Consider the following 144,179-nt stretch of genomic DNA (forward strand, 5'->3'; position numbering starts at 1 on the left):
ATGGCTAAGGATCATCGCCCATGCCTGCGCTCAGCAAATATCCAGTGAAAAATGCTAGTTGGCAGGTTTTAACAGAATCTGCTTAATTCTCTCAATTGCTACATCTGGGATAAAAGGATGTTTGACATTCATTGTGGATTTAGGCTACACCAGAAGGGCATGGGATGTTTATACTTTATACTAATACTATATTTCCATCCGGGCCTTTTAGATAATTTTTTTGTGTATTTGTTACTAGAATGTGAACTTGAGATGTGTTGGGACTCGTATGTCACTTTCAGGAATTCAAATGATACCAATAGGCTGTTCTTTATCAACCCTCTTGATAATGATAACATCATAATGTCTTTACACATTTTACCATTTGTCTACTAGGTAAAAAAACAATGACACATTTTGTTACAAGAAAGTAGGCTATAGATACTAATCTGAGAGGCAGTTCTATATAGGTCTACTCTGCTTTCAAAACCGGATGTGGGGACTCCACTCAGGTGTTTCTTTTAAATCTGCTACTTTGGTTAATGTTTCTCTGATCATGCTCCTCAAACCAACTTCTGCAATAGGAACATTAAGTGTGACCTCTGCTGGACATCTTGGTCTGTTGCAATCTGATGAGTGGATGTCTTCTGACGTTTTTGACTTTAGCCTACTGCAGGGTTCTCCAATTCTGGTCCTGGAGGGCCGAAACACTTCTGTTTTTTATTTCTACCTGGTAGTTAATTGCACTCACCTGGTGTCCCAGGTCTGAATTAGCCCCTGATTAGAAGGAGAGGATGAAAAACAGAGGTGTTTCGGCCCTCCAGGACCGGAATTGAAGAACCCTGGCCTACTGTAACTGCTCAGTGCTCTATCACCTATAATCAAACTCTGTGTATTCTGTGTTTATTTAAGTAGAGGTTCATGCTCTACAACATTCGCAGAGTACGACCCTACTTTACACAGAAAGCGGCACAGGTCCTAATCCAGGCACTTGTCATCTCCCGTCTGGATTACTGCAACTCGCTGTTGGCTGGGCTCCCTGCCTGTGCCATTAAACCCCTACAATTTATCCAGAACGCTGCAGCCCGTCTGGTGTTCAACCTTCCCAAGTTCTCTTATGTCACCCCGCTCCTCCGCACACTCCACTGGCTTCCAGTTGAGGCTCGCATCTACTACAAGACCATGATGCTTGCCTACGGAGTTGTGAGGGGAACGGCACCTCCTTACCTTCAGGCTCTGATCAGACCCTACACCCAAACGAGGGCACTACGTTCATTCACCTCTGGCCTGCTAGCCCCCCTACCTCTACGGAAGCACAGTTCCCGCTCAGCCCAGTCAAAGCTATTCGCTGCTCTGGCACCCCAATTTCCCCCACGACGACAGGACAGCGGAGTCACTGACCACCTTCCGGAGACACTTGAAACCCTACCTCTTTAAGGAATACCTGGAATAGTATAAAAGTAATCCTTCTACCTCTAAAAGTGATTGTCCCACTGGCTATCATAAATTGAATGCACCAATTTGTAAATCGCTCTGGATAAGAGCGTCTGCTAAATGACGTAAATGTAAATGTTAATTATAAATTCGAAAGTCAAGGCAAGGGAGAGTAGGCTACATTGGAGTGACATGTTGTTCCATGGCTCTCTAAAACTAAAATGAATTATTGACACTGTCAGAGTTATAGGCGCTCTAACTAGTGTAAAGGCACTCTGCCTTAGAAGCCAGTCGTATCTTATTGGCCATTTAGATTATTGTTTGTTATTATGTCCGAGTTCATTGACATTCTCTAGTCTAGCCTATAAGCATACATTTTGGATCCAGTTTTATTCACCTTCTGAAATGTTGCACCTGAATCCTGCTTGTACCCTGATGCTTTGCAACCCCCTGACAAGACTGTAGGTGCACTATTTTACAATTAGATACCATCGTTTAACAATACGATTTCAGATAGATTTTTTTGCTCTCTAAAATATCCTTTATGGAATGCTGAATGACTGGTTCTAAATTGATTTTCAACACAAGGTGGCAGCACGTTCCACTAAGTGGCAAGGTTCATGCTGTAGCTCAGAGAGGTAAGTATGGAAGCCAGCAACCAGCAAATTAAAAGTCCATCGTTTTCTGACAGTGCATTAATAATATTACATAAATTCCCAGTATACAGTTCCAATACACAGTCACTGAAAATAGTTGGTACTTTGTTGCCTTTGCAGTATTACTGTAAACGTTTAGTGAGTGTATTTATTTGATTGAATGAACCATAAAACATACCAATAAGTGATCAAAGAGATGTTACAATGCTAATATTAATTCTGTATTCTGCTCTAAAATATATATCTATGCCCCGGCTGAGCCAGCACTGCTGTCCCTCCATGTTTAGCATTTTTGTGGTTAGATTCATTTGCATAGAATTTGTGTTTACGCCACTTTTTTATAGGATGTTGGTACTCTTCTCAAATTGATCCAATCAATCGAATATGTACTCTGTACTTCATTTTACAGTGCACTCTGCATGTAGTACAGATAGGCCAAACCAGGATGTCTCTGCTAATAGGGGACAGGGGAGACAGGTGGGAGTCACTGGACCAGAGGATATCTTTATAGCCTATTTAATACAATGAAAGCGTGGAGTGACCCTTATAATAATATGTTATTCTACCATGACCAACTGGAGAGCTAAAAATAGATTGATTTAATAATAAACATGAACATCAATCATGTTTCAGTCAATTTTGTGTCTGTCTGATGATGCAAATGTCAAAACTAATGTTCACCAGGAAAGCAATTGTCATTGATGACGCTCAACACGGATTAACGTGGTGGATTTAAAAAAAAAAAAAAAACACTCCATCACCCTGTTCATGCTGTCTGCTAATGAACTAATGGCAATCCAATATAGTTCCAATTTCCTCTCGCGGGACTCACATTTCTAAATATCGCGAATTTTCCTGCTGTTTTTATGTGTGGCAGTAGTTTCAGGCAAGTCCAAGAAAGGTGGAGACTTTCGGGATAAGTTCCTGCACAATAATCTTGAAATCATTACAAAGATAGGTTTGGTAGGCTGCTATTCAGCCAAAGGCGAATGGCTTAACTTGCTGATCGGTAGTGAATTTGCAAAAACCACCTTGGTTTAGTAAATACACATAGCTAGCTAGCATTCAAGCTGCTAGCTAACGCAAGCAACCGGATAGCAGATTCCAAACATCTGATAGCGAGACGGTCCTTGCTACATTGAAGGACAGTATGGGTGAGTATTTTCTTTTATGTGGCTCTTGTTTATCGTGATGCCTATCTGATGTTCCCCGCTTCAAATTGCCTGTAGCCATAAACAGGGATACATCATCACCAACCGTGCCCGGATTTGGAGTGTGCTCCTTGTGGGATGGATCAATCCACTGTCAAGCTACTATAGCTAGCTATTTAACATCATCAAGCGATAATGTCAGCTAGTTAGCTTCCATGCTAACATAAGCTCCATCTTGCCGGCAAGTTTGCTCAATTATCTAGCTTTACTAGTTAACAAGGAAATTCCATGGCCAGGTTTTTGCGTCAGAAGTAATGGCTGCTGTATGCATGTAGTTAACTAGCTAGCAGTAGCACCAGTTCATAATGTAATAAATAATATAAAAATAATGTCAATGTTTAAATAGGTCCAGTGGAAAAGCAAACAACATGCCATCTTGCCACCATCTCTTTGCTACTTGTTTGCTAGCTAAGGGTTGTGGGGTGAAACCTAAATAAGATAAGAAGCAACATTTTCCTCCTACTGCTTGTTGTTTTTGTACAGCATTCCAAGCCAGGTTTGCCCTCGGATGGATTTCTTGCAAAAGTTATGGTGTCAAACCTGCTTGACACAACTCATTGACAGTCCCAGTTTCACACCCAAAGTCTAAGCAACACAGAAACCATTCTGATAAGTGTGAGCTTGACATATTGCAAAGTGTGAATTTCAAACTTGCATGTCATTAAGCCAGTTAGAAGAGCTGTATTTGGATGTTTAACATTAAGTGTGAAGTTGTTCAACACTGCTATGTTGTTAAAGGTAAAGACTTATATTTAAACATACTGTACACATGGCATGCTGGTGTCTACGGTTTGTCATTGGGTTGCATCTTTTCTTACCGAGGTTCATTTACATTTGACATTTTAGTCATTTAGCAGACGCTCTTATCCAACTTAACTAACTTGCTTTGCAGCAGCTGATATGTTTCAACATGTCAGACAGAGTTGTGAGCCCCTCACATTTTCCGTCTGTCATGCTCTCCGTCTTTCCATCTCAGAGTTTGTATCAGGCTTCCCGCTTTAACTTTTGCCATTTAACACACACACACACACACATCAAAAGTGTTTCCGATCAGTGGAAAAGTATGGAGATATGAGTTTGCTCTATGCTCATATGGTGGCTAGCAATCAGTCAGTCTCTGTGTGCGTGTGTGTGTGTGTGTGTGTACTAGACTCTAGAGGGGCCTGGGTACAGCTGTGTAGAATGCGGCTGGCAGGCAGGTCGCTTGCGTGGCCTTGACTGTTTCTCCCTCTCAGGTAATGCATCACACTGTCATTGGGTTATGTAAGTTACACATTGAAACAGCGGCCAACCAGGAAGTACTTGAGTGAGGGAAACAATAATCTGAGGGTCTTTTATATCCAGCTTTATCTGGCCCAGCCTTGAGAAAATGTCCTCTTTGAGGAACTTTACTCATACACCAGGGCAAGCCCTGTGACAGTATACACTGGGAATGTTAAGTTGCAAAGGGAAAAGTGATAGGATGGAGACAGCGTACCAGATCAGACATGGCAGATTTATGCAGAGTTTGTGGACACACACACACCCCTTTCTGGCTTAAACAGCAAAGGCTTACTCAGTCTGAATTAAGCTGCCACTGTATATACAGTGAGGGAAAAAAGTATTTGATCTCCTGCTGATTTTGTACGTTTGCCCACTGACAAAGACATGATCAGTCTATAATTTTAATGGTAGGTTTATTTGAACAGTGAGAGACAGAATAACAACTGTCAGAAATGTTATAAATTGATTTACATTTTAATGAGGGAAATAAGTATTTGACCCCTCTGCAAAACATGACTTAGTACTTGGTGGCAAAACCCTTGTTGGCAATCACAGAGGTCAGACGTTTCTTGTAGTTGGCCACCAGGTTTGCACACATCTCAGGAGGGATTTTCTCCAAGTCATTAAGGTTTCGAGGCTGACGTTTGGCAACTTGAACCTTCAGCTCCCTCCACAGATTTTCTATGGGATTAAGGTCTGGAGACTGGCTAGGCCACTCCAGGACCTTAATGTGCTTCTTCTTGAGCCACTCCTTTGTTGCCTTGGCCGTGTGTTTTGAGTCATTGTCATGCTGGAATACCCATCCACAACCCATTTTCAATGCCCTGGCTGAGGGAAGGAGGTTCTCACCCAAGATTTGATGGTACATGGCCCCGTCCATCGTCCCTTTGATGCTGTGAAGTTGTCCTGTCCCCTTAGCAGAAAAACACCCCCAAAGCATAATGTTTCCACCTTAATATTTGACGGTGGGGATGGTGTTCTTGGGGTCATAGGCAGCATTCCTCCTCCTCCAAACACGGTGAGTTGAGTTGATGCCAAAGAGCTCGATTTTGGTCTCATCTGACAACAACACTTCCACCCAGTTCTCCTCTGAATCATTCAGATGTTCATTGGCAAACTTCAGACAGGCCTGTATATGTGCTTTCTTGAGCATGGGGACCTTGCGGACGCTGCAGGATTTCAGTCCTTCACGGCGTAGTGTGTTTCCAATTGTTTTCTTGGTGACTATGGTCCCAGCTGCCTTGAGATCATTGACAAGATCCTCCCGTGTAGTTCTGGGCTGATTCCTCACCGTTCTCATGATCATTGCAACTCCACGAGGTGAGATCTTGCATGGATCCCCAGGCCGAGGGAGATTGACAGTTATTTTGTGTTTCTTCCATTTGCGAGTAATCGCACCAACTGTTGTCACCTTATCACCAAGCTGCTTGGCGATGGTCTTGTAGCCCATTCCAGCCTTGTGTAGGTCTACAATCTTGTCCTTGACATCCTTTGAGAGCTCTTTGGTCTTGGCCATGGTGGAGAGTTTGGAATCTGATTGATTGCTTCTGTGGACAGGTGTCTTTTATACAGGTAACAAGCTGAGATTAGGAGCACTCCCTTTAAGAGTGTGCTCCTAATCTCAGCTTGTTACCTGTATAAAAGACACCTGGGAGCCAGAAATCTTTCTGATTGAGAGGGGGTCAAATACTTATTTCCCTCATTAAAATGCAAATCAATTTATAACATTTTTTACATGCGTTTTTCTGGATTTTGTTGTTGTTATTCTGTCTCTCACTGTTCAAATAAACCTACCATTAAAATTATAGACTGATCATTTCTTTGTCAGTGGGCAAACGTACAAAATCAGTAGGGGATCAAATACTTCTTTCCCTCACTGTATAGCCTAAAAAAATTTTAACCAATGAAACAAAAAGTTAGGTTCGGTGCCAAAGTTTAGGTATGGCTAGATAGTATAGAGATCATGGCAGGCTCAATATATTTAGACATAAGCAACAATCCTATACACAAAAGCTTTATGATATGCTAGGCTACATGTTTAATGCACCACTTATGACAGGCAGTTGACATTGACCTTACGACCCCCATGCTGTTGACTAGTTTTATCCCTTATGTGTTTTCATAGTGTTAATTATCAAATCAAAGTTTATTGGTCACATACACAGTTTAGCAGATGTTATAGCGAGTGCAGCAAAATGCTTATGTAACTGCACCCACTTGTCTTTGATTGAGCGCCAGTCTCAGCTGGGACAGCGACAGCTTTTACTGACATTTTCCATTACAATGATTTCATCCCCCTTGGTAAATATTAGGGTACTACTTTGTGCTTCAAAAACGCCCCTCTGTTGAAATTGAAAGCAGAGTCAAACGCAGTCTTTTAGAACTAGGGCCTATTTTGCTGTGTCGACCCCTGGCAGACACATCATAAGACAGGCTTCTAAATCAGGGTTACTGGACAGCAGCTCAACATTGGGTTTGGCCTGGGGGCAAAAACTCTTGTCACTAGCAGTCAATTGAATCTGAAATTGCGTGTAGCTCAGTTGGTAGAGCATGGCGTTTGCAACGCCAGGGTTGTGGGTTCGATTCCCACGGGGGGCCAGTATGAAAATGTATGCACTCACTAACTGTAAGTCACTCTGGATAAGAGCATCTGCTAAATGACTAAAATGAAATGGCACAAGCCTCACCTAAAGCCTCCATTAATGACCCAGCCTGCCTGGCTGTGTCCTGGATGATATTATTCCCAATGTCCCCATTGTCTGATAAGCATCTCTTTCTCAAATAGCACTTTTACAAGCATTTTCGCTGGCTATTTCCCAAGGCATGCACAGACATACAAACAGCGAGAACTGGAGGATATTGAGCAAGGGGGGAAATACACTACATAACCAAAAGTATGTGGACACTTCCTCATCAAATCACATTTTATTTGTCACATGCGCCGAATACAACAGGTGTAGACCTTACAGTGAAACGCTTACTTACAAGCCCTTAACCAACAATGCAGTTTTAAGAAAGAATCCCCCCCAAAATCACACAAAAAAATATACAAAATAAAAGTAACAAATAATTAAAGAGTAGCAGTAAAAATAACAATAGCGAGGCTATATACAGGGGGTACCGGTACCGAGTCAATGTGCGGGGGCACCGGTTAGTCGAGGTAATTGTGGTAATATGTACATGTAGGTAGAGTTAATAAAGTGACTATGCATAGATAATAAACAGAGAGTAGCAGCAGCGTAAAGGGGGGGGGGCAATGCAAATAGTCTGGGTAGGCATTTGATTAGATGTTAAGGAGTATAATGGCTTGGGGGTAGAAACTGTTTAGAAGCCTCTTGGACCTAGACTTGGCGCTCCGGTACCGCTTGCCGTGCGGTAGCAGAGAGAACAGTCTATGATAAGGGTGGCTGGAGTCTTTGACAATTTTTAAGGCCTTCCTCTGACACCGCCTGGTATAGAGGTCCTGGATGGCAGGAAGCTTGGCCCCAGTGATGTACTGGGCCGTACACACTGCCCTCTGTAGTGCCTTGCGGTCGGAGGCCGAGCAGTTGCCATACCAGGCAGTGATGCAACCAGTCAGGATGCTCTCGATGGTGCAGCTGTATAACTTTTTGAGGATCTGAAGACCCATGCCAAATCTTTTCAGTCTCCTTAGGGGGAATAGGTTTTGTCATGCCCTCTTCACGACTGTTTTGGTGTGCTTGGACCATGTTAGTTTGTTGATGATGTGGACTCTCAACCTGCTCCACTACAGCCCCATCGATGAGAACTTGCTCGGCCCTCTTCTTTTTCCTGTAGTCCACAATCATCTCCTTTGTCTTGATCACGTTGAGGGAGAGGTTGTTGTCCTGGCACCACACAGCCAGGTCTCTGACCTCCTCCTTATAGGCTGTCTCGTCGTTGTCGGTGATCAGGCCTACCACTGTTGTGTCATCGGCAAACTTAATGATGGCGTCGAACATCTCATTCCAAAATCATGGGCATTAATATGGAATTCGTCTCACCTTCGCTGCTATAACAGCCTCCACTCTTCTGGGATGGCTTTCCACTAGATGTTGGAACATTGCTGTGGGGACTTGCTTCCATTCAGCCAAAAGAGTATTAGTGAGGTCGTGCACTGATGTTGGGCGATTAGTCCTGGCTCGCAGTCGGCGTTCCAATTCATCCCAAAGGTGTTTGTTGGTTGAGGTCAGGGCTCTGTGCAGGCCAGTCAAGTTCTTCCACACCGATCTCAACAAACCATTTCTGTATTGACTTCGCTTTGTGCACGGGGGCATTGTCATGCTGAAACAGGAAAGGGCCTTCACCAAACTGTTGCCACAATGTTGGATGCACAGAATTGTCTAGAATGTCATTGTATGCTGTAGCGTTAAGATTTCCTTTCACTGAAACTAAGGGGCCTAGCCCGAACCATGAAAACAGCCTCCTCCTCCACCAAACTTTATAGTTGGCACTATGCATTGGGGCAGGTAGCATTCTCCTGGCATCCACCAAACCCAGATTCGTCCGTCGTACTGCCAAATGGGGAAGCGTGATTCATCATTCCAGAGAACACGTTTCCACTGCTCCCAGAGTCCAATGGCGGCGAGCTTTACACCACTCCAGCCGATGCTTGGCATTGCGCATGGTGATCTTAGGCTTGTGTGCGGCTGCTCGGCCATTAAAACCCATTTCATGAAGCTCCCGACGAACAGTTCTTGTGCTGATGTTGCTTCCAGAGGCAGTTTGGAACTCGGTAGTGAGTGTTGCAACCGAGGAAAGACGACTTTTACACGCTATATGCTATGTTGCTCCTAGACGTTTCCACTTCACAATAACAGCACTTACAGTTGACCTGGGCAGCTCTAGCAGGGAATGGAAAGGTGGCATCCCATGACGGTGCCACGTTGAAAGTCACTGAGCTCTTCAGTAAGGACATTCTACTGCCAATGTTTGTCTATGGAGATTGCATGGCGGCGTGCTCGATTTTATACACCTGTCAGCAACGGGTGTGGCTGAAATAGCAAAATCCACTAATTTGAAGGCGTATCCACATACTTTTGCCCATGTAGTGTATGTGAGGAATTCTCTGCAGCCTCTCCCTTAGGTGTTGTTGTGACACACTGTGACGGTCTGTTTCTGTTGCCACAGGGCCTAAGTGAGTTACTGAGCCCAGTCTTTCCCCCTAATCTCCACTTCATTTAGCATATAGCCTAGCCCTAACCTCCCCATTATGTTACTTAGAGCTAGGCCTATACTTGCCAATTATGGCGACTCACAAGAATGCGTACAATTACTTGGAGTTATTAATAGTATGTGGAGTTGTCTTGGAATGTACTCTCTTGATGCTGAGTTTAAGGCTTTTTCCCCCTTTTACTTCCTGCTTCCAATGAGAGAAACCGACCTGTGTTTATTTGGTGACCTTGTATGGAACAGAACGCTTCAGGCTTGACTTTCAGAATGGGTTGTGCTGGTTTTATAGGGGGGCTCTTGGAATCAACACCCGCTTGTTGCAAATGGTTAAGGCTATGTTGTGTAGACTACATTCAGCCTAACAATGCTTTACATGGCATCCTTTATTATTGTGCTGATAATGTGTTAATGCAACTGAAGTTTTTAATCAAAATGTTGGTCATGCATGCCTTTCCGACTCAAACTTTTCAATAATCTTTGTATCCAGAGGTACAATCTGGTCTCAGAGCATTCCATATTATTCTGTACGGAAATCCGAGACGCTCCATTTAGTATGATATGTTAAAATGGTATGTATTAATTTGTGGATGTCAATCACCCATTTCGTGTGATATGTTACGAATTACAATTCGTATTATATGTTACGAATTTGCAAAATGTATAATATGTTACGAATTCTAGCTAGCTGGCTAATGTTAGGTAGGCTAGGGGTTAGGGTTAAGGTTAGGGGAAGGGTTAGCCAAAAGGGTTAAGGTTAGGGGAAGGGTTAGCTAACATGCTAAATAGTTGCAAAGTAGCTAAAAAGTAGTAAGTAGTTGAAAAGTTGCTGATTAGCTAAAATGCTAAATTTGTCCCTGATGAGATTCACATTATACGCTCACCCATACACCCTGACCAACCACCCTACTTTCCTTTATGCCTTAAGTAACCATCTGTCTTATGTAACCGTACCAAACATAACATATACTAATTTGAGTGTCCCGGATTTACATTTACTATGTTACATCTAGTCTATAAGACCAGGCTAAAAGGTAGGCTACATTATGCTAGTAGTATTCACAGATTTTTCCTCTTTCACTTCAAGTAGGGCTATCACTTCACTTTCAACTGGTGTGCCCATCGGTCAGTTTGTTCAGTACGAGGCCAGCACCTGCGGGTCGCTGAAGCCTCCTGTGCGTGTGTGTGTACCACTTAGTGTGTGCGACGTGTGTGTGTGTGTGTGTGTGTGTGTGTGTTGCCTGCCTGTCTCCCCCCTGAGAGGGAGAATAAGGCTGATTACAGAGTGGCAGCCATGGTCCAGTTGTAATGGCACAGTAGTCTAGCTGTAGAGAGATGGCTCTCATTAACTCAACCCAACTTGAAAGCTTTCTCTGCTTTAACGGTCTGTCAGGCCCTCTTTGTTAGAAGACATTGTAACTAGTAGAGCCCTGACGATACCAGTATCGTGGCTAGGAAACAAAACATGAAGCGATTTTACTTAGGAACGACCCTAATGTTGGAAACAAACATCATCATGTTGTCATCCAGAGTCACATTTATTTATTTCCCAACTATAGAACGCAATATTTTACATACAGTAGGTTTGTTCTGCTTCGTGTTTTCATTTTTGCCATGGAAACAATATTGCGATACTGGTATCGTCCCACCCCTATTAATTAGCCTGCTGCACAGGGGTTGGAACCAAAATGATTTTCCAATTGTTTCATTCTGAACAGAACCATTAATTTTTTTGTTCTGTTCCACTGGTCCGACCAGAGATGTAAAGTTCTGAACCGGTTCGAACCAGAAAAAGTTAGTTTATATCATTCCTTTCTGTTCCTTTTTAAACCTCTAATTAGATGTATTTTATTTTATTTTATTTAGCTCTACATTAAATTACTTAACCAATGGATAGAGCAGCTATACATTGGTCTGTCCAATGCAAGCTATGTACATGCATTGGACAGACTAGTGTAGTGTAGGGTGCGGTGCGAGATGCGACTGGCATTCTGTTTCCTGAACCGGTTCCAACCCCTGCTGCTGCATGACTGACTTTCCATCAGAGACACAATTACCATACACTGTAGGGTAGAGAAGAAATAGCAAGACCTAACTAACACTTCAGTGACAGAAATACACTTAAAGGGGAAGTTCACCCAAAAATACTTCTGGGCCTTTTATTACATTTTACATTTACATTTTAGTCATTTAGCAGACACTCTTATCCAGAGTGACTTACAGTTAGTGAGTGCATAAATTTTTTCATACTGGTCCCCCATGGGAAACAAACCCACAATCCTGGCGTTGCAAGCGCCATGCTCTACCAACTGAGCTACACGGGACTATTGCCTGGCTGTTTGTCAGTACCCCAGACAGTTTTTTGGTCCATTGTTTGAACATTTTGATTTCTGTATATATATTTTATATACAAATGCTGAATTTCCGAAATTACCTAAAATGCATTAAAAACAGTGTATTTATTGTTACATAAACAACGATTGGTGTCTCGGCATTGAATTGCCAAATACATGTTTTGTTTAATGTAAAAAGTAGACTTACATTGTGCTAGTGCAAAGGTCTTCCATATAGTCTGTAATCCGGTAGATACTCTTCTTTGTGGTTCTAAAATGAATAATTACAGGAGGCGCGACAAAGGAGCATTTTACTATTGGTCTTCAAAAAAGGAAATCAGAATGAATGGAAGTAAACAAAGAGATGGTAGCTAGCTAGGCTAAAGGTTAGTAATGTCTGAAGTAAAGTAAGGCTAGGCGAATAACGTTAGTAGTCGAGTAACTGTTAGCTGAGTGACGTTGGCCAAAATTAAGTGCATTATACCCAGGTGCAATAATGTTCCGGTCAGATACAGATATACTACACATTTCCACTCTTTTCCTGACCGTGATGGAGCTTTGTGTCAGACATGGCTGCAGGCAATCCGACATCCTGCTTATGGTGTCGATATGACATCTGAAGTCATTCACCAGCTGTGGTTGACCGAGTCCAGTGATCACTTTGTGCACTGACTACAATGGGGACCGGTTGAAACCGGGTTCTGTTCCCACCCACCTTTCCACCATGGATGGGAAAGCTCCAACTATTCAAGGTATGTTGCTAGCTAGCTAAGTTGCTAACACCTGTAGCTAGTCACCACAAAGTCATTTATAACGTTATTTGTTTGCCATTCCCTGAACTAGTTTGTGGTGTTTTAAGCTTAGCTACTACTGTAACGGTAATGTTAACCTGTCCTACTGTCTGTTTTGTTTATTTTGCTTTGTGATGCAATTCCCTTTTTCATTACAACGTTACTGATAAGAAATAGTATATTTTCTACTAGGCATCACAGTTTTCTGTAGTGCTATTGATTGCATTAAATTACTTGCCCTAGTTAAGGTCCATGAATGGGACACAGCCCTAGCCAGAGCCAATATATAAAGATATGGCTCTGGCTCTAGCTGGTGCATGAGTTGTAATGACAACAAACTAGCCCAACCTTTACATTATTTCAATTAAAACATTTAGAATATGAGCTCATGCCCTGAATTGACATGTATACCAGCCAACATCACCAATCACTCTTTCTGTTTAAATACCTGCCTGCCTGGGAGGGAATGGAAGAAGGAGAGGGGTGGTGGAACAGACATGAGGATTGGACAATGAACCACAGTCTCTGATTTTATCTTTGTTCAATTTCTCACATCTTCTGTCTTTGTATCCATATTTTATCTTTGTATCACACCCTTTTCAAAGAGGGTACCCAATGTTCCTCCACTCATGCTTGCTCCAATAATCTTTCAGGAGGATGCAAGGAAAGACTAATTAGGACTCATTTCTATTTTTTGTTTTGTTATTCTGTTACACTTCTTTCAGGATATCTAAGAAGCTGTATGGACTATTCCAAACAGGCAAAGGACTGGGTAGAGAAGAGTGTCTGAACAGAAGACATTCAACTTTAGAACCCGATTGGTCCAGCAGGCTGTCAAGTGGCGAGAAGATGAACAGATCATATATAAAGACCCAGACTTCCAAGTTGACACACCAGACCTACCTCCCAACATCGCCCTGGTTGAAAAACCAACCAAGGAGGAGCTGGTGGCAACTTTTTAACCAAACTTTGCAACTAACTTTAGCTAGCCTAATTATGGCAATTTGACTGGTCAACCCATGGGTACACTTGCAATGGCTGCCTGGTGTTGTTATCAAAATTTATTTGTCACATGCTTCGTAAACAACCGGTGGCGACTACCAGTGAAATGCTTACTTACAGGCCCTTCCCAACAATGCAGGGAGAAAGAAAATAGAGAAATAAAAGAAAAGTAATAATAAATACACAATGAGTAACGATAACTTGGGTAAGGGGTATCAGTACAGAGTTCATGTGTAGGGGTACGAGGTAATTGAGGTAGATATGTACATATAACTATAAATAAAGTGACAGATAAACAGTAACAGCAGCGTATGTGATGAGTCAAAAAAGTTGGTGCAAAAAGGGTCAATGCAGATAGTCCAGGTAGCTATTTAGCAGTCTTATGGCTTGTGGGTAGAAGCTGTTCAGGGTCCTGTTAGTTCCAGACTTTGTGCATTTGTACCGCTTGCCGTGCGTGATGCAATCATTTCCATGTTAATGTAGAATGTTCATTCAAATGATGCTAGCTGATGTGGCTCATGCAATGGAATGTAATGTCAGTTGAGTTGATTCAACAAATCACAGCACAGATTGATGGGTACACTTCCTGCTTTTACTTTTACTTACTGCTTTGCTCCTATGGGTACACTCGCAATGGCCGGCAGTCCACCCATCATGCCATTGTCTAGAATGGGAACACCCGTTCTATTCAATGAGGGGATTCGATTAATCTGGTCCGGGCGCCCGGATAGGCTTGTTTTGCAACGGGTGAAGTTTTGGAACGGGCGCAAAGAGCAATTGGGCTCTTCCCTGTGTTTTACATAACCCTGCGGTTCTCAAACCTTGTACCTAGAGAGCTACTGTCCTATAGGTTTTCAGTCCAACCCAACCCTAATCAAGCTTACCTGTTGGAGTGAAAACCTACAAGACGGTTGCTCTCCAGGAACATGTTTGTAAATCCCTGGTGTAACTAATGCTGAGTGACAGCGTGAATGGGATAGTAACTGGGTAATTGTTGTATACTCCGGCTCAAACCTACAGTGGGGAAAAAAGTATTTAGTCAGCCACCAATTGTGCAAGTTCTCCCACTTAAAAAGATGAGAGGCCTGTAATTTTCATCATAGGTACACGTCAACTATGACAGACAAAATGAGATTTTTTTTCTCCAGAAAATCACATTGTAGGATTTTTTATGAATTTATTTGCAAATTATGGTGGAAAATAAGTATTTGGTCAATAACAAAAGTTTCTCAATACTTTGTTATATTCCCTTTGTTGGCAATGACACAGGTCAAAAGTTTTCTGTAAGTCTTCACAAGGTTTTCACACACTGTTGCTGGTATTTTGGCCCATTCCTCTATGCAGATCTCCTCTAGAGCAGTGATGTTTTGGGGCTGTCGCTGGGCAACACGGACTTTCAACTCCCTCCAAAGATTTTCTATGGGGTTGAGATCTGGAGACTGGCTAGGCCACTCCAGGACCTTGAAATGCTTCTTACGAAGCCACTCCTTCGTTGCCCGGGCGGTGTGTTTGGGATCATTGTCATGCTGAAAGATCCAGCCACGTTTCATCTTCAATGCCCTTGCTGATGGAAGGAGGTTTTCACAAAAAATCTCACGATACATGGCCCCATTCATTCTTTCCTTTACACGGATCAGTCGTCCTGGTCCCTTTGCAGAAAAACAGCCCCAAAGCATGATGTTTCCACCCCCCATGCTTCACAGTAGGTATGGTGTTCTTTGGATGCAACTCAGCATTCTTTGTCCTCCAAACACGACGAGTTGAGTTTTTACCAAAAAGTTATATTTTGGTTTCATCTGACCATATGACATTCTCCCAATCCTCTTCTGGATCATCCAAATGCACTCTAGCAAACTTCAGACGGGCCTGGACATGTACTGGCTTAAGCAGGGGGACACGTCTGGCACTGCAGGATTTGAGTCCCTGGCGGCGTAGTGTGTTACTGATGGTAGGCTTTGTTACTTTGGTCCCAGCTCTCTGCAGGTCATTCACTAGGTCCCCCCGTGTGGTTCTGGGATTTTTTAAGGCCGGTCTCCAATTTCCTCTTCGTTCTCGATCTGACATTTTTCACTCTAATAAAATTTGACAAGGGTAGCAAATACTGTGGGGGAGTGAGAACAGAAAATGATCGTTTACATCCTTCAACCATGTCCACCTCGTAAGTCCCGACCTACGTCCCGACTCGCGGCACGCATGAATCTACTTCCTGGATTTCAATATGAAAATAACAAAATCAATTGGTAAAAATGTGCCTACTGACATAAGTTAGCTGATAAATTGTGCCGCGAAAGTCATTACAAGGACTATTGCTGTCATGGGAGGTCAGTGGTGTGTTTGGGAGGTATTTATGATGGACTTTGATGTTGCATGGGGTTTCTATGGGAAGGCGGAGGTAGAATAAGCTTATTAGGCCTACCTACACTACCGGTCAAAAGATTTAGAACTCCTACTCATTCAACGTTTTTTCTTTCTTTTTACTATTTTCTACATTGTAGAATAATAGTGAAGACATCAAAACTATGAAATATCACACACACAATCATGTAGTAACCAAAAAAGCATTAAACAAATCAAAATATATTTAATATTTGAGATTCTTCAAATAGCCACCCTCTGCCTTGACAGCTTTACACACTCTTGCCATTCTCTCAACTAGCTTCACCTGGAATGCTTTTCCAACAGTCTTGAAGGAGTTCCCACATATGCTGAGCACTTGTTGGCTGCTTTTCCTTCACTCAGTTTTTTTCACTTTTAAAATGTATGCCAAACAAAAACCATTGATTTCAAAGTTTAAGAAACCATACAACTCTATTCACAAGGACTACTTTTAACAATTTCCACTGAAAAATGTACGAAAACGAATTTAGTGGAAGAACTGTGCAGATGCAAACTTTGGTAATGGAATTAAGGTAAAATCTCCCTCCCCTTACACAAAAAGATTGTAGTTTTAAAACTGCAGTAACTGCAGTGACTGTGGTATTTTGGACGCAGTAATTGCAGAATAACTGCACTCTGACTGCAATCTTTTTTCGTAAGGGTCAGGTTTTTATGCAACCAAATGTTCCCAAAACTCTGTTAAATATCTGCTCCGAATTAAGATTAAAATATTTCTGCAGAAAGAATGGGTTGTGAGTTATTTTGGCTTCAGTAAGTGAAGTGGATTTACACCCGGTAACATAATTACGATAATGGAATTACATCATGAGTCCCTGATCTGTACCACACAGAAATGCATAATTATGGATATGGATGTCATAATCCTCATGTTTTACAAATGTGCACACTTAAACTATCTTACTTCCTCATCTCCCTCCCTCCGTTGCTCTCTATTTTCTGTTTTCGGCACACTGGTCATAAATGGTGCGTGCCCTATCAACGTCAAGATTTCGTGACTCCTGTGCCCCCATTGAAGTTGTCATTTGTGTCTCTAGTCTAGGTGATCACTGCCTATGCGGGAGCGTTTCATGGTCAGAATTCAGGTTCTGGCAGCTGAACACTAGACCCAGGGTGGACTACAGAAAGTGCTGCAAGCTTTGCGTGTGCTGGAAACACGTCTTAAATGCCTCTGTCAGACTCCCACCACATACTCCCTCCCCTCAGACAGGCAGAGAGAGAACGAGTGGTTTGGAGGGTGTATGAGATGTTTCAGATAATCATATCGAGTCTATGTATAAAAAGTTTGAACTCAAAATTGAATGTCATGGTCAATACACCTGCGTTTTCAGTATGCAACACTTTTTGAGCTAATATATATTTTTTTTTGTCTGAAAAATGTGGAATTCTGAGTTAATGCAACCCCTGAGTACAGGATAGTTCCGTAGAGTACAGTACAATAAACTGTACTCTGCTGTACTATACTCTATTTTGCTTTACTGTACTCTACCCTATTGTACTGTACTGCTGTATTGTACTGTACTTTATTGTGCTCTACTCACTGTATTGTACTGTACTGTGCTCTACTCACTGTACTATCCTATCCAAACTTGTGAAACATATGTCTATGATAGGTAAGAACTGGGAAAGGTGACGTTAACTGGAGAGAGAAAGGGGCAGAGAGAGAGGGAGGCGTTGTCCAGACTCAGACTGTTTTAACACTCTTTAACCACCAGACAACAGAAAGACAAAGAAAACAGTTATGAGCTAAACATAACAGTATGCCAGTGGAAAGGAGGACAGTAGCAGGTGACCCAACTGTGGTTTGTGACTATTATGATTTTCCATTGTAGCCAGTTCAGTTGCAGTAATTCTGTTACTGATTTTATTCAGTGTTTCTTTGGAATTACAGTACATTCGGAAAGTATTCAGCCCTCTTGACTTTTTCCACGTTTTGTTACGTTACAGCCTTATTCTAACCCGGATTAAATTGTTTTTCCCCCCTCATCAATCTACACACAATACCCTGTAATGACAAAGCAAAAACAGGTTTCTATAAATATTTGCAAATGTATTGAAAAATACAAAACTGAAATATCACAATTACATAAGTATTCAGACCCTTTACTCAGTACTTTGTTGAAGCAGCCTTGGCAGCGATTAGGCCTACGGCCTCGAGTCTTCTTGGGTATGACGCTACAAGCTTGGCACACCTGTATTTGGGGAGTTTCTCCCATTCTTCTCTGCAGATCCTCTCAAGCTCTGTCAGGTTGGATGGGGAACGTCGCTGCACAGCTATTTTCTGTTCTCTCCAGATATGTTCGATCGGGTTCAAGTCCGGGCTCTGGCTGGGCCACTCAAGGACATTCAAAGACTTGTCCTGAAGCCACTTTCGCCATTGTCTTGGCTGTGTGCTTAGGGTCGTTGTCCTGTTGGAAGGTGAACCTTCGCCCCAGTCTAAGGTCATGCGCTCTGGAGCAGGTTTTCATCAAGGATCTCACTGTGCTTTGCTCCGTTCGTCTTTCCCTCGATCCTGACTATTCTCCCAGTCCCTGCCGCTAAAAACATCCCCACAGCATGATGCTGCCACCACCATGCTTCACCGTAGGGATTGTTCCAGGTTTCCTCCAAAGAGTTCAATCTTGGTTTCATCAGGCCAGAGAATCTTGTTTCTCATGGTCAAGAGTCCTTTAGGTGACTTTTGGCAAACTCCAAGCGGGCTGTCATGTGGCTTTTACTGAGGTGTGGCTTCCGTCTGGCCACTCTACCATAAGGGCCTGATTTGGTGGAGTGCCCTTCTGGAAGGATCTCCCATCTCCACAGAGAAACTCTGGCGCTCTGTCAGAGTGACCATCGGGTTCTTGGTCACCTCCCTGACCAAGGCCCTTCTCCCCCGATTGCTCAGTTTGGCCGGGCGGCCAGCTCTAGGAAGAGTCTTGGTGTTTCCAAACTTCTTCCATTTCAGAATGATGGAGGCACTGTGTTCTTGGTAACCTTCAATGCTGCAGATATGTTTTGGTACCCTTCCCCAGATCTGTGCCTCGACACAATCCTGTCTCGGAGCCCTACGGACAATTCCTTTGACCTCATGGCTTGGTTTTTGCTCTGACATGCACTGTTAACTGTGTGACCTTGTATAGACAGGTGTGCGCCTTTACAAATCATGTACAATCAATTGAATTTACCACAGGTGGACTCCAATGATGTTGTAGAAACATCTCAAGGATGATCAATCAATATCGAGTCTCATAGCAAAGGGTCTGAATACTTATGTAAATAAGGTATTTCAAAAAAAAATAGAATGATAAATTGGCTAACATTTCTAAACCTGTTTTGGCTTTGTAATTATGGGGTATTGTGTGTAGATTGATGAGGAAATGTTTTTATTTAATCCATTTTAGAATAAGGCTGTAACTTAACAAAATGTTGAAAAAGGGAAGGGGTCTGATTACTTTCTGAATGCACTGTACACGATTTAATTAACTTTATAATACAAACAAAAATGATATTGGTAAAATCACTAACTAATTGCTAGGTCTACTATTAGTTGTTACTTCTGTGAACTTTCATTATCCTCCCTCCATAAGGGAGAGAAATTTGAAAATGTCTTAAATGTACAGTATGTGGGGTTTTGGTAACACAATTACAAGGCAATATTCCTTTAACCTTCAGAATGTACAAAATTGATCCAAAACTAAATATAAGTGCTGATATTAGTTGGCAGTTGGGGTCTTTACGTCAACATTAATATTGTGTTTTGATGTATTTCTGATACCTTTTTAAGACTTTTTCTGTAATACAATTTCTAAGACCCCTTTTCCATTTGTGCATCCAGAACTCAAGGCCTTTACTTATGCCACATTTTAAAGATAAATGGTTGAAATATATACATTGCTCAAAAAAATTAAGGGAACACTAAAATAACACATCCTAGATCTGAATGAATGAAATAATCTTATTAAATACTTTTTTCTTTACATAGTTGAATGTGCTGACAACAAAATCACACAAAAATGATCAATGGAAATCAAATTAATCAACCCATGGAGGTCTGGATTTGGAGTCACCCTCAAAATTAAAGTGGAAAACCACACTACAGGCTGATCCAACTTTGATGTAATGTCCTTAAAACAAGTCATAATGAGGCTCAGTAGTGTGTGTGGCCTCCACGTGCCTGTATGACCTCCCTACAACGCCTGGGCATGCTCCTGATGAGGTGGTGGATGGTCTCCTGAGGGATCTCCTCCCAGACCTGGACTAAAGCATCCGCCAACTCCTGGACAGTCTGTGGTGCAACGTGGCGTTGGTGGATGGAGCGAGACATGATGTCCCAGATGTGCTCAATTGGATTCAGGTCTGGGGAACAGGCGGGCCAGTCCATAGCATCAATGCCTTCCTCTTGCAGGAACTGCTGACACACTCCAGCCACATAAGGTCTAGCATTGTCTTGCATTAGGAGGAACCCAGGGCCAACCGCACCAGCATATGGTCTCACAAGGGGTCTGAGGATCTCATCTCGGTACCTAATGGCAGTCAGGCTACCTCTGGCGAGCACATGGAGGGCCCAAAGAAATGCCACCCCACACCATGACGTCCCACCGCCAAACCGGTCATGCTGGAGGATGTTGCAGGCAGCAGAATGTTCTCCACGGCGTCTCCAGACTCTGTCACGTCTGTCACGTGCTCAGTGTGAACCTGCTTTCATCTGTGAAGAGCACAGGGCGCCAGTGGCGAATTTGCCAATCTTGGTGTTCTCTGGCAAATGCCAAACGTCCTGCACGGTGTTGGGCTGTAAGCACAACCCCCACCTGTGGACGCCGGGCCCTCATACCACCCTCATGGAGTCTGTTTCTGACCGTTTGAGCAGACACATGCACATTTGTGGCCTGCTGGAGGTCATTTTGCAGGGCTCTGGCAGTGCTCCTCCTGCTCCTCCTTGCACAAAGGCGGAGGTAGCAGTCCTGCTGCTGGGTTGTTGCCCTCCTACGGCCTCCTCCACGTCTCCTGATGTACTGGCCTGTCTCCTGGTAGAGCCTCCATGCTCTGGACACTACGCTGACAGACACAGCAAACCTTCTTGCCACAGCTCGCATTGATGTGCCATCCTGGATGAGCTGCACTACCTGAGCCACTTGTGTGGGTTGTAGACTCCGTCTCATGCTACCGCTAGAGTGAAAGCACCGCCAGCATTCAAAAGTGACCAAAACATCAGCCAGGAAGCATAGGAACGGAGAAGTGGTCTGTAGTCACCACCTGCAAAACCAGTCCTTTATTGGGGGTGTCTTGCTAATTGCCTATAATTTCCACCTGTTGTCTATTCCATTTGCACAACAGCATGTGAAATGTATTGTCAATCAGTGTTGCTTCCTAAGTGGACAGTTTGATTTCACAGAAGTGTGATTGACCTGGAGTTACATTGTGTTGTTTAAGTGTTCCCTTTATTTTTTTGAGCAGTGTATATCTATGCTTTCATTTCCCCCAAATATAGACTCTTAGCTTTCATTTGACACCCAATTTGATATGCTCCTATGAACTTCACATGTTTGTGCTCATGGGTCATTTTTGATGGAAATGCCCTAGCTAATAACCACAGCCTCATCTGACTCATTGCGGCTCACAATCCAGTTGACAAAACATTTTTTATGGACAGCCATGCTTTCGGCCATTCCTCTCAGTATTTATGTCGATAATGATGGCCACTTCAGCAGAAATCCCCATAAACTTATTGGTAATTGCAGCACAGTTGGAGTCAGAGCCTTTCCCCTGCTGATCCTCACGGAGTGTGTCTGTGCTGTGGCTCTGGCAGCACAATGCCATCCTTTGGAACTGTGTGTGTCCTCCTGACTGCCATGTACAGTAATGTCAGCCTGGCAGCTCCACTGACCTAAATTCTCAATGCTATGCCATTTAATGCACAGGCACGTCAGGCAGGCAGACAGGCCAGACACAGAAATACATAGCACGACACTGTATGGAAATATGCATCAAAAATGTATCTAAGGGTTGATGCATGTAGCATGTGTGTCTGTGAGGGATGCTGGCATGCTCACACCACTTGCGAGTGTTCCTGGAAAATATCACTTTCCAATGTTGCTGTTTGTTTGATGCTTGGCCTGGCTGTGTTAGGCCTAGCGCTCCATTTGGTTCCTGTGCTTTGATAGGTCCAGGCTTGGATCAGTCGACAGGACATTGGCTGCATGGCCTTAGGCTACTCTGGGACTGTACTGTACTGAAGCACCCCCATCCTGTCTGTCTCAACAACATGGGCTGCTCTCACTACTATTGTGTCTTGGCATCCTAGTATGGTATTGATTGGTGTGTGACCTCTCCCTGTATGTATTAGTCCACAGTGTTTCCTCTTGTCTTGGATGTGATAGTAGTGTTATTAAATTAACCCACTGACCCATTTAATCAGCGGACCCACTGTGTTCCAGGAGCACGCAGGGAACAGCTAATCTGAACCTCTCTCCCACTGTGAGCGTATGTTTTGAATCCAGCCGTGTGTGCTAACCTGTACACCAATAATAGGCCAATACTTTTGAGCTAGTTGAAATAGGCTATTTAATTTAGTTTGAAACGTAGGCCTATCATAAGTCATGACGCTCCACTCCTGGCCCCTGTTTGTCAGCCCAGGCAGGTGACTCCTTCAGATCTCATAAAACAGAACTGGAAGGAAGTTTCACCCACTGGTCAACGTTGCGCATGAATGGGAGTATTCAGAAAGCCCCAGTCTACTACACTAAAATAGAAGTAGGGCCCTATAAAATCTGCATTGCGGAGAATGTGGACAGAATCACGGAATCTAGACATTGAAACATAATTCAACAATATTCAAAAAAATATTGAACATAGAAGGAAATCCACTAATTGTATTGAACTTATTAGAAAATGCATTTATTTGCCCAAGTTAAAGCTGCAATATGTAATTTTAAAAAAAGCCTAGCTGCTGCACTAACCACCTGTGTGCTTTCATGTGTTTAGGAAAACATTTCCTCCTAAGGAAAAACTAAGAGGGATTTCTTTGTCTCCTTCCCAGCAGCGCCGGAATTTCAAGGGCGAACATTACTCTGACAGAATAATAAGTCAACCCGGGACAATCGAAGACAAAACGGAGATGATTTAGCCTAGACCCCTTTTTATAGGCCGACAAATCCGCCTTTGCCAAAGGACACTTGGTGGTATGAAAGCAGCTTTTGTCCCCGTTTTGATGACTCTCCATCGACCACTTATCTCTGTAAACGCTTCGCTTCACCGAAACGTAATTTATGGAGGCCCCCAATGGGAGGGACGAACCCCTAATTTCTGTCTGTAACAACAGGATGAGATACCGTCTGACTTTGGCCAGTGGTAAACAAGGCTCTGCAGACAGATTGCTGGTCTGGTCAGGACCCTGCCTCATGCCCTGCTGCGCCTTCTCAATGTAGGCTACACCATCAACGCTAACAGTGATTAGTGTAAGGAGAAGTAAGTGGCCTTATCTGTGGTGTCTGGGAAAATAATGGGCGCTGGGGGAATTGATGGCTGCTGGCCAGTGGGATGGATCATTAAGGAGCGAGAGCTCTCTCTCTCTCTCTCTCTCTGTCAGCTAAGTGGCAGAGTGTCCTTGCCAGGCCTGAGTGAGGATGAGAATCTATTTATCTGAGTGTCTGGATGGCAGCCTGAGGAAAAGAGGCTGAGGGCTCCTGCTGGCAGTCGTTCCCACATACTGGTCCCAGTCGTAATGGTTGAGGGTTTGGATCCGGATAGGGAAAGCTGATCATGGATCTGTGATTAGTGGTATTTTCTCCCTTGGAGCAGGCCCAGGCTGTTGGGCCAACACTGATGATGTCAGAAGAGCAGAGCCACTGAGCAATTCTTTTCAACAGTAAGTCTGACCTGGCTGCCGGTGTGTGTGCTGCTGCCCAGTGTGTGTGGTTTAGTGCTGAACGGTGCCCCAGCTGCCAACAAGGCCCAGCCAAAGATTTTGCCAACTAAACTGCTGTGGTTTGTGTGTGTGTGTGTGTGTTTGCAATTGCACAGCCGTTTGCTGTGTGTGCACCATTGACTGATTTGATGCGTGTCGTGCTTGTGTGCTGTAATGGTGTTTCTTTGTTCTCCTGTATGTCTGTATTGTATAGTGGTCCCATTTGTGTGGGCTAGGTTATGTTTACGCCGAGCTACGCAGCACCTCACCTCCTGGCTTATTAACACGCTGGCTGCTCATTGGGCTACAAACTGTTCTGTAGTCCTATATTTATAAAAGTGGATTGCCCTCCTCCACATCATCATGGCCTCCATAATGAGAGGGCAGGACACATCAACCAGCAGCACAGACTGCACAGTCTAGCAGTGGCTGGGCTTACACATTAACTAACATGCGAATGCTAACAACAGTGGACCAGATGACAGAATAGAGTCACAGGAGAGGATTTCACTCTGTGTGAGTTAACAGCTCTCATTTTATGATTGAGGAATGGAAAGAATGTTGTCCCATTGATCCAGACATGGCCTCTGAGAGGAAGTGCTCGTAGGCTAGTATGAGTTCAATCAGTCTTATACAATTCCATTTGTAAGATTTTCATCTGTTGCCCTACTTCTTATATTTTCTCGACATTTCCATTTGTAAGATTTAATCTCTGCTAATTGTAGGATTTTAGTAATATTTAAAAATCTCTTTCAATTGGCTCTTATCTAAGATTGTTACAGACTTAGTCTCTAACTATCTCTATGTCTGGTTAGCCTATTGCCTTTGTTTCCACAAGGAGACTGGCTAGTATACTGTACTGCACTATACCACCGTGGCTTGCTTATCTCCCACAATGCTATGTAAATAACCACGGTCAACAGAGATTGCGTGTGTGAGCAAACAACCAATCAGATGGCTTTCAGGTGTGTGAATGACTGAGTCACTAGATATAGCATATTCCCAGGGCGCTGTATACAATATGACACAGCTCCGATATTCAAGTCAGTCATCTAGCAAATGACTGTCTTTTCTTTCCCAAGGCTTGTTTTGGTGTGCTGTGGTCGGCTAACGATTACATTTACATGTACATTATTTTTTTTTCATACTGGATATCAAAGAAAGCAAAGTGGCAGACAGTGATTATTTTCTAAAGGAGACTCATTTTGAGAACCTGGTCAATGTATTGACTGAGCCTCACTGAGCCACAGAGTGGTCTTGTCTAGACTAGATTGATTTGCCAGTAAATAGCAGATACCTAAAAGGGTGGTTCTCACACAACTGGCACTTGACAAAAAAAATATGACAAAAAAAGAAACACCTTTTCCACCATAGTTCTTATTGCATCACTAATATTAGGATCTGTAGTTATCTATTTCATAACTACTGTTATGTTTATTGAACAGATATTATGCATTTTACCACAATTTCCACAACTACCAACACAAAAAATTCTCATTTACCGTAACAGTTTTTGAAGTCCAAAAACGTGATAAAGAAATACATTTATAATATTTGTTTTACATTGCTTAACTAAGGCCTGAGTTAAGCATAACACTGAAAACAAAATATATTTACAATATTTAGTAATTCATCTCATTACCACAACACACAACCTTTCTGAGTGTTGTTTTTTGGATAAAGAACAGAATGCACACTGATTAAGCCAAAATGACTGAAGTATACAATATATTCTTTGTAATATTGCCTAAATATGGGTGCATTACAGGAATGATAAGCAGGTTTCTGAGATGAGAATGCATGTTTCGGTAATGAGTGTTGCATAGTTTGCCATTGAAAAGCTGTACTGAGCTCTTAGATTCAGTAACCCAATACATCATCAAACTGTCATTTGTAAATCCCAAATGACTTGCATCATAATAAAATCACTGATCTTAATGCAACTTACTAAAATACCTGTTATTTTAGCATAAGTATAAGAACTGTAATTACGTGCATGTATTTTCAAAAGTCAGAAGTGGACTTGTATATAATATATATAATATAATAAGGTCTTTACAGGTAATATTAGTTTATTAGGACATGGATATGTGTGGTTCTAAGGTATTTTATATGTATTTTTAAACGTAATGGCATCGTATTGGAAAATGGCATAACATGATATGCCTATAAAGGCTATCCCCGACAAAAATAAATCTTAGTCGACCGAAAGTCGTCTGTTCTTTCGACTAATCGATTGGTGGAAATGTTAAAATCTGTATTTTTCCAAATATAGACACACCCTATGTGTTTTAAGAAAATCAAGTACATGCATTTAGCCTGTCCGATGCTTTAAGTCACTGTTTGATTAAATAAGACACAAATGACTCAATTTATCTTACCTTTACTACCGATCTGCGTGCCAGTTATGGTTTTCATATGCACATTTTCGTGGAACTGTTTAATTTAATTTATAATAACGCCTTCGTATTTTAAAATAATTGGGTTAATCAAAATTCTATCTAAATGAAAATGATACAAACCTAAAAAGTAACTTCTATTGCCATTGCCAACTGCACTACATGACCAAAAGTATGTGGACACCTGCTTGTCGAACATCTCATTCCAAAATCATGGGCATTAATATGGAATTGGTCCCCCCTTTTGCTGCTATAACAGCCTCCACTCTCCTGGAAAAGCTTTTGACTAGATGTTGCAACATTGCTGCAGGGACTTGCTTCCATCCAGCCACAAGTGTATTAGTGAGGTAGGGCACTGATGTTGGGCGATTATGCCTGGCTCACAGTCGGCGTTCCAATTCATCCCAAAGGTGTTCGGTGGTGTTGAGGTCAGGGCTCTGTGCAGGCCAGTCAAGTTCTTCCACACTGATCTTGACAAACCATTTCTGTGTGGACCTCGCTTTGTGCACGGGGCATTGTTATGCTGAAACAGGAAAGGGCCTTCCCCAAACTGTTGCCACAAAGCTGGAAGGACAGAATCGTCTAGAATGTCATTGTATGCTGTAGCATTAAGAACTAAGGGGCCTAGCCCGAACCATGAAAAACAGCCCCAGACCATTATTCCTCCTCTGCCAAACTTTACAGTTGGCACTGCATTCGGGCAGGTAGCGTTCTCCTGGCATCCGCCAAATCCAGATTTGTCCGTTGGACTGCCAGATGGTAAAGCATGATTCATCACTCCAGAGAACGCGTTTTCACTGCTCCAGAGTCCAATGGCGGCGAGCTTTACATCACTCCAGCTGACACTTGGCATTGAACATGGTGATCTTAGGCTTGTGTGCGGCTGCTCAGCCATGGAAATCAATTTCATGACACTCCCGACTAACAGTTATTGTGCTGTAATTGTTATTTACTTAAGTATTCAGATCCTTTGCTATGAGACTTGAAATTGAGCTCAGGTGCATCCTGTTTCCATTGATCATCCTTGAGATGTTTCTACAACTTGATTGGAGACCACCTGTGGTAAATTCAATTGATTGGACATGATTTGAAAAGGCACACACCTGTCTATATAAGGTCCCACAGTTGACAGTGCATGTCAGAGCAAAAACCAAGCCATGAGGTCGAATTAATTGTCCGTAGAGCTCCGAAATAGGATTGTGCCGAGGCACAGATCTGAGGAAGGGTACCAAAATAAATCAGTGTTTCTGCAGCATTGAAGGTCCCCAAGAACACAGTGGCCTCCATCATACTTAAATGGAAGAAGTTTGAAACCACCAAGACTCTTCCTAGATTGCTCAGTTTCCGTGCGGGAGAAGGGCCTTGGCCAGGGAGGTGACCAAGAACCCGATGGTCACTCTGACAGAGCTTCAGAATTATTCTGGGGAGATGGGAGAACCTTCCGGAAGGAAAACCAGACGGAAGCCACTCCTCAGTAAAATGCACATGAATGCCCACTTGGAGTTTGCCAAAAGGCACCTAAAGGACTCTGACCATGAGAAACAAGATTCTCTGGTCTGATGAAACCAAGATTGAACTATTTGGCCTGAATTCCAAGCGTCGCGTCTGGAGGAAACCTAGCACCATCCCTACGGTTAAACATGGTGGTGGCAGCATCATGCTGTGGGGATGTTTTTCAGTGGCAGGGACTGGTAGACTTGTCAGGATCGAGGGAAAGATGAACGGAGCAAAGTACAGAGAGATCCTTGATGAAAACCTGCTCCAGAGCGCTCAGGACCGCAGACTGGGGCGAAGGTTCACCTTCCAACGACCCTAAGCACATAGCAAAGACAATGCAGGGTTGGCTTCGGAACAAGTCTCTGAATGGCCTTGAGTGGCCCAGCCAGAGCCCGGACTTGAACGTGATCGAACATCTCTGGAGAGACCTTTAAAATAGCTGTGCAGCGACGCTCCCCATTCAACCTGACAGAACTTTGAGAGGATCTGCAGTGACGAATGGGAGGAACTCCCCAAATACAGGTGTTCCAAGCTTTTAGCATCATACCCAATAAGATTTGAGGCTGTAATCGCTGCCAAAGGTGCTTCAACAAAGTACTGAATAAAGGGTATGAATACTTATGTAAATGTTATATACATTTCTTAAAACCTGTTTTTGCTTTGTCATTATGGGGTATTATGTGTAGATTGATGAGGGGGAAAAAACACAATTTAATCTATTTTAGAATAAGGCTGTAACGTAACAATGTGGAAAAAGTCAAGTGGTCTGAATACTTTCCGAATGTACTGTATGTAATGGGGAATTGATTGACGCAAACAATTCACACAATGAAGTTATTAAACAATGAATGTGCACAAATTTGCAGGAGAGCATGCCTTATGGTGAGAGACGTGCGTTCTGCATCACAAAAAACTGTCTTGACATATCAAACCACAGTAAAGGTAAGTGCTAATGGTAAACGTCCACCATTATCCCCGTTCCCAAGAAAGCCTCGCTCTCTCAACGACCATAGGCCTATTGCACTGACCTCTCTTGTGATGAAGGCCCTGCCGAAGCTGGTCAAGGCCCATATCACGTCTGTGGCAGGTGCTCTTCTGGATCCCCTCCGGTTTGCAAACCGCATCAAAAGAGGTGTGGACGACGCCAAGCTGTTCTTGATGGACACCATCCACAGATATCTGGAGAGCAGGGGGGCCTCTGTCAGGCTGCTATTTGTGGACTTCTCGTCTGCATTTAACATCATGCAGTCTGCCGTCCTCGCCAGAGAACTTGACTCACAGTTCAATTTCGACCACGGCCACAGAGAGTATATGCCAATGGTGCCATGTCAGACAAGCTACTCGCTTGCACAGGTTCACCTCACGGTGCGTACGTTCACCCTTCCTTTTTATTCTCTACACCAATGACTGTCAGAGTGCCTATGACAACCGCCATCTTGTGAAGTTTGCCAATGACACAGTCCTCTCACTCTTCTCAGGGCCTGAGCAGGACCATGGCCCAGCCCTCCAGGACTTAATTGACAGGTGCGCTGCTGGAGTTGAATGTCTCCAAGACGAAGGAAATGGTTGTCGAAATCAGGAGGAAGTCCCCCAGGATGGACCTGGTGATCATCCATGGTGAGGAGGTGGACATTGTGGACCAGTATAAATATATTGCTACTGTCATTGATAACACCCTGAAGTTTGAGCAAACAGACGCCATCATCAAAAAAGCCCACCAGAGACGATACTTCCTCAGGAAACTGAACTCATTCAGCGTTCACAAATCAATATTGCAGACCTTTTACAGTTCTTTCATCGAGTGTTCTTTGTTTCTCCTTCGTATGCTGGTTCACATCCCTCTCTGTCAAGAACAGGAACCGCCTCCAAGCCATTGTGGTATGCTCTAAAATCACCGGGGTGCCTCTCAGAAGTCTGGCCTCATTCTTTGAGCAGCAGGCCAGGAGGAAGGCCTATGACATCCTGGGGGACAGCACCCATGTCTTCAACCCACAGTTCCAACTGCTCCCCCTTTGACGCTGTCTCAAGTGGCCCACCAATAGCCACAGGGCCTCGTTTTTGTGCCCGAGGCCATCCGCCTCGTTAAGAGGACCATTAACGAAGACCTAGGGACTATTCTAGAGATAGTTTAGCCCTGCCATTAATAAGAACTGTGGCAACCATGGACGTTTCTTAAATTGCGCCATGCACTGTTAACTGTTGCCTTAAATGGTTTACTTATAAAAATTATACTGTCAGTCTGTGTGTGTTTGTCCTGTCTGAAGCACCCTTTCCAGCCCTGAACGAATTTCCCCTTGGGGATTAATAAAGTTGTATTGTAAAACAGGTACACATGTCAAAATGGGGGATTTACTGTACTTCTTTAAGTGGTGGGGTTACTCTTCGCTGAAACACAAACTCCAGATTGTGGCTTTAAGTAAATTTAAATGGAGTTTATACACAAATGTTTTGACTCCTACTTAATCAAATAACTAATGTTTTACAAAAAATCTGTACAATAGGTGTAAGCAGTAATCCTAGTAAATAATTAAAGTTACTAGCACAGCACATCCTTTAACTATACATTATAATTAGCTTATTATCATTACCAGAATTTAAGGTTCTCATTACCGAAACGGACCTAAAAATGATGCGGTAATGAGAAATGTGTGTTTCAGTAATGAGAGGCCCTTACCTCAATCTGCAAGTAATGGGAGACAGCCATTATGAGTCAGCAAACAATTGAACACATCACTGAAGCCCATTTCATGCCTCCTTGTTTGTAAGGTAATGGTTCTCTAAGTTTTTCCCAATTTGAGCTTTTTAGTCATTTCGTTAATGAGAATGTCAAGTTTCGTAAAGGGGGTGTTTGATAATAAGATCTTCATTCTCCCGAGTGGCGCAGTGGTCTAAGGCACTGCATCGCAGTGCTAGCTGTGCCACTAGAGATCCTGGTTCGAATCCAGGCTCTGTCATAGCCGGCCGCGACCGGGAGACCCATGGGGCGGCGCACAATTGGCCCAGCGTCGTCCAGGGTAGGGGAGGGAATGGCCGGCAGGGGATGTAGCTCAGTTGGTAGAGCATGGCGTTTGCAACGCCAGGGTTGTGGGTTCGATAAAATAATGTATGCGCTAACTGTAAGTCGCTCTGGATAAGAGCGTCTGCTAAAAAATGACAAAAATGTAAAAAAAAAAATTCTGAAGGTATATAAGTGAAGAAATTAAATAAAAGTGTGCTCATCTATGGACTACTCCTCTAGATTATGCATCATGGGTGAATAAAACTAAATTATTCAAGATTTTACAGCAACTTGAAAAAGTGTTAAGGTAATGAGAAACATGTCCACAGACAGCTTTTACCCAATAAATATTATAGTTTAATTTTAAACTTCAACTAGTATACCATTTTTATGATTTATGGACAAACTACAGCAACATATTTTGTTTTATTCCAAAAGTTTGAAAAACCTAACGTAACATTTTATAAAATGACTGGAATTTAGTCCGGACGAATTTCGGTAATGAGAATTTGGGGTGGAAATGACACTGCCATAAACTAGGCATCTTAGTCTTCAGAATAATAGATGAATGTTGTAGATGCACCATGGTTTTTAAACTCTTTGTTACTGCCATGGTGAAAACTAATTTCACGAGAATCACCCAATTTAGAGACTTCATATCATAGTAGGGAGGCTATGTTGTTTGATCCATCCCTGTTTTCCCAAAGATTAGCTTTGCTTTCAGTTCACACACTTATAGCCTAAATGCAGAAACATTCTTCAACTGCAACATGTTGAAGCATGCAGGTATGATCAATGACATTGTGTGAAAAGTCGGTATGAACAATTGCAGTGATTTGTATGCAGTGATGCCTCAGTATAGTCTAGCTGTTGCAAGACTTCAATCTAAGGAACCATACTTCTATTGACATCATATCAGGACTGTCATGCCTCTACATGTCAAGACAATGTGTCCAGCAATCTCTGTTTTGTTATAATGGTAACTCTTTCACTCCCTCTCCCCCCCCTTCCTCATCTCTCCCTACCTCCATCTCTCACTCTCCCTCATCTCTCTTTCTCTCCCTCCCTCCTTCTCGCCCATCCTCTCGCTCCCGCCCTCTCTCGCTCCCGCCCTCTCTCGCTCCCGCCCTCTCTCGCTCCCGCCCTCTCTCCCTCCCGCCCTCTCTCGCTCCCACCCTCTCTCCCTCCCTCCCTCCCCCTACCTCCATCTCTCCAGTAGAGGTTGTGGTTGAGTATGAGTACGAGGCCCTCCATGAAGATGAGCTGACCCTGAGGCTGGGAGACGTGATCAGGAACGTCCGCAGGATTGAAGAGGAGGGATGGATGGAGGGAGACCTCAACGGGAAGAGAGGACTCTTCCCTGACAACTTCGTCAAGGTGATTAGAGCCTCTCCCTATTTAGACAATATTGAGACACTGACCCAAAACAACTTCCGGTTGACAGGTACACTAACAGTACTATAATATTATAATATATGCCATTTAGCAGATACTTATTTTATCCAAAGTTACTTAGATGTGCGTGCATACATTTAATGTATGGGTGGTCCCGGGAATTGAACCCACTATCCTGGCGTTGCAAGCGCCATGCTTTACCAACTACAGAGTACTGGTTGCACACTTGGGACTTGTAAACCCTAGTACACCATGAAATGTGGTGTTTCCGTTGAAGACATGGTCAAAGGTTTTGAGAATGACACAAGTATTGGTCTTCACAAAGTTCGCTGCTTCAGTGTTTTTAGATACTTTTGTCAGATGTTACTATGGTATACTGAAGTATAATTACAAGCATTCCATAAGTGTCAAAGGCTTTTATTGACAATTACATTAAGTTTATGCAATGAGTGCCCCAAACAATCGGAAAGGGGATTCATCAGAGAATATTACTTTACCCCAGTCCTCAGCAGTCCAATCCCTGTACCTTTTGCACAATATCAGTCTGTCCCTGATGTTTTTCCTGGAGAGAAGTGGCTTCCTCGCTGCCCTTCTTGACACCAGCCCATCCTCCAAAAGTCTTTGCCTCACTGTGCGTGCAGATGCGCTCACACCTGCCTGCTGCCATTCCTGAGCAAGCTCTGCACTGGTGGTGCCCCGATCCCGCAGCTGAATCAAGTTTAGGAGAAGGTCCTGGTGCTTGCTGGACTTTCTTGGGCGCCCTGAAGCCTTCTTCACAACAATTGAACCTCTCTCCTTGAAGTTCTTGATGATCCGATAAATGGTTGATTTAGGTGCAATCTTACTAGCAGCAATATCCTTGCCTGTGAAGCCCTTTTGTGTAAAGCAATGATGACGGCACGGGTTTCCTTGCAGGTAACCATGGTTAACAGAGGAAGAATAATGATTTCAATCACCACCCTCCTTTTAAAGCTTCCAGTCTGTTTTTCTAACTCAATCAGCATGACAGAGTGATCTCCAGCCTTGTCCTCGTCAACACTCTCACCTGTGTTAATGAGAGAATCACTGACATGATCTCATCTGGTCCTTTTGTGGCAGGGCTGAAATGCAGTGGAAATGTTTTTTGGGGATTAAGTTCATTTTCAATTAATTGCAATTCATCTGATCACTCTTCAGTATGAAAAAAAAAGTATGAAAAATGTATGCACTCACTAACTGTAAGTCGCTCTGGATAAGAGCGTCTGCTAAATGACTAAAAATATAAATGTAAAATTTTTAATTCTGGAGTACAGTGAGGGAAAAAGGTATTTGCTCCCCTGCTGATTTTGTACGTTTGCCCACTGACAAAGAAATGATCAGTCTATAATTTTAATGGTAGGTTTATTTGAACAGTGAGAGACAGAATAACAACAAAAAAATCCAGAAATACGCATGTAAAATATGTTATAAATTGATTCGCATTTTAATGAGGGAAATAAGTATTTGACCCCCTCTCAATCAGAAAGATTTCTGGCTCCCAGGTGTCTTTTATACAGGTAACAAACTGAGATTAGGAGCACACTCTTAAAGGGAGTGCTCCTAATCTCAGTTTGTTACCTGTATAAAAGACACCTGTCCACAGAAGCAATCAATCAGATTCCAAACTCTCCACCATGGCCAAGACCAAAGAGCTCTCCAAGGATGTCAGGGAGAAGATTGTAGACCTACACAAGGCTGGAATGGGCTACAAGACCATCGCCAAGCAGCTTGGTGAGAAGGTGACAACAGTTTGTGTGATTATTCGCAAATGGAAGAAACACAAAATAACTGTCAATCTCCCTCTGCCTGGGGCGACATGCAAGATCTCACCTCGTGCAGTTGCAATGATCATGAGAACGGTGAGGAATCAGCCCAGAACTACACGGGAGGATCTTGTCAATGATCTCAAGGCAGCTGGGACCATAGTCACCAAGAAAACAATTGGTAACACACTACGCCGTGAAGGACTGAAATCCTGCAGCACCCGCAAGGTCCCCCTGCTCAAGAAAGCACATATACAGGCCCGTCTGAAGTTTGCCAATGAACATCTGAATGATTCAGAGGAGAACTGGGTGAAAGTGTTGTGGTCAGATGAGACCAAAATCGAGCTCTTTGGCATCAACTCAACTCGCCGTGTTTGGAGGAGGAGGAATGCTGCCTATGACCCCAAGAACACCATCCCCACCGTCAAACATGGAGGTGGAAACATTATGCTTTGGGAGTGTTTTTCTGCTAAGGGGACAGGACAACTTCACCGCATCAAAGGGACGATGGACGGGGTCATGTACCGTCAAATCTTGGGTGAGAACCTCCTTCCCTCAGCCAGGGCATTGAAAATGGGTCGTGGATGGGTATTCCAGCATGACAATGACCCAAAACACACGGCCAAGGCAACAAAGGAGTGGCTCAAGAAGAAGTACATTAAGGTCCTGGAGTGGCCTAGCCAGTCTCCAGAACTTAATCCCATAGAATATCTGTGGAGGGAGCTGAAGGTTCGAGTTGCCAAACATCAGCCTCAAAACTTTAATGACTTGGAGAAGATCTGCAAAGAGGAGTGGAACAAAATCCCTCCTGAGATGTGTGCAAACCTGGTGGCCAACTACAAGAAACGTCTGACCTCTGTGATTGCCAACAAGGGTTTTGCCACCAAGTACTAAGTCATGTTTTGCAGAGGGGTCAAATACTTATTTCCCTCATTAAAATGCAAATCAATTTATAAAAATGTTTACATGCATTTTTCTGGATTTTGTTGTTGTTATTCTGTCTCTCACTGTTCAAATAAACCTACCATTAAAATTATAGACTGATCATGTCTTTGTCACTGGGCAAACGTACAAAATCAGCAGGGGATCAAATATTTTTTTCCCTCACTGTATATGCAAATTGCCATCATAAAAACTGAGGCAGCAGACTTTGTGAAAATTAATATTTGTGTCATTCTCAATACTAGTAGTATTGTTGTGATGAAGTCACAGAGAGCAGCTGCTCTTCCCTCGTCCCTCCCTCCTGGCTGTAATCCAGAGTAGTGAGATAGGTAATCCTCTAGGAAGTCTGGAAGCTTTGAGGAGGCATATCTCGTTGTACTGAACTGAACTTTGCTCCCGGACACTGATAGACTATTTTTCTTCCACTATAAGTGCTTCTGTGACTGTCTGAGACTAAAAGTTATTCCCAGGAAATCATGTCTGAGTCGGTAAGGGATTTACTCGTCTTTACTAAACGTCAACTTGACAGGGTTCTTTGAGGTGTTTCTGAAGTGTATTATAATCAACAACTTTGCTCTGTGTCAGTGGAGGTCTTTAATGTTTTGAGTGTTGGCGGTGCCGTCACAGTTTGCACTTTTGACACCTCAGAGGCTCAGACTTAAATCTGTTTGTTTGGCTCTCCAAGGAGAAAAGGAAAGAAACTCATTTTCTCAATATGTGATTGTTCTGAGTTTGTTGGAAATAGCAGCCAATTATGCAAGAAAAGTTAGGTATTTTTTGTGTCTGGTACATTTGCTGTTTGTTCAGCTTCACCACAGTGAGTTGTACAAGTCAGCACTAAACTCTATTAGAAAGTGTTATTGTTCTGAGAATGACTGTTTCTCTCTTGGGACAGAGAGTCAGCCAGAGGAGGATGTCTCTCCTTCTCTCTCCCCCCTCTCAGCAGTCTGGCTCCTCCCAAGGACTCTCAACTCCTTGCCGTCGCTCTTGGCTTAATTGTCCTTCTTATTTTATCGATTGAATGAATCTATTGAAATCGTTTTATAATTCAGGAGTCAGGACCCTGGTCTCTCTCCTGTTAAAATAGTAAAAAAAGAAGGAGAAAGAAATATCTTGTGTTTTCACATAGGTGCAGTGAAATGTGTTGTTTTACGGGGTCAGCTATAGTAGTACGCCACCTCTGGATCAAATTGGTGTTAAGTGCCTTGCTCAAGGGCACATCGGTAGATTTTTCACCTTGTCGACTCGGGTATTCGAACCAGGGACCTTTCGGTTACTGGCCCAACGCTTTACATTACGCTTTAACCACTAGGCTACCTGCCGCCCATAAGGTAGAGTAGAGACTTGCTGTCCTGTGTGATAGAAGCAGCCAGTCAGCAGGACACACAGCGTTCCTGTCTGTCTCCTCTTCCTCTGCTGTGGAAATGCCCAGTCAACATGTGTGGACCAGGAAGCGGATGGAGCGTGGGTCAGCAGGGGTGAAAGTAGATTTAATTTCTTACCGGTACAGGACACCCAAGTGCGCGCAGCATTTTTTTTTATACTACAAAAATTACAGTGTAGCCTACTCTGCTGACACTGACAAACAGATCAATAAAAACGATGTTGTTTGAACCATATAATTGGCCTACGTCAATTCTCTTTACAGCATCTCTTTACAGCAATAGCCATTTGCTTTTCAAACAGTTTTCCACGATTGTATTTTCAAATATTGCGATATGCTTGGCTGGGTCTCTGCTTTTCACTGACAGTTGCAACTTAACTATCATCTACACTGAACAAAAATAGAAACGCAACATGTAAAGTGTTGGTTTCATGAGCTGAAATAAAAACACTTATTTCTCTCAAAATGTGTACACACATTTGTTTACATCCCTGTTAGTGAGCATTTCTCCTTTGCCAAGATAATCCATCCACTTGACAGGTGTGGCATATCAAGAAGCTGATTAAACAGCATGATAATTACACAGGTGCACCTTGTGCTGGGGACAATATAAGGCCACTTTAAAATGAGCAGTTTTGTCACACAACACAATACCGCAGATATCTCAAGTTTTGAGGGAGCATGCAATTGGCATGCTGACTGCAGGAATGTCCACCAGAGCTGTTGCCAGAGAATTGAATGTTCATTTCTCTACCATAAGCAGCCTCCATCGTCGTTTTAGAGAATTTGGCAGTACGTCCAACCGGCCTCACAACCACAGCCCAGGACCTCCACATCTGGCTTCTTCACCTGCGGGATCATCTGAGGGGGGGGTGGGAGTATTAAAAGGAGTATTTCAGTCTGTAATAAAGCCCTTTTTGTGGGGGAAATCTCATTCTGATTGGCTGGGCCTGGCTCCCCAGTGGATGGGCCTGGCTGCCAAGTGGGTGGGCCTATGCCCTCCAAGGCCACCCATGTCTGCACCCCTGCTCAGTCATGTGAAATCCATAGATTAGGGCCTCATTTATTTATTTCAATTGACTGATTTCCTTATAGGAGCTGTAACTCAGTAAAATCTTTGACATTTTTGCATGTTGCGTTTATATTTTTGTTCAGTATATTTGGTATTTGTAGCTCGCGGTGCTCAAATTGCAGGCCCTTCCAACTGTAGTCTATGCGATTTAAAACAATCCACAGCTTTTTTTTAAAGAAGCTAATGATCCTCTGTGGCCAAATCATGCTTTCTGGTGTAGTAGCCTATTTTGAATGATTTGTATTTATTTATGTGTAGACAGGAATAAGCTAATTAGGCTATATAATTGTCTTTAATTTTTATTCAATTTACATTAGGGAAAGCTTAGCTTCCTTTAGCCTTATGGACATGCTGCCTATGTCTTTTTAATGTGGCATAAACAAAACCAGTTTTCATCTGATTGTCAATAACTTAACTATTTTAGCGGGACACTGTACCGGACCATACCACCTTATTTTCACCCCTGGGGGTCAGTCTCAGGCTAGCCCCCTCACCCCTCATGGTTTATCCCTCCACTGTCTGGACAGGGCCAGAGCCAGGCAGAGTAGAGGTCTGGACAGGGCCAGAGCCAGGGAGAGTAGAGGACTGGACAGGGACATAGCCAGGCAGAGTAGAGGACTGGACAGGGCCAGAGCCAGGCAGAATAGATGTCTGGACAGGGCCAGAGCCAGGGAGAGTAGAGGACTGGAAAGGGACATAGCCAGAGGCCTAGCCCAGTAATATTTCACATACCCCAGTCCTGTGTGAGTGGGACTTCGCTGCCTTTTGCTGCTTCCCCTCACGACACACTATTAAAATCTTGATATGGTTGGACTTTGTGCCTCCTGAACTCCAATAGTATTTTTTTATAAAAAATAGTGCTTGTCCCACTGGCTATCATAAGTTAAATGCACCAATTTGTAAGTTGCTCTGGATAAGAGTGTCTGCTAAATGACTCAATGTTCTTTACAACCTTGCAAGTGGAACAGTAGTGGTCTATAATATTATCATTTGATGTAGATTCAGCATGTGAAGGCTCTGCAAAGCTAGTTTCAAAAGCAGGTTGCCATATCTCTTATTCGTTCAGCGAGGTGGACTCCACTAGAGACTGAGAGAGATTCCACAGTGCTTTCTTCCAGCATTCCTGAGAGATTCTGGCAGAGTGAGTGGAGAGGGCTGTGGCTGGCTGGCTGGCTGGCTGGCTGGCTGGCTGGCTGCTGTCCTAACCCTGCTCTATGGCCTGAGCTGGAGAGGGAAGGAGGCAGGTCTCAACATGAGCAGACACAGGTCCATGGAGTAGTAAAGCAAACACTCACACATTCACTCAGGGCATGTATTGTATTGTATCAGTTATTATAGTGGTTAATGCTGTGGAAATGTTAAAGCACACAAGGTGAGAGACCTGTGTCAGAACTTTTAATACTGTAGATCAATAGTGTGTGTTTTTGTTTATGAGGAGTCCAGTTCTTGTGAGTTTGTGTATGTTTATGAGGAGTCTGTTAGTGTGTGTTAAAGTGCTCTGAGGAGGAATGTCCCGGTGTAGTTCCTGCTGCTCAGCTCGGTGAATAATAGCTTTTCTGAGGAGGGTGGGAACTTTTGCCTACAAAATGGTTGAATCCACCTGGGCAGTTAAAGAGGAAACCTTGGCCTACATGAACTAAGACGACTAAACTCAACAATTTACGATGGAGTTGAGTGACGACTAGTGTGGGCGGACTGGAGCTCCGATGTCACATAAGTTACTTTTTACCTCTGCATTGTTGGGAATGGGCTTGTAATTAAGCATTTCACGGTAAAGTCTACACCTGATGTATTCATCGCATGTGACCCAACGAATAGCCCGCAATTACACAGAACAATGTTGTTAAACCAGTTAACATAAAGACATTTAGCATCTCCAGGCCTCCATGCATACAAGCCGCTGATGAACGCTTTTGGAACCTATACATTTTTTAAAAAGTTTAATAAATCCATTTAATATAAACCATCACAATAAATCCATTATTTATTTTAGGCATGTCTAAAGAAACATTATGATATGAAGAATATGTAATTCAGAAGAACAGAATAGAACATTCTGAGTCGGTCTACTGTATGTTATCTGGCTATGCACCATGCCAATGGCAGTCTGGGGTGTAGGCTAGTTAATTTAGCAGACAAGATATGCTTGTAAATTCCTTGCCATTATTTTATATTATATGATTTTATAGTAAGAATAATATAATTGAACTTGGCTGAATAAAATAGACAGAAATAGAAATTCCAGAGCGAGTGCGCATTTGAGCTACAGTATGTTGAGTGTAAAAGTGATCTACCTCATACCCCTGCACATTAACTCAGTACTGGTACTCCTTGTATATAGCCTTGTTATTTTATTGTGTTACTATTTCCTATGTTATTTAGCAAATGTTTTTCGTACTTTTTAACTCTGCATTGTTGGGAATAGGCTCATAAGTAAGTAAGCGTTTCACAGTAAAGTCTACACCTGTTGTGTTAGGCACATGTGACCAATAGAATTGTATTTGATCATTTGAAACAAGTTCTATACGCTAGATTTACAGTTATTTGGCAACTTTAGTTGTGAATGATACAAATGTTAATGTCTTAGAAATCAAAACATATACTGTACGGGCTGCATGACGCAACTATATTGATGATTTGGAAAAAGTTGCAAAAAAAGCTTGCACTCTGTTCCTTGCCTCAGGATGCACACGCTGTTCTCTCATCAAGTGATAATATTCTCACCAATCAGACTATTGTCAATTTGATCTTGTCTTTACTAATATGTAAAATTAATTTCAATTTAGAATGCGGCATTATCAAACGGGCAAGAACAGGGGCAGGGGAAAAAGACATGTCACCCGAATGCACTCAAATAGCGAATGGAGGCTGAATGGTGAATGGAGGTTGCGATTTCCCACAGTTCCTTTTGGTTTTACAGCCGAGCAATGTGCTTAATATTATCAGCTGATATGTATGTATATATATATGTGTATATATATGTATGTATGTGTATATATAACTCAGCAAAAAAAGAAACGTCCTTTCACTGTCAACTGCGTTTATTTTCAGCAAACTTAACGTGTAAATATTTGTATGAACATAACAAGATTCAACAACTGAGACAAACTGAACAAGTTCCACAGACATGTGACTAACAGAAATTGAATAATGTGACCCTGAACAAAGGGGGGGTCAAAATCAAAAGTAACAGTCAGTATCTGGTGTGGCCACCAGCTGCATTAAGTACTGCAGTGCATCTCCTCCTCATGGACTGCACCAGATTTGCCAGTTCTTGCTGTGAGATGTTACCCCACTCTTCCACCAAGGCACCTGCAAGTTCCCGGTCATTTCTGGGGGAATGGCCCTAGCCCTCACCCTCCGATCCAACATGTCCCAGACGTGCTCAATGGGATTGAGATCCGGGCTCTTCGCTGGCCATGGCAGAACACTGACATTCCTGTCTTGCAGGAAATCACGCACAGAATGAGCAGTATGGCTTGTGGCATTGTCATGCTGGAGGGTCATGTCAGGATGAGCAGTTGTTGTTGCCATCCTGTACCTGTCCCGCAGGTGTGATGTTCGGATGTACCGATCCTGTGCAGGTGTTGTTACACGTGGTCTGCCACTGCTAGGACGATCAGCTGTCCGTCCTGTCTCCCTGTAGCGCTGTCTTCGGCGTTTCACAGTACGGACATTGCAATGTATAGCCCTGGCCACATCTGCAGTCCTCATGCCTCCTTGCAGCATGCCTAATGCACGTTCATGCAGATGAGCAGGGACCCTGGGCATCTTTCTTTTTGTGTTTTTCAGAGTCAGTAGAAAGGCCTCTTTAGTGTCCTAAGTTTTCATAACTGTGACCTTAATTGCCTACCGTCTGTAAGCTGTTAGTGTCTTAACGACCGTTCCACAGGTGCATGTTCATTAATTTTTTATGGTTCATTGAACAAGCATGGGAAACAGTGTTTAAACCCTTTACGATGAAATTATTTGGATTTTTACTAATTATCTTTGAAAGACAGGGTCCTGAAAAAGGGACTTTTCTTATTTTGCTGAGTTTATATAGTAGTAGTAGAAAGCTGGGATCATCCTCTTTTTAATGGGAACCATCATTCTGTAGCTGAAGGTAATGTCAGCCTATTAATTATGGAAAATATAACAAATGCCCTATTACTAGGCTATTCAAAATCAAATACAAATTCACTATAATTGTAGGCTAACTATACTCTGTAAGCCGCCCTGCTCTATCAATGAACCAACAGCATCACCTAGGCCTATACGTTCTCTCCCAGACTCATGGATAGAAAGTCCATCCAGTATGCATAATAATACAGTCCACACTCAAGGGCAATAATTTTGGAGGAGCCTATAGGCTAGACCAATTATATACCAAAGACATCTTAAATCTTAAAAATAAAAATCTGCTGTGCGTAATATGCAGTAGGCTATGTATTGTATAATGGGACAATCATTATTTAATGGAGTTGTTTTTTTGGCTTGGGCTCATATATAGGCCTATGTGTATGCATAAGCTCTAATATGCGTATGGTGTTCTACATGTGACATCTTAAATGCTTTGAATTAATCATCACCTTAGAAAGCGCTGTCCATTTCGTTGTGTTTGGCTTTGAAACAAGATCCACAAAAAAACATGTTTTACACTCAGTTTCAACCTTTTGTTGCATTTCTTCAAATTGTTCGATCACAGTGGGGTCAAACAATGTAGCATAACGGTGACTTTTAAAGGCATGATACTGTTTTGATAAGTGTTTGATGTGATTTTCGATTGCATGTGCATTGACGTCAGAGTGATTAGAGGGACAATAGAGCACTTAGTACTAGGGCACTAGTGACCTGACTGTCGTTAGCGAGTTGGGTACTACCAATACATCAGCGCCATGTACAGAGCGCATAGGAGGAGATTACCATGACTCAACGGTCATGACCCATGACTGCCGGTGTGGGCGCAGGGTTTCCGTTAGGAAAGTGTTGCGCCGGACAACGTGACCAGAAAGATTTTAATTTACAGGCCATTTGAGAAAAGTACCAGACCCATATGCATTGGGTGCGTAACCCATTAGGGCATCCACCCACAGTGCTCAGAATGACAGAAATCATATTTAGATTATGGTCATTCATCTTAACAGAACATGCAACTCCTGTAATGAAGCAGCCAATCAAAACATCATTTTCGAACATTCGCGGGAAAATACCATTCTAAACAGTGCACCTGATGAGAGTGGTTCCCTATGTGACAGAGATTAAAATCTCTGTTAGAAACTTTGAATGAGGGGGAATCTAAAGAGGCAACAACTAGGATGGCTTGCTATATGACTAGGATTGTGCCTTTTGGCTTCTGGACAACGAAAGAAAGTTGATAAGAAAAGAACAGGAGAGAAATGGCACGAGGAAGTCTTTCATAGGTGGCGCGTCCAATAGGCTAGGGAAATAAATTGAAATAAATTTGCCAAAATTATATAATTACTCCTGTCTATACAGAAACAAATAAAATCATTAGACATACTTCACCAGAAAGCATGACTTAGCCACAGAGGAATCAAGGATCATTAGCTTCTTTTTTTTTAATAGCTGTGGATTGTTTCAAATCACAAGCTTGTAAGCCTATGCCTATTTGGGAAGAGCGCAAGACAATAGGCTTAGATGATTATTTAGTTGTGGCTGTAAGTGAAAAGCATCTCAAATATACAGTGCATTTGGAAAGTATTCCCCTTGACTATTTTCACATTTTGTTACGTTACAGCCTTGTTCTAAAATGGATTAAGTTGTTTTTTCCCCCTCATCAATCTACACACAATACCCCATAATGACAAAGCAAAAACAGGTTTTTAGAAATGTTCTGCAGAGATGTTCGATCAGGTTCAAGTCCGGGCTCTGGCAGAGCCACTCAAGGACATTCAGAGTCTTGTCCCGAAGCCACTCCTGCGTTGTCTTAGCTGAGTGCTTAGGGTCGTTGTCCTGTTGGCAATAGGCTTATCTTCCTTCACAAACTAATTTCATGAACTGAACTCCCTACAGTAGGCCAATCTCTCGTGCCCACTTGACAGCCTCACAATCTCATTGAGCCAGTTACAGTGGCTTGCGAAAGTATTCACCCCCCTTGGCATTTTTCCTATTATCTTGCCTTACAACCTGGAATTAAAATGGATTTTGGGGGGGGGTTGTATCATTTGATTTACACAACATGCCTACCACTTTGAAGATGCAAAATATTTTTTGGGTGAAAGAAATAAGACAAAAAAACTGAACTTGAGCGTGCATAACTATTCACCCCCCCAAAGTCAATACTTTGTAGAGCCACCTTTTGCAACAATTACAGCGGCAAGTCTCTTGGGGTATGTCTCTATAAGCTTGGCACATCTAGCCACTGGGATTTTTGCCCATTCTTCAAGGCAAAACTGCTCCCGCTGGTGTACAGCAATCTTTAAGTCATACCACAGATTCTCAATTGGATAAAGGTCTGTGCTTTGACTAGGCCATTTCAAGACATTTAAATGTTTCCCCTTAAACCACTTGAGTGTTGCTTTAGCAGTATGCTTAGGGTCATTGTCTTACTGGAAGGTGAACCTCTGTCCCAATCTCAAATCTCTGGAAGACTGAAACAGGTTTCCCTCAAGAATTTCCCTGTATTTAGCGCCATCCATCATTCCTTCAATTCTGACCAGATTCCCAGTCCCTGCCGATGGAAAAACATCCCCACAGCATGATGCTACCACCACCATGGATGGTGTTCTCGGGGTGCTGAGAGGTGTTGGGTTTGCGCCAGACATAGTGTTTTCCTTGATGGCCAAAAAGCTACATTTTAGTCTCATCTGACCAGAGTACCTTCTTCAATATGTTTGGGGAGTCTCCCACATGCCTTTTGACGAACACCAAACGTGTTTACTTATTTTTTTCTTTAAGCAATGGCTTTTTTCTGCCCACTCTTCCGTAAAGCCCAGCTCTGTGGAGTGTACGGCTTAAAGTGGTCCTATGGACAGATACTCCAATCTCCGCTGTGGAGCATTGCAGCTCCTTCAGGGTTATCTTTGGTCTCTTTGTTGCCTCTCTGATTAATGCCCTCCTTGCCTGGTCTGTGAGTTTTGGTGGGTGGCCCTCTTTTGGCAGGTTTGTTGTGGTGCCATGTTCTTTCCATTTTTTAATAATGGATTTAATGGTGCTCCGTGGGATGTTCAAAGTTTCAGATATTTTTTTATAACCCAACCCTGATCTGTACTTCTCCACAACTTTGTCCCTGACCTGTTTGGAGAGCTCCTTGGTATTCATGGTGCCGTTTCTTGGTGGTGCCCCTTGCTTAGTGGTGTTGCAGACTCTGGGGCCTTTCAGAACAGGTGTATAGATATACTGAGATCATGTGACACTTAGATTGCACACAGGTGGACTTTATTTAACTAATTATGTGATTTCTGAAGGTAATTGGTTGCACCAGATCTTATTTAGGGGCTTCATAGCAAAGGGGGTGAATACATATGCACGCACCACTTTTCCGTTATTTTTTTTTTTCATTTCACTTCACCAATTTGGACTATTTTGTGTATGTCCATTACATGAAATCCAAATAAAAATCAATTTAAATTACAGGTTGTAATGCAACAAAATAGGAAAAACGCCAAGGGGGATGAATACTTTGGCAAGGCACTGTATGTGATGATTCCGCGGAGTCCTGCAGCCTTAAGAGCATCATTATCTAAAAGCTACCCCAGGAGGAGTAGGCTAGCTGGCTAGATGGCTGCCACAGCAGACAGGGCAGGGCTCACCCTGTAAATCAACAGCCCCCCCCTCATAATTGGGGAACTTCATAATGTGACTATGCACTATATTTACATTTTAGTCAAATAAAAGAGCTACTTACAGTACCGGTAATTCCATTCAACTACATCAATTAGCTTAAGACAACCACATCAGTCATTTCAAGCAAAGTATTTTTCCATCAGCAAGATCAGTGTAGCCTACAGGTAGGTGATCCTCTTGTAATGTAGCTGAAATGAATGATTGTCCTCGCTGTCTGTGTGGTGGCAGGAGGTAAAGAAGGAGCCCAAGGAGGTGAACGTGACAAAGGAGGAGGCTGAGGAGGAGCTGCCCCAGCAGAGAGAGAAGAGTGCAGGGAACGTGGCCAACCTGGTCCAGAGGATGAGCACCTACGGATTCCCAGCTGGGGGCTTCCAGCCACACTCACAGCCCCGTGGACTCAAGAAGAGTAAGTTGTGTGTGTGCTGGCTGTGCTTTCATCTTTAGAATCACATGTTGTCTCCACTGAAGCACTACCTGAAACTAGGAAGAATGCCCAGGGTCTTACCCATTCATTTCTGTGGACTTAATCTACCATAGGCTAAAGCCTGCTGCACACAGAGGGAACCCACACATATAACTCTCAGAATAAACTGCTTTCATTTCTTGTTTTCCATCTCACTGTGGGAGGAAGGAAATCAGTTGTCTGTTCTCTGAAGTGTGTCAAATGTATTAAAAAGATTGTAGGCGCATACTGGATATAGCCTATATATTTCCTGCTCCTGTATTTGAATGTTTGTCTGCTAATCATGGAGGCTTTTCTTCCACATTGAGCCTTTGTATAGCATACACACATTCTCGTGTGACATTTGTGAATAGAACTTGATTTAATTAATGTGTCAACAAGAGCAGGGTTACTTGAAGGTCAAGCCCCTATTGAAATGCAGCATTAAAGTGGAGATGACGAACTTCTGATAATCGTCTGTTCGTCTCTGCAGGAAACTCCCACTAGCCCATGCCTCCACCAATCCAATGCTTTTAGATTTGTGGGAAGAAGTGAATGAGTGTACACTTCAGAAGAAAGGAGAAATTATTAGAACTCAGCCCCTGTGTGCAGCTGTGCTTGTTCAGAGGGGCGTGTCCTGCCACATTATCACCTTGCTGAAAAGTCCCATAGTGCTCCTAGCAGGAGGGGAGTGTTCTCCTCCTCCACTTCCTGGATCCAGACACCCTTCCCACACTGCCCTCAGGCACACCAGGGTATACACACACACCATAAACAAACACCCGTGCACGCGCGTCCAGGACTTTTGCGCTTTAGCCGACCCATTGAGCAGCGAGCGGACTGTTGTAACTGGTGTTCCTAGCCTTCTCAGGCTCCTGTCTTTTGTTGTTGTTGTTGCAGAGTCTAAGAAGCGGCAGTGCAAGGCGCTGTTTGATTACATGCCCCAGAACGAGGATGAGCTGGAGCTGAAGATAGGGGATACCATCGACATCAATGAGGAGGTGAGGCTAGTGCTTCATTACACTGCCCTATATTGAGCCATTTACACAACAACTGAAATATAAGTAATGTGAATAAATGATGGTTAATACGTGATAAGCAGTAATGGGCAGTCACTACCACCATGGGACTTTTATTAATTGTTTTATTCTGTGTTACAGCATTCAACCCACATAATGCATAATTAATTTCCTGTTTAAAAACATAATCAAAACAGAAATAAAGGTTATTTTTTTAAATAATCAAACCGACTTCAAAAAGCACTAATCGCCCAGCACTAACCTTAGGCTATAGGCTAATGTTGTAACTTGGTGATTTATGATATGTTATATTATTCTAATGTGGTTAGATTTTTACATCAGGTATTCAGAGGGTTCTGTTTGGTTGTTCCAGGTAGAGGAAGGCTGGTGGAGTGGAACCATGAACGGCAAATCAGGACTGTTCCCCTCCAACTTCGTCAAAGAGATTGAGACGAACGAAGATGGAGAGACGGATGACGTAACAGATGAAACCGGTAATAATGGAGCTAACAAAGCGTGACTCGTGTTCAATCAGCGCATGTCATAACAAGTTAGAGCTGCTAATGGATTTAGGTTATTTGCTGGATCTCCAGGCTTTTGTTTCTATTATTGTATCTAGATAAGAGAGCCCTATAGCCTACCTGTTGTGACAGGTGCATATGTACAGGCTATAGTGCCTGTGTTTGTGTGTGTGTGTGTGTGTGTTTGTGTTTGTGTGTGTGTGTGTTTGTGTTTGTGTGTGTGTGTGTGGGCGAGCGTGTGTGTGTTCTTCTCATGCACATATACAAATGTACTTGTTTCTGTTTTGTTCCATTATACATTTTGTCCTTCCCACAGACGGTAGCGGTAAAGAAGCTCTGCTCCCCCCAACCCCCACGTCCCCCATCGACCCCTCTCCAGGCAACGGAGTGATCGCCCAGCCCAAGAAGATCCGGGGGGTGGGTTTCGGGGACATCTTCAAGGAAGGCTCAGTCAAGCTGAAGGTCCGCCTGCCCAGCGCAGAGGGAGAAGAGAAGAGAGACAAAGTAAGTGAGCTGAGCCGGGACTGAGAGATGTCTGTCTGAGAACTCACTCACAGGGAGTCATGGACCTCAACAGGTCCCAATAAGGCTTAAATACTTCCCCTTAAAATAGGCCAAAGTCCTCTGAGAACTAATTCACAATTAAGAGGAAGATGGGCATGATTTTTAAGTGTCCAAAAAGTTTCCAACTGTCATGTGTTACATAACACTATAAAAATAGTAAGGAATGTTAGCATGTTGATACTGAGGATCATATCACAAAAGTCAGACATGTATTCCAACTGGATTGCATTGACACCAATGCTGGTGTATGAAATAATTTTACATTGGATAATGTTGGTTTATGAACTTGTTTTACGTTAGCTAACATTCTGAGTTCAGCCACTTTTACACAGTCAGTATTGTTTAGTGTTGCATGAAGGAGTAATCGTAGGTGTAGCTGGCCTTTTGGAATCCCCTGAGTGTTTGTTTAAGTCCTGGGAGAGGTGGCGCAGCGTAGCGTGGGTTGGGTTTCTTTGTCAACCCTTCCACATCCTCAGCTTTGTTTTGTTCACTAATTGTTTGGATGGCAGGCAGGCAGTTTCCCTGCTCCCTCTAACTGACCTAGTTTCCTGGCATCATATCTAAGGGAGATATTTCAGAGTGTGTTTCTAAGGTAGCTATTTCAGTGTGTTTCTGATGGAGATATTTCAGTGTTTCTAGGAGATAGACTATACAGTTGAAGTCGGAAGTTTACATACACTTAGGTTGGAGTCATTAAAACTCGTTTTTCAACCACTCCACAAATCTTTTGTTAACAAACTATAGTTTTGGCAAGTCGGTTAGGACATCTACTTTGTGCATGACACAAGTAATTTTTCCAACAATTGTTTACAGACAGATTATTTCACATATAATTCACTGTATCACAATTGGGTCAGAAGTTTACATACACTAAGTTGACGGTGTCTTTAAACAGCTTGGAAAATTCCAGAAAATGATGTCATGGGTTTAGAAGCTTCTGATAGGCTAATTGACATAATTTGAGTCAATTGGAGGTGTACCTGTGGATGTATTTCAAGGCCTACCTTCAAACGCAGTGCCTCTTTGCTTGACATCATGGGAAAATCAAAAGAAATCAGCCAAGATCTCAGAAAAAAAATTGTAGACCTCCACAAGTCTGGTTCATCCTTGGGAGCATTTTCCAAACGCCTGAAGGTACTGCGTTCATCTGTACAAACAATAGTACATCATACTGCTCAGGAAGGAGACGCGTTCTGTCTCCTGGAGATGAACGTACTTTGGTGCGAAAAGTGCAAATAAATCCCAGAACAACAGCAAAGGACCTTGTGAAGATGCTGGAGGAAATGGGTACAAAAGTATCTATCCACAGTAAAACAAGTCCTATATCGACATAACCTGAACGGCCGCTCAGCAAGGAAGAAGCCACTGCTCCAAAACCGCCATAAAAAAGCCAGACTACGGTTTGCAACTGCACATGGGGACAAAGATCGTACTTTTTGGAGAAATGTCCTCTGGTCTGATGAAACAAAAATATAACTATTTGGCCATAATGACCATCGTTATGTTTGGAGGAAAAGGGGGGGTGCTTGCAAGCCGAAGAACACCATCCCAACCGTGAAGCACGGGGGTGGCAGCATCATGCTGTGGTGGTGCTTTGCTGCAGGAGGGACTGGTGCACTTCACAAAATAGATGGCATCATGAGGAAGGAAAATGTATGTGGATATATTGAAGCAACATCTCAAGACATCAGTCAGAAAGTTAAAGCTTGGTCGCAAATCGGTTTTCCAAATGGACAATGACCCCAAGCATACTTCCAAAGTTGTGGCAAAATGGCTTAAGGACAACAAAGTCAAGGTATTGGAGTGGCCATCACAAAGCCCTGACCTCAATCCTATAGAACATTTGTGGGCAGAACTGAAAAAGCATGTGCGAGCAAGGAGGCCTACAAACCTGACTCAGTTACACCAGCTCTGTCAGGAGGAATGGGCCAAAATTCACCCAACTTATTGTGGGAAGCTTGTGGAAGGCTACCCGAAATGTTTGACCCAAGTTAAACAATTTAAAGGCAATGCTACCAAATACTAATTGAGTGTATGTAAACTTCTGACCCCGTGGGAATGTGATGAAAGAAATAACAGCTGAAATAAATTATTCTCTCTACTATTATTCTGACATTTCACATTCTTAAAATAAAGTGGTGATCCTAACTGACCTAAGACAGGGCATTTTTACTAGGATTACATTTCAGGAATTGTGAAAAACTGAGTTTAAATGTATTTGGCTAAGGTGTATGTAAACCTCCGACTTCAACTGTATATACAAAAGTATGTGGACACCCTTTCAAATTAGTGGATTCGTCTATGTCAGCCACACCCGCTGCTGACAGGTTTATAAAATCGAGCACACAGCCATGCAATCTCCATAGACAAACATTGGCAGTAGAATGACCTTACTAAAGAGCTCAGTGACTTTCAACGTGGCACCGTCATAGGATGCCACCTTTCCAACAAGTAATTTCTTCAAATCTCTGCCCTGCTAGAGCTGCCCCAGTCAACTGTAAGTGCTGTTATTGTGAAGTGGAAACATCTAGGAGCAACAACGGCTCAGCCGCGAAGTGGTAGGCCACATAAGCTCACAGAATGGGACCACCGAGTGCTGAAGCACGTAGCGCATAAATATCCTCTGTCCTCGGTTGCAACACTCACTACCGAGTTCCAAACTTTAGCACAATAACTGTTCGTTGGGAGCTTCATGAAATGGGTTTCCATGGCCGAGCAGCCGCACACAAGCCTAAGATCACCATGAGCAATGCCAAGTGTCGACTGGAGTGGTGTAAAGCTCGCTACCATTGGACTCTGGAGCAGTGGAAACACGTTCTCTGGAGTGATAAATCATGCTTCATCATCTGGCAGTCCAACGGATTAATCTGGGTTTGGCGGATGCCAGGACAACGCTACCTGCCCCAATGCATAGTGCCAAGTGTAAAGTTTAGTGGAGGAGGAATAATGGTCTGGGGCTGTTTTTCATGGTTTGGGCTAGTTTGGGCCCTTAGTTCCAGTGAAGGGAAATCTTAACGCTACAGCATATAATAACATTCTAGACGATTCTGTGCTTCCAACTTTGTGGCAACAGTTTGGGGAAGGCCCTTTCCTGTTTTAGCGTGACATACAGAAATGGTTTGTCAAGATTGGTGTGGAAGAACTTGACTGGCCTGCACAGAGGCCTGACCTCAACCCCATCGAACACCTTTGAGATGAATTGAAACGCCGACTGTGAGCCAGGCCTAATCGCCCAACATCAGTGCCTGACCTCACTAATGCTCTTGTGGCTGAGTGGAAGCAAGTTCCCGCATCAATGTTCCAACATCTAGTGGAAAGCCTTCCCAGAAGAGTGGAGGATGTTATAGCAGCAAAGGGGGGACCAACTCTATATTAATGCCTATGATATTGGAATGAGATGTTCAACGAACAGGTGTCCACATACTTTTGGTCATGTAGAGTATTTCAGTGTGTTTCTGAGGGAGTTTCTGAGGGAGTTTGTCTGTGTTTACAGACTAACTGCAGCAGCACATCCAGATTAATTTGCGACATCCTTTATTTGCATTAATAGTGATAACTGAATTAATAGTCCCGCTAATAGCACACTGTAGGTTTCAGTTGACGATTTCTAGCATCCATTTAACCCCCTCTGAAACTCTTCTCTCTTTCTCCTCCTCCCCCTCCTTTGTCATGGCAGCGTTGGTTCAGTCTTCGTCCCACAGCTTACAACATGGCATATTCCATTACGCTGTCGTTCAGTCACTCCATCAGTAGATGCATCTCCTCTCTCTCTCTCTTTCTCTCTCTTTCACTCTCTCTCTCTCTCTGCTCTCTCTCTCTTCTCGTGACTCAACGGCTTGTTGCTCTCAATCCATAGGACATTCCTCTCAGCCGAGACAAAACACAGACTACCTTAGGCCTGCCTGGCTCTACCACTTGTCTCTCTGCTCGCTCCGTAACTAACAAAGGCTTGCTGTTCCATGTCGATTCTTTCCCATCCCAAGCTTTCTGATGTTGGTCTAACTCTTTTAACCCATGTGACATACTCTGTAGTAGACTGGCAAACTCTTCACAAACACTGACCTGCACGCTGACTGACACACTGTCTGTTGACCAATCAGTGAGTCCGTTGATGGCTCTGTGTTCATTCCGGTCAGGAATGTGGTGGAAACCATCTGGGCATTGCGCTGTGCATCTAATCATGTCAGTAAATCCATCTGTGGTTTGCTTCATTTTAGCCAATCCCATCATTACCATCTGCCGCAAAGCCCGCCCATTCCATCACGACAGACTCCCAGAAAGCAGAGGGGGACAGCAAAGCAAAAGGTAAGGGAGAGGGTAAAGGTCCCAGTGTTTATAATTAGAAGTGACTGTTTTATGCAAAATGTAATCTAGTGTTGTGTTCTCAGACATTACACTTGATCATCATAACACAACATTTATGGTGTTTTATTGTGTTTCTTACATGTTGTTCTTACATTGAGGGTAGGTTCAAGGGGTATATATTGTGGGAGAATGTGTAACTACAATCACACAGTTGCTACATAGCTAAGCGTTCAACTTTTAAAGCCAATTGCAGTGTTAGGATTAGCCAATGGTAATGGTATCACTAGGAAAAAACGTATCACATCCATTACTTAACTGGTGTTCATGTATTCTGTGTGTGTGGTTTGTTTGTCAATGACTCCATTTCTCAACAAGAGTGTTGTTCCTCTTTCCCCAGTAAAAGAATACTGCAAGGCCACCTTTTCTTTTGAGTCCACAAACGAAGACGAGCTGACACTGAAAGAGGGTGACGTCATACAGATATTGAGTAAGGTAAGTAAAGCCACCCTGACCAGCAACAAACCCGTGGCCCTAGCCTATACTCAGTGGAAAAGCTTAAAGCTACTACTACTGCTACTACTTCAACCGTCTCCATTTGCTAGTCAAAATGTTTTCAAACAGACTACATAACTGTCCATGTTGTAAGGGAGAGAGGTAAGTAGAGGATCTATAGGCTTGTTCCCAGCCCTGTGTCTACACTTTAAGCCTGGCAACTGTGCCACATATAAACATGATTTATTTGGTCCTGGTCAACATGGTTCTTCCCAGACCGTGGTCTTCAGTGTGTTAATGTCACCCCCAGACCAGACCCAGGTGTAGTCGTACTGATTGTGCTCATCCATCTTACTGCACACTCTCCAACCCTGTTCTTCCCTAGTGACGTAGGTGAATGTTGTGAGCAAGAACTGGACCAGGACCCCAGGGACAGATTTTAGTATTTAGTCCTAATGCTTTGTATTGGGATGTAGGTACACCTGGGTAGTTTGCAGTAGGCACGACAACATTTTGAATCAGAAAAATAAAATGAGTGATCCTCTTATTGGACCAGTTCAGGTAGTACCTTTCCATTTCAAAATGATCTCAAAATGCCCACTAAACACGATGCTCATCACCAACGAGCACCCTGCTGTGTTTTGGAAGCAGCATGATGAGAGGAAGCTGTCGTCATAGCAAGTAGGTGATCTATGGCAGTTAGCTTTACTTGATGTTGGCCAGAGACTGGGGACTTGGGTCCCTGTTGAATTTCACACCCTGAAGAAAAGCATTACTGCCCTGACTGGGAACGCGGTCAAGACATAGTGCTAGTCTGCCTGGAGAGGTTGAGTTACCATTAAGAGGTTATGTGTCTCTCGAATCATGGTTTGTTATTTAAGGCAGACACATTATGACAGTACATGTTTCGCTGTGGGTAAATCATGATGTTTAAGCGCCATCTAGTGTCCATTAAGCAGATTTATGTTCAAGTTCAAGGGCTGCATTCAGCTTGATTTGAAATCTAAAGGCAATGTTTCTGCGTTCGCGGAGACTGCATTCACAGTAAACGCTGCATATGTGAATGCTGCATCTAACATGAAGTGAGGCTGTGGAGATGCCTTTTATCAGCTCTGAAGCTGATCTAAGCTGATTATATTGAATCAAGGTCATCATTGTCTATTCAGAGGAGATGGAGAATTTGTTTTGATTACAAAATGGCCTGATGCAGACATTTAAAACGTTTCTCAGACTCCTGTCTACCAACTGTCTGTATTATGATGTTCTGTGCTTTTATCTTAGCCTTTTCATCATTATGTTTGAAAAGTGGTTTACCAATACAGTTCTTGTTATGTTTCAGGACACGGGGGAGCCGGGGTGGTGGAGAGGGGAGGTCGGAGGTAAAGAGGGGGTCTTTCCTGACAACTTTGTGACTGTTATGTCAGATGAAGACAAAGAGGTAAGATAAAAGTGGTAGTGAACGTCAGAACCCATATGTGTTTCCTTGTGTCCCCTAGTAGCCTATGTGTAAAGTCAGTCATTTGTCTAATGATCATACATGTTTAGTTATAAAAACATACATACACTGCTCAAAAAAATAAAGGGAACACTTAAACAACACATCCTAGATCTGTATGAATGAAATAATCTTATTAAATACTTTTTTCTTTACATAGTTGAATGTGCTGACAACAAAATCACACAAAAATGATCAATGGAAATCAAATTGATCAACCCATGGAGGTCTGGATTTGGAGTCACCCTCAAAATTAAAGTGGAAAACCACACTACAGGCTGATCCAACTTTGATGTAATGTCCTTAAAACAAGTCAAAATGAGGCTCAGTAGTGTGTGTGGCCTCCACGTTCCTGTATGACCTCCCTACAACGCCTGGGCATGCTCCTGATGAGGTGGCGGATGGTCTCCTGAGGGATCTCCTCCCAGACCTGGACTAAAGCATCCGCCAACTCCTGGACAGTCTGTGGTGCAACGTGGCGTTGGTGGATGGAGCGAGACATGATGTCCCAGATGTGCTCAATTGGATTCAGGTCTGGGGAACGGGCGGGCAAGTCCATAGCATCTCAATGCCTTCCTCTTGCAGGAACTGCTGACACACTCCAGCCACATGAGGTCTAGCATTGTCTTGCATTAGGAGGAACCCAGGGCCAACCGCACCAGCATATGTTCTCACAAGGGGTCTGAGGATCTCATCTCAATACCTAATGGCAGTCAGGCTACCTCTGGCGAGCACATGGAGGGCTGTGCGGCCCCCCAAAGAAATGCCACCCCACACCATGACTGACCCACCACCAAACCGGTCATGCTGGAGGATGTTGCAGGCAGCAGAACGTTCTCCACGGCGTCTCCAGACACTGTCACGTCTGTCACATGTGCTCAGTGTGAACCTGCTTTCATCTGTGAAGAGCACAGGGCGCCAGTGGCGAATTTGCCAATCTTGGTGTTCTCTGGCAAATGCCAAACGTCCTGCACGGTGTTGGGCTGTAAGCACAACCCCCACCTGTGGACGTCGGGCCCTCATACCACCCTCATGGAGTCTGTTTCTGACCATTTGAGCAGACACATGCACATTTGTGGCCTGCTGGAGGTCATTTTGCAGGGCTCTGGCAGTGCTCCTCCTGCTCCTCCTTGCACAAAGGCGGAGGTAGCAGTCCTGCTGCTGGGTTGTTGCCCTCCTACGGCCTCCTCCACGTCTCCTGATGTACTGGCCTGTCTCCTGGTAGCGCCTCCATGCTCTGGACACTACGCTGACAGACACAGCAAACCTTCTTACCACAGCTCGCATTGATGTGCCATCCTGGATGAGCTGCACTACCTGAGCCACTTGTGTGGGTTGTAGACTCCGTCTCATGCTACAACAAAAGTGACCGAAACATCAGCCAGGAAGCATAGGAACTGAGAAGTGGTCTGTGGTTACCACCTGCAGAACCACTTCTTTATTGGGGGTGTCTTGCTAATTGCCTATAATTTCCACCTGTTGTCTATTCCATTTGCACAACAGCATGTGACATTTATTGTCAATCAGTGTTGCTTCCTAAGTGGACAGTTTGATTTCACAGAAGTGTGATTGACTTGGAGTTACATTGTGTTGTTTAAGTGTTCCCTTTATTTTTTTGAGCAGTGTATATTTTTTAAATAAACTGTCTTCATGTTGCAGCCAGCTCCCACATCAAGAGGATCAGTCAAACTGTCTCCCAAGCAGGAAGCAGAAGAGGTACGCTGGGCTGTCCACATGCTTGTGTTAAAGTGCATGGTGTTGGTGTATGCTCACATAATTCATATGGGCCTCTTCCATTGATATAAAACACAGTTATGATGAGAGTGGTAGCCTGGGAATGTTCTGCTGACTGGTCATATTGGACCCACCGTAATGTGTGGTCTTTGTCAGGGGTCTCTGTAAGTCATCACTCACTTTAGACTGAAACATAATAGTTACTGAGCTCTAACAGTTTTAATCTTGTCTCTAGCGAAGACCCCTCACAGCCAATGTTCCTTCAAAAAAATTTCGGCACTGAGCAAATTTTATGTCTGCAACTTTGATAGGGGTGTGGGCCACATAAAATCTGACCTTAACATGAGGGGCCACAGTGGCTCGCGGGTCTGTGTACCCACATCCATACCCACACATGCTGTCAGAGCCCTAGCCTTTTGGAGGCCCCCCGCACCTTGCAATCAAAACATTTTAGGGGCCCCCTCTACACATTTTGCCATGGGGCATAGAGATAAGATTTAGCAATTTTATAACTTATTTCATGAATTTTCTAATCATTTTGCCATGGGGCAGAGCAATTGTTTTGCAGTTTTACAGCTAATTTCCTGCAATTCTACAGATTTTGTCATAGGGTGGAGAGAAATGTTTGCCGTTTTTGATATCGGAGTGAGATGGCCTAACAAAATCAGTGGGGGGCCCCGGTCGGTAGTTCAACCATTATTACTACAAGTTTAGATGGCTAGACTAACTTACCAATCTAAACTAAGTTTAGCTGACATGGGTTAATTGAGAGAGAAAAACTGCTGATGCACCACCAAATTTCGAATTTGCACGTTGTGTATTCGACTATTCTAACTCTCAACAGGAAGTTGAGACCTCGAGTGAGTTCCAAAAAATATATGTATTTTTTGGGCGGGCCTACAAAAGGGACCTCCAGTTGCCTATCCCTGATATAAGTCTACCAGAGTGGCATACCATCAGAAACAATGGAGAAAATGCATCCAATAACATTTTTACATGTAAATATCTATTGAAAAAGCTGTTCTATGATACAGCCTACAGTAGTAACCAATGTATGGTGTTCAATGTAGCCTACATTCAATGAGACTTTTGAAAAAATGCAGGGCTTGACATTAACCTGTTTAGCCACACAGACAAGGAGGTGACTTAAAATGTTGTATTGTGTTGTTTGAAACCACTTTACAAAATAACATGAATTATTATCCCCATACCATTATCATAGCAAAATCAGACACAAAGGAATGACTGCTAACCTCTGCCTATTGGCTTCTTAGCTTATTCAAGCCTGTCTCAAAATACAAAACTGCCCCTTTAAGACATAAAAAAGCTTTTTACCTGACTCGATTTTCAAGGATGGCTAGAAATGTACATGTTTTGTGCTCTTGTAGGCAGCAATCACACCCCATTGCTGACCAGAAATGAGCTATAACTGGGCTATTAACTAGCATAGAATATGAACAAATGTGCACACGTGGCTACATGCTTTGCGCTGTCAATAGAATCCTCAGACGATGCACTCTGCCTAAAACAAAATCACAGACTAAGTCTTGTTTAGTTAGATTTGTTTCGGTATGTTGCATTGAAAGGGGCTAATATTATGTTGATTCGATCACAATTCCCACATTAGAGGGAAACGTTGATAATGTAAACTAACGGGGCAAACTACTAAAGTTGAGTGAAGTTCAATCTCGTGCATCTCTTTTGCATGCTGGTATTTCATCTGTGAGGCAGTCCTGGGGAAGCTGCGCCCAAGCACGCACACATCTTAGAGGGAACATTACTCACAGCTGTTCTGTTCAAAGAGAAGTGCACAATATCAATTGTGTGCCTCCTTCTGACCAAAAAGTATCCTCCAGCTAAATTGTTTTAATTTGTTAAAGTTGAATTTCAGAGAAGACTCAGACTCCTTTAATCGTAAATAAAGTTCCTGGTACTTGAACTAGTTCCATCGGCATGGCAAAGAGACCTGGCCCTTGTTGCCTCATCGGCCCACACAGTGGCTGCTGTTGTTGTGTCGTGTTACGGCCTGCTGGAGAGAACACGCTGCTCTGCCTCCCCGCATGTAGGTCAATGGGTGAAACAGTGGTGGAGCACAGCCTTCTGGCATGGAGTGTTGGGAGAGTTTTTACTCCATAAATGAGCTCAATGTTGCCCTTTGTTTAAGACCCTGGCCTAGGCAGAGGGAATGTGATGAGCACTGGCTCATGTGATGGTTGAGAAACACGCCGGTCAAATGTTCATGAGATGGAGGGATGGGAAGTGTATGTTCTCAGTTCTGCTAGATGCTCTGTAGAGGGCAGCCATGAACAGATCTCCATTAAGAGAGGTTGTCAGGCCAGTCTCTTTCGCTCTTTCTCTTCCTCTCTGTTTTCATTCTTGTTCTCTCTTTCTCTCCATCTCTCTCTCTATTTCTAAATTGTTTTTGTTCCAGTGTAGGTTGTTACAGGATACATACCAGTATGCATCTTTGTGGTGCTGGCAAGGAGCAATATCAATCTGAAATGTTGCAGTGGCCTGTGGCTGTATCCATCCTATTATCACTGCATGAAGTTGACTTACAGGAGAACGACTGAGCTTTAAACCTCCTAATCCACCACTTATAGGTGTCCCACTGATGCTGTTGATAGAGTAAATATCGTTAGTTTATTTCCATCTCCCCGGTCTCTCACTCTTTAATGTGGTTGAGAGAAAGAAACGTCTGCATTATTTCCCACGTTCCCTGGGGTCGTTGGTGCTTTGGTCCCTCTTGACTACAGCACTCAGTCAGTCAGTATGGTTTCTGAACCCTGCAGAAACTAATGAGGGCCCCTCAAGTAAGACATTAAATGGCAAGTGGCTGCTTTTAGCTCTCCGTTTAGATAATGGTGGTAGCTACCATAGTTTGTCAGGTATAGCCTTAACATGGAAAGTTGCCATGGAAGTTGTCATCACACTATAATAGAATGATCCCATTGGGCTTGTGGAAGACTTCCTTACAAACCTATTGAATGTGGGCTATGAATATGAAGCACACACTTCTTGTCTAGAAGCTGTCAGTAGTACTGCAGTGTCTTACTGCTTGGCATCACCTATTAAGGACTTAGTGTAATTCCATAGGACAAACATTAGAGCACATTTTAAGATGAGCAAGATTAAGATCAGTGTAGGTTATTCAAGGAAACTGAGCATAATTGCTTGTTGTATTCATTTGGAGCATGTGTTTCGCTTCTGATTCATGCTCCGCATTATATGCCTGGCATCACTCCTCCTCAGCGCTGACACACTGATGAGCCTGAGCAAGGCACTGTGCAGATTCGTTAATCTTTCTATCTAAGGATCAAGGCGCAAGGTGATTTGTAGATCAGTGATTCGGCCCAGTGCATTGCTCAGGCTGGCTCCCTGGAACAGCTGTCGTGACATCTGCATCTCTGGCACATGACCTTCCAGTAAGGAAGCCCTGTGTTTCTATTGATATACAGTTTCAATTGGAAAGGTATCAGGTAAGAATAAAGCCTAAGCATGTTCAAATGTATTACAGAAGTCATGCAGAAATTATACCATGAATTGGGAAGAATTTAAAGAAACTGATAAAGACCAAAATCATTCAAACTTTGTTGTAAATATTACAGCAAAGGGCGGTCATTCTTTGGAGCAACAAACAATGGTTGAACAGACCCTGCCTTTCTTCTTTGTTAAATGTGAAATTCTTCTGCGGAATTGCCTCCAAAGTAATTGAATTTAGTTGCGCACTGAAAAAACATGAAAGCGTTGTGTCCCCTTGAACAAACAATTAACCCCAGGCCTACTGTCTTTCGGTTAATCCCAAACCACCCCCTCGCCCCTACCAACTTGCTCAGAGGGCCCTCCATTGTCACATGTTGCTGACAAAACTCAGAGGGGGACTTCAAGAGTGGCAAGGGATCAAATAAACCAATACATTTCGGGGCACGCTCATGACTTGAGTAATGCAATTCATGTTCCACTTTTAAATAATAAAAAAAGCATGACCTTCAAATGAGAAAATCCCCCCTGTAGATATAAACCCCAGTAACAGTTAAACATTTAATTTGGGAGGTATTTCATATGTTACATGTATCAAGCCTTGAAATCAGACACATACAAATACAGGTGACTCATAATTAGGGACGACTATTATTTTGTGTGAAATTGCGCAAACTCAAAAATGATGCGGTGCGTTATGGGATACCGCTTCGCTCTGAAGCCGGCAGCGTAGCTGACTCGGTCTAAGTTGTTATCGAAGGGATTAATTAGCACCTTCACCCTTTTCACTCCCTCAGCTTTGGGACACTTGTGCATATGGGGGAAGCGCGTGTGAATGCGCAAATGGAGGGACAAGGGGAAGGGGGTGATTTGACACAAGGAATAAATACACAGTAAATAACGAATAACAAGTAAAAATGACATGGCTATATACAGGGTGTACCTGTACCGAGTCAATGTGCAGGGGTACGAGGTAACTGAAGTAGCTATGTACATATAGTAGGGGTAAATTGACTAGGCAACAGGATAGGAAATAGACAGTCGCAGCACCGTATGTGGTGATTGTGAAAAGTGTGTATCTCAGACACCGCCTGGTGTCAATGACCTGGAGGGCCTGTATTGGGCCGTCCGCACCGCTCTCTGTAGAGCCTTCCGGTTGAGGGTGGAGCTGTTACCATACCAGGCCGCGATACAGAATACATTTCCCAGAATGCATTAGATCAAACACTGTAGTATGGAAGGGAAGAATCTAACATCTCATGACAAAGGAAAATACTGTTGGTTTGACATCTTTAAGTTATCAAACTAATGTTTGAAATGGTATGTGTATTCTTTGCATTAATAAGTGGCATATCCTTTTGATAAATGATTTGTCAAATGAATGAGACTCATGTTTCATGTCTTAGCTGAATTGGTTTGAATTGATTTGAATTAAATTCTTCTTCCTTCAAATTCAATTGAAATTCTGTGTCCTTTGAGTTGTGGCCAATTCAAATTAATTCTGGATTGTTATTCATCAGCCTTGTTGACCCGTAACAAGGTATTCTGGCTTGCTTTTCTTTAGAAAAAGGCTTGACTAGTTGCCTTACTACGTACTGTACTTATTAACATATTCCCTGAATGTTGAACCTAATTCAGTGGGGCAAGAAAGTGCTATTTCTCTCTGTACTTGTTGGCCATCATGGTGTATCTGCTGATGTTTAAACGGAGGGCTACTGTAGATTAATGAGAAGTCCTCTTTGTCACATTGACCTACTTTGTGTTTTTCAGAGACCCAAGAAGCCGCCGCCGCCATCAAAAAGCATAGGTAAGGCCTGTTTCATAAGGAACAAGTGACCATCATCAATCTCCTGTAGATGAGCATGTGTAATAGTAGATCACTTTCAGTTAACGGAGAGGCAGGCAGCGGAAGACTTATCTCTCTCTCAGCGTTAGTTTCCAAGAAGAAAAAACCTGTGGTTTTGCAAGCAACTGTTCACGCAATCTGTTTTCTAAACATCCCCACTGGAGTCGTCTCTAGTACAGTATCAAACAATATGGGCAGACAAACATAAACGTGTACCTCTGCCTGTGACCATTAGCACATCATGTCACCTAATATCACGGGCAGCAGGTAGCCTAGCGGTTAGAGTGTTGGGCCAGTAACCCAAAGGTCACTTGCTCGAATCCCCGAGCCGACAAGTTGAAAAATCCACCAGATAATTGTCATAATCTCGAATTCTGTATGCTTGGTTGGCAGGCAACAGTTTTTGAGGGAAATGGCCAGAAATAATCTGATGGAGAGGTGGAGAAGGAGGGCACCAATCGCTTCCTCGCTTGCTCAGGATAATTTATAGATTTAAATGCCCCTCTCCTCTGAAACGATTTTCTCTTAAGTGGTGTAAATCTCCCGGGAGGGTGCCTAAATTGGTGCGTTATTAAGAATGCACTTCCTGCCTTGAGCTGACATGATGACTGTGTTGCACTACGACCCCGAGGGGTTCAAGATTCAGGAAAAATAAACCAACATCTAAGACTTTCCCAACTTTGTTTAGTACCAAGTTGTAAACTCAGTCCAGATCTGAGCCTAACTGCGAAGGCCTACAGAGACGTGATGCATATAGGTATTTAGGATCCTTTGACTCCTGTCTGATAGCACAATGTAGTCTCACATAGCAGACTCCAATGGCTCTCATCCCTGCAGCTGTTAGAAGAGATAAAATACCTCCGGTATAATGGGTTTTAACTTTGCCATAGATCTGGATCTAGATCTCTAGAAGCATGGAGACTTCCCTAATGCCCCCAAGGTGTAAGATTTTGGGGATGATGATGATTAATCACTAGGCCCATTCATTCTAAGTGCTCACATATTTGTATTTCGATTTTTATTACTTTTCTGAATTGACGAAGGTACTTGGCTGTTCTATATAGCACCGGCATTCACCTAGATATCTGTCGTGATTGGAAAAAACAAAGACTGTTTTCTCTTCTTTGAGGTTGTTGTTTCCGAGAGGGGTGTAAAGACTGACTGAACGGCTCATATCTAGCACACCCACATCTGAAGTTACAGGCGCTTGCAGGGAGCACTGCAAAGATTTCTGTACTCTCCCTTTAGTCTGCACAGGAAACACTTGAGTGTCTCCACATCCTCCTCCTGCCTGCAGAATATCTGTTCAGTTTGCTTTGTGTTCGAGTGACTGCCCTCATAGACTCATAGATCGACGGTAAAGAGAGGAGGACGTTACTAAACAACGGGAACATGCTTCGCTTTTCAGCTCGCAAACCCGAGGTCCCGAGCGCCGACAAGAAGCCCCAGCAACCCCATCCTGAGGATAGAGGTAAGGGTCGCCCTCTTCCCTCCCTTCCACCTACCTGTCCTTTCCCATTAAGGGGTGAGAAACATCTCCCCTCTCCCCCCCTGGGAGCAGCACTTGTGTCCCAGCAGATAAGTTGGTGTGAAGAAGGTTGCAGCCAACACTTCCCACCTCACAATCAGCTCCGACCGCTCCGAGGGACATGTGGCTCTCCGGATGAGGCCACTAGACTCAACACCAATCATTCTCTCCGATATCGCATAGATTTTTTTATTGGTGTTACAGTAGAACCTGTAACCTGGGCTCCCGAGTGGCGCAGCGGTCTAAGGCATGCATCTCAGTGCTTGAGGTGTCACTACAGACCCCCTGGTTCGATTCCAGGCTGTATCACAACCTGCCGTGATTGGGAGTCCCATAGGGCGGCGCACAATTTGGCCTAGTGTCGTCCGGGTTTGGCCGGTGTAGGCCGTCATTGTAAATAAGAATTTGTTCTTAACTGACTTGCCTAGTTAAAATAAAGGTAACATAAAAATATATATAAAAAAAACCTGGCCCTAATTGGGGCTGTGTGTGTGTGTGTGTGTGGAATCTCATCCGTAACACCAAAGGAGAGTTTGCTCTGTTTTCAGATAGACATGCAGGTCTTGATTTACTAAGTGTTTGTACCAAGTGGCAAATTTGCACCTGGAAGGAGTAAATTGACATTTGCATTTGGACCCCACATGAATAACTTAATGAATAATATGAATAACTAACTGCGAATGCTCAGTAAAGCTGTCTTCAAGGGTCTAGACCCTAGACAGACACTTGTCATACAGATAACGGTAGGGATACACTTTTTGACAGTAGAACAGCTTGTAGGGAGATGGTGATTATGCTAATGTAATTTGGCCTGGTCCCCTCGCTACAGCGATGACTTAATCAGTGGGAGTTTAGCACCAGTCCTGCCATGTCTACCCTACCATACCCTACCATACCCTACCACACCCCAGGGTATTAATAGAGGAGCACAGTGTCATCTTTTGATTTCACATGTTGGGCAATGTGTCCTCCTGGATAAACACAACACTTGTGTCTTCAGCCTTCTCTTTATTAACAAGTAAAGGTTTATACAAGTAACGTTTTGTACAATCATTGGAAAATGTATCAGATTGGCCACCAGTTCACATATAATATGGATGGTTTTATTTATTTATCCTATAGAAATTCTATGATTTCTCCCACCTATTGTGTAGGAGACATTATGTACAGTGCCTTCAGAAGGATTCACACCCCTTTACTTTTTGTTGTGTTACAGCCTGAATTTAAAATTGATTGAGATTTTGTGTCACTGGCCTACACACAATACCCCATAATGTCAAAGTGGAATTATATTTGTACAAATTAATAAAAAATCAAAAGCTGAAATGTTTTGAGTCAATAAGTATTCAACCCCTTTGTTATGGCAAGCCTAAAGTTCAGGAGTACACATTTGCTTAACAAGTCACATAATAAGTTGCATGGACTCACTCTGTGTGCAATAATAGTGTTTAACATGATGACTACCTCATCTCTGTACCCCACACATACAATTAATTATCTGTAAGGTCCCTCAGTCGAGCAGGGAATTTCAAACAACGATTCAACCACAAAGACCAGGGAGGTTTTCTAATGCCTCTCAAAGAAGGGCACCTATTGGTAGATGGGTAAAAAAAACAGACATTGAATCTGGGCTGACCCCATTTAGTCGACTGGTCGATTGTTTGGTCTATAGGCTGTTGGTCGACCAATATTTCTTTAGTCGAGCAGTAGCAAAAAAAACATTCATAGTGTAAAAGACACTGGTCTGAATCGCGCCTGTTTGAGTGGACTAAATCCATTGTGGAGGCCGTGGGGATGGCACAGTCCATCACTCTAAGACACGTGCTACTGAAATTGTATATGGTTATATTACGTAAGAACAATGGTGCAACACTAATAAAAATACGATTATTTTATAACAAATGCACTTTCTCCCGCGTTGGATAGCGGTTGCTGTCCACGGTTCTAAAACATCAGTGTGCTGTTGAATTGGTGCCTTTTCCTAGACAATGTTGCTATGTGAATAAAAACAAAGTTAACCAGCATATTGGTGTTGAGAACAATGCGGCGGAGGCAGAAGTGGAGTTAGGAGACGACAAAACAGCCTTTGCCTTAATTGTCTAAGAAAAGTGAGGAGAGCGGAAACCCCAACTTAATTAGGTCTATAATAAATAGCCCAACTGTTAAATGTGCCTGGCTTGATAAATCATCCATAAACAGTGTCTTGCAAAAGTATTCAGCAAAACTCACTGACCAGGCAAGGAGGGCATTAATCAGAGAGGCAACAAAGAGACCAAAGATAACCCTGAAGGAGCTGCAAAGCTCCACAGCGGAGATTGGAGTATCTGTCCATAGGACCACTTTAAGCCGTACACTCCACAGAGCTGGGCTTTACGGAAGAGTGGCCAGTAAAAAGCAATTTCTTGAAGAAAAAAGTAAGCAAACACGTTTGGTGTTCGCCAAAAGGCATGTGGGAGACTCCCCAAACGTATGGAAGAAGGTACTCTGGTCAGATGAGACTAAAATTGAGATTTTTGGCCATCAAGGAAAATGCTATGTCTGGCGCAAACCCAACACCTCTCATCACCCCGAGAACACCATCCCCACAGTGAAGCATCGGCAGGGACTGGGAAACTGGTCAGAATTGAAGGAATGATGGATGGCGCTAAATACAGGGAAATTATTGAGGGAAACCTGTTTCAGTCTTCCAGAGATTTGAGACTGGGACAGAGGTTCACCTTCCAGTAGGACAATGACCCTAAGCATACTGCTAAAGCAACACTTGAGTGGTTTAAGGGAAAACATTTAAATGTCTTGGAATGGCCTAGTCAAAGCACAGACCACAATCCAATTGAGAATATGTGGTTTGACTTGCTTTGATATTGCTGTACACCATCTAACTTGAAGGAGCTGGAGCAGTTTTGCCTTGAAGAATGGGCAAAGATCCCAGTGGCTAGATGTGCCAAGCTTATAGAGACATACCCCAAGAGACTTGCAGCTGTAATTGCTGCAAAAGGTGGCTCTACACAGTATTGACTTTAAGGGGTGAATAGTTTCACAATAAAAAATATTTAGCGTCTTCAAAGTGGTAAGCATGTTCTGTAAATCAAATGATACAAACCTCCCAAAAATCCATTTTAATTCCAGGTTGTAAGGCAACAAAATAGGAAAAATGCTAAGGGGGGTGAAGTCACTGTATATCTACAGAAATAAGACAGATCCTGCTTGTGGGCCTGTTTGAGTGTTTGTTTTATAGCCTACTGATTCCATGAGCGCCAAGCCTCAAGCAAACAAATTCGGCTGTTTTTTAACTTTGCGATGCTGTAAAAAAGGCTTTATACTTATTTTTGTTAGAACAGCCTCTTTTGGTGTTACTTATTGATTTAGTGTTGTTTACAAAATTCCAAATTGTCAGAAATTATTATAACAATAATAACCCTATTTTCTTCTTGATCACCTTATTTTTATTTTTAATTATTACTATTATTATTATGGTCATTATAATAAGTGATGTCATCATCATTAGTAGGCTTAGTATAACAGTCTTGTATAACCACCATCGAGCTGTAGGCCTAAGAGCGCATCCTGTTTAGTCTTAATACCGTAACTTACTTACAGTAGGCCTATACAGTGGGGAAAAAAAGTATTTAGTCAGCCACCAATTGTGCAAGTTCTCCCACTTAAAAAGATGAGAGAGGCCTGTAATTTTCATCATAGGTACACGTCAACTATGACAGACAAAATGAGGAAAAGAAAATCCAGAAAATCACATTGTAGGATTTTTAATGAATTTATTTGCAAATTATGGTGGTAAATAAGTATTTGGTCAATAACAAAAGTTTCTCAATACTTTGTTATATACCCTTTGTTGGCAATGACACAGGTCAAACGTTTTCTGTAAGTCTTCACAAGGTTTTCACACACTGTTGCTGGTATTTTGGCCCATTCCTCCATGCAGATCTCCTCTAGAGCAGTGATGTTTTAATAATAATATAATATGCCATTTAGCAGACGCTTTTATCCAAAGCGACTTACAGTCATGCGTGCATACATTTTTTTGTATATGGGTGGTCCCGAGGATCGAACCCACTACCTTGGCGTTACAAGCGCCGTGCTCTACCAGCTGGGCAACACGGACTTTCAACTCCCTCCAAAGGTTTTCTATGGGGTTGAGATCTGGAGACTGGCTAGGCCACTCCAGGACCTTGAAATGCTTCTTACGAAGCCACTCCTTCGTTGCCCGGGCGGTGTGTTTGGGATCATTGTCATGCTGAAAGACCCAGCCACGTTTCATCTTCAATGCCCTTGCTGATGGAAGGAGGTTTTCACTCAAAATCTCACGATACATGGCCCCATTCATTCTTTCCTTTACACGGATCAGTCGTCCTGGTCCCTTTGCAGAAAAACAGCCCCAAAGCATGATGTTTCCACCCCCATGCTTCACAGTACTTTGGATGCAACTCAGCATTCTTTGTCCTCCAAACACGACGAGTTGAGTTTTTACCAAAAAGTTCTATTTTGGTTTCATCTGACCATATGACATTCTCCCAATCCTCTTCTGGATCATCCAAATGCACTCTAGCAAACTTCAGACGGGCCTGGACATGTACTGGCTTAAGCAGGGGGACATGTCTGGCACTGCAGGATTTGAGTCCCTGGCGGTGTATTGTGTTACTGATGGTAGGCTTTGTTACTTTGGTCCCAGCTCTCTGCAGGTCATTCACTAGGTCCCCCCTTGTGGTTCTGGGATTTTTGCTCACCGTTCTTGTGATCATTTTGACCCCACGGGGTGAGATCTTGCGTGGAGCCCCAGATCGAGGGAGATTATCAGTGGTCTTGTATGTCTTCCATTTCCTAATAATTGCTCCAACAGTTGATTTCTTCAAACCAAGCTGCTTACCTATTGCAGATTCAGTCTTCCCAGCCTGGTGCAGGTCTACAATTTTGTTTCTGGTGTCCTTTGACAGCTCTTTGGTCTTGGCCATAGTGGAGTTTGGAGTGTGACTGTTTGAGGTAGTTCAAACAGGTGCCATTAATACAAGTAATGAGTGGAGGACAGAGGAGCCTCTTAAAGAAGAAGTTACAGGTCTGTGAGAGCCAGAAATCTTGTTTGTTTGTAGATGACCAAATACTTATTTTCCACCATAATTTGCAAATAAATTCATAAAAAATCCTACAATGTGATTTTCTGGAATTTTTTCTCTCAATTTGTCTGTCATAGTTGACGTGTACCTATGATGAAAATTACAGGCCTCATCTTTTTAAGTGGGAAAACTTTTACAATTGGTGGCTGACTAAATACTTTTTTTACCCACTGTATTTCAATTCTTACAGTATATAGGCTACTGTGTCAATCATTCATTCATTCATGTCATCACACAGCATATGAGTCATTCATGATTTTAAAAACAATCAACCATTTTAGTTATAAAATAACAAAGCAACCCTTGAATAATTAGCGTAAATAATTAATAAACTGTTCCATGTCGGCAATTGCATTCACGAGTGCATGCAACTGTTTTTAGTCTTTGCTGTAATAAAGGCTTTCCTAAAAATAAGTTACAAGAGACTCTGGTACGCTTATCATTTATTTAGTGTAGTTTGTTGTTGCAAACGGTCAGAAAAATGATATTGTAATCTAATAGCACCTGTTTGGCACACATAATATGCACGCAGTGCTTGCTCCTTACCTTATTTTTCTTGATCTCCAGTATTTTCCACAACTAGTCAAATTTATTCCACACATCTGACTTCCCCTTTACATCCTGAGCACGTCATCTGCATCCATTTTGCTTTCACGTATTTCGAAGTTTGTTATAACCAATTAATTGATGAGATTATGATATGCCATAGGTCAGGCCCTATTGGTCACTTGCATGCAATGCATACATGTGTCATGTAAAGAGAGCAAGGGTTGAGGGAGTAGGAAATGTTTTTCCTAAACAAATGAGTGATTTTGGTACCAGAACTTTTCCGTCAGAAATGGATGTAATTATCTTGCAGCTTCAGCAACACGGACAGCGCGATAAACACTGTTGATGTTCTGTGGTGGTCGCTGCAGCAGGGAGGAGAGAGAGATAACGGGTGCTAGTCACACAGTCTGAGCCCGGCCCGGCTCAATCAAATCAATTGCGGTCAGACTCCCTCTAGTTATTTAGACTCCCTCTAGTTATTTGTGTGTCTTAATTATTTAATCACACTGCGCTTAAAGCATCAGACAAGTTCAGCACATGTAGTTGATTTGATTAAAACACATAGGATGTGTCTATATATGGAAAAATACACGTTTTAAACTTCGATTGGTCGAGAGAACAGACGACTCTCGGTCGACAAAGATTTATTTTCAGTCGGGAATAGCCCTACATTGAATATCCCTTTGAGCATGGTGACGTTATTAATTACACTTTGGATGGTGTATCAATACACCCAGTCACTACAAAGATACAGGCATCCTTCCTAACTTGGTTGCCGGAGAGGAAGGAAACCGCTCAGGGATTTCACCATGAGGCCAATGGTGACTTTAAAATAGTTACAACGTTTAATGGCTATGATAGGAGAAAACTGAGGATGGATCAACATTGTAGTAACTCCACAATATTAACCTAAATGACAAAGTGAAAAGAAGGAAGACTGTACAATATGGCTCTAAAGTAAAACTGCAAAAAATGTGGCAAATAAATTTACTTTATGTCTTGAATACAAAGCACTATATTTGGGGCAAATCCAACACATCACTGAGTACCAATCTTCATATTTTCAAGCATGGCGGTGGTTGCATCATGTTATGGGTATGCTTGTCAGCTGCTGTCCATTGTCTGTCCTTTGAGACACTGTTGCTCGACAGCCCTAAAATAGACAAATCTGGACCTCCAAAGTCAGTTCCACTGCCTTTCTTCTTCCCTTCTAATCAGGTACTGATTCAGACCTGGGATACTAGGTGTGTCCAATTAATTATCAGGTAGAACAGAAAACCAGCAGTGGTCCGGACCTCATCGGGTAAGATTTGAATACCCCTGCTCTACAGCAATGTTATTTTACTTGAAAGCTGTGCTGCTTTTCAGTATCATGTTTTCTGAATACCCAATCAGCTTCCTGACCTCAATTTACTTTTTCTGGGACGTTCATGTTTACAATTAACACTCTTCTTCCAGGGTACTAATCAAATAAGTCACCTCCACACGGCCTAATCTATTATTGAGAGCGAGAGAGAATGCGAAGGGGAAGAATCATTTGCGTAAGAAGGCTGGAGGGGCTGTTTACTATCAGTTATCAGACTGAATGTAGGACAAAGCGTTGTGTTGTGTGTGTGTGCTGTTAACACGGTGAAGAAGTTGACACTAACGAGTCACTGGTTGAGAAGAACCGCCAAATATATCTGGTTAAGATGTCTCATAGGCCACTCTTCTGACCTATGTTTTTTTGTGTGTGTGTGTGCGCGCACATGTTTTTCAGGCCCTTTTGTATACTCTGCAACACTTTTATGTAATTAATTTGTGAATCAATCAAATAATTGTGAATCAATCGTGATTTAATATTACCATCATTTTAGTGGACAAGCAAACTACCCCTCTGTATCTCTGAAGTGGCAGGAACCACATCATATGTAATTTGTTTTTGAGTACTTGATGTTATGAGTCATGCAGTGTTTCAGTACCCATCAATAGGGACATTTCATAGGTCAGGGGGATTGAGGTGCTATCAATTAGTTTGTGCTGGAACTATCTGCTTTTGTTTGCTGTTGTCTCTCAGCCTCCTGCCAGGCTTAATAATATGTTGCACCGCCGTTCTACAAGCTGATTATGTAAGAAGACCATAGTCCTATTTATATGTGCATTTTGCACTGAGATACTGATAATCTACAGCCCTCAAATTCACATCTGGACCTCGAAGCCAGTTCCACTGCTTTGTTTATTACATTTACTTCCCCTCTAATCAGGGGGTGATTCAGACCTGGGACAGCAGGTTTGTGCAATTAATTATCAGGTATAACAGAAAACCAGCAGTGGTCCGAACTAGGGTTGGGCGTCCATACCGTTTTTAATAAATCTGAATATTTGTACGTTTTCAATAAATAAATACCTGCAGTCAACTTGTCCACTAGGTAATAAATAAAACAGATGGCATTCATAATTACGCCTGTTAGATTTTTCATTTTGAATCTTACCAGTACTAGTTTCCCAAAACAGCTGTTTGAGTCAGTCACGTGTTTGTTTACAAAGTAGCACAACGAGTGTTCACGACCCCCCCCCCCCCTCCTGGTTCGGGCAGGCTTCGGCGTTCGTCGTCACCGGAGTACTAGCTACTGCCGATCCCATTCTCATCACTCCACTTGTCTTGTCACACACACCTGGTGCTCATTTCCCTAATTAGTATGTGTATAAGTGTTCCCTCTGTTCCCCTTGCCTTTGTGAGTGATTGTTTTGTTGTGAGAGCGTGTAGCTCGGTTGAGCTACATTTCACTGTGTTATTTGCCAAGGTGGATGTTTTGCCTTGTACAGTTTCGTTTGACGCTTGGGGCGTTTGATTTATGCAAACGGATAAAACTCTGGACTTCGGTATTTTACGTCCTGCGCCTGACTCCTTCTTTCACACCTCGTCACAGAATCACTCACCTGATCTGATATGGAGTCAGCAGGAGAAGACCGCATGCCAGGAGTTGTGGCAAGGGTCCAGGAGCATTCCTCGATGTTGGCCAGCTTGGGGGAAGCGATGGATCGGGTTCGTCAGGTGGTAGAACGCCTGGAGAAGAGAGGATCCGATCTATCGAGACCAGCTGGTCAACCGGATCCAGCCACCTACACCCCAGCCCCTGGAGGGATCCAGATATCCCGGCCACCGGCGTTTGACCGGACTGCAGCGCGATGTAAGGGATTCCTACTCCAACTGGAGTTGTATTTCTCCAGCATCAGGCCAGAGCGCCGGGAGCGGGAGAAGGTATCCGTCCTCGTTTCCTGCCTTTGTGGGAGAGCCCTGGAGTGGGCCAACGCGGTATGGAACAAGGGAGGTACCACGTTGGAGAACTACGGGGAGTTTGCTCGCCTCTTTCGGGCCGTTTTTGATCAACTGCCTGAGGGTCGAGAGGCAGGCAAACGACTGGTTCATCTAAGGCAGGGGACGAGGACCGCTCAGGACTACACGCTGGAGTTCCGCTGGGTCCGGGTGGAACGAGCGGGCCCTGATAGACCATTTCCAGTGCCACCTAAGGGAGGACGTCCGACGGGAGCTAGCCTGCTGGGATGCCATGCTATCGATCTCCCAACTAGTGGACATGGCCATCCGGCTGGACAATCTGCTAGCAGCCAGAGGACGTCCTGGTAGGGGTCTTCCCATTCCCCCTCCGGACGACTCTGACCCCGAGCAGATGGAGCTGGGGGGAGCCGCCGGTCGAGAGAGCACAGGAGGACAGCGACAGTGCCACTCTGGTGGCACGAAGGGACAATCCACCTCACGTCGCAGTCAATGTTCGTTTGGGTCTGGAGGCGGTAGGCAGGGTACTCACGCATCACCCCAGGTAAAGAACACCCAAACGTGTTCAGAGCCCTTTGCGGCACACTGTACTTTATCTATCTCCTTTCCAGATCACTTGGTAGGTTCCCAGTGTAAGGCGCTAGTCGATTCAGGCGCAGCTGGGAATTTTATGGACAGGGCATTTGCACACTGTCAAGGCATTTCATTGGTTCCCCTAACCATTCCACTCCCCATCAGAGCACTAGATAGTCGACCATTAGGGTCTGGGTTGGTTAAGGAAGTTACTGTACAAGTCACCATGATTACGCAGGAGACACATGTTGAGCAGATCACCTTTATGATTATTGAGTCTCCTGCTTACCCTGTAGTCTTGGGTATCCCATGGTTAGCCCTTCACAACCCCAATTTCTCATAGCCGCAGAGGGTTCTGACGGGGTGGTCGTGTGAGTGTCCGGGTAGGTGTCTAGGTGTTTCCATTGGTGCGACCACGTGGAAAGTCCAGACGGTACCCCCACCGTGCGCATTCCCTCCGAATACCATGATCTGGCGCTCGCGTTTTCCACCTCATCGGGAGGGGGATTGCGCGATAAACCTTCGGGTAGATGCTGTACCTCCCAGGAGTCATGTGTATCCCCTGTCGCAGGCTGAAACGGAGGCTATGGAAATATACGTCACCGAGTCCCTGCGCCAGGGGTATATACGTCCCTCCACTTCACCTGCCTCCTCGAGTTTCTTCTTTGTGAAGAAGAAAGATGGCGGTTTACGCCCGTGCATTGATTATCAACCACTGAATAATGTGACTGTACGATTTAGTTATCCTCTTCCCCTCATTCCTTCAGTGATTGAGTCAATGCATGGGGCCCGTTTTTTCACCAAATTAGGCGTTTGATTTATGCAAACGGATTAAACTCTGGACTTCGGTATTTTACCTCCTGCGCCTGACTCCTTCTTTCACAACGAGCAAAACAGGAGTTTATTGGGTTAGTTTACTGCAGCGCAACTTAAGTGAGGTGATCAAGTTACACTTGTATGAAATTCACTACTAATGTTTGCCAGCTATATATCTTATAACTATTACATTAACTACACTATATATACAAAAGTATGTGGACACCCCTTCAAATTACTGGATTTAGCTATTTCAGCCACACCTGTTGCTGACAGGTGTGTAAAATCGAGCACACAGCCATGCAATCTCCATAGACAAAACATTGGCAGTAGAATGGCCTTACTGAAGAGCTCAGTGACTTTCAACGTGGAACCGTAATAGGATGCCACTTTTCCAACAAGTCAGTTTGTCAAATTTCTGCCCTGCTAGAGCTGCAAGTGCTGTTATTGTGAAGTGTAAAAGTCTAGGAGCCACAACGGCTCAGCTGCAAAGTGGTAGGCCACACAAGCTCACAGAATGGGACCACCGACTGCTGAAGCACGTAAAAATCGTCTGTCCTCGGTTGCAAAACTCACTACCAAGTTCCAAACTGCCTCTGGAAGCAACGTCAGCACAAGAACTGTTGGTCGGGAGCTTCATGAAATGGGTTTCCATGGCTGAGCAGCCTCACACAACCCTAAGATCACCATGTTCAATGCCAAGCTTCGGCTGGAGTGGTGTAAAGCTCGCCGCCATTGGACTCTGGAGCAGTGAAAACGCGTTCTCTGGAGTGATGAATCCCGTTTCACCATCTGGCAGACCGACAGACAAATCTGGTTTGGCGGATGCCAAGAGAATGCTACCTGACCCAATGCATAGTGCCAACTGTAAAGTTTGGTGGAGGTGGAATAATGGTTTGGGGCTGTTTTTAGTGGTTCAGGCTAGGTGCCTTAGTTCCAGTGAAGGGAAATCTTAACGCTACTGCATACAATGACATTCTAGACAATTTTGTGGTTCCAACTTTGTGGCAACAGTTTGGGGAAGGCCCTTTCCTGTTTCAGCATGACAATGCCCCCGTGGACAAAGCGAGGTCCATACAGAAATGGTTTGTCGATCAGTGTGGAAGAACTTGAATGGCCTGCACAGAGCCCTGACCTCAACCCCATCGAACACCTTTGGGATGAATTGGAACGCTGACTGTGAGCCAGGCCTAATCACCTAACATCAGTGCCCGACCTCACTAATGCTCTTGTGGCTGAATGGAAGCAAGTCCCCGCATCAATGTTCCAACATCTAGTGGAAAGCCTTCCCAGAAGAGTGGAGGCTGTTATAGCAGCAAAGGGGGACCAACTTTATATTAATGCCCATGATTTTGGAATGAGATGTTCGACGAGCAGGTGTCCACATACATGTAGCGTGTCTAAGATGTGCCAAATCAATTCTCTCCAGCTGGGTTTTGCTAACTTCCTAATGTAAACTTTGGCTAACGTTAGCTTGCTAGATGAAGCTTCTTGGTAACAGCAGCAGAGACATCCCCTCCTGGATTAAGATCCCTGCTGTCTAATTTTTGTTTTGTTTGTGCTGCAAACTGGGTTTTGAGATACTTGCATAACTTTATGAGCTGTTTTGTCTGTCTTAGTAGTAAATGTTTGCATGCGCTCATTAGCATTTACCTAGCATCCGCTATCGGCATTCCTTAGTACTTGTTAGCATTTTGTTAGCATTCTGGTAAATTATGTTTTTGGGGCTTTTTTACGTTTGAAAAAAATTGCGTAATACTGTATATACTTGGATGGCACAGGCACGGAAGTATCCTACGAAGCAGGTTTTAGGAGTTACAGAGGAAACTTTGGTCAACTCTGCGTTCAACTCGGGGTAACCAGTCATATGAAAGTGGCTCACCTTTTAGCCAGGTCAATTTCTGTGGTAACTAATCCTTCAGAACTAACCTGCTCCGGGGTGGGTTAACTCACGGCTAACTCCACTTAACCTGAATGAACTGACTGAGCCACGAGTTGAGGACCAATGAAATTGGATTCCCTCCCTCTTGGAAAGATTGCGTCATCATCCCCTTCATTTGAGGAATGTTAATGTTATAATATATTACATTACATATTTAGTAATGACATAATGCATTTTAAACTTCACACAATGTAACACTTTTGTATGACTTAATTAAAAACAAATATCGATAAGAGTGGAAAAGGTGCATGTGCATTTTTTTGTATTTATTAGGATTCCCAATTAGCTGCTGCCGAGGCAGCGGCTACTCTTCCTGGGGTCCAAACAGGAAACAACACAACAAATAAATTACAAAATATACATACATAGCACTACATTTACATTACAATTTAGCCATCCAGCAGACGCTCCCGTCCAAAACGACCCACAGCTAGTACATTCATCTTAAGATAGCCAGGCAATACAACCACATATCACAGTCGTATCCCAACCACGTATCACATTTTTTTAATTTTTACTTTTAGCAAACGCTCTTATCCAGAGTGCATATATTTTTGTACTGGTCCCCCGTATGAATCAAACCCTCATCCCTGGCGTTGCTCTACCAGCTGAGCCACATGGGACCATATCACATACTGTACATAATACAATGCAAAATAGAATACAAAATGTATAAACATTTCTGACTCTTCACGGTCCCTGTCGTGCTGTAAAGTGTTCTTTTATCTGGTTTTTGAATCTGGTTTTATTGCTAGCTTGAATTACCTGGGGTGGCAGAGTTCCATTTAGTCATGGCTCTGTTTAATACTGTGTGTTTCCCAGCCTCTGTTCTGTACCTGGGGACTGTGAAGAGACCTCTGGTTGCATGTCTTTTGTGATACCGATGAGTGTCCGAACTGTGTGCCAGCTGCTTGAACAGAAAGTTTAGTACCTTCAACACATCAACATTGATAAGCACACCGAATCAAATAAAATGTTATTTGTCATATGCACGTGTTTAGCAGATGTTATTGCAGGTGTAGCGAAATGCTTGTGCTTCTAGCTCCGACAGTGCAGTAATATCTAACAAGTAATATCTAACAATTTCACAACATATACCTAATACACACAAAACTAGTAAGGAATGGAATTTAAGAATATATACATATATTAACAAGCAATGACAGAGCGGCATGGACTAAGATACAGTAGAATATTATAGAATAGAATACAGTATATACATATGAGATGAGTAGTGCAAGATATGTAAACATTATTAACGTGACTAGTGTTCCATTTCTTAAAGTGGCCAGTGATTTCAATAGGCAGCAGCAGCCTCTGTGTTAGTGATGGCTATTTAACAGTCTGATGGCCTTGAGATAGAAGCTGTTTTTCATTCTCTCGGTCCCAGCTTTGATGCACCTGTACTGACCTCGCCTTCTGGATGATAGCGGGGTGAACAAGCAGTGGCTCGGGTGGTTGATGTCCTTGATGATCTTTTTGGCCTTCCTGTGACATTGGGTGCTGTAGGTGTCTTGGAGGGCGGGTAGTTTGCCCCCGGTAATGCGTTCAGCAGATCGCACCACACTCTGGAGAGCCCTGCGGTTGCAGGCGGTGCAGTTGCCGTACCAGGCGGTGATACAGCCCGACAGGATGCTCTCAATTGTGCATCTGTAAAGGTTTGTGAGGGTTTTAGGTGCCAAGCTAAACTTCTTCAGCCTCCTGATGTTGAAGAGGCTCTGTTGCTCCTTCTTCACCACACTGTCTGCGTGGGTGGACCATTTCAGTTTGTCAGTGATGTGTACGCCAAGGAACTTGAAGCTTTCCACCTTCTCCACCCTGGTCCTGTCGATGTGGATAGGGGGGTGCACCCTCTGCTGTTTCCTGAAGTCCACGATCATCTCCTTTGTTTTGTTGACGTTGAGTGAGAGGTTATTTTCCTGGCACCACACTCAAAGAGCCCTCACCTCCTCCCTGTAGGCAGTCTCGTCATTGTTGGTAATCAAGCCTACTACTGTTGTGTCGTCTGCAAACTTGATGATTGAGTTGGAGGCGTGCTTGGCCATGCAGTCATGGGTGAACAGGGAGTACAGGAGGGGGCTGAGCACGCACCCTTGTGGGGCCCCAGTGTTGAGGATCAGGGAAGTGGAGATGTTGTTTCCTACCTTCACCACCTGGGGGCGGCCGGTCAGGAAGTCCAGGACCCAGTTGCACAGGGCTGGGTTCAGACCCAGGGCCTCAAGCTTAATGATGAGCTTGGAGGGTACTATGGTGTTGAATGCTGAGCTATAGTCAATGAACAGCATTCTTACATAGGTATTCCTCTTGTCCAGATGGGATAGGACAGTGTGATGGCGATTGCATCGTCTGTGGATCTATTGGGGCGGTAAGCAAATTGAAGTGGGTCTAGGGTGACAGGTAAGGTAGAGGTGATAGGATCCTTGACTAGTCTCTCAAAGCACTTCATGATGACAGAGGTGAGGCGATAGTCATTTAGTTCAGTTACCTCTGTTTCTTGGGTACAGGAACAATGGTGGCCATCTTGAAGCATGTGGGAACAGGAGACTGGGAAAAGGGAGAGATTTAATATGTCCGTAAACACACCAACCAGCTGGTCTGCGCATGCTCTGAGGACGCGGCTAGGGCTGCCGTCTGGCATTAACGATAAGTAATAAAATAGAGGGCACTTCTAAAAGCCTATTTCACACCATAGCCTGCCGAATTTGCAAGATATAACCTTTCTTTCATTTTGATTTCGGCACAAATGAACATGTGGCACTGACTTGCCCACGTATTGACATTTCAGCATTGTGTCAATGAAGAGTTGGGTGTTCGACTAGTCATTTGCAACATGCACACGTAGTTACAAGCCTGCTAGAGTTAGCGGCAGGCGGATAAGCAATATCCTTCATCCTAGCACGGATGAAGCCTGAGCTGGATTGTGAAGCTAACTGAAGCTGGTCAACTTTAGGAAACACTGAGTAGCTCTAGCTTGCTTCATAGGATACCCCTCTGCTCTACAGCAATGTTCTTTTACTTTTAAAATGTTGCTGCTTTTTAGCATTATGTTCTCTGAACAGGCAATCAGTTACCTGACCTCAATTAACCTTCTCTGGGATGTTCATGTTTACAATTAACATTCTTCTTCCAGGGTATTATTCAAATAAGTCAACTCCATGTGTCCTAATCTATGATTGAGAGAGAGAATTCGGAGTGGAACACTCAATTGCTTAACAAAGCTGGAGGTTGTCGCTATCAGTTGTCAGACTGAATGTAGGACAAAGCGTTTGTGTGTTGTGAGTGTGCTGTTAACGCGGTGATGAAGTTGACACTAATGAGTCACTGGTGGAGGGGAACAGCCAGGGAGGTGGATCTATCTGGTGAAGACATCTCATAGGCCTCTCTTCTGACTACTTTTGTGAGCCCAGAAGACCATAGGCCTAATATATAATTTACAATGAACTCTTCATGTAAATGTCCTGTACTTTGGGCTAGGTTTTAGATAGATAATTTTCAGTTTTGGCATCTGTATTTAGATCTGTTAAGAGTGTCTGGTAATTGACTAAAATGTAAATGTAGCCTAAATATTTTGTTTTTAATAAGTTTGTTTAATATACAGTGAGGGGAAAAAAGTATTTGATCCCCTGCTGATTTTGTACATTTGCCCACTGACAAAGAAATTATCAGTCTATAATTTTAATGGAAGGTTTATTTGAACAGTGAGAGACAGAATAACAACAACAAAATCCAGGAAAACGCATGTAAAAAATGTTATAAATTGATTAGTATTTTAATGAGGGAAATAAGTATTTGATCCCCTCTCAATCAGAAAGATTTCTGGCTCCCAGGTGTCTTTTATACAGGTAACAAACTGAGATTAGGAGCACAGTCTTAAAGGGAGTGCTCCTAATCTCAGTTTGTTACCTGCATAAAAGACACCTGTCCACAGAAGCAATCAATCAATCAGATTCCAAACTCTCCACCATGGCCAAGACCAAAGATCTCTCCAAGGATGTCAGGGACAAGATTTTAGACCTACACAAGGCTGGATTGGGCTACAAAACCATCGCCAAGCAGCTTGGTGAGAAGGTGACAACAGTTGGTGCGATTATTCGCAAATGGAAGAAACACAAAATAACTGTCAATCTCCCTCAGCCTGGGGCTCCATGCAAGAGTTGCAATGATCATGAGAACGGTTAGGAATCAGCCCAGAACTACACGGGAGGATCTTGTCAATGATCTCAAGGCAGCTGGGACCATAGTCACCAAGAAAACAATTGGTAACACACTACACCGTGAAGGACTGAAATCCTGCAGCGCCCGCAAGGTCCCCCTGCTCAAGAAAGCACATATACATGCCCGTCTGAAGTTTGCCAATGAACATCTGAATGATTCAGAGGAGAACTGGGTGAAAGTGTTGTGGTCAGATGAGACCAAAATGGAGCTCTTTGGCATCAACTCAACTCGCCGTGTTTGGAGGAGGAGGAATGCTGCCTATGACCCCAAGAACACCATCCCCACCGTCAAACATGGAGGTGGAAACATTATGCTTTGGGGGGTGTTTTTCTGCTAAGGGGACAGGACAACTTCACTGCATCAAAGGGACGATGGACGGGGCCATGTACTGTCAAATCTTGGGTGAGAACCTCCTTCCCTCAGACAGGGCATTGAAAATGGGTCGTGGATGGGTATTCCAGCATGACAATGACCCAAAACACAAGGCCAAGGCAACAAAGGAGTGGCTCAAGAAGAGGCATATTAAGGTCCTGGAGTGGCCTAGCCAGTCTCCAGACCTTAATCCCATAGAAAATCTGTGGAGGGAGCTGAAGGTTCGAGTTGCCAAACGTCAGCCTCGAAACCTTAATGACTTGGAGAAGATCTGCAAAGAGGAGTGGGACAAAATCCCTCCTGAGATGTGTGCAAACCTGGTGACCAACTACAAGAAACGTCTGACCTCTGTGATTGCCAACAAGGGTTTTGCCACCAAGTACTAAGTCATGTTTTGCAGAGGGGTCAAATACTTATTTCCCTCATTAAAATGCAAATCAATTTATAACATTAAAATTATAGACTGATCATGTCTTTGTCAGTGGGCAAATGTACAAAATCAGCAGGGGATCAAATACTTTTTTCCCTCACTGTATATTGTAGCACCAGCATTTTATTCTGATAGTTGTAGGAGTTTCTGGATGCTGAGAATAATGAAGAGGGGCAGCAGTAGGGGGAATGTAGCACCAATGTGACAGTGAGCGGCCGGCTATTGCATGTTGTTTCTTCCAGCCAATTGGCAATGCATTGTGACAGGCCATTTTTAGCAGTGTTTTAGCTTTAGCTTCACTTCTCTGTCATGCCAACACCCCTGGGCTTCTTGCACATTTCTCATTTTACCTTATCATGCGAAAGGTGCCTTGGCATCAACGTGAAGTGCTGCACTTACACACATTCACCGTACGGTACATCCTCCTTGTGTGAACTTGCCGTGTCCTGTCACTTTACAGAAGTGATGTCACTAGCGGTCCTCAGAGTGGCTGAAAAGCTTTCCTTCGCTGTGGTGAAGGATGACCTCAGGGCCACCGGGACCCTTCCTGTCTCTCTAGGGCTAAAAGAAACATGTTGCTGCTTTTTCCCCTTTCAAATCGAAGAAGTACACTTATTCCTGGTTGGCGTATCTAATCAACCTCAATGCATATGACTAATTTGTCACAGGATCGATAGTTTATTTCTCTGAGGAATGAAGCATTTCCATAATGAGATTAGGTGTTGGCTACTTTAATGTTATAGTGGAATAGCCTTGGGGACAGATGCTAACATGTCCTTGCTGCTGTGAATGAAGAATGAAGGTGCCTAAATCATTCCTAGATCATTCTGACTCAGATTCTCTCGCTCTCACTGAAGGTGACAAGACAGATCACAAATTGTCAAAACCTACTGCCCCTCTGGTCCCCCCCAAGAAGCCTGTACCCCCGCCAGGCAAGGGAAGACCAGGCAGCTTCCCTCCAAAACTACCAGACAAGCCTCTCACACCCTCCACAGGGGCCAAGTAAGTCTCTCCGTCCTTCTGCCCGTCCTTCTTTTCTTCCATCCCTCCCTCTGTTCAAACATCCATTCGGCCACTGTCTGAGCCGTCTAGGGTCACATACACTTCACGTTGAGGATGGACAACATTGCCTAGTTCTGACTCATGCCTCTGTTGCATAATGATGTTTGTATAATAATGTTAATACACTAATGTAAACACTAACAAACCAGTGTATTTAGTTTCTTTGTTTGTCATGCCGTTGGACATTTTATGCCTTCTGAATGATTGTATTCACGCTGAAAATATGCTGTTTTCTAAGTCTACAGGTAATAAAGCTAGAATCCTTCATTTTTCTAGGCGCACTAATGCTCCTAAATTAAAATTCCAGGTCGCACAGCAAAATATTCAGGCAATATGCAAATAAAATGGTCTCACTGTAGAGCCCTGCATAACTCTGAGCCATCAGGATTGCATTACTACCACTACTGTTTACAACTGTTACTAATGGTACTACTGATGTTGTTTCCCCCCTCTTCTACAGGCACAATGGAGAGGTGCCTTCCACGCGGCCAAAGTCTGACTTTGAGCCAACATTACCCAGCAAACCAAAAACGCTGTCCGGTGAATGGGGGGACAAAGCCCTTGACATGGGTATGTATGGCTCCGCTGAAGTGAACTTTTTATTTTGAGGACATTCTGTGCAGTAAGACCTTGAACAAGACATGCAGTGAAACGTTCATTTGGGGTCCCGAACATATACACTTCACTTCCACAATTATAAGGCTCCATGACATCATCATTATACTGAACAAAAATATAAATGCAACATGCAACAATTTCAACAATTGTACTGAGTTACAGTTCATATAAGGAAATCAGTCAATTTAAATAAATTCATTAGCCCCTAATCTATGGATTTGACATGACTGGGCAGGGGCGCAGCCATGGTTGGGCCTGGGAGGGCATAGGCCCACCCACCTGGGAGCCAGGCTCACCCACTGGGGAGCCAGGCCCAGCCAATCAGAATATGTTTTTCCCCACAATAGGGCTTTATTACAGACAGAAATACTCCTCAGTTTCATCAGCTGTCCGGGTGGCTAGTCTCAGTCGATCCCGCAGGTGAAGAAGCCGAATGTGGAGTTCTTGGGCTGGCGTGGTTACATGTGTTCTGTAGTTGTTAGACCGGTGGGACCTACTGCCAAATTCTCTAAAATGACGTTGGAGGCGACATATGGTAGAGAAATTAACATTGAATTATCTGGCAACAGCTCTGGTGGACATTCCTGCAGTCCGCATGCCAATTGCACGCTACCTCAAAACCTGAGACATCTGTGGCATTGTGTTGTGTGAGAGAACTGCACATTTTAGTGGCCTTTTATTGTCCCCAGCACCTGTGTATTGATCATGCTGTTTAATCAGCTTCTTCATATGCCAGCCACACCTGTCAGGTGGATATATTATCTTGGCAAAGCATTAATGCTCACTAACAGGGATGTAAACAAATTTCTGCAAACATTTTGAAATAAATAAGCTTTTTGTGCAAATGGACAATTTATGGGATCTTTTATTTCAGGTCATGAAACATGGGACCAACACTTTACATGTTGCGTTTATATTTTTGTTCAGTATAGTTATGCTCAGCTTGCTCCAAAGACAGGGTCACATTTAATCTATAAAACCATTACACTCTCCAAACTTCATAGGTAGAATGTTTCTTTGGGTGTAAAACCAGTTAGTCCTTTTAATCCTTAAAGAATAACTTTTCTTTTTTTAAACAAAATGTAAATTGCATGTTATTGAAGGGTCCAGACACCTTTTTTGTGATTTCACGTTTTAAAGAAACTTACCCCAAATACAGTAAATAATACAATTATTTAGTCAGCCACCAATTGTGCAAGTTCTCCCACTTAAAAAGATGAGGCCTGTAATTTTCATCATAGGTACACGTCAACTATGAGACACAATGAGAAAAGAAAATCCAGAAAATCACATTGTAGGATTTTTAATGAATTTATTTGCAAATTATGGTGGAATATAAGTATTTGGTCAATAACAAAAGTTTCTCAATACTTTGTTATATACCCTTGGTTGGCAATGACACAGGTCAAACGTTTTCTGTAAGTCTTCACAAGGTTTTCACACACTGTTGCTGTTATTTTCGGCCCATTCCTCCATGCAGATCTCCTCTAGAGCAGTGATGTTTTGGGGCTGTCGCTGGGCAACACGGACTTTCAACTCCCTCCAAAGGTTTTCTATGGGGTTGAGATCTGGAGACTGGCTAGACCACTCCAGGACCTTGAAATGTTTCTTACGAAGCCACTCCTTCGTTGCCCGGGCGGTGTGTTTGGGATCATTGTCATGCTGAAAGATCCAGCCACGTTTCATCTTCAATGCCCTTGCTGATGGAAGGAGGTTTTCACTCAAAATCTCACGATACATGGCCCCATTCATTCTTTCCTTTACACGGATCAGTCGTCCTGGTCCCTTTGCAGAAAAACAGCCCCAAAGCATGATGTTTCCACCCCCATGCTTCACAGTAGGTATGGTGTTCTTTGGATGCAACTCAGCATTCTTTGTCCTCCAAACACGACGAGTTGAGTTTTTGCCAAAAAGTTATATTTTGGTTTCATCTGACCATATGACATTCTCCCAATCCTCTTCTGGATCATCCAAATGCACTCTAGCAAACTTCAGACGGGCCTGGACATGTACTGGCTTAAGCAGGGGGACACATCTGGCACTGCAGGATTTGAGTCCCTGGCGGTGTAGTGTGTTACTGATGGTAGGCTTTGTTACTTTGGTTCCAGCTCTCTGCAGGTCATTCACTAGGTCCCCCCCGTGTGGTTCTGGGATTTTTGCTCACCGTTCTTGTGATCATTTTGACCCCACGGGGTGAGATCTTGCGTGGAGCCCCAGATCGAGGGAGATTATCAGTGGTCTTGTATGTCTTCCATTTCCTAATAATTGCGCCCACAGTTGATTTCTTCAAACCAAGCTGCTTACCTATTGCAGATTCAGTCTTCCCAGCCTGGTGCAGGGCTACAATTTTGTTTCTGGTGTCCTTTGACAGCTCTTTGGTCTTGGCCATAGTGGAGTTTGGAGTGTGACTGTTTGAGGTTGTGGACAGGTGTCTTTTATACTGATAACAAGTTCAAATAGGTGCTATTAATACAGGTAACGAGTGGAGGACAGAGGAGCCTCTTAAAGAAGAAGTTACAGGTCTGTGAGAGCCAGAAATCTTGCTTGTTTGTAGGTGACCAAATACTTATTTTCCACCATAATTTGCAAATAAATTCATTAAAAATCCTACAATGTGATTTTCTGGATTTGTTTTTCTCAATTTGTCTGTCATAGTTGACGTGTACCTATGATGAAAATTACAGGCCTTTCTCATCTTTTTAAGTGGGAGAACTTGTACAATTGGTGGCTGACTAAATACTTTTTTCCCCCACTTTACATCCTTTCAGAAACTGCAAAGCTCTCAGTATAGGGATGCAGGTCTGTAGAAATTGTCATTCCAAACGTTGTCCCCCACCTTATATTCCATTTTGTTGCGACTCGTGCGATACCTCTCCATCCATTTTACAGGTAACTGCCAAAATAAAGGAAACACTTGAGTAAATGGGGGATACAAAGTATATTGAAAATAGGGTTGTCAAGATACCAGTATCGCGATACTCAGAGGTATCGTGGCAAAGAAACAAAACATGAAGTGGACTGAATTTCCTGAGGAAAACAGTCCTAATGTTGGAAACAAACAGCCTTATGTTGTCACCCAGAATCACACGTTTCTTTTCCAAGCTATAGCACACAATATTTTACAAACAGTAGGTTTTTTAAAGGACCAAAGAGTTTAGTCTGCTTTGTGTTTTCCTTTTTAACAAGGAAAATCATGTATTGTAGTATCACAATGCTGTTATCGTGACAACCCTAATTGAAAGCATGGGGTGCTTCCACACAGGAAGTTCCAGACACTTGTAGAATCTATGCCAAGGTGCATTGAAGCAGTTCTGGTGACTCGTAGTGGCCCAACGCCCTATTAAGACACTATATGTTGGCGTTTCCTTTATCTTGGCAGTTACCTGTAGCAGCAGGCTGCACGTAAAATGGAACCACTCGAGTCACCCAAAAGGGAATATAACATTGCTTTTAACGCTCGGAATTACACAATTTCATGTGTACAACATCTAAAGACCTGCATCACTATACTGAGAGCTTGGCCGTTTCTTAAAGGATGTTTTTCTTTTGTTGGGAGATTGTGTTCATGTTTTTTCAAGGCTTTTGCTAACATTATGCATATTTTATGTGATTGATTTGCCCTTTGAAGCGTACCGGTAGATTGACAATGATTCTGTATCACAGATGAAAATACTTTGACACATTATCAAATGCTCTAAGGTATATGGACAGCTTTGCCCGTTAAATCCCAAATTACTCTAAAAATATATAATGTTAGAGTTGTTGTTGCTAATGTGTTGATTTAATCCTCTAAACCCATGGAAAGATCATTTTTCAGCTTGTGTCCTGAGTCCAGGAGTTTGGGAGAATGGAGGGATAAAGGAGGATAGACGGATAGAGAAAGAGGAAAGGGAGGGAGGTTGCTTCTGTTTACATCACCTCTCGTTTCATGCCAAGGACAATCACAAACAGGAAAAACATTAAGAGAAGAGCTTTTAGGAAGAGAGAAAGGGATGGAGAGAGACAGAAAGGTGAGGGAGGACGAGGGAGTTTAGGTGAGGAGAGTTCTCAGAATGTAGGTGGAGGGCCGACGCCGAAAACAGAGAAGTTGATCGATATATGTCAAGGGTGGAGCTGATAATTATTTTTTGTATATGACAGTGAAATATTCTTATGATTACTGTCAAATTTGTTGGCACCTTCAATTCGTGCTCATTTTCTCAGAAAAAAAGTATATTTCAACACTGTCTGCTCAGGCAAATTTGCAAACTGCTAAACTTGGAACCAATCAGAACTCCCGTACATACCCCTCGTGATGAAGGCAGCCAATGGCCTGCTTCCATCTAAAGGTGTAAACACAGCCTAAAATGAAATCGTGATCTGCTGTCAGTGTGTTAAGAGGAACTAATGTTAGGTCCCAAAAACTGAAATAAGATAAATATCTGTTTTTGAGTGCACTTCAGATATGCAGCATGCAATGGTCTTGATCATATGAAGAGGTAACTCTATTGACCATTTTGTCAATTTATTGAAAGCTAGCCTATGTTAGAGTTAACTAGCATAGCCAATAGCCAGCTAATAATGTAAACTTCAATGTGCCTGCTCAGAAAACTAGTGTTTCATTAGCTATCTCTGTCAGTTAATTAAATGTTTTATCATGTTTTGGCATGATTGTCTCATTTCAAGTAACTAGCTGCAGGCTTAAATAAACATTCAATTATATAATTTGCATTAAAAAATATATAAATAAATGGATGTAGATAGAAAGATGTGTGTGTGTCATGTATGCTAGAATGAAGGTTTAAAAACAACAGCTACATATGCAAATTAGCCAATACATATGGCATAGCCTACACATACTCAGTGGCCTGTTTATTAGGTACACCCATCTAGTACCGGGTTGGCCTCCAGAACAGCCTGAATTCTTTGTGGTATGGATTCTACAAGGTGTGGCGTTCAAATGTTGCTCAATTGGTATCAACAGACCTAACATGTGCCAGGAAAACATTCCCCACACCATTACAACACCGCCACCAGCCTGTACAGTTGACACCAGGCAGGATGGGGCCATGGACTAATGCTGCTTACGCTAAATCCTGACTCTGTCATCAGCATGATGCAACAGGAACTGGTATTTGTTGGATCAGGCGACGTTTTTCCACTCCTCAATTGTCCAGTGTTGGTGATCGTGTGCCTAGTGGAGCCGCTTCTTCTTGTTTTTAGCTGATAGGAGTGGAACCCGGTGTGGTTGTCTGCTGCAATAGCCCACCCGTGACAAGGACCGACGAGTTGTGCTTTCCGAGATGCTGTTCTGCACACCGCTATTTGCCTGTTTGTGGCCAGATTCTTGCCATTCTCCTTCGACCGCTCATCAACAAGCTGTTTTCGCCTGCAGGACTGCCGCTGACTGGATGTTTTTTGTTTGTCGCACCATTCTCTGTAAACAATAGACCCTGTCGTGCGTGAAAAGCCCAAGAGCCTGGCCGTTTCTGAGATACTCGAAACCGGCGCGCCTGGCATCTAGGATCATACTACGCTCAACGTCGCTTAGGTCACTTGTTTTGCCTATTCTAATGTTCAATCGAACAGCAACTGGATGCCTGTCTGCCTGCTTCATATAGCAAGCCATGGCCACGTGACTCACTGTCTGTAGGGGCTAACCATTTTCATGAACAGGGTGGTGTACCTAATAAATGGGTCACTGAGTGTATAGCATACCTTGCAGTACAAAGTTTTGATTGGTTTACAGTTTAGTACTCAGCGGCATTTGCCTGTCCAGCTAGCGAACATAAAAGTATTTTAAAGAAAATTGCTCAACTTGGCATTGCCAACAAACTGAAATGTTTTCAGAATATGTAAATATACACTACGTAAAAACTAGCTCCTCCCTCGACAGAGATCGATCATCCAGAAAACTAAAGCAGATAGCTTGCTATGGCCCACTGCCTAATAATGACGGTGTGGAGGATAGAAGTTAACTAGGGAGTCGTGTCTGTGAGCCATACCGCTAAAAGCGACAAAATAGCTGCTAAAACCATGATGGCTCCTCACTTCCAGAGGTCATCAGCCCCATGGGCTCAGGACATGAAGACAAACACGGAAACACACTCCTCATTCTCCTTTACCTCCATCTTCACTCCTCTGGGAGTTCTGCAACGTTACTTAATTAAGATCCTGTCTATAGTCTTTAAATAGGGCTATATAGTACTTACTTAGATTGTAGTGATGGCTTTGTTTTTCTTTGTGTTATAGTGATTGAAGAGGGTGTCATACTGTGTGGCAATGTTTCAATGTATACAATTCTCAAGGCCGTCTTAAAGTAACTGTCCAGTGTTTCCATATTTCTATGAAATATTACCTATATAATTAATTACAATATGCGTAAAATCGTTTTCCTTTCAAAAATGGTTTATCCCAAAATTATTTTCTCTCTTTGTTCTCTTCTCTTTCTCTGTGAAGAACTGATGAGCTTTGATCTGTCGTCTATCTCTGAGAAGCTGTCTCACCCCACCGCTAACAGGCCAAAGATGCCTGGCAGGAGGCTGCCCGCTCAGTTTGGAGGAGGCCACTCGGTGAGTACACACACACCGTGAAATACCAACACGCTACTGAGGACACACAACTCAGCACACCCACACTTACACACCACACGTGTTCATCTTGCTCCATACATTACATTGATACATCAAATTCCTCTCAGAATTTCCACATGCAGGCCCTCTCTGTACAGTAAATGTATATCACCACATTCCATATACAGAGACCTCACCTTATCTGCACCTCATGATGGGTCGGGGGAGTTGGGGTGAGATGGGAACAGGGTACTACAGGTCCAATTGAAAAGACATTTGAGTTACATGAAGGGCTGAGAGGAGAGCTGTCTGGTCGTTCCGATTGTCTTTGATTGACTGAGTTCCCTGAAGAGTAATGTGAAAGCCTTCCATTAGAAACAGATGGACATGACAACCCAGAGTGTCTCAGTGTCTGCCAAGGTGTGTCAGAAACTGAGCAGACCTGTTGTGATTTTTTTTTATGTCTTCTCAGCCAAACAAGGACATCAGCGTGGAGAAAACCTTAAAGTTGGATGAGGAGGAAGCCCCCAAACCAAAGTTGATAGACACGAGAAAGGTAACGATGACATTAATGTGTCTGATTGTATTGGTCAGTGTCCGACCTGTATTGAACTTGTATGTTTGATACACCAAGAAACATTCCAGAACAACTATTTTGTATGTATGGATCAATGTCCCAAATGTACATTAGATCGATCTCTGTTCAGACACTTGTGATTCATCCAAAATGGATCCTATTGCTGCAAGTTAGTCACCTCAGCCAATATTTTCCCTCAGCAGGGAATTCAACACCCCAAAAAAAGAACAACAAAACATATGTCTCAGCTCAGAAATGGACTATAGAAATGAACTAATATATCCCATGAAAAAAGGCCTGCAACCATCTTGTGTTCTTCAGTTAAGTCATAGAGACCTCTTGGAGACCTCTCTCAGTGCCTCTGAGTAATCCCTCACTAATACGTCTGTCGTTAATGTTTTCCTCCTGTCATCCCTCCCTTCGCTGTATGAAAGCCCTCTTATCTTGATGAACCGTGATCCCTCCAGTACAGCACAGTCGCAAGCCTCTGGCGTTCACACAAACGTGTTGTGGCGTCCACATCACTAAGGACTTAACATGGTCCACACACACCCGTATAGTCGTGACGAGGGCATGGCATCGCCTCTTCCCCCTCAGGATGCTGAAAAGATTTGGCGTAGGCCCTCAGATCCTCAAAATGTTCTACAACTGCACCATCGACAGCATCTTGACTGGCTGCATCACCGCTTGGTATGCCAAATGCACCTATCTTGACCGCAAAGCGCTACAGAGGGTGGTGCAGACAGCTCAGTACATCACTGGGGCCGAGCTCCCTGCCATCCATGACCTCTATATAAGGCGGTGTCAGAGGAAGGCCTGAAAAGTTGCCAAAGACACCAGCCATCCAAGCCATAGATTGTTCATTCTGCTACCATCCGGCAAACGGTACCTGAGCATCGGCTCTCGGACCAACAAGCTCCGAGACAGCTTTCTACCCCCAAGCCATAAGACTGCTAAATGGCCAGACTGCTAAATAGTCAATTAATGGTGCCCAAACTATCTGCACTGACTCTATCTTGCACTGACCCTACACACACTCACTAGACCAGTGGTCACTAACCTTTTCTAAATCACGATCACTTTGAGTCAAAATGCATGCCGAGATCTACCACTCAGATTTTTTTTAAACATGACTTAAAAAACCAAAGCCTGTTCATCCTGGACCTATTAAAAACAGTTATGTAGCAATTTGATGTTGTAGTAGGCTATATGCCCAATACATTATCACTGCATATTGGCTATACTTGAATTGCCCTGCCAATGTTGTTCATCTCAGACCATTTAGAAATAAATAAATAAATTTAAATTGGTATATGGTCATACTGGTAATAGATAATTTGTTGTATTACTTGTATTGGCCTGCATCTGATGGTCAGTCTGAGGGGAGGGAGAGGGCAGCGGTGAGGAAAGGGGACACAGTCTTCCAGCTGATGGCGAAACTCAAGTCACAGACCATTTTTTCTGCCTCATGCACCAATTCATGTTGTTAATCCGATGTCCAGATAAAGTTTTTAATATTACTGTATATAAAAAAAGAGACAAGCCGCTAATAATAACAATGCAAGCTTATCGAAACACTGCTATACTCATTCATTGCAGCTGCAGTGCTGGGTGTAGCGTGAGTGGAAGTAGGGAGAACGCACATTTTAAGGCTTATAAAATATAAACGTGTTGAACAAAGTGTTGACAGTGCTGAATAACAACTTCAACATTAACTTACTCATAAAAACTGCAGCGCTTTGTTGTATTCGTTGAGTCTCTAGTCATGGTTTTAAACGTTTTAATCTCACAGTATTAACTTTGCTGTGCGCAAGAGGCTTCTTTTTACATCTATGGTTCAAGGAAACTGCAGACACGGTGATCTGAGCTATCTGATTGGCCAGCGGTTGGCCGGTAGGTGCACTTGATTTGCTCTCTAGGCCTGCCGGGTAGGCAGAGTTCTACTTTCAGACACATGAAATGGTTCAAAATGGGAACACTTTGCTGAATCAAGTGCATCTACCGTCAACAGCACTAAATTATTTATTTTTAAACAGGAACGCAATGCTTTATCGTTTTTTTACTGAAATGTTTTGTGATCGACTAGGAATGCCTTGGTGGAATGCCTTGGTGACCACTGCACTAGACTATATACACACCATATACTCACTCACACACTACATTGACACTCCCACACAAAACCCACATACATTCACATACACTACGCATACTGACGCAACACAAAACACTCACACACTTTTACTCTCATCATTTGCTGCTGCTGCTCTGTTCTTTATTTTACTCACATTATTTTCTATCCTGATGCCTAGTCACTTTACCCTGCCTTCATGTACATATCTACACTACATGACCAAAAGTAACATCTCGTTCCAAAATCATGGGCATTAATAAGGAGTTGGTCCACCCTTTGCTGCTATAACAGCCTCCACTCTTCTGGGAAGGCTTTCCACTAGATATTGGAACATTGCTGCAGGGACTTGCTTCCATTTAGCCACAAGAACATTAGTGAGGTCGGGCACTGATGTTGGTTGATTATGCCTGGCTCGCCGTCGGTGTTCCAATTCATCCCAATGGTGTTTGATGGGGTTGAGGTCAGGGCTCTGTGCAGGCCAGTCAAGTTCTTCCACACCGATCTCAACAAACCATTTCTGTATGGACCTCACTTTGTGCACGGGGGCATTGTCATGCTGAAACAGGAAACGGCCTTCCCCAAACTGTTGCCACAAAGTTGGAAGCACATAATTGTCTAAGAATATTTAGGATTCCCCTGTCCAGCTAACAGTATGTGTCTCGTGTCCACAGCCTTCCATGTACAACTCACACTCCCAGTCTCCTGTCCTCAAGCCCAGCCTATCCCTGTCGGAGGGGCCCAAAGCCTACCTGGCATCTGCACCTGGCCACAGAAGCCCCAGCCCTAGCTCCAGCCCAGTCCCCAGCCGAAGCCGCAGCCCAGGCCCCAGCACAGAGCCCAAGCCCATGGCAGAGCCAGAGGAGCGGAGGTCTGAGCTGGAAGACCTCCAATCCCAGATGAAAGAACTGCTGCTGTCTGTGGAGCTCCTCAAGACCCAGCAAATGTAACTAACTACCACTTTCCTTAGATGTTGTAGTTCAGTTTCTATGTGCTACTCTCAAACTCTGACTTTAAAGGGAAAGTGCGTCATTTTTCCAATCAAGCCCTTTTTTCTACTTACCCAGAGTCAGTACTCATGAATTCCATTTTTATGTCTCTGCATATAGTTTGAAGGTAGCTTCTGGAGCATAGCGTTAGCACAGTGACTGGAAGTCTACAGGAACGACCAGCATGGTAGTTAGCAATGACTCTAGAAACTACCTTAACTTCCTTCAAACTGCACACAGAGACATAAAAATGGTATCCATGAGTTCATCTGACTCAGGGTAAGTAGAAAAAAGAATGTCGGACTATCCCTTTAAATGTAATGTTCTCTCTGTTTAGTTGTCCAAACAAATGTTGCCTTGTTAAGATCCTTTAGCTTCATCATTATCAAAGCTAGCTAGAAATATCAGTCAACAGTTTTTCTTTGTGGACCTTTTTCAGACTTTATATAGTGCCCTATGGCTTGTTTTTGGGGAGGTAAATAGACGATACACTGTTAGAACTTGTGAGTGAAGCCTGTTCAGACAGAGCAATGGTGATGTGATCTTATTGTTGATCAGATGCTAGCCAGTCGAGCACTGAGGAGCCTTGTGAACGTCTTGGCTTTGCTTTGCAGGAGAGAGATGGCAGAGCTGAGAAGCGAGCTGGACGAGGAGAGGTTGAAACGAGTGGCCCTGCAGGTAAATTCATCACCATGTCCATCTTTACATCAGAGCTTGTCAGAGTGTGTAAGCCTGATGGGTCCAGTCAGAGGGTGAGAGATACGAACACACATTAGTATTGGACACACCCACGCCGAGCACACGCTGCGGGATCCTTTATGGCCCTACTCAGCACTACCCAGGGCGTCGGACCCAGCCTACCCCAACCTTGTCCATCCTTCTCCCCAGGAGCAGTGAGGGGAGGCAGGCTTTTCTAGACCCCCTTCTGGGCCCCAAGCATACACACATCCACCCCGCTAAAGATTATCTCTGCCCTCCCCACCTCAACCCCCTTTTGCTGCATCCACGTGTCGATTTACAGAAGCACTGCAGAGGTCTTATTTAAGACTGGGAACTGTAGCATCTGTCTGCATTCATTCAGAAATAATCCATAATACAAGACACACTTTTTTATAGCTTTCTTCCTTAATATTTGTCTTATCGATTTTGTTCAATCTCTTTCCTGTTCTCCCTCTTTCCCTTTTTCTGTATTTTTCGCTCTTTCGCTCTCTCTCTCATATCTTTGTATTCCATTTACTGAGTCTGAGTGAGAGCTTTTCATATTGTGGAAAATTTCTGTCGTCTTCAGTCAACCTGCCTATTAGTATTCAAATGAGGGTGAGCATGAAATGACAGTGTGTTTTAGGAGAAGGCATGCTGTGGGTGTAAGTGTATACAATGTGCCACAGTCTCACAGTAATGATTTACACTGATTGTGGTGACTAGGGTTACAAAGCTACTGGTAATTTACCAAAGTTACCGGAATCTCCTGTCATTTTGGTAATTATTGTGTAGTCTATGGTAACTTTGGTAATTTATACTTGAATAACTTTTAAATGTATTCATATAGTATTACATTTTTTAAATATCTGTGTCCAAATTGTCCATGAGTTTCTAGTGGATAGACCATTTTCAAGAGAAAACAATGGCATTATTTTCAATTAACTCTGCAACTCTTCCAACTATTGTTTTTTTTCACAACTGCCACCAGTTTGTCCCCAAAACATTTACAACAAAAACATATTGACATAGTAAAATAAATACATGTGATTTAAAGAATAAAAATAAAGACCAAAGGTATTCATTAAGTTTATAGTTTATGTTACCGAAAGGTCGCTGGTTCTAATCTCCGAGCCGACTAGGTGAAAAATCTGTTGATGTGCCCTTGAGCAAGGCACTTAACCCTAATTGCTCCTGTAAGTCGCTCTGGATAAGAGCGTCTGCTAAATGACTAAAAAAATAAAAAAATAAAAATATGTTTAGGATAATGTTTTACGGCTTTGTCATTCAAATTTTTTTTTTTAATCATCTTATTTGATTTGTTTATATATTTTACATGTGATAAGGCCACACAGAGGGGCAGAGATGATTAAAGACACCTGTGATAATCTGAAGTACCCCAAAAGGCCTCTAGATGTCATGTGATCAAATTCCATATATTCCTTAAGTTACCAAAATTCTGGTAGTTTACTGGTAAAATTCGAAAGTTTCAGTAATATACCCTCGCTTTGCAACCCTAGTGGTGACTCATGATTGTTCCTGTCATTGCTCATAGCTCTAGCTGTGCAGCCGTTTCCACTAATATTGTCAATTCTATGGCAGGGTCTTTTCTGAATCAAAAAGGGGCTTAGGTGGTGGGCGTGGTAGAGGTTTGTGGCAATGAGCCTGATTGGCTCGTCGGCGCACAACACTTGGTGGTGTGGAGACATTTTAGCATTTTTAAGCCAATTTCCTGCAATTATTCAAATTTCTCCATGGAGCCGAGAGAAGTGTTTGCCGTTTTAAAGCGGATTTCCTGCAATTCTACAAATTTTGCCATGCAGCTGAGAGAAAATGTTAGTTTTAAAGCTAATTTCCTACGATTATACATATTCTGCCATGGAGCTAAGAGAAAATGTTGCAGTTTTAAAACTAGTTTCCTGCAATTCTATGCATTTTGCCATGGCTAATGGTGTGTTTTTCTGCTCAAACATAATAACTAAATCAGTACTGCTAAATTTATTTTTAGAATTTTAAATTCTCCCCGACTGTCTAGCTTTTATTTTGGTGATTGTTAGTTCTCAAAGATTATTTAAAAAATATATAGGTCCATTATCATTTCTACACTGAAAGTGTTTTTTCCATCCCGAAAATTGCATTTAAAAAAATAAATATATATATATATATATATATATATATATATATATATATATATATAATAATTATGCTGTTTGGACTTAGGCGACCCAAAAAAACACTTAGGCAGCCCACCCAATGATTACAATGACAGAAAAATCCCTGCTTTGGTATGGATGGGTTAAGTTGCACCGCAAGTGGAAATAATACATTATTTCATTCAAGAGCTGATACCCATATGTATTTCTCTGTGAGGCTGTTAGCTACGATGTTATCAGAATTACATCTGATGCTGGCTCCTCATGAGAAAATGTGTTAAAACGCATGCTGTGTGTGTTCCTGCCTGCCTTTCAGATGGAGATAGAGAAATTAAAGAAGACTGTTCAGTCGACGTGAAGTCTGACCCAATCAGCCTGGAACATCAGTCACCTATCTGTCTGTTGCTGACCCCGCTGGGCAGACACACAGGAGGGGGACGATGGCATTCCTATATTCCTTTTAGCTATCAACCTATTCCACATTTGTAAGATTTACATTTTTGCACATATTAAGGTTTTCTAGTTATAGAAAGGTGTAATTAAATACAGATGTATATGTTTTTTTGTTACGTTTTAGTTTCTGTTTTGTTTTGCCAACACAAATGATCGATGCCTTACTACTGTGCTGGACTGGCAGTCCCTGCATTCTCTATGGGAATGTGTGAGGATTGTTCTCAATACTACTACTGATTCTGTATGAAGCAATAGTTGTTTTTTTTGCGATTGTTATCTTATTTTTTACGACTTCCAAGTAGTTGATTTTAAGTATCCATGTTAGCGTCTTTAGATCATAATGAATGATATTGTGATTTTTCTGTTGCTATGGCAGTGTTGTACTCCATTGCTATGGCATTAGGGAGATTTTTTTATTTTTTACATTCCTATCCAGGGTAACACTATTGTGCCTGTTAAAAAAATCTTAAAGTGTTAATATTGGGAGCTTACATTTATCAAACGGCTTAGACTTGCTGCATGATATATATTTTTAAGTCTACTGACGATGTGCTTACACATATTATAGAGGGCCCTTTTTCTTTTCTTATAAAGGACAATTCATATGAAAAGGTTCTCTCAGCAAGAGCAATTAGAGTCATTGTACAGGTGTATGATATAGATCCTATATTTAGTACCATCAAATACAGCCAATAATAGCCGTACTTGAAAAGAGCACCAGTGGTTTATGTTCTAAAACTCAATTTTGTTTCACGCCACAGTATAAATTGTGGCTTACTCATCGATTGTTGTTCTCCTGTACGCCAAATGCTCTGACCCCTCTTTTATGAACCATATGCAGCTCTCTCCAACTCTTTCTCTTTAAAGGAAAATGTGTGCTTTAAAGAGTGAGCAATCTCTTAACATCCTCCCAGATGAGACCTGAAGTCCTGTATAGCAGTGACCTTTTGGTTGTCTGTTTCCATGTTGTCCTGAATGTGTCTGGTTGTCTGTGTCACGTCTTTATGCTTGGACCAAGTACAAACATGGAGCATGGAGGCTAACTGGACATATATCCCAGTACACAGTATCTCTGCTGTTTTTTCAGTACTGGAAGTGAGAGGCTAAATGGAAAGGCATTAGGGAAGAGATCTACTTGATACAGAAGGGTTAAGCTCTGCACTGTACCTATGCACCGCCAACACCACTGTTTGTCATTGAAACGTCTGTTGTGACTGTCTGTTGAAAGGTATTGGAGGACTCCGAGACCCTGTTAGAGCTTGAGTTGGAAACCGTAAAGATGGCCAACACATTAGCGTGGGCAGGGTGAACTCAAGGAAGGACAAGGTGTTTTTGATGGTATGCATTCGATGTGTACTGCTCAGACAAATCATGAAAGAAATGGCCTTTGATAAAAAGCATCTGTTGGAGGTTGTATCTAGTTTATGCAGCAATTTGATCATTCCTAACGTGTTACTTACCCATTATGATCAGAAGGATGTTTGCCTCGTCTCCAGATCCTCCTGAACACTGTGGATGGCCTTCTGTCTGCAGCCTTCTGCATATTCTATTTTAGCAAGCAAATTTTTGCTTTACATTTTGGATAAGACATTTTGTGAGATCAGTATGTATATATATATATACTGATCTCACAAAATGTCTTATCCAGGAAATTATATGTTGTCCTTCTTCACAAGAGTACACCAAGCTGTGTACTATCCTCAGGCTTATCTTAACCCTTAAAAGAAAGCATTCCTGATCAGGGGCTGTGTGTGTCCGTGTGTATGTGTCCTTGTGTATGCATGGAAGGAAGCCTGAGAGCCTGTGTGTCTGTTGAGGTTGGATTTTAGGTTTGTATGTGTGTTTGGCCTTCTTGACAGCTCTGGCTAAAATAAAGGGCAAGATTACATACTGATCCCTAAAGCAATAAAATCTGTAATGTCTTGTTTCCATCCCTCCATGTTTCGCATGGCTACATTCTAAGTTGAGGTTGAGTAAAGAGATAATCACGGAAAGGTATATACAGTGTGTATGTATGTATATATATATATATATATATATATATATATATATATATATATATATATACATACATACATACATACATACATACATACATACATACATACATACAGTACCAGTCAAAAGTTTGGACACACCTACTCATTCAAGGGTTTTTCTTTATTTTGACTATTTTCTACATTGAAGAATAATAGTGAAGACATCAAAACTATGAAATAACACGTATGGAATCATGTAGTAACCAAAAAAGTGTTAAACAAATATATATTTGAGATTCTTCAAATAGCCACCCTTTGCCGTGATGTGAGCTTTGCACACTTTTGGCATTCTCTCAACCAGCTTCACCTGGAATGCTTTTCCAACAGTCTTGAAGGAGTTCCCACATATGCTTAGCACTTGTTGGCTGCTTTTCCTTCACTCTGCCATCCGACTCATCCCAAACCATCTCAATTGGGTTGAGGTCGGGGGATTGTGGAGGCTAGGTCATCTGATGCAGCACTCCATCTTGGTAAAATAGCCCTTACACAGCCTGGAGGTGTGTTGTGTCATTGTCCTGTTGAAAAACAAATGATAGTCCCACTAAGCCCAAACCAGATGGGATGGCGTATCGCTGCAGAATGCTGTGGTAGCCATGCTGGTTAAGTGTGCCTTGAATTCTAAATAAATCACAGACCGTGTCACCAGCAAAGCACCCCCACACCATAACACCACCTCCTCCATGCTTTACGGTGGGAACTACACATGCGGAGATCATCCGTTCACCCACACCGCGTCTCACAAAGACACAGCGGTTGGAACCAAAAATCTCAAATTTGGACTCCAGACCAAATGACACATTTCCACCGGTCTAATGCCCATTGCTCGTGTTTCTTGGCCCAAGCAGGTCTCTTCTTATTATTGGCGTCCTTTAGTAGTGGTTTCTTTGCAGCAATTCGACCATGAAGGCCTGATTCACACAGTCCCCTCTGAGCAGTTGATGTTGAGATGTCTCTGTGACTTGAACTCTGTGAAGCATTTATTTGGGCTGCAATTTCTGAGGCTGGTATCTCTAATGAACTTATCCTCTCCAGCAAAGGTAACTCTGGGTCTTCCATTCCTGTGGTGGTCCTCATGAGAGCCAGTTTCATCATAGCGCTTGATGGTTTTTGCGACTGCACTTGGAAGAAACTTTAAAAGTTCTTGAAATGTTCCGTATTGACTGACCTTCATGTCTTAAAGTAATGATGGACTGTAATTTCTCTTTGCTTATTTGAGCTGTTCTTGCCACTGTTGGAAAAGCATTCCAGGTGAAGCTGGTTGAGAGAATGCCAAGAGTGTGCAAAGCTGTCAAGGCAAAGGGTGGCTATTTGAAATATAAAATATATTTTAATTTAACACTTTTTTGGTTACTACAGGATTCCGTATGTGTTACTTCATAGTTGTGATGTCTTCACTATTATTCTACAATGTAAAAGATAGTAAAAATAAAGAAAAACCTTTGAATGAGTAGGTGTGTCCAAACTTTTGACTGGTAGTGTGTTTAAAGAAAAGGCTATCCATGTAACTGTTATTTGGCTTAGTTACTGTACATTCCATTATTTGATGCAAAGATTATATGTGCACATTTAACATCTTCAAGTGAGCTTGTTTACATGTGCTGTAAAATTGCATGAACCGAGATTCTTTCCAAAATGAATAAATATAATCTTTATTTACACTCATGAGTACCAGGTTATTTTATAATCATTTGTTATTATGTTATGTGATATTGTCCACTGGTTGAGCGCAATCTTGTCTTTCATCTCCATCACTAGAAATAGGTACATGACACCGTCATGGGGAGTCCTTTTCATGGCTTGGTAAGCCAGAGGAAATATTTACTCATCATTAAATGGAAGCAGCGAGAGGAGATTGACACAGAGCTGAATTGATCTGTCCACATGTCTATCTTGGAGGCATATAGTATCTCACCTGTGTATAGGATGAATCAGGGCTGACTTTATACAGTCCCTTCGGAAAGTATTCAGACCCCTTGATTTTTTTCCACATTTTGTTACGTTACAGCCTTATTCTAAAATGGTTTAAATCGTTTTTTCCCCTCATCAATCTACACACAATACCCCATCATGACAAAGCAAAAACTGATTTCTAGAATTTTTTGTAAATGTATTCAAAACAAAAACCTGATATCTCATTTACATAAGTATTCAGACCCTTTACTCAGTACTTTGATGAAGCACCTTTATCAAAGATTACAGCCTCAACTCTTCTTGAGTATGACGCTACAAGCTTGGCACACCCGTATTTGGGGAGTTTCTCCCATTCTTCTCTGCAGATCCTCTCAAGCTCTGTCAAGTTGGATGGGGAGCGTCGCTGCACAGCTATTTTCAGGTCTCTCCAGACATGTTCGATCGGGTTCAAGTCCGGGCTCTGGCTGGGCCACTCAAGGACATTCAAAGACTTGTCCCGAAGCCACTCCTGTGTTGTCGTGTCTGTGTGCTAAGGTTCATTGTCCGGTTGGAAGGGGAGCCTTCGCCCCAGTCTGAGGTCCTTTTCATCAAGGATCTCTCTGTACTTTGCGCCGTTCATCTTTCCCTCGATCCTGACTAGTCTCCCAGTCCCTGCTGCTGAAAAACATCCCCACAGCATGATGCTGCCACCACCATGCTTCACCATAGGGATGGTGCCAGGTTTGCTCCAGACGTGATGCTTGGCATTTAGGCCAAAGAGTTCAATCTTGGTTTCATCAGACCAGAGAATCTTGATTCTCATGGTCTGAGAGTCTTTAGGTGCCTTTTTTGGTACCCTTCCCCAGATCTGTGCCTCGACACAATCCTGTCTCGGAGCACTACGGACAATTCCTTCGACCTTATGGCTTGGTTTTTGCTCTGACATGCACTGTCAACTGTGGGACCTATAGACAGGTGTGTGCCTTTCCAAATCATGTCCAATCAATTGAATTTACCACAGGTGGACTCCAATTAAGTTGTAGCAACATCTCAAGGATTATCAGTGGAAACAGGATGCACCTGAGCTCAATTTCAAGTCTCATAGCAAAGGGTCTGAATACTTATGTAAAAAAGGTATTTCCGTTTTTTTTTGGTACATTTGCTAACATTTCTAAAAACCTGTTTTTGCTTTGTCATTATGTGGTATTGTGTGTAGATTGATGAGGGAAAAAATACTTTCTAAATGCACAGTAGCACCAGACGGGAGATGTATAGGAAACTGAGTTCCGCAATTAACTGACGGGAAACAGTTATTTTACAGATGTGCATTCTCTAGGGATCCTTAAGCATGCCTGACAACCATAGGCTACATGCATATATATGACATCATTGGACAGATCGAACCTAATCAGATGTGGACTCTTGGAGCACTGCTGTTCTGCAGAGTGAGAAGTGTGTCTGTCAGAGGCTACAGTCAATTTCACTGAAACTCACACAATAGCAACAACATCCAATGTCATAGCAATGCCACAATGGCAATTTACAACACCTTTTTGCCCACTGTTCTCCTCTACCGTCTGAACTCTGACCCCTTTGTCTATTCTGAAAGCATTTGCCGCACTCCCTTCACTCATAAGGAAAAAGGGGACAATGAGTCTGCCAGAGACAAAGACTGGTGTCTTCCTACCTTACGTGTCTTTGTCAGCTTGACAATAGCAATTGTGAGCACTTAGGCCCTCCGTACAAAAACCTTGGTTCAGGGGATTGACTAGCATTATGGCAAAGTGCTTTCTCCTGCATCAATTTGGTAACACTTTACCTCCAAAGCCTCCTAATGGAAGCCCAACACAACACCGTCCTGTGATATGACTGGTATTGATATGACTGGTATTGTGACACCATGTGTAAAGGATTGTGTAAATACGGTTTTCAGTGCATGGAATGTCAATAAGTGTGATGTCTAATTAGTATTTCTCTTGTAAAATAGCTGTATTTACTTAGGCTAAACATGAGGACAGATCACAGCATGAATTGTTATAGTACTAGCTAATTAGACAGTCTGAGAAGACCTAATTGATGTGGTAGAGGATATAGTAATAGTAGTGTCACTTCAAATAAGCTTGTTAACCATGAAAGAGACATGGAGTGTTTTGCCATAGTGATTTTGCTCATGAGCATGAAGATGTGAAAAACATGGCCAAAGGTCAAAATTTTTTAATATCCTAAGATATTTGCAATTGACTGACATTTACAGGTGACTGTGGGATATGTTTTAATTTGTACAGTATTACACCAAATACAATAATACACTGTTTGGTTGCCTTCCCCACTCAACAGATTTACATGCTACTTAATTAAACAGACTTGTTACATTTTCTAAGTTGCCCATAAAAGTGTTGCCCTCCTGAACCATCTGTGTAATTGATATTTCATAACAAGCAGCCTGTTTCATAACCGGTATCTAATGCTGTATTGAAGAGGAAGCTTTTATGATAATTGGCAGCCAGGATTACACAGGGTGCAATTTCTTAAATTTTATGATGATTGTCGGCAAACAATTGTCTTGTTTCTCCTTTCTAGCTTACAACCAGATGAGGAACGTTGCCGTTTATGTTTGATGTTATGGCTAAGCCACGGGCTTTCCACGTGTTATGTCTTGTTCCTGTGTGAATCAGCTGACGTTCCATTTGATAGACCCGCTGGTTCATATTAAAGTGTGTCACTCCACTGGTCTTAGCAACATGGTCGTTGCACACACTCACTCAGAGCACCACCCCACTGATTGATGATTGCATGCTGCTGGTTTTGTTCATCAGCAGAATTCCTCTTTATTCCGCTAGGACTGAAGTTCACTGAATCTCAGCGGGTCCTCAGGAACAGCTGTGGAGGGGTTTTATATTAATTTAAACTGTACACTTGGTTTGCATCAGTTCGACCATTTCTGAGGAAGTGTTTGGGTGTACAGGGTTCACAAACATAGGGCTGATTAGTTTCTAGCAATGGTGCACCATTCCCTTTCAAGCCTAAGACATTCTGTTATGAAATATTTTGATTGTTTGTCATTAATCATTAGTTCAAGTTCATGCAGACAGAAAATATGAAATTCTACTTTTACCTCTCACAAAGAATGTCATGTTTCTGTCTAACTGTAATGATGAAGTAGCCTAATGTTATAGTGATGTACAGTATGTAGGCCATACAAACCCTTGGAATTCTTCACATTTTATTGATACAAAATGGGATTAAAATGGATTTGTCATTTTTTGTCAACAATCTAAACAAAATACTCTGTCAAAGTGGAAGAGAAATTATATATATTTTTAAAGATAAATAAAAATTCCTAACTAAAATAGTCGTTGCATAAGTATTCAGCCCCTTTGTTTAGGCAAGCCTAAATAAGTTCATGATGAAAATGTGTCTTAGAAAATCACATAAGTTACATGGACTCAGTCTGTGTGAAATAATAGGGGTTGACATAATTTGTTTAATGACTAACCCTTCCTCTGTCCCCAATATATGCATCTGTAAGCGACCCTCAGTCAAGTATTGAAATTCAAGCACAGATTCAACTGCAAAGACCAGAGAGCTTTTCGAAAGCCTTATAAAGAAGGGGAGTGATTGGTAGATGGGTAACAATAACAAATCAGACATTGAATATCTCTTTAAGAATGGTCAAGTTAATAATTATGCTGTGGATTATGTATTAAACCACCCAGACACATCAAAGATAGTCGTCCTTCTGAACTGAGCTGCAGGACAGGAATGAAACTGATGTTAGCATGAGGCTATTGGGGTATTTAAAACAGCTACTGAGTTCAATGGTTGCGATTGGAGAAAACTGAGGTGGGAACAAACAACATTGTAGTGACTTCAAAATAATGACCTAAATGACAGGGTGAAAAGTAAATATTCCAAAACATGCATTTTGTAGTCAACAAGACACTAAAGCAATACTGCAAAAAAAACACAGCAAAGGAATACACTCTTTGGCCTAATTGCAAAGCCTTATGTTTGTGGCAAATCCAACTGCCTCCTTATTTTCAAGCATGGTGGTGGCTGCATAATGGTATGGGTATGCTTGAGATCGGCAAATACTGGGGAATTTTTCAGGATAAAAAGAATCCGAACGGAGCTAAGCACAAGCAAAATCCTAGAGGAAAACCTGCATCAGTCTACTTTACGCCAGAGATTTGGAGAGGAATTCACCTTTCAGCAGGACAATAACCTACAACACAAGGCCAAATCTACACTGGAGTTGCTTACTAAGAATACAGTGAACGTTCCTGAGTGGTCAAGTTAGTTTGGACATAAATCTGTTTGAAAATCTATGGAACGACTTGACAGAGCTTAAAGAATTTTGGAAAGAATAATGGGCAAATATTGCACAATCCAAGTGTACAAAGCTGTTATAGACTTACCCAAGAAGACTCAAAGCTGTAATCGATGCCAAAGGTGTTTCTAACATGTATTGACTCAGGGAGCTGAAATAATTATGCAAAAACTATATTTTAGTTATTTAATATTTATTCATCTTAAAAACAAGCAAAGTAATTTTTCTTACACTTTGACATAACATAGTATTTTGTGTAGATTGTTGAACAAAAATGAAACATTTTTATCCCACTTTGTAACACCATAAAATGCAAAGAAATCCAAAGGGTCTGAATACTTCTGCATGGCACTGGATGTGTCTATTTCTTGTCAATTTCTTTGGATGTGTAGAAGGCAATCTCTTGGAGTAAGAATTGTTTCTTAAAGATGATTCCACCCACCCGCCTGCTCACCCGGCCCCAAGGACCACAATGTAAATTTTTTCGCCATTCCAGCAAATACAATGCCTTGCAGAAGTATTCATCCCCCTTGGCGTTTTTCCTATTTTGTTGCATTACAACCTGTAATTTAAATTGATTTTTATTTGGATTTCATGTAATGGACATACACAAAATAGTCCAAATTGGTGAAGTGAAATGAAAAAAAAAATGTGTTAAAAAAATTATAATAAATAAATAACGGAAAAGTGGTGTGTGCATATGTATTCACCCCCTTTTGCTAAGAAGCCCCAAAATAAGATCTGGTGCAACCAATTACCCTCAGAAGTCACATAATTAGTTAAATAAAGTCCACCTGTGTGCAATCAATGTCACATGATCTGTCACATGATCTCAGTATATATACACCTGTTCTGAAAGGCCCCAGAGTCTGCAACACCACTAAGCAAGGGGCACCACCAAGCAAGGGGCACCATGAAGACCAAGGAGCTTTCTAAACAGTTCAGGGACAAAGTTGTGGAGAAGTACAGATTAGGGTTGGGTTATCAAAAAATATCAGAAACTTTGAACATCCCACGGAGCACCATTAAATCCGTTATAAAAAAAATGGAAATAATATTGCACCACAACAAACCTGCCAAGAGAGGGCCACCCACCAAAACTCACGGACCAGGCAAGGATGGCATTAATCAGAGAGGCAACAAAGAGACCAAAGATAACCCTGAAGGAGCTGCAAAGCTCCACAGCGGAGATTGGAGTATTTGTCCATATGATCACTTTAAACCGTACACTCCACAGAGCTGGGCATTACGGAAGAGTGGCCAGAAAAAAACAAGCAAACACGTTTGGTGTTCGCCAAAAGGCATGTGGGAGACTCCCCAAACATATAGAAGAATGTACTCTGGTCAGATGAGACTAAAATTGAGCTTTTTGGCCATCAAGGAAAACGCTATGTCTGGTGCAAACCCAACACCTCTCATCACCCCGAGAACACCATCCCCACAGTGAAGCATGGTGGTGGCAGCATCAGGATGTTTTTCATTGGCAGGGACTGGGAAACTGGTCAAAATTGAAGGAATGATGGATGGCACTAAATACAGGGAAATTCTTGAGGGAAACCTGTTTCAGTCTTCCAGAGATTTGAGACTAGGACGAAGGTTCACCTTCTAGCAGGACAGTGACACTAAGCGTACTGCTAAAGCAACACTCGAGTGGTTTAAGTAGAAACATTTAAATGTCTTGGAATGGCCTAGTCAAAGCCCAAACCTCAATCCAATTGAGAATCTGTGGTATGACTTCAAGATTGCTGTACACCAGCGGAACCCATCCAACTTGAAGGAGCTGGAGCAGTGTTGCCTTGAAGAATGGGCAAAAATCCCTGTGGCTAGATGTGCCAAGCTTATAGAGACATACCCCAAGAGACTTGCAGCTGTAATTGCTGCAAAAGGTGGCTCTAAAAGGATTGACTTTGGGGGGTGAATAGTTATGCACGCTCAAGTTTTCTGTTTTTTTTTGTCTTATTTCTTGTTTGTTTCACCAGAAAAAATATTTTGCATCTTCAAGTGGTGGTATGTTGTGTAAATCAAATGATACAACCCCCCCAAAAATCTATTTTAATTCCAGGTTGTAAGGCAACAAAATAGGAAAAATGCCAAGGGGGGTGAATACTTTCAGAAGCCACTGTACTTGTCTGTGTATGTTTTTGTTACTTTATTACAGCTTTCAAGAAATAATCAAACATTAACTCTGATGTTAAGTCCACTATGACTTTGAGCGGTTCTGGACCTGTTCCAACTGACATTTTGGTATACAAAGCGCACTCTGAACGTCACAGGGTCCAGTGCATGGCTAGATCAGCTTTAATATTGCAGATATATTTTGGGTTCTATCAAATTAATGATTTGCATAATTTGTAATCACCCTTATTTTTAAATATACAGTGGGGAGAACGAGTATTTGATACACTGCCGATTTTGCAGGTTTTCCTACTTACAAAGCATGTAGAGGTCTGTAATTCTTCTTCCTCCAAACACGGCGAGTGGAGTCATGGATTAAAATCCTGCAGCGCACGCAAGGTCCCCCTGCTCAAGCCAGCGCATGTCCCCTCTGAAGTTTGCCAATGACCATCTGGATGATCCAGAGGAGGAATGGGAGAAGGTCATGTGGTCTGATGAGACAAAAATTTTGCTTTTTGGTCTAAACTCCACTCGCCGTGTTTGGAGGAAGAAGAAGGATGAGTACAACCCCAAGAACACCATCCCAACCGTGAAGCATGGAGGTGGAAACATCATTCTTTGGGGATGCTTTTCTGCAAAGGGGACAGGACGACTGCACCTATTGAGGGGAGGATGGATGGGGCCATGTATCGCGAGATCTTGGCCAACAACCACCTTCCCTCAGCAAGAGCATTGAAGATGGGTCGTGGCTGGGTCTTCCAGCATGACAACGACCCGAAACACACATCCAGGGCAACTAAGGAGTGACTCCGTAAGGAGCATTTCAAGGTCCTGGAGGGGCCTAGCCAGTCTCCAGACCTGAACCCAATAGAAAATCTTTGGAGGGAGCTGAAAGTCTGTATTGCCCAGCGACAGCCCCGAAACCTGAAGGATCTGGAGAAGGTCTGTATGGAGGAGTGGGCCAAAATCCCTGCTGCAGTGAATGCAAACCTGGTCAAGACCTACAGGAAACGTATGATCTCTGTAATTGCAAACAAAGGTTTCTGTACCAAATATTAAGTTCTGCTTTTCTGATGTATCAAATACTTATGTCATGCAATAAAATGCAAATTATTACTTAAAAATCATACAATGTGATTTTCTGGATTTTTGTTTTAGATTCCGTCTCTCACAGTTAAAGTGTACATATGATAAAAATTACAGACCTCTACATGATTTGTAAGTAGGAAAACCTGCAAAATCGGCAGTGTATCAAATACTTGTTCTCCCCACTGTAATATATATATATACACACTGCTCAAAAAAATATAGGGAACACTAAAATAACACATCCTAGATCTGAATGAATGAAATAATCTTATTAAATACTTTTTTCTTTACATTGTTGAATGTGCTGACAACAAAATCACACAAAAATTATCAATGGAAATCAAATTAATCAACCCATGGAGGTCTGGATTTGGAGTCACCCTCAAAATTAAAGTGGAAAACCACACTACAGGCTGATCCAACTTTGATGTAATGTCCTTAAAACAAGTCAAAATGAAGCTCAGTAGTGTGTGTGGCCTCCACGTGCCTGTATGACCTCCCTACAACGCCTGGGCATGCTCCTGATGAGGTGGCGGATGGTCTCCTGAGGGATCTCCCAGACCTGGACTAAAGCATCCGCCAACTCCTGGACAGTCTGTGGTGCAACGTGGCGTTGGTGGATGGAGCGAGACATGATGTCCCAGATGTGCTCAATTGGATTCAGGTCTGGGGAACGGGCGGGCCAGTCCATAGCATCTCAATGCCTTCCTCTTGCAGGAACTGCTAACACACTCCAGCCACATGAGGTCTAGCATTGTCTTGCGTTAGGAGGAACCCAGGGCCAACCGCACCAGCATATGGTCTCACAAGGGGTCTGAGGATCTCATCTCGGTACCTAATGGCAGTCAGGCTACCTCTGGCGAGCACATGGAGGGCTGTGCGGCCCCCCAAAGAAATGCCACCCCACACCATGACTGACCCACCGCCAAACCGGTCATGCTGGAGGATGTTGCAGGCAGCAGAACGTTCTCCACGGCGTCTCCAGACACTGTCACGTCTGTCACATGTGCTCAGTGTGAACCTGCTTTCATCTGTGAAGAGCACAGGGCGCCAGTGGCGAATTTGCCAATCTTGGTGTTCTCTGGCAAATGCCAAACGTCCTGCACGGTGTTGGGCTGTAAGCACAACCCCCCACCTGTGGACGTCGGGCCCTCATACCCACCCTCATGGAGTCTGTTTCTGACCGTTTGAGCAGACACATGCACATTTGTGGCCTGCTGGAGGTCATTTTGCAGGGCTCTGGCAGTGCTCCTACTGCTCCTCCTTGCACAAAGGCGGAGGTAGCAGTCCTGCTGCTGGGTTGTTGCCCTCCTACGGCCTCCTCCACGTCTCCTGATGTACTGGCCTGTCTCCTGGTAGCGCCTCCATGCTCTGGACACTACGCTGACAGACACAGCAAACCTTCTTGCCACAGCTCGCATTGATTTGCCATCCTGGATGAGCTGCACTACCTGAGCCACTTGTGTGGGTTGTAGACTCCGTCTCATGCTACCACTAGAGTGAAAGCACCGCCAGCATTCAAAAGTGACCAAAACATCAGCCAGGAAGCATAGGAACTGAGAAGTGGTCTGTGGTCACCACCTGCAAACCAGTCCTTTATTGGGGATGTCTTGCTAATTGCCTATAATTTCCACCTGTTGTCTATTCCATTTGCACAACAGCATGTGAAATGTATTGTCAATCAGTGTTGCTTCCTAAGTGGACAGTTGGATTTCACAGAAGTGTGATTGACTTGGAGTTACATTGTGTTGTTTAAGTGTTCCCTTTTTTTTTGGAGCAGTGTGTATATATATATATATATATATATATATATATATACATACAGTGCCTTCGGAAAGAATTCAGACCCCTTGACTTTTTACACGGTTTGTTATGTTACAGCCTTATTCTAAATTTGATTAAATAAATAAAAACATACCCCATACACACAATACCCCATAATGACAAAGTGAAAACAGGTTTTTTAAAATAAAAAAATAGGAATTGTCTGTAGAGCAGCGAGAAAGGATTGTGTCGAGGCACAGATCTGGGGAAGGGTACCAATACATTTCTGCAGCATTGAAGGTCCCCAAGAACACAGTGGCCTCCATCATTCTTAAATGGAAGAAGTTTGGAACCACCAAGACTCTTACTAGAGCTTGCCGCCCGGCCAAACTTAGCAATCGGGGGAGAAGGGCCTTGGTCAGGGAGGTGACCAAGAACACGAAGATCAGTCTGACAGAGCTGTAGAGTACCTTGGGGATGTTTTTCAGCGGCAGGGACTGGGAGACTAGTCAGGATCAAGGGAAAGATGAACGGAGCAAAGTACAGAAAGATCCTTGATGAAAACCTGCTCCAGAACGCTCAGGACCTCAGACTGGGGTGAAGGTTCACCTTCCAACAGGACAATGACCCTAAGCACACAGCCAAGACAACGCAGGAGTGGCTTCGGGGCAAGTCTCTGAATGTCCTTGAGTGGCCCAGCCAGAATCCGGACTTGAACCCGATTGAACATCTCTGGAGAGACCTGTAAATAGCTGTGCAGCTATGCTCCCCTTCCAATCTGACAGAGCTTGAGAGGAGTAAACTAATGGACTGATTGGAGTAAACTAATGGACCATAATACCTCTTTTACTGCTACTTACAGCTATTTTCGTTCAGATATACAGTACATGTAGTTAACTAATTATATATGCATTCTTAATTTACTGTTTCTGTAAGTGCTAGATTTTCATACACAGCTGCCAATCCACGATTCATTCCGATCTTAAATCCAACCCTCCGATGTCCACAGATTAACGCATCTTTCCAAGTATAATACCATTTTGCTATTTGCTTTGTCAATACAGTAAATTCTTCCATTTTACTGTGATATTTTACGAGGGTCATGAACCTCCCTATTTGTTGCATTTCTACCGATATTGCCCTAAAGATAAATACTTTACCCAAGAGTATAATGATATTTCCCATTGGCTAATCGTGGTTTTTCAGATATCCTAACAATACAGTTTGCAGGTCCATTTGAACCCTGGTATTATGACAACCATTCCTGGAGCTGACTCCAAAGCGAGCCACCGATGGTAAGTACCAGAAAAGATGATCTATTAATTCTGTTTCCTCCTGGCAGTCTGCACAAGGCTGACTGTTTAATATATTGAGCATTATTTTTGAAGCAAGTATTTTAGGTAATAATTTAACTTGAATTGAAACGAACAGATTGATGTGTCAATTGTTGTTTTATATATCAGTTTGTGATTTTTTTATGGATGGCAGACAGACATTCTTTATTTTCTTCTTTAAATAATTACCTCTTCCAATTTTGTGGCAGAGCCACGATGAGTTGGGTATAATTTTGTATTGAGCGGACACCTCCATACACTGTTGTTAGTTGCTTGTGTAACATCATTTTACAGTCCTTGTTTACAATGTCTTTCATAAATATTATACCCTTCCAATTCTGTATGGCTTCATTTAAAAAATAAGATACTTTAAATATGATTCAATGTCAATCCACTGAAAATGTGAAGTTTAATCTGCAAAAACGCAGAGCCCCTTCTTAAAAATATGATGTGCCTCTCTTTAGTAGCCTGCTGGAAAAACAGTTTGGATTTAGATATACACTGAACATGAGCTGAAATAAAAGGACTAACTGGTTTTACGCACAAAGAAACGTTCTACCTTTTAAGTTGGGAGAGTGTAATGGTTTTATAGATGAAATGTGACCCTGTCTTTGGAGCAAGCTCAGCATAACTATACTGAACAGAAATATAAAGGCAACATGTAAAGTTTTGGTCCCATGTTTCATGAGCTGAAATAAAAGATCCCAGAAATGTTCCATATGCACAAAAAGCTTATTTCTCTCAAATGTTGTGCACAAATTTGTTTACATCCCTGTTAGTGAGCATTTCTCCTTTGCCAAGATAATCCATCCACCTGACAGGTGTGGCATATCAAGAAGCTGATTAAACAGAATGATCATTACACAGGTGCACCTTGTGCTGGGGACAATAAAAGGCCACTCTAAAATGTGCAGTTTTGTCACACAACACAATGCCACAGATGTCTCAGGTTTTGAGGGAGCATGCAATTGGCATGTGGACTGCAGGAATGTCCACCAGAGCTGTTGCCAGAGAATTTTATGTTCATTTCTCTACCATAAGCCACTGTCAGTTTAGAGAATTTGGTTAGTACGTCCAAACGACCTCACAACTGCATTCCACATGTATGGTGTCGTGTGGGCGAGCGGTTTGCTGATGTCAACATTGTGAACCGAGTGCCCCGTGGTGGCGGTGGGCTTATGGTATGGGCTGGCATAAGCTACGGACAATGAACACAATTGCATTTTATTGATGGCAGTTTGAATGCATAGGGATACCGTGACGAGATCCTGAGGCCCATTATCGTGCCATTCATCTGCCGCCATCACCTCATGTTTCAGCATGATCATACACGGCCCCATGTCGCAAGGATCTGTACACAATTTCTGGAAGCTGAAAATGTCCCAGTTCTTCCATGGCCTGCATACTTACCAGACATGTCACCCATTAAGCATGTTTGGGATGCTCTGGATTGACGTGTACGACAGCATGTTCCAGTTCCTGCCAATATCCAGCAACTTCACACAGCCATTGAAGAGGTGTGGGACAACATTCCACAGGCCACAATCAACAGCCTGATCAACTCTATTCGAAGGAGATGTGTTGCGCTGCATCAGGCAAATGGTGGTCACACCAGATACTGACTGGTTTTCTGATCCACCCCCTTGACCTTTTTTTAAAAGGTATCTGTGACCAATAGATGCTTATCTGTGTTCCCAGTCGTGAAATCCATACATTAAGGCCTAATGAATTTATTTCAATTGACTAATTTCCTTACATGAACTGTAACTCTGTAAAATCTTAGAAATTGTTGCATTTAGATTTTTGTTCAGTATAGTTTCTGTATAATGGAGGCTTTAAGAGGGGCGGCAGGTAGCTTAGTGGGTAAGAACGTTGTGCCAGTAACCGAAAGGTCGCTGGTTCTAATCCCTGAGCCGACTAGGTGAAAAATCTGTCGATGTGCCCTTAAGCAAGGCACTTAACCCTAATTGCTCATGTAAGTCGCTCTGGATAAGAGCGTCTGCTAAATGACTAAAATGTAAAATGTAAATGTTAAGAGAGAGGTTTAGTTCCTTAATATATATATATATTTAAATGTAGCCCTCCACACTCATGCTAGTTATATAGATATATCCTCTTAACTTTAACTGCATGGTTTACCATTCCAAATTAAATGGAATATTTTTGGCTCAAATTACTGGAAAAAATAGTTGGTAGCGCCATGAATAGATATGTAAGCTGCGATATTACTATATCATTAATCAGTGTAATTTCCCTGTAGATTGACAGGTGTTTTCCTCTCCATGGTTTCAAGATCCTATCTATTTTAATTAACATAAACACGTTTAGCCTCCACACATACAAGCTGCATACAAGCTGCTGATGGGTGCCTTTGCAACATCTACATTTAAAAAAGTCTAATAAATAAATGTAATATACACCATCACAATAAATCCATTATTTATTTTAGTCAGGTCTAAAGAAACATTATGATATGAAGAACATTTATTTCAAAAGAACAGAATATGAATTGGTTTACTGTATGTTATCTGGCTATGCTTCATGCCATAGGCTGTAGGCTTGTTCATTTAGCTGACAAGATATGCTTATAAGTCCAGTACCATTATTTTATATTATATGATTTTATAGTAAGAATAATATAATTGAACTTTGCTAAATAAAATATAAAGGAAATGTTTTACCATTCCGGAGTGAGTGCGCATATGAAGTGGCTATGTTGAGCATAAAAGTGATCATTTGAAACAGGTCCTATACGCTAGATTTAGAATTATTTGGCAACTTTAGTGGTAAATGATACAAACCTTAGAATGTCTTAGAAATCAAAAGATATATGGGCTGCATGATGCGACTATAGGCTATTGATGATTTGAGAAAGTCGCAAGAAAAGCTTGCGTTCTGTTCGTTGCCTCAGGCTGCACAGATGTTCTCTCATCAAGTGATCATATTTTCACCCATCAGACTATTCTCAATTTAATATTGTCTTTACTAATATGTAAAATTAGTTTCGGTTTACAATGGCCCATTATCGAATGGGCAGGAACAGGGGCAGGGGAAAAAGACATGTCATCCATATGCACTCGAATAGCGAATGGAGGCTGAATGGTGAATGGAGGCAGCCTGCTTTCCCGCCGGTCTGTTTTTCAATGATGCGGGGTAGGCTACTTTTGTTTTATACCAAAACATGTGCTTAATATGAGCAGATGAGAAATACACTATACAGTGCATTCAGAAAGTATTCAGACCAGAGAGTCCAGAGTTCAGAGTCCACCTGTGGTAAATTCAATTGATTGGACATGATTTGAAAAGGCACACACCTGTCTATTTAATGTCCCACAGTAGACAGTGCATGTCAGAGCAAAAACCAAGTCATGAGGTCGAAGGAATTGTCCAATGAGCTCCGAGACAGGATTGTGTCCATGCACAGATCTGGGGAAGGGTACCAAAATATTTCTGCAGCAATGAAGGTCCCCAAGAACACAGTGGCCTCCATCATTCTTAAATGGAAGAAGTTTGGAACCACCAAGACTCTTCCTAGAGCTGGCCATCCGGCCAAACTGAGCAATCGGCGGAGAAGGGCCTTGGTCAGGGAGGTAACCAAGAACCTGATGGTCACTCTGAAAGAGCTCTAGAGTTCCTCTGTGGAGATAGGAGAACCTTCCAGAAGGACAACCATCTCTGCAGCACTCCACCAATCAGGCCTTTATAGTAGAGTCGCCAGACGGAAGCCACTCCTCTGTAAAAGGCACATGACAGCCCGCTTGGAGTTTGCCAAACGGCACCTAAAGACTCTCAGACCATGAGAAACAAGATTATCTGGCCTGATGAAACCAAGATTCAACTCTTTGTCCTGAATGTGAAGCTTTACGTCTGGAGGAAACCTGGCACCTTCCCTACGGTGAAGCATGGTGGTGGCAACATCATGCTGTGGAGATGTTCTTCAGTGGCAGGGACTGGGAGACTAGTCAGGATCGAGGCAAAGATGAATGGAACAAAGTACAGAGAGATCCTTGATGAAAACCTGCTCCAGGCGAAGGTTCACCTTCCAATAGGACAACAACCCTAAGCATACAGCAAAGACAACGCAGGAGTGGCTTTGGGACAATTCTCTGAATGTCCTTGAGTGGCCCAGCCAGATCCCGTACTTGAACCCGATCGAACATCTCTGGAGAGACCTGAAAATAGCTGTGCAATGACGCTCCCCATCCAACCTGACAGAGCTTGAGAGGATCTGCAGAGAAGAATGGGAGAAACTCCCCAAATACAGGTGTGCCAAGCTTGTAGCGTCATACCCAAGAAGACTCTAGGTTATAATCGCTGCCAAAGGTGCTTCAGCAAAGTACTGAGTAAAGGGTCTGAATACTTATGTAAATGTGATATTTCCATTTTTTATTTGTAATAAATTAGCAGACATTTCTAAAAACGTGTTTTTGCTTTGCATTTATGGGGTGTTGTGTGTAGATTGATGAGGGTAAAAAACAATTTAATCAATTTTAGAATAAGGCTGTAATGTAACAAAATGTGGAAAAATAATACTTTACAAATGCACTGTATACACTGTCACTCTGATGATGAGAGGGATTTTAGGGCATCCGACCTCCATTGTGTATGGATGTACATTACTCCAGTGTAACATCGATAGGTTTAGGCTACTACATGATACTCAAATTTTCCCTATACCCATTATGAGGTTGCTACAACTAGCCTATGAATGAAAGTTTACAACGTAGGAGCACTCAGGTCGAGAGAAAAATCTTGCACGCTATTGCCTGCATCTAGCAAATTCAGGTATGTTTATCCTCGTTTTGTTCCGTTTGCTTCTGTTTAAGAAACATTTTTCAAGAGAATCGGCGGAATGAATACACCTCTGATCACACGTAAACACAGTTCACTTTCATAGCAGCCATGTTGTATTCCTTCTTGCATCTACGCGCTCTCCTCCTCTCACCTTTTCCCTTCACTTGTGGACTTCAATGAACTACACATCAGCTGTATGTGACCAAGCGACAAAACCTTTCCAAGCCAAACCATATAAAATTAAATAAAATAAAATAAAAAAGAAATGCCACATGCGCCGAATACAACAGGTGTAGACCACTACACACAGCCTACATCGTTGTCACCATATTAGCTAAAGTAACGTGATGAAATGTCTCCCTCCCTTGCTTCTCCTTCATTTTTAAAGAAATTAATTTGTTCAAGACTGTTCAACTATTGTCTTTCTCTCTCTTTGAGTCAACTACTCACCACATTTTATGCACTGCAGTGCTAGCTTAGCTGTAGTTTATGCTTTCAGTGCAAGATTATTTGATCCTTTGATTGGGTGGACAACATGCCAGTTCATGCTGCAAGAGCTCTGATAGGTTGGAGGACGTCCTCCGGAGGTTGTCATAATTACTGTGTAAGTGTATGGAAGGGGGTGAGAACCATGAGCCTCCTAGGTTTTGTATCGAAGTTAATGTACCCAGAGGAGGATGGAAGCTAGCTGTCCTCTGGCTACACCATGGTGCTACCCTACAGAGTGCTGTTGAGGCTACTGTAGACCATTGCAAAACAGTGCGTTTTAATCAATTATTTGGTGACTTGAATGTATTTAGTATAGTTTTATCTAAAATGGATAACGTTTTAAATCTTTGACTATTTTTTATTTTATGAAATTCACTGAGGAGGATGGTCCTCCTACTCCTTCTTTGAGGAGCCTCCAATGATGTGTACATGATATACAGGGACAGACTGTTCTGTTTTCTTACTGCACAAGAAATGTTCTGTGGAATTATGTTTTACGACTGCGATAATTCTAAGATAAAACTACATAGCTGAAGAGGTACAGTTACACCATACACACAGACTCTTATTTACAGTCTACTGGGAGAATTTAAGTGATATAAGTTCATTTTCAGGGGCTATGGTCTGGAAAATCCACAATTTCACATCTGAAAAGAGGCTCTCTGTGTTAAAACAGTAATTTCACAGCTTCCGCTCCTATGTGGCTATCAGAGTCCATAGCATGACACCGAGGTCAGATCACTGATGTTCAAGGTCGGACCTTTCTCTGACGATAAATTGTCAACTTTTCAGCCATCGGTCAGCAGAGAGCCCAAGCTTTATATAAGCATAAACGCATGTGTATTGATGGTGAGGGTGAGTGGAGCTGGAGCAGTGTGTGCATGTCCCCCTCCAGTCATATGAGCAGGAACCAAGGCAAGGCATGCAAGAATATGCATATCGTCTTGGTCTGTTTAAGGACTTCCCCAGGCTGCTTATCAACATGAACGACTTAGTAAAAGGATGATATGCAGAACGACACTCTCAACATATTGCATACAATGTTATGCTCCAGCTCCACTTCCTAGTTGAGTAGGCTACAATATATGATATCATAAATAGGCTACACAAGACAAGATATTGGTAAGGGAGGAACCATGTCCCATTAATTAACTAACTGGTATGAAATTGACCCCAGTTCCTCCTCTGATTCCATTGTCATCCTGTTGCAGTCCTGTTAGTTTAGCTCTATTCTTCACCATCATGCTGTGTCTTCAGGTGTTGTTTTCAAAAGGAAATTGCTCCTCACAGGTCTATTAATAATTTTGTAAGGACCCTTATTTCATGGCATTTAATAGGTCCACTTCTGACCTCTGGCAGTCTGTTGCTTGAGCTATTTGACTTGTATTTACCCTGTGTCAGTGGTGTAAAGTACTTAAGTAAAAATACTTGAAAGTATTACTTAAGTAGTTTTTTGGTGTAGCTGTACTTTACTTTATTAATTTTAGTTTTGACAACTTTTACTTGTATGGAGTAAAAAGTTCATAATTTTCTTTAGGAATTCCTACATTCCTAAAGGAAATTATCAACTTTTTACTCCATACATTTTCCCTGACACCCAAAGTACTTGTTATATTTTAAATGCTTAGCAGGACAGGAAAATGGTCTAATTCACATCCCTACTGCCTCTGATCTGGCGGACTCACTAAACACATGCTTCATTTGTAAATTATGTCTGAGTGTTGGAGCGTGCCCCTGGCTATCCGTAAATAACAAAAACAAGAAAATGGTGCCGTATGGTTTGCTTAATATAAGGAATTTGAAATGATTTTAACTTTAACTTTTGATACTTAAGTATATTTTAGCAATTACATTTACTTTTGATACTGAAGTGTATTTAAAACCAAATACATTTAGACTTTTACTGAAGTAGTATTGTACTGGGTGACTTTCACTTTTACTTGAGTCATTTTGTATTAAGGTGTCTTTACTTTTACTCAAGTATGACAATTGGGTACTTTTTCCACCACTGCCCTGTGTTGACATAGTAGTGTGACTTTCTTTTCAGACGTATTTGTGAAAATGTGTAGATTCTCGTTAATTCCAACAGTCACAGACTGAATATCCATTTTCTTAATTATTTTGAAAGATGACATATTAGCAAAACAGTTTCTAGGAATTACATTTTCCTCGTAAAGTCACCATGACATCTCAGCTGCTGACTGAGTGGGAAACAGCACATAACCAAGGGACTTACTTAATCTAAAAAGCAATATATATTTTTTTGTCTGTGTAAGGTTCCTTGGTAGCACCTCATTTTACAGTACAGAAATTACCAGATATTTGCTAGAAAAAAAAGTTTAAGCCCACCATGCACCACAAAGGTTAAGATCCCTTGGCAAAAGTGGTGTTTATTTGGGATGGCAGTGGTTCACTGCCATCCCATAACCTTTGCCGTGGAAACACATGAAAATAGGATTGACGGTTGGTGAGTGAATAAGACCCACTATGGTCTCCTAGCGGGATTGATAGTTAAGGAGCAAGACGTCAGAACATTACGTGTAGGAAATACCTTTTTGTGTAACAAAGCCATGAATAGATGCCAATTTATTCTCTTTCTGTGCGCTGAGGATGCGGCTTTGGATGCCGTCTGGGCCGGCAGCCTTGCGAGGGTTAACACGCTTAAATTACTTACTCACGTGGGCCACGGAGAACGAGAGCAGACAGTCCTTGTGAGCGAAGGGGGCCAGCATCCGGTAGCGAGGCGTCGGGGTCTACGACGTGGCTGGCTTTCCCTTTATAATCCATGATTGTCTGGAGTCCCTGCAACATACGTCTCATGTCTGAGCCTTTGATTTGTGACTTCACTTTGTCCCTGTACTGTCATTTTGCCTCTTTGATTGCCTTAGAGGTCATAGCTGATCTGTTTGTACACGTCTATGTTCCCAGTCACCTTGCCATGGTAAATCTGGTGGTTCATGCTTTCAGTTTTGTGCGAATGCTGCCTTCTATCCACGGTTTTTAGTTTGAATAAGTTCTAATCGTCACAGTGGGAACAATATCCTTTATGCACTTCCTGATGTCACGAGTCAGCGAATACGTCGATACTATTCTCAAAGTCAACCTGGAACATTTCCCAGTCTGCGTGATCAAAACAATCTTGAAGCATAGATTTCGATTGGTCAGACCAACGTTAAACAGTCCTTACCACAGCTGTTTAAGTCTGCCTACAGGTTGGGAGGAGGTGTGATCTGATTTGCCAAAGGGAGGGCGGGGGAGGGCCTTGTAGCCGTCGCGGAAAGGAGAGTAGCAATGATCCAGGGAACATGATGCACGTGTAGCACAGGAGATGTGTTGATAGAATTTCGGTAGCGTTGTCCTCTGAGTTCCATTATTAAAGTCCCCAGCTACAATAAATGTGGCCTCAGAATATTTGGTTTCCAGTTTGTACATAGTTCAGTCTTGTTCCTTGAGAGCCGTCACGGTGTCAGCTTGGGGGGATATATACACAGCAGTGACGATGATCAAAGAAAATTATCTTGGTGAGGTATTCCAGATCGGGAGAACAACAGGACTTAAGTTCCTGTACGTTACCACAATCACACCATGAGTTGTTAATCCTGAAACAAACCCCTCCGTCAGCATTTTGGTGCAGCCACCGGAATTAATAGAGCTGCCTCGGGAAGTTCAAACAAAGGTTCCAGATCAGGGAAGTCGAATTTCTGTTTGAATTTCTGGTGAGCGACTGCCAATCTCATGTCCAAAAGTTATTTTTGGCTGTAGGTAATAATACAAGAAACGTTCTGAACAAATAATGTAATAAATAACACAGACAAAAAACATACAGCAAAGTTGGTTAGGAGCTAGAAACAAGTTCACCTGTCTGTCGGCGCCATCTTGTCCTCACAGCATGTGCAGACCAGCTAGCTGGAGTGTTTACGGACATATTCAATCTCTCCATATCCCAGTCTGTTGTTCCCAACCTGCTTCAAGATGTCCACCATTGATCCTGTACCCAAAGAAGCGAAGGTAACTGAACTAAATCACTATCGCCCCGTAGCACTCACTTCTGTCATCATGAAGTGCTTTGAGAGGCTAGTTAAGGACCATATAATAATATAATATGCCATTTAGCAGACGCTTTTATCCAAAGCGACTTACAGTCATGTGTGCATAAATTTTTACGTATGGGTGGTCCCGGGGATCGAACCCACTACCCTGGCGTTACAAGCGCCATGCTCTACAAATTGAGCTACAGATGACCACATATCACCTCCACCTTACCCGACAACCTAGACCCAATATAATTTGCACACTGCCCCAACAGATCCATGGACGCAATCGCCATTGCACTGCAAACTGCCCTATCCCACCTGGACAAGAGAAATACCTATGTAAGAATGCTGTTCATCAACTACAGCTCAGCCATCAACACCATAGTGCCTTCCCAGCTCATCACTAAGCTCAGGGCCCTGGGTCTGAACCCCTCCCTGTGCAACTGGGTCCTGGACTTCCTGACGGGCTGACCCCAAGTGGTGAAGGTTGGCACACCTCGCCACGCTGATCCTCAACATGGGGCCCCACAGGGGTGCGTACTCAGCCCCTCCTATACTCCCTGTTCACCCATGACTGAGTGACCACTCACGTCTCCATCTCAATCATCAAATTTGCTGACGACACAACAGTGGTAAGCCTGATTACAAACAATGACGAGACAGCCTAAAGGGAGGAGGTGAGAGCCCTGGCGGAGTGGTGCCAGGAAAAACCTCTCCCTCAACGTCAACAAAACGAAGGAGCTGATCTTGGACTACAGGAGACAGCAGAGAGAGCACACCCCCATCCACATCAACGGGACCGCAGTGGAGAGGGTCAAAAGCTTCAAGTTCCTCGGCGTGCCATCACTGACGACCTGAAGTGGTCCCTTCACACAGACAGGAGGCTGAAGAAATTCGGCTTGGCCTCTAAGACTCTCACAAACTTCTATAGATGCACCATTGAGAGCATCCTGTCAGATTGTATCACCACCTGATATGGCAATTGCACCGTCCCAACCGCAGGGCTCTCCAGAGGGTGGTGCAGTCAGCCCAACACATCATCGGGGGCACACTGCCTGCCCTCCAGGACATCTATAGCACCCGGTGTCACAGGAAGGCCAAGAATATCATCAAGGACCTCAGCCACCCGATCCAGAGCCTGATCACCCAGCTACCATCTAGAACAGGAATGGGCAACTTTGACGGGGTGGGGGCCACAAGAAATCTAAACTTATCATGAGGGGCACAGTTGCTCCCCCCCATGCACATATTTAAGTTTTAGAGTTGATTTTGTGCAGTTCTACTCATTTCTCCATGGTGGCGGAGAGAAATGTTTGCTGTTTTTAATATGATATCTGAGTGAGACTAACAAAATCAATGGAAGTGCCCCAGGGCTCTAATTCGACCTTGATTACTACAAGTTTAGATAGCTGGCCACTAGACCAACTTACCAATATAAAACTATAGTTTTGGCAAGTCGGTTAGGACATCTACTTTGTGCATGACACAAGTAATTTTTCCAACAATTGTTTACAGACAGATTATTTCACTTATAATTCACTGTATCACAATTCCAGTGGGTCAGAAGTTTACATATACTAAGTTGACTGTGCCTTTAAACAGCTTGGAAAATTCCAGAAAATGATGTCATGGCTTTAGAAGCTTCTGATAGGCTAATTGACATCATTTGAGTCAATTGGAGGTGTACCTGTGGATGTATTTCAAGGCCTACCTTCAAACTCAGTGCCTCTTTGTTTAACATCATGGGAAAATCAAAAGAAATCAGCCAAGACCTCAGAAAAGAAATTGTAGACCTCCACAAGTCTGGTTCATCCTTGGGAGCAATTTCCAAATGCCTGAAGGTACCACGTTCATCTGTACAAACAATAGTACACAAGTACGGACGCTTATAAGAAATCCCGCTATGCCCTCCGACGAACCATCAAACAGGCAAAGAGTCAATACAGGACTAAGATTGAATCGTACTACACTGGCTCTGACGCTCGTCGGATTTGGCAGGGCTTGAAAACTATTACAGACTACAAAGGGAAGCACAGACGCGAGCTGCCCAGTGACACAAGACTTCCAGACGAGCTAAACCACTTCTATGCTCGCTTCGAGGCAAGCAACACTGAAGCAAGCATGAGAGCACCAGCTGTTCTTGATGACTATGTGATCACGCTCTCCGTAGCCGATGTGAGTAAGACTTTTAAGCAGGTCAACATTCACAAGGCCGCAGGGCCAGACGGATTACCAGGACGTGTACCCCGAGCATGTGCTGACCAACTGGCAAGTGTCTTCACTGACATTTTCAACATGTCCCTGACTGAGTCTGTAATACCAACATGTTTCAAGCAGACCACCATAGTCCCCGTGCCCAAGGACTCTAAGATAACCTGCCTAAATGACTACCGACCCGTAGCACTGACGTCTGTAGCCATGAAGTGCTTTGAAAGGCTGGTCATGGCTCACATCAACAGCATTATCCCAGAAACCCTAGACCCACTCCAATTTGTTTACCGCCCCAACAGATCCACAGATGATGCAATCTCTATTGCACTCCACACTGCCCTTTCCCACCTGGACAAGAGGAACACCTACGTGAGAATGCTATTCATTGACTACAGCTCAGCATTCAACACCATAGTGCCCTCAAAGCTCATCACTAAGCTAAGGATCCTGGGACTAAACACCTCCCTCTGCAACTGGATCCTGGACTTCCTGACGGGCCGCCCCCAGGTGGTAAGGGTAGGTAACAACACATCTGCCACACTGATCCTCAACACGGGGGCCCCTCAGGGGTGCGTGCTCAGTCCCCTCCTGTACTCCCTGTTCACCAATGACTGCATGGCCAGGCACGATTCCAACACCATCATTAAGTTTGCCGAAGACACAACAGTGGTAGGCCTGATCACCGACAACGATGAGACAGCCTATAGGGAGGAGGTCAGAGACCTGGCTGTGTGGTGCCAGGATAACAACCTCTCCCTCAACGTGACCAAGACAAAGGAGATGATTGTGGACTACAGGAAAAAAAAGAGGACTGAGCACGCCCCCATTCTCATCGACGGGGCTGTAGTGGAACAGGGTTGAGAGCTTCAAGTTCCTTGGTGTCCACATCACCAACGAACTATCATGGTCCAAACACACCAAGACAGTCGTGAAGAGGGCACGACAAAGCCTATTCCCCCTCAGGAGACTGAAAAGATTTGGCATGGGTCCTCAGATCCTCAAAAATTATACAGCTGCACCATCGAGAGCATCCTGACTGGTTGCATCACCGCCTGGTATGGCAACTGCTTGGCCTCCGACCGCAAGGCACTACAGAGGGTAGTGCGTACGGCCCAGTACATCACTGGGGCCAAGCTTCCTGCCATCCAGGACCTCTATACCAGGCGGTGTCAGAGGAAGGCCCTCAAAATTGTCAAAGACTCCAGCCACCCTAGTCATAGACTGTTCTCTCTGCTACCGCACGGCAAGCGGTACTGGAGTGCCAAGTCTAGGTCCAAAATACTTCTCAACAGCTTCTACCCCCAAGCCATAAGACTCCTGAACAGCTAATCATGGCTACCCGGACTATTTGCACTGCCCCCCCACCCCATCCTTTTACGCTGCTGCTACTCTGTTAATTATTTATGCATAGTCACTTTAACTCTACCCACATGTACATATTACTTCAACTAACTCAACTAGCCGGTGCCCCCGCACATTGACTCTGCACCGGTACCCTCCTGTATATATAGCCTCCCTACTGTTATTTTATTTTACTTCTGCTCTTTTTTTCTCAACACTTTTTTTGTTGTTGTTTTATTTTTACTTTTTTGTAAAAAATAAATGCACTGTTGGTTAAGGGCTGTAAGTAAGCATTTCACTGAAATGTCTGCACCTGTTGTATTCGGCGCATGTGGCCAATAACATTTGATTTGATTTGATTTGAAGTATAAACACCATGGGACCACGCAGCCGTCATACCGGTCAGGAAGGAGACGCATTCTGTCTCCTAGAGATGAACGTGCCTTGGTGCGAAAAGTGCAAATCAATCCCAGAACAACAGCAAAGGACCTTATGAAGATGCTGGAGGAAACAGGTACAAAAGTATCTATATCCACAGTAAAATAAGTCCTATATCGACATAACCTGAAAGGCCGCTCAGCAAGGAAGAAGCCACTGCTCCAAAACCGCCATAAAAAAGCCAGACTACATGGGGACAAAGATCGTACTTGTTGGAGAAATGTCCTCTGGTCTGATGAAACAAAAATAGAACTTTTTGGCCATCGTTATGTTTGGAGGAAAAAGGGGGCAGCTAGCAAGCCGAAGAACACCATCCCAACCGTGAAGCACGGGGGTGACAGCATCATGCTGTGGGGGTGCATCATCAGATGGCATCATGAGGAAGGAAAATTATGTGGATATATTGAAGCAACATCTGAAGACATCAGTCAGGAAGTTAAAGCTTGGTCGCAAATGGGTCTTCCAAATGGACAATGACCCCAAGCATACATCCAAAGTTGTGGCAAAAAAGGACAACAAAGTCAACGTATTGGAGTGGCCATCACAAAGCCCTGACCTCAATCCTATAGAAAATCTGTGGGGTGAACTGAAAAAGTATGTGCGAGCAAGGAGACCAACAAACCTCACTCAGTTACACCAGCTCTGTCAGAAGGAATGGCCCAAAATTCACCCAACTTATTGTGGGAAGCTGGTGGAAGGCTACCCGAAACGTTTGACCCAAGTTCAACAATTTAAAGGCAATGCTACCAAATACAAATTGAGTGTATGTAAACTTCTGACCTACTGAGAATGTGATGAAATAAATAAAAGCTGAAATAAATAATTCTCTCTACTATTATTCTGACATTTCACATTCTTCAAATAAAGTGGTGATCCTAACTGACCTAAGACAGGGAATTTTTACTAGGATTAAATGTCAGGAATTGTGAAAAACTGAGTTTAAATGTATTTGGCTAAGGTGTATGTAAATATCCGACTTCAACTGTATATACCGACTCTGACATTGCTCGTTCTGATATTTCTGAATTTGTTTATTTTTACTTTTGTATTGTAAGTATTGTTTTCTAGGTATTATTACTGCACTGTTGGATCTAGAAACACAAGCATTTCGCTGCACCTGTGATAATATCTGCAAATCTGTGTATGCAACCAATAGACTTTGATTTGATTTGTTCACCTCTTCTTATGTACGGACAAATAGCACCTTTTTGCAGGGAGATGAACTGTTATTTTGAAGCATGCCATGTCTCATGGTACTGAGAGAGGAGAGTGATCTTGGAGAACTATCATTGTGGTATGAATACTATTCTGCACCATCAGGTGTTGTTTTCTAAATGAAATTGGTCCATTATTTTTGAAGGGCACACCCACGTCATTTCAATGAGGAGAATTGGTTAATATTTAGTTGATACGTTGATAAATGAGATTACAACCTATTTTCACAGCCAAAAGTTTGTTGAATTCCCAATGTGTTATCAAATACTGTATCTAAAAGCACAACCAAATTCCAATGAAAAATCTATGTCAGATTGTTGGTTTATTTATACAACAATTTAATGTGCTATCACTGTGCTTAATCTCATAGCACAACCAAATGACCTGGATTGCAGTTGAGATTACATTAAAGTACATGGTGCTGCTCAATGCTGTTTGAGATTCTGCGCAGATTAGTATAGCAATTCTGAAGATTTCCACAGACCTGCGACCTTTGCATACTATCTTGAACATGCACGCATTCTATGATTACATAAGAATACATTTATTTTTTACAGCAACCTCAAAATGTGGCCATGGATGTGTTACTCATTTTATGGTTGAATAAGTACTGTTACATTAGTTAGTAAGGTAGCCTTAGCTTTAGGCTAGTTACTGTATTACAAAAGTAATATTGAATTGCGTTTGGTTGACAACCCAACAAAATATCAACATTTAAAGGTGATGTATCTACTGCTTTGATAGTTCCATTTGAGCCACTGGATTTATCCTATTCTTTAATAAAAAAAATTGGTTAAGAAGGAGACGTGAATCCAACATATACTTTGTACCTTGTTGACAATTTAATATGCTATTTACTGTATTGCAAAAATGATAATGAATTATGTTTGGTTGTCAACGCAACCAAATATCAACATTTGAAGGAGATTGGATAGTTCCATTGGATAGTTCCATCTGTGCCACTGAGTGTGGCTTTAATTCCAGTTTGTCTACAAATGAAGAATGTATATGTTAGATTCACGTCTCCATTTCAACCAAAAATCTAAGGTAAAGAATAGGACTAAATCAAATCAAATCAAACTTGCACTTTAAATACAGTTTGATTTGATTTAGTCCTATTATTTTTTGGTTTATATGGAGAGGTGAATCCACATTTTTTATTAACTTGCAGCTTGAAACCCTAGGCCTATACAGTGCATTCGGAAAGTATTCAGACCCCTTCACTTTTTCCACATTTTGTTATGTTACAGCCTTATTCTAAAATGGATTAAATAAATGTTTTCCCTAATCAATCTCGACCTCGACCTAGGTTGGGCAAAACTAAACATGGCGGTGTTCACCCTAGCAATCTTATTAGGATAAAGACCTCCTCCATTCCTGCCATTATTGAAAGAGATCGTGATACCTCACATCTCAAAATAGGGTTACTTAATGTTAGATCCCTCACTTCAAAGGCAGTCATAGTCAATGAACTAATCACTGATCATAATCTCGATGTGATTGGCCTGACTGAAACATGGCTTAAGCCTGATGAATTTGCTGTGTTAAATGAGGCCTCACCTCCTGGTTACACTAGTGACCATATTCCCCGTGCATCCCGCAAAGGCGGAGGTGTTGCTAACATTTACGATAGCAAATTTCAATTTACAAAAAAAAAATGGCGTTTTCATCTTTTGAGCTTCTAGTCATGAAATCTATGCAGCCTACTCAATCACTTTTTATAGCTACTGTTTACAGGCCTCCTGGGCCATATACAGCGTTCCTCTCTGAGTTTCCCTGAATTCCTATCAGACCTTGTAGTCATAGCAGATCATATTCTAATTTTTGGTGATTTTAATATTCACATGGAGAAGTCCACAGACCCACTCCAAAAGTCTTTCGGAGCCATTATCGACTCAGTGGGTTTTGTCCAACATGTCTCTGGACCTACTCACTGCCACAGTCATACTCTGGACCTAGTTTTGTCCCATGGAATAAATGTTGTAGATCTTAATGTTTTTCCACAAAATCCTGGACTATCGGACCACCATTTTATTACATTTGCAATCGCAACAAATAATCTGCTCAGACCCCAACCAAGGAGCATCAAAAGTCGTGCTATAAATTCTCAAACAACACAAAAATTCATTGATGCCCTTCCAGACTCCTTCTGCCTACCCAAGGACGTCAGAGGACAAAAATCAGTTAACCACTTAACTGAGGAACTCAATTTAACCTTGCGCAATACCCCTAGATGCAGTTGCACCCCTAAAAACGAAAAACATTTGTCATAAGAAACTAGCTCCCTGGTATACAGAAAATACCCGAGCTTTGAAGCAAGCTTCCAGGAAATTGGAACGGAAATGGCGCCACACCAAACTGGAAGTCTTCCGACTAGCTTGGAAAGACAGTACCGTGCAGTACTGAAGAGCCCTCACTGCTGCTCGATCATCCTACTTTTCCAACTTAATTGAGGAAAATAAGAACAATCCAAAATTTCTTTTTGATACTGTTGCAAAGCTAACTAAAAAGCAGCATTCCCCAAGAGAGGATGGCTTTCACTTCAGCAGTGATAAATTCATGAACTTCTTTGAGGAAAAGATCATGACCATTAGAAAGCAAATTACAGACTCCTCTTTGAATCTGCGTATTCCTCCAGGGCTTAGCTGTCCTGGATCTGCACAGCTCTGCGAGGGCCTGGGATCGGGAGAGACACTTAAGTGTTTTAGTACTATATCTCTTGACACAATGATGAAAATAATCATGGCCTCTAAACCTTCAAGCTGCATACTGGATCCTATTCCTACTAAACTGCTGAAGGAGCTGCTTCCTGTGCTTGGCCCTCCTATGTTGAACATAATAAACAGCTCTCTATCCACCGGATGTGTACCAAACTCACTAAAAGTGGCAGTGATAAAGCCTCTCTTGAAAAAGCCAAACCTTGACCCGGAAAATATAAAAAACTATCGGCCTATATCGAATCTTCCATTCCTCTCAAAAATTTTAGAAAAAGCTGTTGCGCAGCAACTCACTGCCTTTCTGAAGACAAACAATGTATACGAAATGCTTCAGTCTGGTTTTAGACCCCATCATAGCACTGAGACTGCACTTGTGAAGGTGGTAAATGACCTTTTAATGGCGTCAGACCGAGGCTCTGCATCTGTCCTCGTGCTACTAGACCTTAGTGCTGCCTTTGACACCATCGATCACCACATTCTTTTGGAGAGACTGGAAACCCAAATTGGTCTACACGGACAAGTTCTGGCCTGGTTTAGATCCTACCTGTCGGAAAGATATCAGTTTGTCTCTGTGAATGGTCTGTCCTCCGACAAATCAACTGTACATTTCGGGTGTTCCTCAAGGTTCCGTTTTAGGACCACTATTGTTTTCACTATATATTTTACCTCTTGGGGATGTTATTCGAAAACATAATGTTAACTTTCACTGCTATGCGGATGACACACAGCTGTACATTTCAATGAAACATGGTGAAGCCCCAAAATTGCCCTCGCTAGAAGCCTGTGTTTCAGACATAAGGAAGTGGATGGCTGAAAACTTTTTACTTTTAAACTCGGACAAAAGAGAGATGCTTGTTCTAGGTCCCAAGAAACAAAGAGATCTTCTGTTAAATCTGACAATTCATCTAGATGGTTGTAAAGTCGTCTCAAATAAAACTGTGAAGGACCTCGGTGTTACTCTTGACCCTGATCTCTCTTTTGACGAACATATCAAGACTGTTTCAAGGACAGCTTTTTTCCATCTACGTAACATTGCAAAAATCAGAAATTTTCTGTCCAAAAATGATGCAGAAAAATTAATCCATGCATTTGTTACTTCTAGGTTAGACTACTGCAATGCTCTATTTTCCGGCTACCCGGATAAAGCACTAAATAAACTTCAGTTAGTGCTAAATACGGCTGCTAGAATCCTGACTAGAACCAAGAAATTTGATCATATTACTCCAGTGCTAGCTTCCCTACACTGGCTTCCTGTTAAGGCAAGGGCTGATTTCAAGGTTTTACTGTTAACCTATAAAGCGTTACATGGGCTTGCTCCTACCTATCTTTCCGAGTTGGTCCTGCCGTACATACCAATACGTACGCTACGGTCACAAGACGCAGGCCTCCTAATTGTCCCTAGAATTTCTAAGCAAACAGCGGGAGGCAGGGCTTTCTCCTATAGATCTCCATTTTTATGGAACAGTCTGCCTACCCATGTGAGAGACGCAGACTCGGTCTCAACCTTTAAGTCTTTACTGAAGACTTATCTCTTCAGTAGGTCATATGATTGAGTGTAGTCTGGCCCAGGAGTGTGAAGGTGAACGGAAAGGCTGGAGCAACGAACAGCCCTTGCTGTCTCTGCCGGGCCGGTTCCCCTCTCCACTGGGGTTCTCTGCCTCTAACCCTGTTGCAGGGGCTGAGTCACTGGCTTGCTGGTGCTCTTTCATGCCGTCCCTGGGAGGGGTGCGTCACTTGAGTGGGTTGAGTTACTGACGTGATCTTCCTGTCTGGGTTGGCGCCCCCCCTTGGTTTGTGCTGTGGTGGAGACCTCTGTGGGCTATACTCGGCCTTGTCTCAGGATTGTAAGTTGGTGGTTGGGGATATCCCTCTAGTGGTGCGGGGGCTGTGCTTTGGCGGAGTGGGTGGGGTTATATCCTTCCTGTTTGGCCCTGTCCGGGGGTTTCTTCGGATGGGGCCACAGTGTCTCCGGACCGCTCCTGTCTCAGCCTCCAGTATTTATGCTGCAGTAGTTTATGTGTCGGGGGGCTGGGGTTAGTTGGTTATACCTGGAGTACTTCTCCTGTCTTATCCAGTGTCCTGTGTGAATTTAAGTATGCTCTCTCTAATTCTCTCGTTCTCTCTTTCTCTCTGAGAACCTGAGCCCCTAGGACCATACGTCAGGACTACCGGGCATGATGACACCTTGCTGTCCCCAGTCCGCCTGGCCTTGCTGCTATTCCAGTTTCAACTGTTCTGCCTGCTGGCTCACGAAACCCCTACCTGTCCCAGACCTGCTGTTTTCAACTCTTTAATGATCGGCTATGAAAAGCCAACTGAGAGACCTGAGCCCTAGGACCATACGTCGGGACTACCGGCCGTGGTGACTCCTTGCTGTCCCCAGTCCGCCTGGCCTTGCTGCTATTCCAGTTTCAACTGTTCTGCCTGCGGTTATGGAACCCCTACCTGTCCCAGACCTGCTGTTTTCAACTCTTAATGATCGGCTATGAAAAGCCAACTGAGATTTATTCCTGATTATTATTTGACCATGCTTGTCACTTATGAACATTTTTGAACATCTTGGCATGGTTCTGTTATAATCTCCACCCGGCACAGCCAGAAGAGGACTGGCCACCCCTCATAGCCTGGTTCCTCTCTAGGTTTCTTCCTAGGCTTTCGCCTTTCTAGGGAGTTTTTCCTAGCCACCGTGCTTCTACACCTGCATTACTAGCTGTTTGGGGTTTTAGGCTGGGTTTCTGTACAGCACTTCGAGATATTAGCTGATGTAAGAAGGGCTATATAAAATAAAATTGATTGATTGATTGATTGAATCTACAAACAATACCCCATAATGACAAAGCGAAAACAGGTTTTTAGATTATTTTGCAAATGTGTATATATATATATTTAATAATACCGTATTTACATAAGTATTCAGACCCTTTGCTATGAGACTCGAAATTGAGCTCAGGTGCATCCTGTTTCCATTGACCATCCTTGAGATGATTCTACAACTTGATTGGAGTCCACCTGTGGTAAATCCAATTGATTGGACATGATTTGGAAAGGCACACACCTGTCTACATAAGGTCCCACAGTTGACAGTGCATGTCAGAGCAAAAACCAGGTCCTCTGACATGCATTGTGAAAGGAATTGTCTGTAGAGCTCCGAGACAGGATTGTGTTGAGGCACAGATCTGGGGAAGGGTACCAAAAAATTTCTGCAGCATTGAAGGTCCCCAAGAACACAGTGGCCTCCATCATTCTTAAATGGAAGAAGTTTGGAACCACCAAGACTCTTCCTAGAGCTGGCTGCCCTGCCAAACTGAGCAATCGGGGGAAAAGGGCCTTGGTCAGGGAGGTGACCAAGAACCCGATGGTCACTCTGACAGAGCTCCAGAGTTCCTCTGTGGAGATGGGAGAACCTTCCAGAAGGATAACCATCTCTGCAGCAATCCACCAATCAGGCCTTTATGGTAGGGTGACCAGACGGAAGCCACTCCTCAGTAAAACACACATGACAGCCCGCTTGCCAAAAAGCTCCTAAAGGACTCTTTAGATTCTCTTGTCTGATGAAACCAAGATTGGACTCTTTGGCCAGAATGCCAAGCGTCACGTCTGGAGGAAAGGATGGTCGTGGCAGCATCATGCTGTGGGGATGTTTTTCAGTGGCAGGGACTGGGGACTAATCAGGATCAAGGGAATGATGAACGGAGCAAAGTACAGAGAGATCCTTGATGAAAACGTGCTCCAGAGCGCTCAGGACCTCAGACTGGGGCGGAAGTTCACCTTCCAACAGGACAATGACCCTAAGCACACAGCCAAGACAATGCAGGAGTGGCTTCGGGACAAGTCTCTGAATGTCCTTGAGTGGCCCAGCCAGAGCCCAGAATTGAACCCGATCTAACATCTCTGGAGAGACCTGAAAATAGCTGTACAGCGACGCTCCCTGTCCAACCTGACAGAGCTTGAGAGGATCTGCAGAGAAGAATGGGAGAAACTCCCCAAATACAGGTGTGCCAAGCTTGTAGCATCATACCCAAGAAGACTTGAGGCTGTAATCGCTGCCAAAGGTGCTTAAGGATTGTAAATTGTAATTGTAAATTGTGCATCAACAAAGTACTGAGTAAAGGGTTTCCGAATGCACTGTATGTATTGTCTAGTTTTAAATGTATCCTGGGCTGAATTTAAACAATAGCTGTTGATTCCCAAATGCTATATACTGTAGGCCTAAATTGCATCATTGATGATATATGATTGATAAAGTATGGTAACATTTCATTTACTCTGTTAAGCCTACTCTTTGCAATGATTTCAATAGCAACAGTGAATCTATTAAGTGGAGATTTCTCAACAATCATTCTCACGATAGCACATTGGTTATAGTCAGTGACAAATATCAAAGCTAAGCAGGGCTTGGTTAAATACCCTGAATGGGAGACCAAAGAGATAGCTGTAGATCGATCAACTCACCAGTAGGAGGTGCTGCCCAGCCTATTGTTTTTTTCTTATAGTGGATATTACATTGATTATCTTACGTTGTTTCAAAGGTACAAATTCAACATATTTTATACAAGGTTTTTCTATGTTGAAAATTGGTTACTATGATGACATAATCCTGTGGTTGAAATTTCCCCCTCAAAACAACAGTTGATGACTTCTTGCAAATCCAATGTATTTTCCACGTAGATTCCACGTCACAATATGTTGACAAATTACGTTGAAACAATGTTGATTTAACCAGTTTGTGCCCAGTGGGTTATTTCATGGTATTTAATAGGTCCACCTCTGGCAGTGTGTTGCTTTAGCAGTTTGACTAGTTATTAGCTAATACACTCGTTGCATTTAGTAAAATACAGATCGATATTTATTTGTGATAAATAACTCTGTCTGCCTCTCTTTGTGTGTGGGTGTGTGTATGCGTGCATGTTTGTGTGGTTAAACACATACCATGTGTGAAGCTGCTAAAGCATTTTTGTTGTTGAAGGCCAACACTTTAGATATGCTCTCAACAAACAGCCATTAAAAGTGCAAATACAGCTGGCACCACATAATGTATGTTTGCTTTGTCTCTTCCCTTAGTGTAATTATCATTTCAGAACCGTTTGTATGTTATCTGGCCAAATGCTTTCAACTGTAACACTGCTAAGGTTTGACTTACTGGGATTGTGTTTAGCTACCACGAACATATCCGTCAGCCTGTATTCATATGCCTGAATAAAAGGCATGTAACTGAATTCCTCCTTGAGTATGCACTGAATTCTTCCATGGGTGCTTTATTCTCCTCCCGTACACTGTTTTGGCCTTCAGCTCAACTTGACAAATGAAAGAAAGAAAATGAAATGGCCTAGGTGTCGATGATCCCCCTAGCTTTGCTGTTGAAGAAATGTAGGTCATATGTTAATTCCATCAGCCATCAGATATTGACAGTTTAGAAGGAAAATAATGTGGAAACCATGCACCAATGTGATCCCCCAAAAACTGTCATTTTAGCATGACAAGAGAGCAATTGACATTTAAACCTTTCATGTCTGGTTTCATCCTGAAACATTGGTGTTCATATTGTTAAAGAGATTCTTCTGTACTTTTGTATACTTTTTAGCCAGTAGTTCTGAAAGTAGCGCTCACGAGCCAAAAGTGGTCCCTGAAAATTGGGTGCTACGCCACGTCATTGCTCACTCTCTCGCTCTGCTGTGTGTGCATCATGCTAGCTGTCACTCAAATGGCAAGGGGTTGAAGCTCATTGGCTGAAACTCAAATTGCTTGGGAGCTGGTCCACGTGGGGGAAAATGTAGGGGAAATGGCACTGCACAGCTTCCAGAAAACTGTTGCTTTCAAACTATGGATGTCATGGCTAATTGAGGTAAGACAGTAATTCTGCTCATAGATTATACATTTACGGTATCAACAACACATTGACACATCCAGCCCAAAGTGGGAGGTTTACAAAATACTTACTAGTCGCCAATGTTCCCAACCTTGTCTTTAATAGATGGTGACATGCATTCTTCTTTCCTCTTGCTCTCGTTCTCTTTGCCCTTCATTTTTCTATTTTAATAAGCAAACTGATAAAATAATAATTTTCCTGATAACTAAAATGATTTATTGCATGCACCAAAGTTCCTAGTAGGCTCTATACTCTATATTACAGACTAGCTGTAAGAAGATTATCATTTCCATATCACCTTTAATTTCTTCTACTAATGAACCTGCCGAAGTTCCTCCTGCTGTGAGAGAAACCTGCAAAGCACCATATGCATGTGATAAATACATCTCAACCATACATCATACGCTTATCTCGTATACTCTCTCTCTCTCCCTCACTGCACACACATACACACACACACAGGGCATGCACGTGCGCACACACACACACACACACACGTTCAGATATGTGTTTATTTTCCCCCTTAAGGGTGCAACCGTGTGCAATTTACAAATCTCATCTGGGCTTACAGCAGCAGAGAAGTTAAGACTTTAGCCCATAATACTCGAAAAAAATGTATGAAAGAGAAGTTTGAGGAGACTCTTGATTCTTTATCTCTCCATAGCACTGGAGAATTTTAGCTAGGAGCCCTGTTGCAGGTAAAGCATGGATTGTATCATGAGGGGCTTTGAATGTCAGACTCACTGACATCTTGAATGCTGGCTCAGTGAAGCAGGGAGCTGTGGAGAGAGCTGTGTGTCTGATGCTGCTTCAGTGGGTAGAGAAGAATAGTGAAAACATAGAGGCTGCTGGATAACCAACCTTAGGAGGAGAAGTACACTCTTAGAAAAAAAGGGTTCCAAAAGGGTTATTCAGCTGTCCCCATAGGAGAACCCTTTTTGGTTACAGGTAGAAACCTCTGTGGAAAGGGTTCTACATGGAACCGAAAAGGGTTCTACCTGGAACCAAAATGGTTGTACCTGGAACCAAAAATAATTATTCAAAGGGTTCTTCTCCTATGGGGTTAGCCGAAGAACCCTTTCAGGTTCTAGATTGCACTTTTTTTTTTTTAAGTGTGTAGAGACCTAAACCCAGGACTATCGAAAGAAAATAAAAAAATCTCTCAAATTGGTTCTTCTGTAGTAGTTAGAAAGGCGGAAAAGCCTCAAGTTGATTTCAATGGGGAATCAAAATCAAATCAAATCAAATTTTATTTGCCACATGCGCCGAATACAACAGGTGTAGACATTACAGTGAAATGCTTACTTACAAGCCCTTAACCAACAATGCAGTTAAAAAAGAAGTTAAGTAAAAAAGAAAAGATAGCAAATAATTAAAGAGCAGCAGTAAAATAAGATAACAGTAGGGAGGCTATATACAGGGGGTACCGGTACCGAGTCAATGTGCGGGGGCACCGGTTAGTCGAGGTAATTGAGGTAATATGTACAGGTGGGTAGAGTGACTATGCATAAATAATAACCAGAGTAGCAGCAGCGTAAAAGAGGGGGATGGGATGGGATGGGATGGGGTGGGGGGGCAATGCAAATAGTCCGGGTAGCCATGATTAGCTGTTCAGGAGTCTTATGGCTTGGGAGTAGAAGCTGTTAAGAAGCCTTTTGGACCTAGACTTGGCGCTCCGGTACCGCTTGCCGTGCGGTAGCAGAGAGAACAGTCTATGATTAGGGTGGCTGGAGTCTTTGATAAATTTTAGGGCCTTCCTCTGACACTGCCTGGTATAGAGGTCCTGTATGGTAGGAAGCTTGGCCCCAATGATGTACTGGGCCATATGCACTACCCTCTGTAGTGCCTTGCGGTCGGAGGCCGAGCAGTTGCCATACCAGGCGGTGATGCAACCAGTCAGGATGCTCTCGATGGTGCAGCTGTATAACTTTTTGAGGATCTGAGGACCCATGCCAAATCTTTCAGTCTCCTGAGGGGGAATAGGCTTTGTCATGCCCTCTTCACGACTGTCTTGGTGTGTTTGGACCATGATAGTTTGTTGGTGATGTGGACACCAAGGAACTTGAAGCTCTCAACCTGTTCCACTACAGCCCCGTAGATGAGAATTGGGCTGTGCTCAGTCCTCTTTTTTTTCCCTGTAGTCCACAATTATCTCCTTTGTCTTGATAACGTTGAGGGAGAGGTTTTTATCCTGGCGGATGTAAGCCCAGGTGGATGTAAGCCCAGAATCCACTACATTTTTTTCAAACCTTGATGACTTTTATTCTAATCCAAGCCGAGCTAGCACAAAATGTTCTAAGTGCCTTATAAAATCAAATAAAAGTTTGTTTGTTAGAGCTTGGTGAGAGCGTGGTTATCCTATGGTTATTTTGCAGACAACCTTCCCACAACTTTCTGGGAATGGTGTAGGATAGTTGCTTAGTTTTGGAACATACTCAGCACATTTAAGGAAGTTCACAAAAAAACGTTATTTTCTTGGTATTCATTACTTTAACATAACTTTTTCTAAAGGTTCACACATGGTAACTTTAAGAAACAATGTTCTTCTGTAGACATTTCAGTACTTCAGCATAATGTTTCCCCACAGGTTACTGCATGGTTCTATTTAAAGTAATGTTCTCAAATTGTTCAGAGAACTTTAAGAAACAACATTATTCTGTGGGAATTTCAGTCCTTCAACAGAACATTCCACACAAGTTCCCATGTGGTTCTATTTAATGTAATATTTTTACTACATTCTGGGAACGTTCTCAAAAATGGTGTGACTTAAGCTATGCTATCAGAATGTTCGGAGAATGTATGGTTCTCTTATGTCAGTTCTTGGTAATATTCTGGGAATGTGAGTGGGATGTCCCATTCTCCACCAAAGAAGAGGCAAGCACTGGCTGTCACCAACCAGCGCCAGGACCATGGACAGTTCTTTCACTCGTGCCATCAATGGAAACATCAGGCATGATGATTTTGGAACGAGATGTTCGAAACAGCAGGTGTCCACATACTTTTGGTAATGTATTGTATGTTGCAATAATAATAACTGTTTTGTAAAAGCAATAATGCCCTCGAACCCGGTAATGATCATGTGACAACTCACTCCAAGGGCTGTATCCCGGGCCCTTAGCTTCGCCTCGGGCCTCAAAACAGCGCTGGAGGGTTGAGCCACTTACAAAAACAGCCCACGCAAGTGCACGTACCGTTGCTGTAGCGCCTCAGTGTATGGATTTCACAGATAAATGCCAAGGGATAAATAACAATAGTAGTCTAACCGTGACTGACACTGACACCAGATTACTGAGACGATTCAGCTGCACAAACAAACAGAATGATTCATGACGAACTGTACTGTAGGGAATTATCAGAATTACCATGTTTATTAAGACTACTGCAATACGATTAAAAAACTGACAGAGAATTATCTTACCAGTACATAAATATAGCTTTTTAAGAAAGGACAGAATCCCAAGGCGAAAGCTCATGATTGAAACCCCCCAGCTCGCACATTTGGTTCCTTGGAAGTTATGGGAACGTGTTTTTAGTTTTAGATTGGTTATGGGAATGAAGCCCTAAGTTTCCTGACCGGTAAAATGTAATGGAAATAGTATTTTCAAGCAACGCATCAAATCATCTTTGCCACTAAGGTGAATGCATCATAGGAATTTGTATCCATATAATCACTTGAGTCAGTCATCAAATCAGGGGTGTTCCAAGCATCCATCCTCTGGTCATCATGTTCACAGCCCATAGACCTTTTGTTTGATCATGCTTGTTTATTTTCTTCCCACTGGACAACTTCACTGCTCCACATAGCTTGCAATCACCCCACATTCACCTCTGCAGTCGATGAACAAATCCTGAAAATCTGTCTTGATGCTAATTTATGGACCAAGATGTGCAAAAAATAATAATAATATTTGAGTTTACTTGACAGTGTGCCAAGCAGTCGCGCTGAATCAAAAAGAGATGCATCTGTGGTGTCCATATAGCTGTTCTTTCTGTACTAATGCTGTACCTGTGATGCAGTTGCGGTCAGTGCCGTTTATATATGATATGGGAGGACGATTTGTTTTCTCCATGAGCACTGCCTTATTTCTATTACAGCATATCAGATGACTGTCATTCAGTTCAACTTAACAGCGATTGGTTTAGGCTACTACATGATCCTCAAATTTTCCCTCTACCCATCATGAGGTTGCTACAACCTAGCCTATGAATGAAAGTTTACAACGTAGCTGCACTCAGATCGAGAGAAATATTTGAGATGACAGACAGTGACACATTCAATACTGCCTTGCACACTCTTGCCTGCATCTAGCTTATCTAGGGTTTAATCATTAGTCCAACAGTTGCAAAACGAGAGTTTCTATTGGACAAATTCAGGTATTTTTATCCCGGTTTCATTTGCTTCCGTTTAAGAAACGGAATCAGAATCGGAATCAGAATCGGCGGAATGAATACACCCCTGATCACACATAAACACAGTTCACTTTCATAGCAGCCACGTTGTTTTCCTTCTCGCCTCTATGCACTCTCCTCCTCTCACCTTTTTCCTTTGTTTGTGGACTTCAATGAACAACACATCAGCTGTATGTGAGCAGGCGAAAAAACCTTTCCAAGCCAAACCATGTCATAACTGATACACACAGCCTACATCATAGTCCCCATATTAGCTAAAGTAACGTCCTAGTCAACATAGCTAATAGAACTAATGCGTTAGTAAACTCGCTGCATTCATCCATTTATATGGGTAAGAGTCTAGCTACAGTTTCAGATATTATACGTTTCTATTTTTGTCAGAAAGTTGTTTTCATTGCAATTAAAGCTTACTGTTAGCTAGCTAGCTGACGTTAGGTGGCTGGCTCGCTAGCTAACATTACGTGTATGATCTGTGTAGTAATATTATCTCAGAAAGCCATTTGCATTGCTAGTTATAGCCTAATGTTAGCTCACTAACTAGCTAACATTGAACCTATTTTGTTAACTTTAGCTAGCTATGACAATCTGTTTGTATTGCTAGTATTCTATGGATTGGGATTATGGTTCATTGTTTAGCTAGATAGCTAGCTACATGTCTAAACAAAAGACTCCACTTCACCAGATGATTACATGACCCATCAAGTTAGCCAGGTGTGTCTGACGGTGATTGCGGCTATCTATTGTATAATAATGCTAAAATATTTGTATCTGGAATTTGTCTTTCAGCATCAGTAGAACATGCCTGACTCTTCTCCACCAGTCATACAAGGAGAATGGTCTAATGCCTCTCATCAAAAAGAGAGCTGGCTCAAGCAAGCACAGGTTACACCTGAAGCATGAGGACTTGTAGCGAGTTGTGAACTTCATCAACAACTACGCAGAGGATATTGCAATAGCTGGCCGTGACCGGGAGACTCAAGGGGCGGCGCACAATTGGCCCAGCGTTGTCCAGGGTAGAGGAGGGAATGGCCGGCAGGGATGTAGTTCAGTTGGTAGAGCATGGCGTTTGCAACGCCAGGGTTGTGGGTTCGATTCCCACGGGGGGCCAGTATGAAAAAGAAAAAAAATAATGTACAGTGAGGGAAAAAAGTATTTGATCCCCTGCTGATTAAGGTTTCGAAGCTGACGTTTGGCCACTCGTACCTTCAGCTCCCTCCACAGATTTTCTATGGGATTAAGGTCTGGAGACTAGCTAGGCCACTCCAGGACCTTTTAATGTGCTTCTTCTTGAGCCACTCCTTTGTTGCCTTGGCCGTGTGTTTTGGGTCATTGTCATGCTGGAATACCCATCCACGACCCAGTTTCAATGCCCTGGCTGAGGGAAGGAGGTTCTCACCCAAGATTTGACGGTACATGGCCCCGTCCATCGTCCCTTTGATGCGGTGAAGTTGTCCTGTCCCCTTAGCAGAAAAACACCCCCAAAGCATAATGTTTCCACCTCCATGTTTGACGGTGGGGATGGTGTTTTTGGGGTCATAGGCAGCATTCCTCCTCCTCCAAACACGGCGAGTTAAGTTGATGCCAAAGAGCTCAATTTTGGTCTCATCTGACCACAACACTTTCACCCAGTTCTCCTCTGAATCATTCAGATGTTCATTGGCAAACTTCAGACGGGCCTGTATATGTGCTTTCTTGAGCAGGGGGACCTTGCGGGCGCTGCAGGATTTCAGTCCTTCACGGCGTAGTGTGTTACCAATTGTTTTCTTGGTGACTATGGTCCCAGCTGCCTTGAGATCATTGACAAGATCCTCCCGTGTAGATCTGGGCTGATTCCTCACCGTTCTCATGATCATTGCAACTCCACGAGGTGACATCTTGCATGGAGCCCCAGGCAGAGGGAGATTGACAGTTCTTTTGTGTTTCTTCCATTTGTGAATAATCGCACCAACTGTTGTCACCTTTTCACCAAGCTGCTTGGCGATGGTCTTGTAGCCCATTCCAGCCTCGTGTAGGTCTACAATCTTGTCCCTGACATCCATGGAGAGCTCTTTGGTCTTGGCCATGGTGGAGAGTTTGGAATCTGATTGATTGATTGCTTCTGTGGACAGGTGTCTTTCATACAGGTAACACGCTGAGATTAGGAGCACTCCCTTTAATAGTGTGCTCCTAATCTCAGCTCGTTACCTGTATAAAAGACACCTGGGAGCCAGAAATCTTTCTAATTGAGAGGGGGTCAAATACTTATTTCCCTCATTAAAATGCAAATCAGTTTATAACATTTTTGACATGCGTTTTCCTCGATTTTTTTGTTGTTATTCTGTCTTTCACTGTTCAGATAAACCTACCATTACAATTATAGACTGATCATTTCTTTGTCAGTGGGCAAACGTACAAAATCAGCAGGGGATCAAATACTTTTTTCCCTCACTGTATGCACTCACTAACTGTAAGTCGCTCTGGATAAGAGTGTCTGCTAAATGACTAAAATGTAAATGTAAATGTATTACCAGAACGCCACCCAGGACACAAAAACTTTGGTGGAAAGCTGCTACCATCTCATGTGACAAAAGCAGCGGTGAGGCGTCTCTACAAGGAATCGATGACAACACTTGGTATGTAAAGCATAAACACGTTTTGATTATTTAATTTACCTCCAACATGATTGGCACTACTTTTATTGATCTCACATTATTTCTGTATTTTCCAGAGGTACGTGTAGTCGGGCTGTCTTCCTTCAGGAATCTGTGGAGAAAATTGCTGCCCCACATCTCAAGCACTAAGCCCAGGACAGACCTGTCAAGACCTGCAGTTGTCTCTGGGGGGCCCTACTGAACTAGCAAGCAAAGACATCAGGATGCATTACAGCTTTGATTTTGCTCAACAAGTAAGCAACATTTCCTCCTTTATACTGATTAAGGACATATATATCTATATACACACACACACACAAAATATATATATATATAGGTATTGGAAGCAGGCAAATGCCTTTCACTGAGCTGTGTGAAGACAGACTGACAGGGATGAGACAATTCATTTTAATTTATCTTAATGTTATTTTGTTGTTTGCAGATGCACTATCCTTCTGACCCTATGCAGCCAGGTCACATGTACTTTTTAACTCCTTGCAAGTGTGGCTTGTTTGGTGTCTGCTGTGAAGGAATACCACAACAAGTCAACTACTTTGATTGATGAAGGCATGTCATCCAGCAAAGTCAGCAGTGCAGTCATCAACTACATGCACCATTTCTTCACCAACTACAGAGTTGGGGAAACACGTGTGGACCTAAATTGTGATAACTTCAGTGGCCAAAACAAGAACAAGTTTGTGCTCTGGTATTGTGCCTGGCGGACCACGCACAAGCTCCACCACAGTCTGGACCTTGACTTCCTGATCACAGGCCACACCAAGTCTGCCCCCGACTGGTGCTTCGGCCTCATCAAGCAGCAATTCAGAAAGACCAGATTGAACACTCTGTCCGAGATTGCTGGTGTTGTGAAGGACAGCATTGTGACGGGTCAACATCCCATAGCTGGTTGGACTGGAGGATGGTACGGTGCTGGTGGAAAGCTATGACTGGCAACAACACCTGACTCCGTACTTCAGGCCGCTGCCACAGATCAAGCAGTAGCAGCACTTCAGGTGAATATCATTTTTCATTGCATGGTATGAGGTTATTGTTCTTATCTGAACTTGGAAGGTGACTTGATGTTATGCAAGGTTGTAACGTCTTCTACATTTTTGTGGTTATTTCCTGTTTTACAGCTTCGATGCTCTGGAGTGTGGTGATGTTGTCGCCAAGGAGCGTTTGGACTCAGCCGGGACCAGGTTTCAGCTGCTGCGCAACGCTGACATCCTTCCTCCCATAGATGGTCTGCCTGTACAAGCACCACCTGGACTGGACACAGCTAGACAAACATATATTTTTGAGAAGATCATGGAGTTTTGCGATGAAGAGGCTATGGACATCACATGCCCTGCACCAAAGTCAAGGGCAGGACAGAAACAGGCTCTCCAAATATAGATTCCCTTGTTCATGCGTGGTTCGGACGGACCAGTTCATCACTGGGGGCGAGTTCCCAGTCATCAGCACTATCTGCAGTGCCTCTATTCACATTACTCTCTCCTAACACACAAGCCATACATTGCTGCTACAAAAATGTGTATCCTGCTGCTCAGCCACTTTACCCCTGATTGTATACATATAACTACCTAATCTATCACTGATATCGTTATTGATATTGTTCTTGTACATACTGTATATTATTTTGTTCTTTCTTTACTGGCATTGACACTTTTTCTTTTTTTCTTTATATTGACACTATCTATTTTTGATATTGCTACTATGCAAGTAACCATTTCGCTGTACCGTTTACACCTTCTGTAGGGACCCATCCACTTAGCAAGATGTGGCTGGGGGTTATAGCATTTCTTTCACATGACCCATCAATTTAGACAAGTGTGTCTGGGTAAGCGTCATCTAATATTTATAAAATATTTTTATCTGGACACTTTCTGTTTACCTGGAATGTTTCCTTATTGTAGGCTACTACTTTTCCCACTGTTAGTCTTAATCTTTACTACACTACTCACTGTTTATCACATGACCTCACATGTGAATCATTAAAGATATGGCTGGGGCTGGCTTAAGAGGGTGTGAACAATGCTGAATGGGTGTAGACAAAGAAGAGCTCTCCAGTAGGTATACCAAAACATTCAAGGGTCATTTTCTCAAAAGTGGGGTTACAAGTTGATCAACTTTCAAAGCAGAATTACTTTCCCATTGTTCCTCAAATGCAGTGTATGATATACAATTTTGTAGCTCTATGTCTCTGCTTTTATCCAATGTAAAAAACACAATTTAAAATGTTGCTACATAAGACCGAATCAAGGCGGTCGGTCACAGTTGTAGAACATTTTAACTCTGGAAAGGGTATGTGTCAACATGCTGACATATCAAAGCCTTTATACTTAGGAATGAAGAAGCCACGTACCTTCAGAAATGTATCATATCTGTAGTCATTACCTGATAATTTATGAATCCATATTCCTCCCCAAATTCATCATTTCAATAGTTATCCTTACATGATATGTAATATTCATCCTCATGCAGTGCATTCGGAAAGTATTCAGACCCCTTGACTTTTTCAACATTTTGTTACGTTACAGCATTATTCTAAAATTGATTAAATCATTTTTCTTCCTCATCAATCTACACACAATACCCCATAATGACAAAGCTAAAACAGGTTTATAAACATTTTTGCAAATGCATTAAAAATGAAAAAATGAAATATCACATTTACATAAGTATTCAGACCCTTTACTCAGTACTTTGTTGAAGCACCTTTGGCAGCAATTACAGCCTCACGTCTTCTTGGGTATGAAGCTACAAGCTTGGCACACCTGTATTTGGGGAGTTTCTACCATTCTTCTCTGCAGATCCTCTCAAGTTCTATCAGGTTGGATGGGGAGCGTTGCTGCACAGCTATTTTCAGATCACTCCAGAGATGTTCGATTGGGTTCAAGTCCGGGCTCTGGCTGGGCCACTCAAGTACATTCAGAGACTTGTCCCGAAGCCACTCCTGCGTTGTCTTGGCTGTGTGCTTAGGGTTGTTGTCCTGTTGGAAGGTGAACCTTCGCCCCAGTCTGAGGTCCTGAGTGCTCTGGAGCAGGTTTTCATCAAGGATCTCTCTGCACTTTGCTCTGTTCATCTTTCCCATGATCCTGACTAGTCTCCCAGTCCCTGCCGCTGAAAAACATCCCTACAACATGATGCTGCCACCACCATGCTTCACCGTAGGGATGGTGCCAGGCTACCTCCAGACGTGACGCTTGGCATTCAGGCCAAAGAGTTCAATCTTGGTTTCATCAGACCAGAGAATCATGTTTCTCATGGTCAGAGTCCTTTAGGTGCCTTTTGGCAAACTCCAAGCGGGCTGTCATGTGCCACAAAAACGCATAGTCCGATCAGTATTGCATAGAGCCTTCACGAAGAGGGAGGGCAGAACTTCATATACTGTAATTACATAAGGACAGAATCAAAACAGTGTGAGTGGAAGAGAAAAGGTAACTCCTGCTGTCCAGCCATTTTGGTCTGATTGTGACTCTCTGCAAACATCACATTCAGATTTGTGTCTCCAATGGACAAACGATTGATTCAACTTTTTTTCACCAGTGAACCCAAACTTTTGCGATGGGTGTTTTATGTTTTGACTTTTCAGTTCATTATACTGTACATAGTTCAAGATTGATTTCAGATAGGTCTTTTTGACACTGAATAGATCTCATCGGAAGCTATCTTCATACAGTACAAATGGGTCCATCTGTATTGCAGATACTTTCTCTTAGGGTATGAGAGACAGAATGACAGCTGGATTTGGCTGTCTATGACATCAAGACTTTGGTAGGAATTGTAATCAGCACAGTATCACCATGCTGTAAGAATGCTGATACTGATCACTGGAGTATTGCATGCCCTGGGTGTCAGGATACTTACCTGGGTATCAGGATACTTGCCTGGAGTATGTCCTGCCATATAATGAGAATGCTTATGCGTTAACTGGGTCGTTGATATTTTAAGTCGTAATTGTGCACCAATATTGGATTTTAAAAGCATTTTTACATGTCCCTCCATCAACCCTGTGTCACTTCTAGGAAGATTTCAACCCACTTACATTTCTCCAAGTTTCACCATCATTGTAAATCCTTAGTTATTTTGTTGCTTTGACAAAGTCATTTCTGAAGATTATTATTAATTTAATGTAATTTGTGATTAATTT

The 144,179-nt window shown here is 42.8% G+C and overlaps 1 protein-coding gene across 2 annotated transcripts; it reads left to right on the forward strand.

Moving 5' to 3' along the window:
• The first annotated feature begins 2,885 nt into the window (after positions 1–2,885).
• LOC121548863 (CD2-associated protein) lies at positions 2,886–97,245 on the forward strand. Of its 2 annotated transcripts, none has more exons than XM_041860484.1 (19): positions 2,886–3,223; positions 32,225–32,385; positions 45,599–45,776; positions 46,713–46,813; positions 47,205–47,325; positions 47,669–47,856; positions 52,134–52,221; positions 52,619–52,713; positions 54,053–54,151; positions 55,868–55,924; positions 61,193–61,229; positions 62,677–62,739; positions 80,948–81,092; positions 81,613–81,722; positions 88,209–88,321; positions 88,794–88,877; positions 91,701–91,972; positions 92,630–92,693; positions 95,184–97,245. In XM_041860484.1, the coding sequence occupies exons 1-19, from the start codon at positions 3,220–3,222 to the stop codon at positions 95,223–95,225; spliced, it is 2,022 nt and encodes a 673-aa protein (XP_041716418.1). In that variant the 5' UTR covers positions 2,886–3,219; the 3' UTR covers positions 95,226–97,245. The 2 variants fall into 2 exon arrangements, with proteins under 2 accessions (XP_041716418.1, XP_041716419.1); XM_041860485.1 differs by having other exon boundaries at positions 32,228–32,385.
• Positions 97,246–144,179: the final 46,934 nt, after the last annotated feature.

Source organism: Coregonus clupeaformis, chromosome 33, assembly GCF_020615455.1.
Source record: "Coregonus clupeaformis isolate EN_2021a chromosome 33, ASM2061545v1, whole genome shotgun sequence".
In the NCBI taxonomy this organism is placed as follows: Eukaryota; Metazoa; Chordata; class Actinopteri; order Salmoniformes; family Salmonidae; genus Coregonus; species Coregonus clupeaformis.

Excerpts from the sequence above, each read along its gene's own strand:
- LOC121548863 (XM_041860484.1), top strand. Across the intron at positions 46,814-47,204 it reads CCATCGACATCAATGAGGAG|GTAGAGGAAGGCTGGTGGAG; the intron begins GTGAGGCTAGTG and ends TGGTTGTTCCAG. Across the intron at positions 47,326-47,668 it reads TGACGTAACAGATGAAACCG|ACGGTAGCGGTAAAGAAGCT; the intron begins GTAATAATGGAG and ends TCCTTCCCACAG.